At 48.3% G+C, this 144,179-nt stretch overlaps 1 protein-coding gene across 1 annotated transcript; it reads left to right on the top strand.

The window, feature by feature from the left end:
• Positions 1-24,618: 24,618 nt before the first annotated feature.
• On the top strand, positions 24,619-98,489 carry SDC3 (syndecan 3). Its single transcript, XM_043506198.1, has 5 exons — positions 24,619-24,796; positions 79,629-79,746; positions 81,375-81,940; positions 92,055-92,331; positions 92,644-98,489. The coding sequence occupies exons 1-5, from the start codon at positions 24,704-24,706 to the stop codon at positions 92,808-92,810; spliced, it is 1,221 nt and encodes a 406-aa protein (XP_043362133.1). The 5' UTR covers positions 24,619-24,703; the 3' UTR covers positions 92,811-98,489.
• Positions 98,490-144,179: the final 45,690 nt, after the last annotated feature.

The following is a 144,179-nucleotide window of genomic DNA, read 5'->3' as shown; positions in this document are numbered from 1 at the left end:
TCACTGGCAATTTTTAAATCAAGATTGGATGGTTTTCTAAAAGTTCTGCTCTAGTAACTATTTAGGGGAAGTTCCATGGTCTCTGTTATGCAGAGGGTCAGTGTAGATGATCAAAGTGATTTGGTCTGGCCTTAAAATCTATGAAAGCCTGGCTGCTTGGAAACTTGTCTGTCTGTCTGTCTGTCTGTCAAACTAGAATGGGGAATTGCCCAAGAACCAGCCAGCTATCTCACTCTTTCTGGTGTCCCCTGCACCTGAGCAAGCCAGAAAGATCAGACGTGGTGGCTGTGATGGGTTCCCCTAGGGTGCTGCCTGGAACTGGGGTACCACTGAGCCCTCTAACCCACCAACCTGGACACCCTCTCACACTGTCCTGCTGTGACAAGCTGCAAAGCCCTCCAGCCTGCACTTTCACAGCATCCACACAGGTAGGGACACACCCAGCTGCAGTTTCACACAGGCTCTGTAACCACCAGCTTCCTAGCCTAGAACCCCAGACCAGTACCGTCCTGTCCTGGTCAAATCTGGCCAGTATATGGGTTTAACATCCTGTCCACCTCTCAATGTGAAGAAGAACAATACACACTTGTGGTAACCAAGCTGAGCTTTTCCCCAAGCACTCCAGTCAAAGCTCACTGGTTTAGATAAACAAAACAAGTTTATTAACTACAAAAGGTAGAATTTAAGTGATTATAAGTGATAGCAAACAGATCAAAGTAGATTATGTAGAAAATGATCAAAACCGCAAACTAAGCTTAATATACTAAATAGATTGGCTATGAATAGCAGATTCTCACCCTAAGAGATGATACAAGCAGGTTGCTGATTCTTAAGAGGCAAATTGCCCTTGCTTTAGCTTGGAATCCCCAGGTGTTCCATACACAGACTAGAAATCCCTTTAGCCTGGGTCCAGCACTTCCCCCAGTTCAGTCTTTGTTCCTCAGGTGCTTCCAGGAGTCTTCTTGTGTTGGGAGTGAAGAACCGCAGATGATGTTACTCCCTGCCTTATATAGCTTTAGCATACAGCGGGAATCTTTTGTTTCAAAGCTTGGTTCCCAGACCAGTTTGTGGAAAAACACTGACATCCCAAGATAGAGCCCAGCATTATGTGGCCTGGTCACATGTCCTTGTAGAGTCATAGCAGCCATTACTTACAAGCTGTCTGGAGTGTTCTCAGGAAGACAAGCTTCTCCAAACTGGGGTTCGTGAACCCCTGGGGGTTCATGAAATGTTACAGGGGTTCTTGGGAAAAAATTCCCTAATGGTGGACAGAGCTGTCCCTAGCGATCCCGGGGCCAGCAGCCCGGAGGCCCTGGACTTCCAAGAGCTAAGCAGATCAAAGCAAGCATATCTATCACACGAAGGAGATTTAAACTTCAGGACTCCTTATAAGAAACAGAAAGGGAGGTGGATATTTTTTGCTGTTTTTAAAATTAAATAGGCAGCTAGTGTTGTTTTTAAAACTATTATGAACAAGTTTAAGCTGTGTTGTAACATGCGTTGTTTGCCTGGACTGCTCAAGACCTGAATGCTTGTGTAGGAGGAATGATTTGATTTGGCTTCTTAAATACCTTCATGCTGTTGCACATCTGATACTTTTGGATGAAACATAGGAACCTTGTCTTATAACAGGCGTATTCAAAGTGATACAAGCTACAAACGTGAGATCTTGGAAGAGTGTTGCCCTTTTCATAATGTAATGAAAATACTGTAATTATAAATAATAAATAGTGTGTAATACGCATGTCATAAAAACAAATGTTATATTTCCAAGATCACTTCTTTTACAATTTATACTCAGGTAAAGGAGAAAATCCCTGGAAATATTCATTTTTAGGAGGGGGTTCGCAAGACTTGACATTTAGTGAAAGGGGTTCACAGGTTGTTAAAGTTTGGGAACCACTGTCCTAAGGCCTACTATTTTTCCTAATGGCCCATTACCCTGAATAGGCCCTTCCAGACCAGCTCTCTAGACTGAAAGCATCCTGTCTAGTGGGTGTTACCCAGGTGCAATACATTTGTATTACATTTGTAATACAGATACATAGTCAGTATTCATAACTTCAGATAAAAAATTATACATGCACACAAATAGACTAATCATATTCAGCAAATCATAACTTTTCCAATGACATCCTACATGGCCCATCTTGCATAATATGCATCATAATTATGCCATAATCCTATTATCATAATATCACTAGGAAGTACATGTCACTAGAAATATCAGTAGGAATTAGGAAGTAGGGCAATGTCACAGTGGCATTCTCTCTTCCAGTTTCAAGCAGGAAAAAAAAAAGATGGACCTGAACTGCAGTACTCTGAACTGGAACCCCTGAACTTTACTGGGGAGGAGGGTGAAATCTGAGGCGGAATTTTGCAGCTGGTGCCTTTGTAACTGGCCAAAGAAAACCCTCAAATCTAGATCTACCCTGGGTTTTGGATCTGGATGTCGATTTTATACATCTCCCCTCTGATACAAGGGGCTGCATGAAAACCATGGACTGGAGCTCCGGATCTGGATTTAGTGGCTTGGGACCATCTCATAATGTTAGCTGAACTTTCCCCTACTTAAATTTGAAGTGACAATGGCAGGAGGGTGAGGTCAGAGGTTCTGATTTTTATCCTAGTGGCTATGCCACTGCCTGCCTGGCAGGGGCTTTTCCATTGCTCAAGGTACCCTAGCAAAGTTACAGCTAAGAAATGAAGATACATCAAATATTACATTCCTGAGCTGGGATATTTACTGTTACCAGTCCCCAGAGATGCAGGATGCGACTTCTTAAGACCTCTGGGAATAACAGAGTTTTTAAAAAGAAAAGGAGTACTTGTGGCACCTTAGAGACTAACAAATTTATTTGAGCATAAGCTTTCGTGAGCTACAGCTCACTTCATCGGATGAATTCTAACACGGCTGCTACTCTGAACCAGTTTTTAAACAGCTCTCAAGGGGCATCTGTGCATTACCCCAGTCTGCTTGGTGTATATACCCAGCAAGCGCACACACTGAAATTCCCAGCATTGGCAAAGTGCCTGGGAGCATTTTAAACTCCTGGGCAGTTGATCCACTTCCCTTCATGCTGAAAAACTCCCAAGGTTTTGTGTCTTACTCGTGTTTCTGCAATGAAGGCTTGAGGGCAAATACGTATAGGACTCGTGTGAAGGGTTGCGATGGGGCAGCATGTGTTTTACATGTTGGACATACAGATAATATAGAAAACACATGTGCTTTCCAGAGCGGTAGTTCTGGGCCAATTTGCAGCAATGAAGTATCTGGGGACCAAGTCATCCCCATTGACTACAGTGGAGTGTGGCAGGGATGAATATGGCCTGTAATAGCAACACCTAGAGCTGTAGGTCTCAAAGCACTTTACAAAGGAGGTCAATATTATTATCCCCATTTTACAGATGGGGGAACTGAGGCACAGAGAGGGCCGTGACTTGGACAAGGTTACCCAGCGCACCAGGGGCAGAGATAGAGCCCCAGTTTCCCAAATCTCCAACCAACACAATATATACTGGGCCCCATATTTATATTATATAGATAGCCATAGCTAGATACTGCATGGATCAATTTCTGCTACTGTTGACAAAACTCCCTTTGGCTTCACTGGGAGCATGATTTAAGCCTGGGCAGGAGCAGGGGTTGCCACACTAGATCAGGCCTCTGATCCATCTAGCCCAGTATCCTGTCTTGGAGTGTAGCCAGCACCACATGCTTCAGAGAAAGATGCAAAATAAATAAATAAATAAATAAATAAAATCCCATGGTGGACAATTATGGAATAACCTGCCCATAGGGGAAACTTCCCTCTACCCCATGCAGTTAGGGGTTGGCTTATGGTCCTGAAGCATATGGCTTTATAGTCCTCTTTCTTTAGCTTACCTGGTTTTTAGCCCAGCTGTGCACGCTCTCAATAACCCTTATCAATATCTCCTCATTTTATGAATACTTCTAAACCCCAGGCCTCATCGGTACCTGGTGGCAACGAGTCCCACAGGTTAATTATTTGCTGTGTTTAAAAATTAATCCTTTGATCTACATACATGGTGTGTCTCTGCATTTATAAAATGGGCAGGATAAAGGGATCATTCAGATCAAAGAGGATCACAAACTCTGGGACTGTTCTGCATAACCAGGTGGGTCAGGAAAACACGGTAACGTACCTCAGCAGAGGTGTCATTGAGCTTTCTGGTGATTAAAGAGGCCGGGGCTCATGACACCTGAGATCTCTGCCAGGATGTGTCTGCTCATCTTCACGTCACTGCATAGCTCAGCCTCTCTAGCCATCTTAATGACTGTTCTTCCTGCGCGTACATTTGTGTGTGTGTGTGTGCCAGGTGCCAAAATTACAGTGTGTTGCACACACAACCCAGGTAATAAGTCCGTCAAAGAAGCATGGTCTGAGCACAGAGCTGGGAGCCAGGAAACACCTGAACCGGAACATATGGCTCTGTGCCTAAGTTTCTCTACCTGTAAAATGGAGACAATGATCCTCACCTGCCTTGACAAACTGCTTTCTGATCTACGCACGTGAACAAGTTCTGTAATCTCCTTGGAGGAATGGAGCTCTGGAGGTGCAAAGTTTTTTCTTATTCTTGCAAGTTTTCAATCTAGCTGCTGCTGCTATTATTTATTTGCATTACAAATGGTGCCTAGAGTGTCCCCAGCTGCGACTGGGGCCCTGTGGTGGTTGACAGACAATCCCTACTCTGAAGATCTTACAATTGAAATAGACAACACAGACAAAGGTGGGCGAAAGGAAACTTCTTAATCCTCATTTTGCAGGGGGGATCTGAGGCACAGAGTAGAGCTCTGCAACCCGACCTGGACATGGGAGCAGTCACAGGGCACACAGTTGCCAGGGCATGCATCCACCTCTGCCTTGACCCCTTGGGCAGGAGGCAGCAATGTTGACTTGGGATCGGGGGAAACATTGGGGTTGGGTTTGGGTCAGGCCTAAAAATGAGTCATAAGCAGACCTCTAGCAGGGGCCGGTTTTCTTAGGTACTCAGCCCTCAAGTGGTGCAGTGGGACTGGCTGGCTGCTGGACGCTTCTAAAAATCTGGCCCATCTTTATGTGCCTGAAAGGCAGCAAAACACATCGAAAATTTTGCTTCTCCTGGGGTTCCCGAGCCCTTGAACAATGTGCCCCTAAATTACTTGGCAGAATCATTCTCCCTATTTCACAGCAGGGAGGTAAGCATTGTTATCCCCATTTTACACATGGGGAAACTGAGGCAAGGAGAGGCACGTGACTCACTCAGCAGGCCAGTGATTGAGCCACATCTTTTGAATCCTCATTCAGTGTCTTGACCACAAGAGCACCCTTCTTATCTTTGCTCACCCCAGTGCAATTGTTAGTCCTTTTATCTATGTGCCAATCATCTCAAGCTGGAATCTTACAGACTTATTTTGCTGTGTAAAAGAAGCATTACACATCTGCACCAGAATGGTGAAATGTTAGCTCTTAATCCTCCCCAGGTAAATCCTCCGTTTATTACGCACCCATAAGATCCATCAAATGCCAAGACACAGAAGATTTTATCCTCTCCTGCCCACCCCAATACAATCTGCTGGACACTGTGTGGCTATGAGGGCTGAGTGTAATCTCTTCAGCTATCATATCATTAATCTCTTTCCTATCCCCTGCCTAACCGACCACATAGCCGGAGAAGCAAGCGCAAGGAGGTTTTATGCACAGCGGACTTTCTGTTCTTATTATATTTGATTTAAAAAGAACAATCCACCAGGGTAGAATTTTTATACAGAGAGCATTGTATGTAAAGAGAGGCAGTGTAACCTAATGGATAGGGCACTGGACTGGGACTTGGGAGCCCTGGGTTCTAGCCCCAGCTCTCTCCTGCTGAGTGACCTTAGGCAAGTCACTTTAATAGCTCTGTGCCTCAGTTTCCCCATTTGTAAAATGGCGGTAAAATATTGGCCTCTTTATGAAGTGCTTTGAGATCTATGGATGATAAAATATTAAATACGGCAGGGGCAAGTCCTGTCCCTACTTACACCGAAACTCTGGAGTCACTCCACTTCAGTCTATGGGGCCGACTCTCCATTGTCTTTCCTCATGCACGCAAAGCGAGTGTGAAGCATGACTACAGCGGTATGGTAATGCTTGCACTCCCAATGCACAGGTGGAAATGGTGACAGGTGTGCAAAGCCATGGAGAATCAGGACCTCTGCTCAGTTATACTGGTGTAAATCCAGAGTGACTCCAGGGAACTCAATAGAATTACTCTGGAGTGACACTGGTGTGAAACCCACAGCGGAATCTGGCTCCACTGGCATTATTGTCCATGCTGCATTTCTCATGGACTGAGTGCTGAAGTCAGTGGGGACTGAAGATGCTCAGCTCCTGACAGGATCAGGCCTTTAGTTCATACCTTGTGTGCAAGGGGGCTGCAGTTCTCCTGGCCTAGGACAATGCTCTATTCATTCTGGCCCTGTGATCTTACAGATCTTGCAGGTTCTCCAGTGTACCTCATCCCGCTGCTGAAAGGCCCCTGGGCGACATCATCTCTCTGGCAGAGAGCAAGGCATGGGTCAGCTATGCTCTCTCCCTGCAGAATGCCGTTAGGAGGCTGATGGGTGGGGGTGGCTGTCAGTTGTGTAAGTGGGTGTGCAGGGGCTGGGCTGATGGGGGCACAGTGATCTGAGCTGGCTGGCTGGGTGGGGAGCTCCCCGCCCCTACCTCCCTGCTCGTCCAGCTGGCGTGGGCAAACCATGCAGTGAAACACCGCACAGAGAGCCCTGCAGCCACACACGGAGCCCTGCACAGGGAAGGTGCTTGATGTGCACAGGGAGTCGCTGCTGCTGTCCAGCCTTGTAGCCAGTACAGGAGGGGGATGAGTGTCACCTCCGGAGTGGCTCAGGATGTCTGATGTGTGACTCTCTACATCTGAATATCTCTCTAGTACCCCCACCAGGAATCCCCGTGCTAGCCCACCCCGCTGCTGTGCCTGGACCTGCCTGGCCAGTTCAACACTTCTCAAGGGGCTCTGGGAGGGGCACTGGCCCCATCTCCACTCTGTCCACACTTTGCCCCCTCCAGCCCGGATCTCTAGGTTACACTGGGTGGCTGCTTTGGCTCGTCAGATGCCTTTGGGGGCTGTGTTGTTGCCATCTATGGTTGTTGGAAGGACCTGCTGGGGCTTTGAGGGATGTGTACACTGCAGTTAGACACCTACGGCTGGCCCAGGCCTGCTGACTCAGGCTAAGGGGTTTGGGCTAAGGGGCTGTTTAATTGCAGTGTAGCCTGTAAATACCTCCTAGGGTACTGGGGCCTGGGCTCCTGCCTGAGCCTGAACGTCTTAGCCCGAGCCTCTTAGCCCAAGTCAGCTGGCACGGGCCAGACCGAGTGTCTAATTGCAGTGTAGACAGACCCTTCGAGCTCTGACTGAATCCACTCAAGCTCTTTCTGGCTCCATGTTTCCTAGAGCCCAGTTTGGCAACCTCTGCTCCAGGATGTATCCCAGCATGCCAGCTGCAATTGTTTTTAAACATGGTTTTCACATGTCCTGTGGACCTCCCACTCCAGATTCCTGAGTGGGGCTTAGGAACAACCCAAAATGCTGAGCTGAACGGCGCTGTGTACCTGAAGGCTCTCGGCTCAGATGTTCCCTGGCTACATTGATTAGCCGAGGGCTGCTCAGACAGCACCAACTGTTACTAGCTGGCAAAGCGCTGGAGTCACTCTTCTTTCCTTTCTCGGCTCCGGCTGTCTAGGAATCTGCTCATTAATCACATTCTGCCAGTAACAAAACTATGTGCTTCTGCATGGGAAAATCACAAAGTCCTGAATTAACTAAAAGTCCTGCACTCGGGGTATCAGTTGAGCTACCCATTTAAACAGAGGCACAGAGAGAGCAACTGACTTGCCTAACCTCACAGGAAGAGTCATAGCAGGGAACGGAACCCAGGATTCACAAATTCCCTGCTCTAACCACTCAACCACACTCCCCTTGCAGAGCTGTGACTAAAACCCAGGAATCCTGGCTGCCAGGCTTGTGCTCTGGCCACTAAGCCACACTTCCCCCACAGCCAGGACTACAGCAATGAAAGGCTCCAATTGTGAGGTTCTGCGTCTCTCCTTTGATCTGGTTTATTTTGCCTGGAAGGGGAGAAGGAAGATTAAACCTTTTTCTTGACACCCATCAAACTTCTCTCTCTCCCCTGGCATGGCCCAACCTCTGTTCTCGGGGGCCCTTTTTGCTTTTAACTCACCTTCTTAAGAGCCATGAGCACATCCGTGCCTTTGAGGGACTCTGAGCCCTCCAGGCAGCTTGTAAATAATATTAATTAATGAGCTTGCAAGGAGGAAAGCTGCTCTCCAATCAGTATTTATAAAACGCCGAGGCTAGATTGACATAGAGGGTGTGAGACGTGTGGCACGCAAGGGGCCCAGCTGTGCTAAAATCTCCATTCATAATGATATAATTAAGCTCAGTCTCCTTAATTGGATTGATACCTGCAGTATTGTTTAATGCCCTCACGTTCTGGCTTGGCAGCTATAATGTAGGTCAGCTGCAAGTGACACATTGCCCCCAGCAACAGCATGGGCCAGCTCACGTGTGCGATCCTTCCCCAATGCGGATTAAGCCGCCCCTTTCAGTTCTGGGCAGTGGCCTAGATTTCCCCTGGCCACCCACACCTGAGAGCTAATTACCATACTTCTGACAGCTTCCAGCAGCGCTAGGAGGTGAATAGCCCTGGATTTGGGCTGAGCCATGTGCTGTGCCTGAAATGTGATGGGATAGTGACCTGCAGATCAGCATAAGAAATTGGGACAGCCAGGCAGATTTAGAAGATGGTTTCTGTTGGTTTTTTTTTATTTTAATTCATTTATTTAGGGCTAAGCAGGGTTGGGAAATAGCTCACATAGTATCACCTCTCTGCTGAGCAGGATCACATTGTGAGGGCTTGCAGGATGGGTTCTTTTTGTAGGAGAAATCATTGCAACAGAATTTGGGTATTTCCTTAGGGTAAAGGTTTATTTACACTGTGCACACCAGTCCTGGCACAGAGGTGGTCACAAACAGCATGCAGGCTATCCCCTCTTTCATGGCTCTCAGCCCAAATACCCAACTCTGATTGCCAGGAAGCCAAGGAATTGGCTCTAATTAGAGAGATGAGGGCAGACAGCTAACTCTCTCCTGCTGTTTGCAACAGCTCCCCACCAAAATTCTGCGACAAAAAACTAACAACAATGCAGCATTTCTTTGAAGACCGTACTTCAGTCTTCACTAAGAAAAAGTACTTGTAAGGCTACTGGTATGTCTCCACTGCAATCACAGGGTGTGAATACAGTTGATGTAGACACAGCTAGCTTTGATCTAGCCAGGTACCACAGCACTGAAACTGGCAGTATGAGCTTCAAGGCAGGCTAACTACTCAAGTAATTACTGAGAGTCCCAGGCAGGAGTGTACAGCCAGCGTTGAAGCCCCTGACTTCACAGCTTCAGGACCTGAGCTAGCTAGATTAAAGCTAACTTGGGTATGTCTATATGAACTGCAATCTATCTGTAACAGCTCCAGCTGGGCATGCCTGCCAGAAGATATAATCTGTAGGAGGAGCTAGAAGTAAAACCTAGACCAGGAATTGGCAAGCTTTGGCACGCGGCCCATCAGGGAAATCTGCTGGCGGGCCGGGACGCTTTGTTTACCTGCAGCATCCACTGGTTCAGCTGATCGCAGCTCCCACTGGCTGCGGTTCGTCGTGCCAGGCCAATGGGGGCTGCGGGAAGTGGTGGCCAGCACATCCCTCAGCCCGTGCTGCTTCCCGCAGCCTCGATTAGCCTGGAAAGGCAAACTGCGGCCACTGGGAGCTGTGATCGGCCAAACCTGTGGATACTGCAGGTAAACAAACTGTCCTGGCCCGCCAGTGGATTTCCCTGACGGGCCACGTGCCAAAGGTTGCCAATCCCTGACCTAGACTTAGACTTGGAAGAGTTCAATTTGCATTTTTTGGATAATTTGGATGAATATCATCTATTTTTAATAAGTTTTTTAGATATTTATTATTTTAATTTTTCACAGTTGTGTGAAAATCCACAGTTGGATTTTAAGCATCTTTTTCTGTTTTTATCAATTTAAATGTTCAGAGTTGCGGGAAATTATAGAGCGGGGTCCAGGCAATGAAAAGCATTCAAACAATAATTTTTTATGTCCCCATAGACATTGAGATTAAAAAATGAAAGTTTATAGCTGCTAAAATGCAAATTGTCAACATCACATGTCAAAATATACCAAGTAGGTCTCTCCTGAAATCAAACACTAATCCTTTCTCAAGCAACATTTTTCTTAGTTTGCTTATCTGTACATTTCAGTTATTATTGGTGGAAGTATTTTTATGTCAGTTTGTGTGTGTTTGATGAAAGCAACGTTTATTGACATTTACGGATAAAAATCTATCCCTTCCAAGCCTACCTATAGTTAAGGTTGAGTCTGTTGTAAGCTTATATTGCCTATAACTTTGGCAAACTTTTAACTGTTTTGGCTGAAATTTTCAATGTTTTGTGCCTGTCTCAGGCTTAACTCCTCCCCCTTCTGCAACTGTATTATAATACAGTATCTACAGGGTCTCATATTCTTTGTTCTACAGGATCTCTGCCTCATTCTGTGCATGGCATGGATAGTGAATGAGGCAGGAGGTTGCAAGAAGAGAAAGGATGCTCTCGTGTTTAAATCACTGGCCTGGGACCCAGGAGATCTGGGCACTGCCACAGGCTTCCTAAGGGATATTGGGCAAGAGTGTACCGTAGTTCACACGGGGGCCAGGTTAGGATTGCACAGGCAGCTTGCTTTCTGGCATTTCCTTACTTCAGCACACTTGACTTGGCAGCCTTCATGTTCCTTTAATGAAGGGTTTTCTGTATGTAATTTCTCTCTGTATAGAGTGAGCATCATGTGTGCTCATACCATGTGTATAATATCTGTGCATGTTCGTTTGGGTTTTGAAACTTGGTTACTGCATCCCCACCCCTTTTGTCTCCTCCTTTCACAAGGACTTTGGAGGGTTTGTTTCACTAGCAGGAAGCGAACTTTAAGCCGATCACGAGAGGGTGAGGAATGGAACTGATCCCATTCTCCAGGGTTTGGGCACCTGGTGTGCTGAGTCTGCTCTTAAATGCACCAAACACTGTCACGTACCTGGTGCCTTGTCCTCCTCTTGCATGTGTTAGATTGTAAGTGCTTTAGGGCAGGGACACTCTCTTTTCGTGATGTGTCTGTACAGCGCCTCGCACATGGGGCCTTGAGCCCAGACTGGGGACCCTAGGTGCTGTGGCAATAAAAATAATCCAATAGGAACAATATCATGAATGTAGTTGCAAATCCTGCCTGCCTCCAGGCCTCTCCCTCAACAGCAAATCTGCCCCAGCTCTGCTGCAAGAGGGTTCCCCGCAACTGTGGAGGAGGGGGTGGGAATTGCTTCTTAAAAAGATCAGACCATTGAGTACATCTTTTCTAATACCTTCACTTACCAGACTACCTGTGAGTTCCTCTGAGTGTCGCTTGATTCTTTGCTGACCCATTCTCTTTCCCAGAGGCCCTGCAGTTCCTTGCCTCTGGTGTCAAGCTGGGAAATAGAAGAGAGGAAATTGAGTTTAGTTTCCCTATGGGGAATTGGCCGGGGTGCAGTGAGCTCTCCTTGTGAAATGAACAAGGCGATTGTGTGATTTGCATGGAGCCCCGGGGAGACTGGCAGGTGCCACCAAACCTTTGCATTTCCCAAAAGAAATGGAGAAATTGAATGCCAGGGTGCTGTCACAAATTGGTGGCAGGTGAACAGCTGTGCCTTTGCTATGCACCACAGCCACTCAGGACTTCATGTGGCTGCAAGGATAGAATGCAAAATCTGTTCCTATGACACAGACCCCCACTGCTTCTTAAGCTAATGCATCTAGGAATTATTTCAGGGAAGTTTTTTGGCCTGTGTTATACAGGAAGTCAGACTAGATCATATAATCATAGAATATCAGGGTTGGAAGGGACCTCAGGAGGTCATCTGGTCCAGGGGTCTCAAACATGCAGCCCGTGGGCCGCATGCCCACCCCACCCCCCAGGGTCCCCACCTGCCTGCCCTGCCCCCACGCCGCTCCGGGAAGTGGCCGGGACCTGGGCGGTGGGATTGGGGGGCACAGGGGTCTGTGTGTTGCCCTGGCCGTGCCTCCAGGTACCTCCCCGAAGCTCCCATTGGCCACAGCTCCTCGTTCCCAGCCAATGGGAGCTGCGGGGGGCAGTGCCTGGAGGCGCGGCCAGGGCAACACCAGACCCCTGTGTCCCCTGCCATGGTTCTGTCTGCTTCCTGGAGCGGTGCAGGGGCAGGGCAGGCAGGCGGGGAGCCTGCCCTGCCCATGGTATGCACCGGGCCGGACCCGCCCCGAACCCTTCCTGCAGCCTAACCCCCTGCCGCACCCCACACCCCTCCTGCACCCTGACCCTCTGCCCTGAGCCCCTTGCCACACCCTGCACCCCTCCTGCACCCTGAGCCCCTTGCTGCACCCCACACCCCGACCCCCTGCCCTGAGCCCCTGCCGCACCCTGCACCCCTCCTGCACCCTGAGCCCCTTGCTGCACCCCGCACCCCGACACCCTGCCCACCTGTCGCACCCTGCACCCCTCCTGCACCCCCTGGGGTCAGGGAGGGGGCAGAGTTGCAGTGAGGATTTTGGGGAAGGGGTTGGAATGGGGGGTGGGAAGAAGTGGGGCAGGGCGGGTTCTCATGGAAGGGGCGGAGTGGGGATGGGGCTGGGGCAGCGGGGAGGGGGTCAGTGATGCGGCCCTCAGGCCAATGTATTAGTCCTCATGTGGCCCCTGTGGTAATTTGAATTTTAGACCCCTGATCTAGTCCAACCCCCTGCTCAAAGCAGGACCAATCCCCAACTAAATCATCCCAGCCAGGGCTTTGTCAAGCCGGGCCTTAAAAACCTCTAAGGAGGAGATTCCACCACCTCCCTAGGGAACCCATTCCAGTGCTTCACCACTCTCCTACTGAAATAGTGTTTCCTAATATGCAACCTAGACCTCCCCCACTGCAACTTGAGACCATTGCTCCTTGTTCTGGCATCTGCCACCACTGAGAACAGTCTAGATCCATCCTCTTTGAAACCCCCTTTCAGGTAGTTGAAAGCAGCTATCAAATCCCCCCTCATTCTTCTCTTCTGCAGACTAAACAATCCCAGTTCCCTCAGCCTCTCCTCATAAGTCATGTGTTCCAGTCCCCTAATCATTTTTGTTGCCCTCCGCTGGATGTTTTCCAATTTTTCCACATCCTTCTTGTAGTGTGGGGCCCAAAACTGGACACAGTACTCCAGATGAGGCCTCACCAATGTCGAATAGCGGGGAACGATGACGTTCCTCGATCTGCTCGCAATGCCCCTACTTATACATCCCAAAATGCCATTGGCCTTCTTGGCAACAAGGGCACACTGTTGACCCATATCCAGCTTCTCGTCCACTGTAACCCCTTGGTCCTTTTCTGCAGAACTGCTGCTTAGCCATTCGGTCCCTAGTCCGTAGCGGTGCATGGGATTCTTCCGTCCTAAGTGCAGGACTCTGCACTTGTCCTTGTTGAACCTCATCAGATTTCTTTTGGCCCCATCCTCTAATTTGTCTAGGTCCCTCTACCTACCCTCCAGCGTATCTACCTCTCCTCCCAGTTTAGTGTCATCTGCAAACTTGCTGAGGGTGCAATCCACACCATCCTCCAGAGCATTTATGAAAATATTGAACAAAACCGACCCCAGGACCGACCCTTGGGGCACTCCACTTGATACTGGCTGCCAACTAGACATGGAGCCATTGATCACTACCTGTTGAGCCCGTCGATCTAGCCAGCTTTCTGTCCACCTTATAGTCCATTCATCCAGCCCATACTTCTTTAACTTGCTGTCAAGAATACTGTGGGAGACCGTGTCAAAAGCTTTGCTAAAGTCAAGGAATAACACGTCCACTGCTTTCCCCTCACCCACCGAGCCAGTTATCTCATCATAGAAGGCAATTAGATTAGTCAGACATGACTTGCCCTTGGTGAATCCATGCTGACTTTTCCTGATCACTTTCCTCTCCTCTAAGTGCTTCAGAATTGAATCTTTGAGGACCTGCTCCATGATTTTTCCAGGGAGCGAGGTGAGGCTGACTGGCCTGATGATCACATCAGTCCCTTCTTGCTTTGGAAACTATGAATCCCCCTCAGCTGGTGGCAGTATAGGGCCTTTGACACACAGTTGAATAGCTCGGATTCCATCCAGCGAAGGGCATCGGTCTGTTCATCACAGCTGTGTGTCATCCCCAGCCTGATCTCATGGATTGTGTCATGCGCTCAAGATTTGTGCTGTGTCAAGACCACACATCAAGAAACTGACATGCTCTTTCTTTGGGCCCTGATATGTACTTCTCTCCTCCTGCTATCCTACGTGGCGCTGGCTCTGTCTGACTTTTCTGCCGCGGCAATTTGTTCCCATCAGAAATGCTGCATTATAAATGAAACCTTCTAGGAACCCATTGGAACACTTAAGGCAATATTTCCACCTTGCCGAGAGTTGCCTGTTCGATTGATTTTTTGATTTTGATCATTAGTCCAACATTTCTAGAGGGTTGCCGGAGAGGTCCACAGGCATTTCTGGGAGGCCAGACGGGAAATAGCTCCCTCCAGAGTGAAGAATGACAGGCTCTGTCTTTCTGGCCTTGGCCATAGTCACTGCACGTGTGAGATGCTTGGGGTAAGTGTACAGGGGTGTACAGGGGTCACTGCATGGCACATACTGGGCACCTTTGTTCTTGAGAGCCAGTCGAGTTATAAGGAGGTAAGGAGGTGGGTTTTCCAAAGAGGGTTTCCATGGAGCTGAAGGAAGCAACTTAGCAACAAGGATCACAGTTTTGGTATGTCAAAATCTGTGTGTTTGTGTGTACATGCAAACTGTGTACACCATCAGCGAGATCCTCAGCCAGCTGCTAATCAGCCTAGCCCCATGGAGGTATGCTAAGTTACAGCAGCCTCCTAGCTGGGATGATTTAGTTGGGGATTGGTCCTGCTTTGAGCAGGGGGTTGGACTAGATACCTCCTGAGGTCCCTTCCAACCCTGATATTCTATGATTCTAAGATCCAGCCCTTGATGTGTATTTGTATCTTGGGAGGGGGGTGGGGGGCGGTTTGTGTGTATATCTGGTTGTTCAGGATGGAGGTGTTTACATGGTATCTGTATGGTATGTCTACTGTATATATGTGTTTGGTGTGCACACTGTGTGTGTGTGTGTCTGTGTGTGAGTGTGTGCATGGCATGGCTGAATCTGGTTGTGCAGTGTGGGTGTAGTTGTGTACCTAGTACCTATATTTTGTGTATGTTGGTGAGTGTGTTGTGCAGCTGTGTCCGGTTGTGCTGTGTATGTGTGTCTGTGTACAGAATACCTGTGCTGCATGTATGTCGGTGTGTGCCTAGTGTGGAGGTCTGTGTGTTTGTGGGTCTGTGTATCTGCCTGAATTTGTATGAAAACTTGGAGCAGCTGCTAAGCTGCGTGAAGCTTTCCAATATCCATAATTATCCTGCGCCGCCTCCCAGCACCCTCTCTCCCCGGACTCCTTAGCGCCTATGGAACCGCCCCGGAATAATCATCCCGTGTCCGGCCTGCAGAGACATCGGAGTGATTCATCTTTCACCAAATCCCCCTTGAAACCTTCAACTCATCAGTTCTGGGAGGAGCCCTCTTGTGGGACTCATTGAAATGTTATTACCCTTGCTCTGAGCGCAGGGGTGATGGGAGCTGGGAGAAGGGATGTTAATACATTGCGGGGGGAGCCCAAAAGGTCACTTGCGAGGCCGTGCAAGAAGGGGAGCTTTCAGTGAATGCCCAGGTGGGCTCTGGGCAGCCACATTCATTTTCCTGCTCGGTGACTGCAGATGATACAAGTGTGCAGCCAGAACAGATGCTGCCGAGATGCTGCCATGTTGCTCGGTGTTTTGGGGAGCATCGAGGCATCCTCCCTCCCTCCCTCCTTCCCTCCAAGCTTCTTCCAGCATTGATTGGGGAATAACGATAGGGAGTTTGGAAATCCGTTCCACAAGGCGGTTACGCTGATCTATGCTGCAGCTGGATGGCAAGCCTGATGTGACTACCATTTCTGACTTCCTGTAATGAAGAAGCGACAATTCATATCTACTCCGCTTGACTTAGTGAAGAGGAATGTTGTGTTTCAGAGACTAAAATAAAGGATTTTTTTTCAGTAAAAACAAAAACAAAACCATAAAACACTTCATTCCCCTTATGGGTTGCTGGTCCCTCGAGGATCCCACAGCACTGGGCCGTCCCTGAATGAACCCTGGCAGTGCTGCTTTTCTTGGGTTGTCTCCCCCCAAAGTCAGGAGCCAGACTAGGACCCAGGAGTCCTCGTAGGGGTGGCCCTGCAAGGAGGGAAGGGACAGGACTGGGCTAAAGTGAACAGAAAGGGAGTTCTTTATGACAGACACAGCCCCGGGGTTCTCTCTAGCTCTGCCTGACTGGGCACAGTCTCGGATGCCCAGCATCTCTCCCCAAGTCCGGCCATGGCAGAGGCTGCTGACGACAGGACGGTGCTGCCTGGGGATAAGTTTTTCCTTGTACAACTGGCACATTCAAAGCCACGTCTGTTCATCTCCTGGTCTCGGGGATTCAGGACCGATGTGCCCCTCTGTTGTGCTGGGTTTGTTTCAGCCGCTCCCTACAAACAGGAGAGAGCAGATCAGCCGCTCTCTGCCTACAGCCAAGGCAGTATTAGCTCTTCCACTGCGAACCCCCAGCCAGAGGGGGTGTTCGCTCGTAGCAGAGTGCCTTGGCTTTTCTCTGCACAAGCCTAATCTGTAGTCTCTGCAACTCCGGGTCCTACTAAACTGTGCTGGAGAGTTCGGTGTGAACAGGCTGCCTTGTGAGACAGAGGGCAGGGCACCTGGGTTTGGTGTGCAGCCCTGTCACTGATTCATTGTCACTTCCTCTCCTCGTGCCTCAGTTTCCCCACCTGCACAATGGGGGTAACTCTCTGACCCTCCCTAGCAAAGCAGCATGGAGAGTCCCAGATGGAAAGTGCTCTATAAATGTGGAATATTAGTGTTTGTTGCCAGAGTTTGCTGCTTCCAGACAGGCCACAGCGTGAGATTTGTGTGTGTGGACACGTGTGTACGACTGCGTGTGTAGCTGTGTGTGTGCATGTGTGTGTGTTGTCTGCCCGGGGGAGATGTTATTCATGCCATTTTGCTGCTGAGCTGATTTTGCTCTGCCCGGCGCTCCAGACATGAGTCTGTAACTGCCTTGCAAACCTGCTCGGGCGGATGCCCAGCTGGCCCCCTGCCACTGTATAGCTCCTTTTCAGGGAGCCCCTCTCCGCCTGGCTCAGCACTGGGATGCCAAGGGCAAGCGTCGCCCTCAGGAGCATGCAGCAAAGCCTGACTGCAGCGAATTCCTCAGCGTGCTGCGAGGGGCAGCAGTGTGTCCTGGCAGCATGCAGAAAGCAAGCTGCCATGGGCGAGGCTGGGGTATCCATGCCCACAGCCCAAGAGCTCCTGCAGATGCCTCTTCTTCTAGCTGATGGCAGGAAACGTCTGTGAGCCCCACAAAATCCGTAGTGCAATGCACTGGCTCTAATGCAAATGCACTGCGGTTCCCTAGCTCCTTCCCCTCAGGCTCTCCAGCATGGCGCAGACAATTAAGCCTACAAGCCTACGTGTGGGGAAACTGAGGCAGCACGGGGACGCAGTTTGTCCAAGGTCACACAGCAGGTGTGGGTATCACAGCACACCGAAGGGAGTGACTGCGCTCCTGACTGTGCCCAGTTTCTGAGTGTGCCCAGGGGGATGCAGCTGTTCCAGCAGCCGGAGCAGGCACTGCTGGAGCTGAGTGCAGGTGAAGATGAAGAGGCTGCTGAGTCTCCTTCTCATCTCATCTGCCTGCGGGGCCCCGTGCTTGGTGCAACAGGGGGCTGGTGAGCGAGAACCCAGGAGCCCTTGTCCTGGTCTGAGCCCCAGACACAGACAGGGAGGGTCACCCATGTCGGCACAATCCTTCAGGCTCCATGAAGGGAGGGTCCTCCTCCTGCTTTCATCTACCTAGCTTGTGACCTCCCCCTCCCCAATATATCGGGGGGCAGTTTGGGCTCCCCCAGGTACCATGGGCCTTTCAGCAGTCCCCTGACTACAAGCCACTGATGGTCTTTGTTGGCACCGCGAGGTAGCTCCTGCCTGGTCTTCCAGCAGCCCACCGATTTGCAGGTGGCTCCTTGACTGGCCCTGGGAAACAGACTTGGCCTGGGGTGGGCAGGATGGAGGGATTTCTTCCCCATGCCATTGAGACTGCCCCCCAGAGAGCCCTGCTGCTCCGTGCTACCCTGCTGCTGTCACTGGCTGTGCCCTCCACACCTCATCATGCTGCCAGGATGTTCCTGGGCCTACAGCACAGGGTAGGCAGCCAGGGCTCCTGGGTTCCATTCCCAGCTCCGCTGTGACCTGTCAGACATTGGGCAAGTCACGCCTCCTCTGTGCCTCAGTTTCCCCATATGTGATGTGGGGGTGGGCTGAGGCTGGATTCACTAATGTTTCTGGGTTGCTTTGAGATCCTCAGATTCAAGGTGCCAGACAAGCCTGGTATCCTGATTAGTGCTATTAATTATGAATGTGCTTGCAGCCCCTTAGCAAAGTCCCACAGCCAGCCTCCGACAGCTGGTGCCTGGGGGTTGGGCTTGTCCTGGGCTCACCCTGCTCTGCACCCTGACCAGTGCTGTTCACTCCCGGCTGCCCACCCAGTCTCCCTGGAGAAAGGCTCCTGTGGGTCAGCTGCCCTTGGAGAGCCCTCGGGTGGCTCTGCCAATTACACACTGAGCAGATTACTCCCAAGGTGGCAGGGTCTAGACGATGTTTGTGTAGGAGCCTGGACCTGGTTCTTTGATTCAGGGCTGCCTGGCTCATTCAGGGTCTCAGCCCCAGCTTCTGTAAACACCACGTGGGAAACCAAACCAGTCAGAAAAATCTCTGGGTAGAGCAGGTGCCACCTCTCTGTACTTGCCTTTCTCCTGGCGTCTGCAGAATTCCCTGGTAGACACAGGCGGTTCCTCCGGTGCTGGAGGGAATGTAACAACTGCATCTCTTATTCTTTGCTAGCTGTTCGTGGCAGTGTGATAGCCCCTGGTCCCTCACCAATCAGCCAGGCGCACAATACAATTTGGAGGCTCTTTCGAGGGTGAAATTAATGTAAATCCTCGCTGGCACCAAACTGACCCCTACTCTGTGTGCTTTGCATGCTCCAGGGTTGACTGCGTTCTCCCGTCTCGGAGCTCTGCGTGGCTCGCTCTGGAGGCGGCTGGAGTGGAGTTTTCCCCTCGCCATTTCTCACAGCGCTGCAGCTGTATCAAAGAAACCAAGGTGTGTTGAAGGGAACATGGGCCCACAGTGCTCCCCTTTCCTAGCAGACTGGGGCACTGGCCTGGGGCTCCTGTTCTAGCCCAGCAGGGACTTACACATCTCTGATTACCATGCTGAGCACTTGACAGCTTTTAATATAATCAGCTTTACTGCACTCCCATGGGGTAGGGACTTGGTATTATCCCTGTTTTACAGATGGGGAACCGAGGCAGAGAAAGGCTAAGTGATTTGCCCAGGGTCACAAGAAGTTTGTAGCAGGATAGGGAACTGCACCACTGACCACTAGCCCCTTCCTCTTTCCCACAATCCCTCTAGTGGGCCGGCACTGCTTGAACTTTAATTTGGCCTGGAGGGATCAGAAAAATTCAAATTCATCTGTTGGAACAGATCTGGGTTCCAGCCCCCGGCTCTTCCACCGACCATCTGGGTGACCATGGGCAAGTCGCTGCCTCATTTCGTGCCTCAGTTTCCCCCTCTGTAAGATAGTGGATGGTGACATTTACCCTCTTTCCTAGAGTGCTTTGAGATCTGTGGGTGAAAAGCAAAATCCAAGAGCTATGTGGTGGTCTTTCTAGAGAGGCAGGCCCCTGGTCTGCACTGCTGCTGCTAATTCTACCTCTCTTCGATGGATAAAGAGAGGATTCCGGTCTACTGGGCTTTCAGTCTGGTACCTTGTTTCAGCCGCTCACGCTCCAAAAAAAAAGATAAATATGAAATCCAAACAGCAGCAGCTCCAGCCTACCTCCTCTGCGAGGTCCCTGCTGTTGCACTTCAGCTGCTTATTCCTTGACGAAATAAAATACTTGCTGTGATTCACAAGTAATCCTTTTCTTTTTTGCTGTGACTATATTAATATCACATGCAGCCCCCCAGGAAAAGGGTAAACAGCAATTGGTGAGTTCTCAGGGTGTCTGTCTGTGGTTAACCCTTGCCACAATTCGGGCCAGCCCTGGGCATGGCCAGAGGGCATAGGGGTCTTTAATGCAAGATGGAAATGAGCCTGATTTATCAACTGCAGAGCTAATGTGAAATATGGGCGGGTGGCTTTCCTGCTGCAGTTGTGGAGCGTGCTAGAAAGGAGTGGGCAGACAGAAAGGCAAGGACGGGCTGTTGAGTGACTTCCCTCATGGCCACAGAGATCAGGGCCTTCGTTTGTCATCTCAGCACTTCTAGCTGCATGGTGCCCCCCCAGCGTCCGCTGAGTCAGCACTGAGCACCCCTGTGGAATCGTCCGCGCCCTTTCTTGCAACAGAGTCACTGTGTTTGCGTATCATCTTGGACATAGAGCTAACTGCAGCCCGTTCGCTGCTTGGGAGTGTGGGACCTTCCTGCCACCCATGGACTTGGGGACGCCGAAGAGCTCAGGGACAGATTTTCCAAGGTCTTAGCACATGCAACTTGGGCCGGATTGTCAGACGGTTCAATTCCCAACCTGAGAATGCAGCTGCTGGGCCAGTGCCTAGGTGCTGAGCTCCTTCAAAGGTTTGCTGGCTGGGTTGGGCCGGCCCATTCAGAGCCGGGGTATTTCTCTGGCCTGCGCAGATGTTTTGAGCTGTGTGCACAGTTAGGTGGAAGCATTCTGAATCTTAACAGAATTTGCCTCTTATTAGCCTGCAAAGAGATGACCTCATGCCCCACTGCCCGGCTCCCCTGGGTAGCTGGGAACCCGGTGCAAAGGGAGAGATTATTAAAAAATCAAATCTATGTGGAAGAGTGGTCTAGTGGTTAGAACAGGGAGTCAGGAGAACTGGAGTCTGTCCTGAGCTTTGCCGTCAGTGCACTGGGAGGCCTTGGGCAAGTTACCTCCTTGCTCTGTGCCTCAGTTTCCTCACATGTGCCCAGGAGACAATATTGTTCCCCTCCCAGGCTTGCCTCATGAAAGCTGTATGAGCTGAGAAAGATGAAGGCTGGTCCAGCAGTTAGGGGGCTGCCCTAACCCAAAGAATCGCCCCAGGGATGCCTGACTGCAGAGGGGAGAACTGTTGCAAGCAAGGGTAGGTACTGGGTCTGTTGGGGGGGGGCGTGCTGTCCCTGGACCCTGTGCCCTCTCCTGCCTCCTCCAGAGCGCTGAAGGCTAAACAACCCCAAGACTGTGGCTTTCCCTTTTGCAAGGACACAAACTGCGGGAAGGTTTCTTAGTTGCCCGGCGGACCCGCTGCAGGCTAGCAACAAAGAAGCCCAGAGTTTGCACAGATCCATTTGAAAATTGACCCCCAGCTCAGAAGTTAAAGTGGGCCAGGGTTGCATTGCTGGGACCTGGATCCCAAATCCTCCACCCCTCAGGGGGTTTGGATCTGGGCCCCTAGCAGCGACAACAGGATACCGGCGGGTCCAATACAAGAGATGTCACCTCTTCACAGACAAGATGTCAGCTGCTCAGAGGTTTTGGTTGGCAGCACTAACCCGGGTGCTTTCCAATAGCCCGGGGCACATGGCAGGCCTCTCTGCCTGCCCCTGAGCGTGTTGCTTCCATGCAAACCTGAATTCCAAAGCTCCTAGAGCTGGAGCTGACAATTAGGAGACGTTGCCTTGAGGACACTGGATATTTTTGCTTTTCCCAGAGTAGCTGGAACATTGCTGTCTGGTTTGCTTTATCAGCTGTAATTGTCGCTGAAAAGGCAGGATGTAAATGGATTGTTTAGTTATATTTTATTAGGGGACTTCATTCTGGGGCAGGCAACAATCAGAATTGCTCTGTGTAAATACTTGTAGAGAACTTTCCAGCATTATTTTCCCCTTCCGTTCCTTACCACTTCTCTCCCCTCCCCCGCAAACCTCTTCTTTTCTCATACACACGTGTTCACACAAACACAGAAGAGGCAAATCTTTTGCAGTTCCAGTCGCCCCACTCAGAAAAGATCTATTAGAAATGGAAAAGGTACCGAGAAGGGCAACAGAAATGATGAGGGGATGGAACAGCTTCCCTATGAGCAGAGATTAAAAAGATTGACACTGTTCAGTTTAGAAAAGAGACGACTGAGGCATGTGATAGAGGTCTATAAAATCGTGACTGGGGTGAAGAGAGTGAACAGGGAAGTGTTATTTACCCCTTCACATAACACAAGAACCAGGGTCATTCAATGAAGTTAACAGGCAGCAGGTTTAAAACAAACAAAGAAGTATTCACACCACACACAGTCAACCTGTGGAACTCATTGCCAGGGGATGCTGTGAAAGCCAAAAGTATAACTGGGTACAAAAAAGAATTAGATTACATTTCAAGTAATCCTTGTCATTGGTAACAGTGCTTTGTGAGCCCTTTGTTTACAGCCATATTGTATAGATATAATCCTTCTGGGGACAGCCCAGCAGAAGGTAGAGAGGGTAGAATTTGCAGGCTGTTTCTGTGCCTGGTGAATGCAAGTAGCAATCTGCTCCATCAGCCCACTGTTTGCATGTTGCAGGCACGAATTCCGTGCGTTCCGTCTGTTATGGTGAAGTTTTCCGCTTCTGGCTCAACAGCTCTAGGCAATTTTTATCTGCACTTCTGGCTTTTCTTCCTTTTATCACAAACAACATACGCTGCTCGCCAGCGCAGTTTGCAGAAACACAGAGAAGCGGGTGGCAGTGAGAACACTGAGCTGGGTTGTCCAGCCCAGTCAAACCTTAGATTGGTTACGTTTCCAGATGAGTAACCACAGCCGATAAAGTTCAGGGCAGATAAATATAGACTAATGAGTCTCTGAGCAAGGAAGAAAAAGAGGAAATGCCTTTATAAATAGCGACGCTGTGGCAGCATTCCAACTGGGCCGGGAGAGCAATCCCAGGCACTGCACCCAACAAATTCCCACCGCTTCCCCCCACATTCACAGTGCCTGCCCTGCGCATTCGTCACAGCCCAGATCTTCAAACGTCTCGAGCTGCTTACCGGACATTGATTGTGGCGGGAGTTAGGTGTCTGGATCTGCGCCCACATGCTAGGCTGTAGCAAGAATGGATCTTGTCGGTGCCCTGGGGCGGAATACTGAGGAAGTGCAAAAAAAGATTCCCATGATCATGGTCTCTGGGATTCATGGGCTAGTGGGCCAGGCATTGGGCAACACGCAGCAGACCCTCATTCTGTTCCTGGCTCGGTTACTGACCTACCATAGGCAAGTGAGAACCCCCCTTTGCCTGTTTAGATTGGAAGCTCCTGGGGGCAGGCACCGTGTGTCTGGGCTGCGGGGTCCTGATCTCAGTTGGGCCTCCTGGTGCTGCTGCTATCCTCATGAATAATTTGTGCCCTGAGGGAAGGCAGAGGAAATTGTGTTAGTCTCTGTAGAAAGGTTTCAGAGTAGCAGCCGTGTTAGTCTGTATTCGCAAAAAGAAAAGGAGTACTTGTGGCACCTTAGAGACTAACAAATTTATTAGAGCATAAGCTTTCGTGAGCTACAGCTCACTTCATCGGATGCATTTGGTGGAAAAAAAGAAAGTGCTGCCGTGTGTACAGTCTGGGAGGCCCCTGAGCTGGTTTTTCATGCTTCCTTGGCAGCCCTAGCACCTTGCTGCTATCTTTCTAACCAGCCAGCTCTCTATTTTTAAAGTGCTAATGGCTCTGGTATGCAGATGCCAACCAAATAACACTCAGCATTTGCATGTCTTTAAAGTGCTGCTCCGTTACTGACTAATTAACTCTCACAATGGTCCTATGAGGGGTGTCTTCTGCATTGAACAGAGTAGGAAACCAAGAGGCAAAAGGACTTGTCCAAGACCACAGGCGAATCAGTGGCAGAGGCAGAACTCAGCTGCCTTTGGCTTGTGTTGGTCCCACTAACCCACCTCCCCTAGAGCTCACGAGATACACTAGCTGGGCTTGCCAACCCCTGGCTTGGGCTTGCCAACCCCATCCTCCCAATGCAGGAAGTAATGCTGGTGATGTCAATGGCATTCTTCCCACTGATTCAGTGGGGGATCCATGCCTAAACATGGTTTGGGAGGTCACCGTCCTGCCGGGGGGTCCATTTTTTGGATAGGGCATAACATGGAGTCCCTGGGCACTGGTGGCTATTAGAAATTCAATGGCCAATGTAGTGGCCAGATTCCAAACTGGGTAATTATGTTCTGCTTCCCGCAATCCGCTCTGCAGTGTCAGCTGGAGCTGGCCGTTCTTCATTTCCCAGCTTCACCGGCATGGTAGTGTGCAGGCTGGCTGGCCATTTAGGTGAAGTGGTTCCGGGTCCTCGGATGATTAAGCAGGTGTCCCCAGGTGAGACCTAATCAGGGGTGGGGCAGCCCCTGAGGGAGAGACTAAGAGGAGAGCTGCAAAGGGGTGGCCTGGAGGGTAGAAGCTGCAGAAGGGGAGCTTCCACGGGGGGCTGGCAGAGGAGCCATGGGGAAAGAGAGCTGCAGGAGAGGAGGCACCCTGTGTCATGGTTACCCTGGGGTGGGGCTGGGCAGTGGCTTGGACCCCTCTGGAATGAAGGTAGGGGGTGGTGGAGGGGTGGCAGATCTGGCATGTGAGAAGTCTGTGGTGACCCTGGCATGGGAGGATGATCGTTCACTTGACTTTCATTTCTGGGGACCCAGGGCGGGCCTGTGCCCAGCCACAGTGAGAGGAGTGCCTGGAGCAGCTGGTGTGGAGAAGTGGTTCACTGGGGCTGTTGGGTTGGGACGTTAAGGTTTGCTCTAAGACTCGGTGTGGAATTTAGAATATTTACAAACAAACCTGTAACGCGGGTGCTTTCCATATTAAGGTATCGGCTTGAGATCTGCAAGGAGAGGGTTTAGTTATGGCTGTGGCCTATCAGACCATACTAGGCCAGGGTTCCCAGAGACGGCAACCTCTGTGATACAAGGTAACTGTGTTAAACAGTTGCCTTGTTCCACCCAAGAGGTGGCTGCATTTCAGGGGTGGGCAAACTCATTCTCCACTGAGGGGTGCATGAAACTTCCTTCGTGATGATAAGGGACTTTGTGATCCTCATGCTATAGAACTATGAAGAGCTGATGCTGGCAGAGGGATGTAGTGATCAGGGGCTGGCCTAAGTCTTGGAGGAAGAGGACAGAAAAAGATTGTAGTCAAAATAAAGACATCACCCTTAAAAACCAGTGTGGCAGTGAGGCTGCTGGAAAGGGCAAATGCTAATAAGAGTTACGTAGGGAGAGGGGCTCTCGTTGCTCTGTGTTTATACAGCGCCTAGCACAATGGCACTATGACTAGGGCTCCTAGATGCTACTGCAATACCAGTTAGAACGTGGTAGATGCATGGCCAGGGGGTTACTGAGCACTCAGAGCAGCAGCAACCACAAGTCTGTCCCCTCTGACAGAGGCAAGGTGGCTGAGGCAATATATTGTATTGGACCAACTTCTGCTGATGGAAGGGACAAGCTGTTGAGCTACCCAGAGCTCATCTGTGTGGGAAAGAAGCAGAGTGTCTGAGTGAAAGACGGGTAGGGATGGATTGTCAAGCAGGAGGGCTAATGCCTGTTGGAAGTGGTCCCTTGGACTGAACTGGGTGGCTGTGGGTTAGACTGTTATGCATAAAGGGTTTGAAGTGGGCAGTTAAGGGTAGCAGGTAGTGGGGTGAGGATTGGAGCCACAAATCCATTGTTAAGTCTATGGTTTTTGGTGTCTAGCTGAGTTATGAATGTAAGTTCCCGGGCTTGCCTTATGAAGGTGTTGTGCAGGTTTCTCTTCAGGACAAGCACTGAGAGATCAGATCTGGAGTGATCGCTTTGTGAAAAGTGTTTGCCCACAGCTGACATGGTGTCTTTCTCTTGGCTTTTCCGTGAAATTCATCCACGAGGGTAATAGTCTGGTTTTGCACTCCACCCCCATAGTTGTTGTTAGGGCATTTGATGCACTGGATGAAGTCCACCACATGTTGGGATAAGTTTGTGTAGGACCCATGAACCCTGAAAGATGTGTTTGGGGCAGGGGGGCGTTGATTGTTGCAACAGTGGAGATATGGCCGCAGTTTTTGCATGTGTTCTAGGAGGGGCTGGGTCCACTCTGAGTTGGAGGGTCCTGGGCTCTGTGGTCCCTTCTGATGTTCGTTTGGTGGCACATGAAGTGAGATGGCTGCTGATGGAAAGGCTCATCCTGGCGATTGGCATTGACTGGCCCCTAGGTGGTCAGTTTGGGCAGAAGGATTATATGGCGCTATGCGGTCGGAACTCTGCCCTCACCCCAAGAGTCCATCCCCTCCAGGTAAAGGCTGGGGCAGTGGTGTAGGGGAAGCTTCCCTGGTTGCTGTCTGGGCTGATGCTGTACTGTGGGTAGGCAGAGGCCTTCACTCACCAGGGCTGTAATGCGAGTGGGAGTCAGGACTCCAGGGTTCTATTCCTGGCTCTGCCACTGACTCTCTGTGCAGCCCTAGGCACATCCCTTGCTGGGATGCTGATATTTATCCACCTTTGCAAAGCCCTTGTGGGTACATCCACACTGCACACACCTCAGGGGGCATATGGAATACATAAGCTGCGCACCCTCCTACCCTAGGCACAAATAGCGCAGACGGCGAGACACAGTTTAGACGAGTAAGGACACACCTGAACCCTTAGGGCATGTACCCCACGCGGCTTTGCATGCCCCAGCCGTGCCTCACACAGCTATGCCGATATTTTCAGCAGATTGATGTCCCACTGCGGAAGCCTTTCCCTGCTGTGGGGAAAATCTCCGCAGGGTGGACACAGCCTGCTTTGCGCCATGGCGCGGAGCTGCCGCCAGTGGTGTGCAGGGGGGACGTTCCTTCCGGGGTGCAAAGCGCTGGATAAATGCTGCTTAAGAGCACACCATATTCAAATGAGAAAAGTTTACTCCTCAAGCAAGGTGAATCCAAGTTTTGAGTGTGTCGGGTGCTTAATATATAGAGGATGCAGGGTGAAAACAGACCGGTGACAAAGAGTATTCCTGCCCCTTTCTAGTTTTGGATGGGGAGGAGACATATTTTGTGTCCCCCACCCTCCTCAAACCAGACAATTCTCTGCCTCGCGTGCATCCTGGAATCCCACATAAAAGGAAAGCTTCTGCTGCTGCAAGCTCTCCCTTCACTTGCCCCTGTCAGTTTCCTCATTGCTCACCAGGCTGCAGCCCTCAAGTTGAAATTGATCAGTGATGTTGAATGCAGGGAGCTGATGTCTGAGAAATTCCAAACGAAGACCAGGTCTTTGCTAGCAAAGGTTTGCCGGGATTCCTATACCATAGTTGCTACACTGGCAAACTCCTCCAAGCAGCAATGCAGTTTAGTGACAAAGAAAGTACTGTTGCCAGTATAGCTTATTCCAGCTCGGCAAGCAAAATGAGCTACTCTGGCAGAAATACTTCAATGCTGTGATAAGTATTTGCTGAAGTATTAAATACTTCAATGCTGTAATTTTGGGAGGGGGAGGGATGGCTCAGTGGTTTGAGCATTGGCCTGCTTAAACCCAGGGTTGTGAGTTCAATCCTTGAGTGGGCCCTTTAAGGATCTGGGGCAAAAATTGGGGATTGGTCCTGCTTTGAGCAAGGGGTTGGACTAGATGACTTCCTGAGGTCCCTTCCAACCCTGATATTCTATGATAAATGACACTCAGACTTTTGCTGGTATAGAAATGTTGCAAAAAACAACAAACAACCCCCTTTCCATCGCACCCTTAACTGACATTGCTACACTAACAAAAGATTTTAGTGTAGACCTGGCCTAAGAAACCCAGGTTCTGCCCCTGCCTGCTAAAGAAAGCTGTTGCATCCCTCAGACACCCCAGCTAACTATAACCTCTCCCCATTTGCTGAGCTGCTGAGCGCCTGTCGGTGTGTTTCAGTCTTTAGATTGCCTGCTCTTAGGGGCAGGGATTGTCACTTTCTCTGATGTGCAGCCAGACACCTTTGCTGGTGCTTTAATTAATAAATAATAGATGATAAATCCAAGCTGTGAGAGGGAGGGGATGGATCATTTCTGTGCATAGCTGGTGTCCTGCCCAGCTGGGAACAACGGCAGCAGTGCCTCCACCCGCATCAGTCAAATGATCCTCAGCATCTTTTCTCCCCCTTTCGGCCATTGGAGACCTATAGAAAATCTGCCTGTTGGAGCCCAGCAGGGAGGGGATCCAGTTTCCTCAGTTGGGCTCATTGTCATTTGATGCACGGCAGGGGCCTTTTTTCTGGCTGCCTCTTGTGTCCTGGATTTGCCTTGACGCAGGGTCCGCGGAGAAGAATGTTTTGGTTGTTTCATGGATGTGTAAATTTCGTCTTGTCCGTGTTTGCAGATTAAGGGGCCCAGGCTCAGTGCCATTTCCTGGAACCTTGCCTGCCATTGAGCTCCTCCAACCCTTTCTGGAAGAAGGTCTCAAATGATGCCAGGTCTGTGACCCATTTAAAGTACAAGTGAAGCCTGACGGGGACTCCTGCCCTGTGCCAGCGAAGTGGTGTTAGCTCAGTACACAGTGGGCTGTTTTGCGAGGTGAAGCTTGTGTTGCAAGCTGGGTGATTGGCTGTGGGGAGGTGGGCATGGAGGGAAAATCTTCACAGATGAGGCCTGGAGAGTAAATGTTTTCTCCGTTTTTTGTAGATGGCCTCAGGGGCATCTGGGTGGTTTGGGGCCGGGGGAGTGTAACTGGAAAACCAAACCCTCTGACATGAAGGATTTGAATTACACTGGATCTAAAGTGCTAGCAGAAAAACATAGCTCTAGAAAGGGGGCTGGGAGTCTGGGGCCAGCAGGACTGTTGGCATTTAAACCTTCAGTAAGAAACCAAATAAACGTCTGGACTTCGTGGCTTGTGAATGTGGCATGAAGCAGTATGGGCTGCCTTCCTGAGTCTGCAGAGGGATCACACCTTTGGTGCTGCTCCTGCTGGTGCAGAATTTTCTGACGCTCCTCAGAGCAATGGTGAAAGCTACAAGGATCACATCAGTTTTGCTCCACTGCTTCTTGAGGCAAGTGTTAACTGCCGCAGCAGAGGCAGACACTGGAGTTTATTCAAGACTGTGCAAAGGGGAGATGAAGTTAAGGGGTTCAGCAAAACTGTATAACTACCCTCTGCTGTGCCAGTCCGGTCCAGTGCCATTTGCATAAGCAATCTGACTAGTTAACATTGTTCCAAACCCCAGTGTTACTAACCACCTGACTGACACAACGCTCTAGCTCTTTGCATGATATTTTATAGGCAATCATGAGCAAGGATTTCCTTTATCTGTGAACCAATTTAGACTTTCTCAGAGGCTGTATTTTTGAGGGATACAATAGGCCCTCCCTTGATGCATTAAATGTACTGGTGGCATGAAACAGACAAGAGTGCATCTTTCTCTGTAACGAGTGGTCGCTAATTTGTCCCTGTCCTATAGTGAGGACAGTGCATCAGGAGTGCACAGACAAATCAGCATCTGTAATTTGTAAGAGAATCTGTTTGCCTCCCTGAAGTGTGCCCTGTTTCGCTCTGCACATTGGGCTGGATGGTTTGACTGGGTGGAGCTCCACTGATGTCAATCAGCTGGGCCAGCAGCGGGTCTGGCCCATGGCATGTACAGAGCGGGAACCCCATTCATCTTTGCACACTCGCACTGGATTGGGGAATGTGAACATCAGCCAGCGAAGTACCAACAGCTTGTTTAGTTGCTTGGAAAAAGCCACCTGAGGCAATGAAGTCTGCGAGGAGAGGCCCCTCTCCAGCTAGTTCTGACTCTGCCGCAGAGCCATGGAAGGCCTTCATGCTGCACTGGGCTGTGGGCATGAAGCCTGGCTCTCACCGAAGATAGTGGAGGCAGATTTCCTCCCCTCCTCGCTCTGTGCCTGGAGGGAGGGATTCTGTCGGGAGATTCAAACGGCCTTTTATCCCACATCCAACTTTCAGGGCAGCAGCTCCCGGCAGCAGTGCTGACTCTGCTTCTGGGCATCCCTGTGAAGAGAATCTACTCTCCCTGCAAAGGTTTCAGAGTAGCAGCCTTGTTAGTCTGTATCCGCAAAAAAGAAAAGGAGGACTTGTGGCACCTTAGCGGCTAACACATTTATTTGAGCATAAGCTTTCGTGAGCTACAGCTCACTTCATCGGATGCGGACAGCCCTAATTAGCTTCTCTCTATACCCACCTCCCCAGCTGTAGGAATCTCCGTCCCCACCCACTGCACGTGCAGGCAGGAAGCCGCAGCAGCTCCATTTGCCTTGGCCCAGGCTGGCAGCTGACGTGTTCCTTGCCAAGGTTCCTTATCTCGGCACTTCTCCCCGCAGCGGACGCTCTGCTCCATCCAGTACTCAGCTGCTCAATGGGCAGAAGGCAGTTGCAGGCCGTGTCTTCTTTACAGTGGAAGCCTTGTCTGTGGACACTTTGGAAACCAGATGAAGCAAAGCTCTAGAGAATATTCTCTCTGGGGGGTCCTCAACCTTTTCTTTCTGAGGCCCCCCCCCAACATGACATAAAAACTCCACAGCTCAATGGTACCACAACAATTGTTTTTCTCCATATAAAAGCTACGGCCAGCGTTAAGGGGTAGCGAGCAGGGCAATTGCCTGGGAGGCCAGGCCACAGTGGGCCCTACGAAACTCAGTTGCTCAGGCTTCAGCTTCAGCCCCAGGTGCTGGAGCTTGGGGCCCCGGGCTGCAGTCCTGCATGATGCGGTTTCAGCTTTCTGCCCTGGGCCCAAGCGAATCTAACACCAGCCATGCTTGGTGGACCCACTGAAACCAGCTCACAGCCCCCCCAAGCGGCCCCGGACCCCTGGTTGAGAACCACTACTCTATAGAACAACTGGCTTGGACCTGGAATAGGGAGAGGACTAGGTTTCCTTTGTACTATTAAAACCTCCTGCCCAGGGTTGAAAGCATGGACCTCTTCCATTTGAGCAGAAAGAGTGGCTCCACGGAGAGAAGTGATTTGACCAAGGTTACCCAGCGGGCCAGTGGCAGAGCCAGACATAGAATCCAGGGTTCCTGAATCCCAGTGTTCTATGCCATAGGCCACACTACCTATGTTCTCTTCTGCTCAAGTTGACCCCAGTGCACTTACTTTATTCTTCCATGCATTGCGCTCACCATTCCCTCTCTTTGGTGTTTAATCCCTTTATGTAGCTGTGATTAGCAAGCATCAGAGAAATCTTTGCAGTATGGTCAACCCCAGGGGATCACAAATCATTATTCAGGCCCCACCAAAATCATGAGATTGAAAAAATGGAGGTTTTTCTGAGCCTTTATGATGCACTCAAGTCACATTTTCAAACTTTTCTCTGCAACCATGAGGGCAAGAAACTTATTTGTCCTCTTTAATGAATGCTGAGATTTTCATATAATCACATGCCTCCAGGAGATGGGGATTTTCCTAAAGCCACCATCAGTGCATGACTCGCAATAAAATTATGAATTAGCAACAAAACAAATCACAGCCGCACTACAATGCATGTGGTAAAGAATCTCTGTGGACTCATCACCCATTGGTCTAGCCTCTATTTGTTGATCGAGTGTCTGAGCACATTTCTAATCACCTAGCCAAGGTGTCAATTTAACTTCCATGGGTCCTGAAGTGGCTACATCCTGCCCTGGGGAGGCTGATAAATTAGTCCCTGTGTGTGCATGTTGTCCTAGGCCAGGCCCTTTCTCAGTAGCTTGTGGAGTGTTTGTCACAGGAAGGGGTTTTTGTTTCTGATTTAGGATGAAATATCACATCCTTGCTCCCTGCCAATTTCCCCGTCTGCCGCCTCCCCTCCAGCCCCCCAGTGGGATGCAGCTCCTGGGAATGGCCTGGCTTCTTTTCTCCTCTCCCACCTGGTGCTGCAGAGAGCATCTCCAAGGGCTGGCTGTGCAGAGGTTTGCTAGTGCACTTGCAAAATGTGAACCGGGATCCTGAGCGTGTGTGTTCTGTCCTTTTCACACACGAACCTGAGGGACCAAACTCCGCACCTGAATCTGGATTCTCCGGCATATGTGTTTTACTGAATTACAGATTTCTTTCTTCCAGCGTCTCTGCTTGTTCCCAAGCCAATTAAAAACAAATAAGCAGAAGGAAAAAAAACCCTCCGCTCCCAGGTTGAGCCCTTGTGTGTCTCAGCTCCTCATGGGTGTGAGTTTTTACAGTTGAGTTATAAATACACTCTCCCCCCCACCCAAATGAATGCAAGTTTATATACAGAAGCCACTGACTGTCTTTTAACCCTTCCGGAGGGATGGGCACTTTTGTGATTGCTCATCTCCACCCCTACGCCGTGTGTATGTGGCTGGGCAGTGCAGATGCAGGTAGGGAGGATGAGGAGTGTGTGTATGCTCTGCTGGGTTGATTTGTATTCATTGTGTTAAGGGCTGTGTCCGGTGCTGGTTGTGTGGGCTGGGTTGTATTGCAGGCTGTAGTCAGGGTGGGTGGAGTGAGTGGGGGGCTATACTCAGTACCTGTTTGTTGTGCGGTGGGGTGTACTCAGTGCCCATTGTGCTGTGCTCAGTGGGCACAGGGTGGCGTGGGTTGGGTTGGGTGGTGTCGGTGTTGGAGCAGGGAGGATCCCACCATGGTTCCGGGGATGAATCCAAGCAATCCCCATTCAGCAGCAGGCCGGCTACTCAGCAACATGCCATGTCGCTCCGCGAGACACTGCTGCCCACTGCCCACAGCCGTCCATCTGTGTCGTGAGCAAAGCCATAGGCTTCACACCCACTGCAACCGATGTCAATGGCACTCCAGGCTCGGGGGAATGGCCCCTCGTTTCCAGAGCAGTTGGTGGGGCAATGACCTGCCCGTAGCCAGTGCTGTGCCAGTGACACGTAGGGCTGTGCGCCTTCAAAGTGCTTTCCGGACAGTCACGACTTACCCCTCCCACCCCACTGTGGGGTAGGTCAGCATCATTATCCCCATTGCACAGACATTGCCTGGGGAAACTGAGGCACAGATACACAGCTAAGGGCTGAACTTCTGACTTGCTGCCCTGGGCTCATTAATCCCTTCTTCAGTAAGGGAGTGGGTGGGTGTAGCCCATCTCCAAGCAGCCTCTGGACGGGTGTCACTGATGGGCCTGCTGTGAATTTTATTGGCTGATCTTACCCGTCCCCGTCTCCATGTTACCCCCCTGTGCCAGAGCGGGGAATGTTTTTCCTTCCCTCCCACGACTCCCCTCCTGTGCACAGAGCCCCAGGAGGCTGGTGGCTACAACTAGGCATGGCACTGGTAGCCTTGGTGTGTAAGGCTCTGCATGCACCAGATGTGTAGCAGTGCTACAGAGATTCTGCTCCTATCCCCTGGAGCTGGCTGGGAAAAGAGGAGAAGACCCTGGGAGCTGGGCTGGCTAAGGGGGTTGGAACTGAGACCCCAAACTCTTCCCCATCTCAGATGCTGGTTTTGGAGAAGAGAATGCCCCAGGAAGCTCTGGTCAAGAGGGAAAGGTGGCATCACACATGGGCTCCCATCTGCGCTGGCCCCAGGAGTTTACCCCCTTCTCCCACCCCAGGACAACATTGGCCTAGCAAAAGGTCCCCTTGTCCCCTTAAACTCCAAGGACACTCTCAGTGCCCTGGGTGTTGGGGATTTGCCATCGGCCCAGGGAACAGGCCAAAGACAGGGAAGGGGCGTGTGTGAGTCGCAGAGCTGGGACACAGCCTGTGTCATGCAGCCAGCCTGAGCCGCTCCTGTCCCTCAGTTGTGATCAAAGGTGTGACTTCCCTTCCCCGAACAAGACAAATTAAACCCAATTCCTGGGCCCGGTGGCAGCTGGGCCCCAGGTGGTCTCTGCATAGGGCTTGTTTGCCTCACTTGGACTGTGGTTTCCATAGCGGCAGCTGTGTGTGGTGCTCCACGGGGAGAGACGAAGCTTTTTATTCTTTGCTGCCGTTGGTCCCACACCTGGAGCTCACCCAGGCTCCCCAGCATGGCTCTCCCTTCACCTTCCCGGCACAGCCATCCCCCGGGAGGGGAACGGAGGGGTGGATTTTGCAGCAACAATAACCCTTTGCTTGCCCGGGTTAGAGAGATCCCCCGGTGCTGTCCCTGGGAGTCCTGCATCCTGTCTGTCTTCGGCGTGTCGCTGGCCCCCTTGCCCAGTGACCATCCCAAAGCCAGGATGCTACCTACCATCTTTGCCAAAAGACACCAACGGGGAGGCTCTTTGCTTGGCCCTTCTGCCTTAAAGGGGCACAGCCCATCTATCCTCCTCCCAATCCATAGGGTTCCTTTACACAAACACAGCCACCATCTATTCTAGAGCCTCCCCACACCCCCATTTTCCTCTTCCACTGGGACAAACAGCAGCAGCCAGGCTAATGCTGGTAAACCAGAGAGCGACACAGATTAGATATCGCAGACTATGCCAGACACCACTGAACTCTGCACATGATTGGATCGAAACTTGCAGAATTGGGGCCATCTCTGCCACGGATCGGAAGTGACGCCACCCTATCACAGTTGGGTGATGTGTAAAGAGGAAACACACCATTAATGCGTGTAAATCTAATGGATTTGCCAAGGTCTTTCAGCTTTCATAATCCAGGGTGGCTTTTTTTAGGATGTCTTCTTTTAAATCTGATTTTTTTCTTGACAGCGGGCCCTTTATTCACTCAGTTATTTGGATTTCTACTAACTGTACGAAGGAAACTCCTACCCAATGCTCGGGGCACCCTACATACACTTAAAACTGCCAGAATGACTAAACAAAGCTGCTGCCTTCCTCATATCAGATCAACCCAGCAGGGTCCTAAAGACAATGTGAATTAATCTCCCTGCAGCCCTACCCAACGCTCATCCCCTTACGGACAGGAGAGGGAAGGAGGGTTTAATGTGTCTGCATATGGGTCACTGTTTAGAATGACATATTAGGTTCTTGTGGCACCTTAGAGACTAACAAATTTATTTGAGCATAAGCTTTCGTGAGCTACAGCTTGCTTCATTGGAATGCATCCGATGAAGTGAGCTGTAGCTCACAAAAGCTTATGCTCAAATAAATTTGTTAGTCTCTAAGGTGCCACAAGTACTCCTTTCTTTTTGCGAATACAGACTAACACGGCTGCTACTCTGAAACCTGTCATATTAGGTTCTGTGGCTGTAATGAATTCTTGGCTGCCTAAGGCTCTGAACTACCTGCTCTAAAACACAGGCCCCGTGTGCTGAAGGATTCCTAGATTCTAAGGCCAGGAGGGACCACTGTGATCCTCTTGTCAGACCACCTGTATAGCATAGGCCAGAGAACTGCCCCAAAATGAATCCTACAGCAGATCCTTTAGAAAAACCATCAATCTTGATTTAGAAATTATCAGTGAGCCATTGGATTGTGTGAGACCTTTCTCTGCTAGACTTCGCCTTTATTAAATATTTGTTCCCCTGTAGGTACCTACAAGACTGAAATCAAGTCACCCCTTAGCCTTCCCTTTGTTAAGCTAAAGAGATTGAGCTCCTTCAGTCCATCACTATAAGGCAGGTTTTCTAATCCTTTAATTATACTCATGACTCTTCTCTGAATCCCTCTCGAATTCATCACCATCTTTCTTGAGTTGTGGACACCAGTTCTAGACACCGTGTTCCAGCAGCGGTCACACCAGTGCCAAATACAGAGGCAAAAGAACCTCTATGCTCCTACTCCACATTCCCCTGATTATGCTGTCCAGAATTACATTAGGAAAATCTCTGTTAACTGTATAGGGCTTCTGACACAGTTGAGCAGTGGTGATTCTGTCCAGTAGATGGCAGTGGTGCATACACACCCAGTTTATCACCCAGTGCTTCTCCAGCAGTTTCTCAATTCCTCCTCTATCCCCTTGATCTTTCTACCCTCCCAGTCCTGCTGCTGTGTGGACCTCACTAGGCACGATTCATTGGCCTGCCCACCAGGAAATGCTCTGCCAGCTGTGTGAGAACTGCTCCACTAGCCAGTTCATTCATTACAATATTTATTCTCTCTCCATGTCTTCCATAGGAATGAGATCTGTGTCTGCTAGCAGCATGGGCTCCCCTGGGCTCTGGAACCCAGTGGCTGTCTCTTGCCAGCTGCATCGTCATCCCTAGAAGTAAAGATTCTGGAATCAGAGCGTAGCTGGCAATGCAGTGGCGGCTGTGCCTGGCACTTCCATATCACATTGCTGGGCGTGACTGCCACAGGCTGGCTTCGTAAAGCAGGCAGGGTAATGGGGTTACCACTCATGGGCTTCATCCTGCAAACTTTTGGCTCTCCTGGGCCCAAGCCAACAAGTGCTTTGACAACTGGAGCTGGGTGAATAACAGATTTTTTTTTTTTGGTTCGCTGGCAGTGCTGAAAAATTGAGGTAGGGGGATCACTTTAGGTGGACCTAAAAATGATTTTTCCCCCTGGATTTTTGGCGAACCAAAGTCAAATTTTTGTCATGATTTGAATGAAATGTTTCACTTTGATATTGAGCAGCTTATTTTTATGCTTCTGCATTTTTTAAAGGCTTTAAAGGCAGCATCTAAGCAAAATGCTATTTGACCACAAAAAATATTGAAATATTTCACTTAGACAACGTCAGAAGAGAACATTTTGACTCTTATGGAATCTTGGTAAACAGACGCATTTGCAGAATGTCCTGGTGTTGCTTTATCTTGCTGGCGGGGGGGGGGGGAGCGTTTTGGCCAAAAAATTCTGCCCAGCTCCATGTCTCGCCCAGCTCTGTGTTCATGGCAGCAGATCTCAGTACCATGACAATGTGTCATCTCTGGGTTTTTTTGCACCTCCCTGACCTCCCTTGCTCTCTCCCATGTAGAAGCTTGGCTCTTTGCCTTGCTGACCCCAACTGCTCCCCCAGTGTCTGGCAAAGCAAATGGAAAAAGCCCAAGATCAAAGATGGCCCCAGAGGCCCTGGAACATCCAGCTGACCCAGGAGGGCAATGTCACACTCCTGTGGAGTTCCGGAGAGCTCTGCATCTTGGGGAGCAAGAAGCGGAGAAGGGGCAGGGGGACGCCAGCCTGGGCTCTGAGAGTCAGTGTTTCCAAGCAGCTACATTCCTTAGTAGAGAGGAAGGGAGCCTGCTCTGCTAATCTCTGTCCGGCTGAAGAAGGCTCCAGAGGGGTGGAGCAGGAGGTCAGAGAGCTCTCTATGCAGCGAGAGGACTTCATTAGATGCCTAAAACCATATGATGCAATTAGTGCAACTGTTCTTGGCGTTTTGTTTGCTTTCTGAAGCTAAGCAGGCTTAGATCAGGTCAGACCTGAGATGAGGGACCCTCGTTAACCTGGTCTGGTCTGCTGCAGGAAGCAGGATCGGGGATTCCACAGGCGGCATTCTTCTTTGTGTTGGTTCTGTGCCAGTGCCCCAGCATGGTGCTAGTAACTTATCTTTCAGATGAGACCAAACGAATGCTGTGACTACTTGGGGGTTATTAAGGATTGCAAGACACTTTCCCCAAGAACTGGGGACAGTGTGGGGAGGAAGAAGAAGGTGTGTGAACCCCATGGTCCAGAGGAAAGGGCTGCTGTTGCTGCTGGGGATCCAGCCACGGCAGGCAGGAACCTTGGGGCTGAAGCCAGGGGCCTCCTGAGCTCCTGGAGAGGAGTGTGCAAACAGAGCCCACTGGGTCATAACAGGGACGTTCACATACAGCCTCCCCTCATATCATGGGATTCAGTCCCCAGGGTCTATGGCGAGGTAATGCCAGGTGCCCGCAGAGCACCTCTTCCCTCGCCCCTTTCATGCTGTGTTCTCAAGATGGCTCTCTGGCATCAGCCCCAGGGTAGAGATGGGCATGCTGTGGCACAGAGGAGAGGAGTGACTTGCTGTTGGGAACACACTGAGTCAGGAAAGGACCCAGGAGTCCTGATCCCCACTCCTAGGCCCTGACATGCCGGGACATGCTGACAGGTTTGCAGTGGCACCAAACTGATGCCATGTGCTTCCCCTCCCCCGCAACAACTGCTGCGCTCCCAGGACTGAAGCTGCAGAGGCAGGCGTCGAGGAGCTGGGGGCTGGCTGCTCAGGAAGGGGGGGATAACCCGCAGGGGTCCATCGATGGCGATTAGCCACAACAGTCAGGGATGCCACCGCGGCTCGGGTGTCTCTAAACCTCTCACTGCCAGAAGCTGGGAGTGGACGACAGGGGATTGATCACTTGATAAATTGCCCTGTTCTGTTTCATTCCCTCGGAAGCGTCTGGCACCGGCCACTGTCGGAAGCCAGGATACTGGGCTAGATGGACCCTTCTTCTGACCCGCTCTGGCCATTGTTGTGTTCTCCTGTCGCTTTGCTGTGGCCACAACTTGCAGTTCCCAGTGGCAGAGGTTCAGCTCCTTCGTCCATGTCTGATGCCAGGAGTTAGTGATGAACACAGACTCCAGAGCTAGCTAGGCACATGGCGCTGGCTCCTCCTGGCTCATTAGCAGCTAAGACTCGTTAGAGTAATCACTGCATACTTTCCAAGAGGGGCTTTCCCATGTGAGCTATTGCTATAGCTGCTTCGCAGGTGACATATAACGGCAGCTAGGGGGGAAGGCAGGGGAGGCACCCAGGGACACCGGGTGGGCCACAGCTTGATACTCACAGCCAGAGGACCTCCCCTTGAGCCAAAGGCCTGTATTTTTGGTGCCTACCATCATGGCTTCGGTTCCCTTCCCTTCAGAGTTCCCTTTGGTTCCTTTCAAAGTTCGAGACCCCCTACAGCAGACCCCTTCGCTCGTCTCCCCGAGGCCAATGAAGGGCAGCTCCCTGCTGTACTGTCCATTCTACGTTGCACAGGGTGGCCTGGTTGTGGGGCTCTCCCCCTCCCAGGCAGATTATCCCACAGCCAAATGGATCTCATGACCATGCGGTTTCCCACCCCGATTCTGCCTGGCCTCCCCCCGAATCCAATGAATCCCCCGAAATTCACCCTGTGCCGAGGGGCAGTGTGAGGTCCAGGTGTCCCTCTGCATGGCTCTTATACGCGCCCCCTTTGGCCAGGGGAAACCTCACCCTCTTGTGCCACCTCCGGGGTGGTTAGGTCGTCACCCTTCCCTTAGCCAAGCTACACATTCCTCTCTCCTTGGAGAAATCAGCTTCGCTGGCTTCCTTGTGTTCGCTGCTCCTCTCTACGCTCCTCCCAGTCGGACACTGTCCTGGTAACCAGGCGCCCACAACTGAAAGGCGTATTCAGCTGCAGAGCTGTGTGCAAAGGGCCTGTCACCTCCTCCTTTGCCCGGGAGACCTGCGCAGAACGAGCCCCAATCGCACAGGCCTTGTTAGCTCTTTGCTTTGCTGTGCCTTGGGGGTCCTTCAGCGTTGTTGCTCCCAGTGTCACCTCTGCTAACCCCGTGCAGCTCTTTCTCCCCCTCTAGTGCTTAGAGCATGTGTATAAGGTCGAATCCGCTACAACACGTGAGCAAACAGAGTGGACTCTCGAGCTCAGTGCATGCTTAAGGGCCAGAGTCCCGGATTGAGTCCTGCCAAATGGCCTGTCCTGGGGAGTCTACAGTAGGTTTCTCTCCACAGCTGTGAACTGAGAGCACGTCAGAATAGATACGTAATGTAGAATATAATTTACAGAATACTCCCCACTTCTCCACTCCCTCGGGAGGCTGCGCCACAGTTAATAAGCCTGGCTGGCTAAGAAACTCTTCCTGGTATTCAGTCTAAAGTCACTGGGGACAAAGAAATGGAAACACAAGAAGTAAGATGCTGGCAAGGTCAGTTTGTGGTGCAAGGAACCCTTTGGGTCCTCTGTCCACAAGCCAGCTGGCCTTTCCAAGCACAGTCTGTCATCCTAGCATTAACCCCGGGGGTGCAGCGTCAGTGCAGGTGATGCAAATAAACAACACAGGACTTTCTTTGGGTTCAGGTTGCAGGCTTTTCCCTATTTCCAGTACAGGCTGTTATTGGTCTGGGCTAATCCCTCCTGAGATACAGACTGGCTGGTGATGGCACCGGCCTCCGACACCTCCCTGTAACACTTGCGCCTCTTGTCCAGGGGAAGAACAGGTCCAATCTGGCCACTGGGGGGGAAGAGTCCATGAAAGACCCCCTCACATCTTAGCCCTGAATTGGACTCTCAGCCAAGATGTTTGCATTGGAAATGGGCCAGAGTGATGACGCCCGTGGTACTGGACCCGAGGGACGGCCTGGGGATGAGCCGTTGCTCTGTGGCTCGGCGCCATTTCAGTTAGAAAGTGCTTTGGTCCAACAGTCCCATGTTCGTGGAGGATGGGTAGCAGGGAAGAGCAGAGGGCAAGGAAAGGCAGGACTGAGCGGGTATGTGCTGTCCCAGGGCAGTCTTCAAAACGAGCCGTTTGCTCTCGCTGGAAGGGGCGAGTCTGGCTCGCCGGCCCAGCTGTGCTGGCTGCAGCGCTGGAGCTGGCTGCGATTTCTCTTGCTTTCAGTGGTTTCTGCTGATGAATTTAGTGTGTGTGGCAGGGAGAGATTCCAGCCCTGGACCCCACACGGCTCTGTCAATCCCCCTCAAGCCTGAGCGACAGCACCCCAGCCATGCTAGCTGTGACCCGCGCCCTGCTCTGCCAGTGCCCCTCAGTCCTCAACCACAGCCTCCTGCTACCCCATCCTGGGCTCCCCCCGCCCACCAGCTCTGCTAATGTCCTTCAGTCCTGTCCTGGGCTCCCTGGCATTGGAGGATCTCAAAGTACTTTAGAAATGCAGCTCAGGATCCCTAGCCCCAGGTCCCAGATGGAGAAACTAGGGCACAGGAAGGGAAAGTGACTTGCCCAAGGTCACCCAGGGACTCGGTGTCTAGTGTGGATAGAGCTGATCCTTTAGCTGTAGTAACGTCCAGTGATCTAAATGGGAGCATACAGAGCCAAGAGCCCTGACCCTACATCTCTGGTGGATAAAGGGGTGTTATCCCAGCTCTTACACATAGGGAAATGAAGGCACAGAGTAGTTATGTGACTTGCCCAAGCTCACACAGCAAGTTCGTGGCAGTGCTGGGAGTAGAACCTAGGAGTCCTGAATCCCAGTCTTGTGCTCCTACCACTAGGCATACTTCCCATCCAAGAGCCATGTATGGAACCAGACTTCCAGCCTGAGGCTGTACCCCCTGGACCAGCCTCACTGCTTGTTGTTTGCTCCCTGCACATTGTGCATGCAAGTGTCCGATCCGAGTACAAGACTGACTTGCTTCTGCTTTGCCAAGGAAAGGAACAAAAATCCCTGGAAGGAAGAGCTCATGGGGGATTCCTCTCACCCTGGAACTATTCCGCTCCTCTGTCAGGATCACTTCTTCATGGGAAGGCCTGGCCTTCTGAAGAGCCCTGCATGTTTTATTGCCTACCTCGAAGCTGAGTATAAATCCAAATGGGAACAGGCTGGGCCCTAAAATGTCAATGTCTCTGCTGTAGAGACACCATGCAGCTCTGCAAAAACGTGCTGCTGTAGTCAGCCTCAAGAGGGGCTTGTGCTGGGACTGGACAAGCAGCCTGGGCCCACTTGAAGCAGGCAGCCCAGGGGGAGAAGAGAACTGCTGAAGCTGGAGACACAGGGGTTACTTCCAAGTCCTGGCTGTGCAGCTGGCATGTGCCTGCCCCAGAGAGCTCGCAGCCTGATTCTACAAGGCAGGCAATGGAAGTATCACCCTGACTGTGCAGGTGGGGACCTGGAGAGATTAAGCAACTTGCCCCCAGGGACCCTGGTGGATGTTGACTCGCCCAAAGGAGAACTGGGTTCAATCCTTGGCTTGCCCTGTATCCCTGAGCCAGGCCTTTCTCTCAGCCTGTGTTCGAAGTGCCCTGCAATAGCTCCCTCTCTGCAATGACTGAGTCAGTGCAGGTTCACCATAGAAGCACGTGGTCACGTGACTTTCTTCCTTTCCTGGCGCACCCCATGCCACGGCGAAGATGAGCCCAGAGGAGGACGCAGCTGCCTGCTCTCCTTGCGTTGCCTTTGTGGCACTCGGTACAGCACGGGAGCAAATCAAATTCGTTCCCCTCCTGGCTCTGGTTTTTTTCCCTTCCCACTTGCCTCTGGAGAATGCTAATGCACTTCCTCCCGGCCTCACCTTCCGACCATATATTGGTAGATATAGGCCATCATGTGCCAGCAATGCCCCCCTGCCATGTACATTGGCCAAACTGGACAGTCTCTACGTAAAAGAATAAATGGACACAAATCAGACGTCAAGAATTATAACATTCAAAACCCAGTCAGAGAACACTTCAATCTCTCTGGTCACTCGATTACAGACCTAAAAAGTGGCAATTCTTCAACAAAAAAACTTCAAAACCAGACTCCAACGAGAGACTGCTGAATTGGAATTAATTTGCAAACTGGATACAATTAACTTAGGCTTGAATAGAGACTGGAAGTGGATGGGTCATTACACAAAGTAAAACTATTTCCTATATTATAATATACTATTAACTATATTAATAAACATGTTTATTCCCTCTTCCCCCCCACTGTTCCTCACATGTTCTTGTCAACTGCTGGAAATGGCCCACCTTGATTATCACTACAAAAGATTTTTTTTCTCTCCTGCTAGTAATAGCTCACCTTACCTGATCACTCTAGTTGGAGTGTGTATGGTAACACCCATTGTTTCATATTCTCCATGTATATAAAATCTCCCTACTGTATTTTCCACTGCATGCATCTGATAAAGTGAGCTGTAGCGCACGAAAGCTTATGCTCAAATAAATTTGTTAGTCTCTAAGGTGCCACAACTCCTCCTTCTCTTTTTGCAGATACAGACTAACACGGCTGCTACTCTGAAACCTGAATTCCTGAACTGAGCCCATTTTGGCATAGCAATTGCCATACTAGACCACAGACCAAAAAGTAACCATGTTTAAACTAGTATGGTGCAGCCAGGTATATTATCTGGTTTCTTACAGTGTCTATGGACAGTCTCCATCCACCCCCCAGCATCATATTAAAGAACCACGTTCAAGCCAATGTAGGAGATCCCGGAACGCCTGACTTCCAGTCTGGCCTATTAAAGCCCGGGGTCATCTTTCCATAGTAATACAAGAGCTCCCACCAGGAGGGGATTGTCTCTGCTATTAAAACTCAGAAGTGGGGAGAGGCAGACAGCATGTGATTTATCAAGGCTGCCGCTTAGCCAGGTCCCACTGTAATGAGCATATTGGGGATGCATTTACCAGATACAGCAATAATCCCACTGCATGTAAAGTTTTTTAAAAAAAGAATTCTTTGTTTCTGGCTGTATGGAGAGCGGATTCTCCACTGCGACCCCAGTGCCACGAAATACTCCTTTGTGAAAGGTGAGAAAAGCCCAAGACAGTTTTGCACATTAAGATGCGATAGGATTACACTGTACAAGTGAATTAGATCAATTCTGTAATGACTGAAGTTCCCACTAGCTTCCTGTTTCTCTTTCTCTCCCCCTCTCCTCCCCCCGCACAGCTGTGCAAATGAAATTGTTGGACCAAATTCTGCTCTCAGCCTGCCACCTACTAATCTTCAACTCATGAGAGCAGGATGTCTAAACTGCCGATAAAATCTGCTCTCCTGCTTCACCTCTGAGAAACACAATCCCTTATGGACAATAAATCTGCAGGAGAGTAGCGTGGGTGGGTGTGCCTGGGTGTAAGCGTGTTAGATTTTAATCCACTGTGATCATGTACCTCTAGCTAGGTAATAACACGAGAGGACTCTAGGCTTATAAAACAAAACTGGCTCTTTATGAAGCACTAATGGAGTTGGCTCTTTATCTCCTGCTTTCGGTCCCAGGTTCGATTCCTGCTGATGCACCTTCCTGTTGATTCATTAAACTAGCTCCAGTGCTAGATCAGCGGTGAAAAATGTTAAGGAAAAGCACCATGTAGACACTTAAGAGCTTATATAAATGGCTGGAGGATCACTCTTGTAGATACTCAAATAAGAACACAGCCGCTTGGTATATACCTTCGTAGCTCTTCACTCCATGTGCGGGAACCTCGATCTGTTCCATTATCTTGTAACAAATCCCTGGCCAGCTTGGGGTGTGCGGTTGTTGTTGCTGTACACTATGCCCACTACGAACTTGAGGCTAACAAGTACAGGGATAGAAATCATGCTCTCCTGGTCCAAAAGCAGAGAATCATCTTTAGCTGTTAATAGTATAGGGTTTATGACACACAGCTGAGCAATTCCATCCTGTAGAGGAGAGCTATGCATCTAAAACATACTAACAAACTAGTCAGTTAATTCATTCCAATATATATTGAGAAATTGTATATTCACAAATCCTGAAATTTTTATGGTGTGCAAGTGGTTAGGATTTTGGCTTGGAATGTCCTGCATCAAAAATAGTGGTCTTATTTGGGAGCTGCTCTTTGATTTGCAATAGACAGACTCCTCAGTTCCAGCTACAGTGGGGCGGTTGGGGGAAAGAGCTGATTGTTGGCTTTATTTTAATGTTGTCTTAATCTATGTAACCTGTGGAGCAAAAAAGATTTACCACGGCCCAGGTCCCCAGCTGGGGTAAATCAGCACAGTTTGGTGGAATGACGCTGATTTATACCAGCTGAGGATCTGGCATCAGGGATTCCAAGGCTGCTGACTTCATTGTTGGGAAAATATAGAAGCAAATCTCTTTAGGATCGCTTTGCAGACATGAATACAAATTGTCTTGCTCTGAAGGTTTCAATTAGTGATGGGCTTGAATTAGCCCCCCTGCTTATCCTTCCTCTCAGATCTGAGCCCTCCCCCCACAAATCTGAATCCGAACAGCGGGGCTCAGGCCCCCGACTCCAGTGTTTTGTTTTTTGGACTTTGCTTTTGAAGAGTCAGTGTGTAAATTCCAGCTGGGGAAAAACTAAAGGACTAAAGATCTGTGGCCAAAGTCTGACTCCTGGTCTCAGATTAGCCCAAGAGCTCCAGGCCATGCCAATATCTAGCAAGGTGGGGGCTGCCCTGGATCCACAGCTGAGTCCTATTGTGCAAGCAAATAGCCTTGTGCCAGACAGGCCTGTGATCTTAGACGTCAGAAGCCGAGCAGGGGTGGGAATAGTCGGAACGTGAGTGGGAGAGACTGCCAAACATAGGGCACTCCAGGAAGCTGTACTGGCCGGTCAGCAGAGGGCGCTGTTCTATCAAAGTAAGCAATGAATTAATTCCTGAGCATGAAGGTAGGGCGGTACTGTCTTCCAAATGAGATAGAAAATATAGGTTCCTGATGCCATGTTGCCATTAATAACCATCTCCTGGTGCTTCTGAGGAGACTCTGCAGGACAAATCTCAGTTCAGGCTCTCTGCATCTGTGGGTGGTTTTTCACTTCTTGTCTCAAACTCTTGAGGCAGAGTAGCATGGGCTGAGCACAGAATTGGGACCGAGAAATGCCTGAGTTCTAATCCCACGTGTTCACATGATCTTGGGTTATTCAGGGTAAGATTTCTGGCTCATTTGGCCTCTCTGCACAATGGGAATAACACTTATTTCAAAGTGGGGTTTGCAAGTCATTTGGAAGTAGTCTTCCTGGGTGGTGGTGCTGCTCATGGTTAAACAGCTCCCCTGTTCCACCCTGGAGGTGGCTGTATTTCAGTACCAGCTGAAGTAGAATGTGTATGTAGTGTACGTGTGTGTTTGCATCCAAATTTAGATCTGGTGTCAATTGGCTTCTACCTCACTGCTTTCTCCACTTGTCTGAGGTCTTAATCTAGCCCGGAGCCTGGAGAAGGTATCTGGAATGAAAGTCTTGGGTGGTGTTGTTACAGAAATGGCTTGGCTGTGACTTTGCTGTGGGAGACGCTCCCTGTGGCTGGGAGATTTTGCTGCGGAATGACTCTAGCCTTTAGCTAGAGTTGTGTACTCCTGGACCATCAATGCAGAGCTGTGGAGGTACCCAATGCACATGGTTCTTGGGTTGATGATCCCTGACTTGTGTAGCTTGGTTCTTGTGTCATTAAAACCTCCAACCCCTTTTTGTTTCCCAATGGCCCTGCTGGGTCTGTCTGGGAAGGGAGTGTAAAGTGACCCCAGGGCATTGGGCGCAGGCCCACCTACCTGCTGGCTGCTAACAATCCTCCCTTGACGTCTGGGGCTGCATGAGCCCGGCTTGGATGGCATGCTGAGGGGGGCCAGCAAAGGATGAGCCGGGGGGAACTCGCTGCAGGAGCCAGGGGTGGGAGGTTTTTCCAAGGCCTGGCTGTGTTGCCAAGGCGATGCACACTGCACGATCCCACAGGAATTCATAAAGTCGGGAGTGAGTGGTAAATCGTTGGAGCAGAAACAAAATTGGCCTGAGCAGGTGGAGCGAGAGAGCATGAGGGAAAGGGAGAGAGAGAAGGAGTGACTGTGTGAAAGGCAGAAGAAAAATAGAAGGGGAGTAGGAGAGGAGTTTATGAATGAAAGAAGTGGATCAAGTCAGGAAAAGAGCAAGAGAAGAGGGATGGGTCAAGGGGGGGAGCAGAATGGAGAAATGAGAGGGGTGGAAGAGAGGAGGGAGAGTATGGACAATGTGTGTGTGACAGAGGGAGCCGGGGGAATGGACATGACACTGTTAGGGAAGCAGGCCAGTGGAGAGAAGGGAATCAAAGGGGGTCCCCAGTGAGCTTAGACTGAAATGAGCTGGGTTTGGTTCCTACTTTTGCTGGTGACTCATGGTGTGACCACAGCTAAATCCATCCATTTTGCCACCTGTGAAATAAAGTTAATCATATGTCCCCACCATTGTCAAGACCTTTGAAGTCTTTGGATACAAAGCCCTAAAAGTCAAATGTTCTCACGCCTTAGAGTTACAGCAAGAATGTGTTGATTGATTAATTGTGATTTACTTGTGAATCTTCTGTGATCAGAACAATGAGGAGTCCAGTGACACCTTAAAGACTAACAGATTTATTTGGGCATAAGCTTTTGTGGGTAAAAAAACCACTTCTTCAGATGCATGGAGTGAAAATTACAGATACAGGCATAAATATATATACTGGCACATGAAGAGAAGGGGGTTACCTTACAAGTGGAGAACCAGTGTTGACAAGGCCAATTGAATCAGGGTGGATGTGGTCCACTCCCAATAATTGATGAGGAGGTGTCAATACCAAAACAGGGAAAATTGCTTTTGTAGTGAGCCAGCCACTCCCAGTTCCTATTCAAGCCCAAATTAATGGTGTTTAAGTTTGCAAATGAATTGTAGCTCTGCAGTTTCTCTTTGAAATCTGTTTTTGAAGTTTTTTTTGTTGAAGGATGGCTGCTTTTCAATATGTTATAGAATGTCCAGGAAGATTGAAGTGTTCTCCTACTGGCTTTTGTATGTTACTGTTCCTGATGTCTGATTTGTGTCCATTTATTCTTTTAGGTAGAGACCGTCTGGTTTGGCCAATGTACATGGCAGAGGGGCATTGCTGGCACATGATGGCATATATCACATTAGTAGATGTGCAGGTGATTGAGTCCCCTGATGGTGTGGCTGATGTGGTTGGGTCCTCTGATGGTGTCACTAGAGTAGATATGGGGACAGAGTAGGCAATGGGGTTTGTTACAGGGATTGGTTCCAGGGTTAGTGTTTCTGTGGTGTGGTGTGTATTTTCTGGTGAGTATTTGCTTCAGGTTGGGGGACTGTCTGTAAGCGAGGACTGGCCTGCCTCCCAAGGTCTGTGAGAGTGAGGGATCATTTTCCAGGATAGGTTGTAGATTGCTGATGATGTGCTGGAGAGGTTTTAGCTGGTGGCTGTACGTGATGGCCAGCGGTGTTCTGTTATTTTCCTTGTTGGGCCTGTCCTGTAGTAGTTGACTTCTGGGTATCCGTCTCACTCTGTCAATCTGTTTCCTCACTTCCCCAGGTGGATACTGTAGTTGTAAGAACCCTTGACAGAGATCTTGTCTTTGTCTGAGGGATTGGAGCAAATGCGGTTGTATCTTAGGGCTTGGCTGTAGAAAATGGATCGAGTGATGTGTCCTGGATGGAAACTGGAGGCATGTAGGTAAGTATAGTAGTCAGTAGGTTTCCGGTATAGGGTGGTGTTGATACAGCTACTACTCTGAAACCTGTTGATATGCCCATCACTTATTTGCACTGTAGTATCAAGGAAGTGGATCTCTTGTGTGGACTGATCCAGGCTGAGAACAGAATAGAATAGAGTTGGATCTCAGGGTTGGAGGGGACCTCAGGAGGTATCTAGTCCAACCCCCTGCTCAAAGCAGGACCAATCCCCAACTAAATCATCCCAGCCAGGGCTTTGTCAAGCCTGACCTTAAAAACTTCAAAGGAAGGAGATTCCACCACCTCCCTAGGTAACCCATTCCAGTGCTTCACCACCCTCCTAGTGAAAAAGTTTTTCCTAATATCCAACCTAAATCTCCCCCACTGCAACTTGAGACCATTACTCCTTGTTCTGTCATCTGCTACCACTGAGAACAGTCTAGATCCATCCTCTTTGGAACCCCCTTTCAGGTAGATGAAAGCAGCTATCAAATCCCCCCTTATTCTTCTCTTCCGCAGACTAAACAATCCCAGTTCCCTCAGCCTCACCTCATAAGTCATGTGTTCCAGTCCCCAATCATTTTTGTTGCCCTCCGCTGGATGTTTTCCAATTTTTCCACATCCTTCTTGTAGTGTGGGGCCCAAAACTGGACACAGTACTCCAGATGAGGCCTCACCAATGTCGAATAGCGGGGAACGATGACGTTCCTCGATCTGCTCGCAATGCCCCTACTTATACATCCCAAAATGCCATTGGCCTTCTTGGCAACAACGGCACACTGGTGACTCATATCCATCTTCTTGTCCACTGTAACTCCTAGGTCCTTTTCTGCAGAACTGCTGCCGAGCCATTCGGTCTACTTGTAGCGCAAGTAGAATAGGGTTGCTAGGGGACGAGAGCTGAGGAAGTGATGTTCTAAGTCAGTCATAAAAATGTTAACATACTGTGGGGCCATGCAGGTACCCATAGCAGTGCCGCTGACTTAAAGGTATAAGTTGTCCCCAAATATGAAATGGTTGTGGGTGAAGACAAAGTCACAAAGCTCAGCCACCAGGTGTGCCATGGCCTCATCAGGGATACTGTTCCTGACAGCTTGTAGTCCATCCTCATGTGAAATACTGGTGTAAAGAGCTTCTACATCCAGGGTGGCCAGGATGGTGTTTTTAGGAAGATCACCAATGCATTGTAGTTGCCTCAGGAAGTCGGTGGTGTCTCAAAGACAGCTGGGAGTGCTGGTAGCGTAGGGTCTGAAGAGAGAGTCCAAATAGCCCGATAATCCTGCTGTCAGGGTGCCAATGCCTGAGATGAGGGGGCGTCCCGGATTCCCAGGTTTATGGATCTTGGGTAGCAGGTAGAATATCGCAGGTCGGGGCTCTAGGGGTGTCTCTGTGTAGATTTGTTCCTGTGCTGTAGCAGGAGTTTCTTTAGCAGATGATGCAGTTTCTTTTGATACCCCTTACTGGGATCAGAGGGTAGTGGCCTGTAGAATGTGATGTTGGAGAGTTGTCTGGCAGGTAGGGTATCCAGAATGATAAAGGGCATGGCTGGCCTGTATCATAGAAATTAGTGCGAGGTTTCTGAAAAGTGGCTCATGTTTTACATTTTGGTAAAGTTGGGGTCTCCAAAGGCTGGCAGGAAACTCTACCCAGCTTTGTTTGTTGTGCCAACCTTACTGCCAACAAAGCAATTGAGCTAATCAATTATCCCCAGATAAACAAGCCATGGAGAGTGGAAGAGGAAGTGTTTGGAAAACTGTGTCAATGCGGTAAAAGGAGAAAAAGAAAGAGATGCCAGCCTCCATTCCAGCTCCAGAGCCGAAAATAAATCTCTGAGACAGTCTGAAGCAATTTGTGCCAACGATCAGGACCACCGTGCCATGCTCATTTGTGACTTTTTATTTTGTGTTTTATATACAGCAGTAGGTTATTCTCATTCTTTTTTCCATTTCCCTGAGGTAGCAAACCAAGCAGCATTGCAGATAAGGTGTTATCAACAATATATGGCAGCTGGCTTGTTATTTCTCATTGCAGCCTTGTTTTGTGATGGTTATTGTGCAGCAGGGTAAATGGCTGCTGCTAATCCATTGAAGAATCAGGATAAAAAATGATGACAGTGACAGGCAATCCCAGGCGATAGCCTCTTCTCTTCCTGCCACAGTTTATTTGGATAGGATGCAAGACTGAACCACTGTACGTACAGTGGAATTAATCTGTCTCACCTGTATCTATATGGGCACATGGTGAGCTAGGGAATTATCACCCCCATTTAACAGAGGGGAAATTGAGGTACAGGGTAGCTCATGTGATTTTACCCAATGTCACACACCGAGTCTGTGGGTGAATGAGAAATTGATCACAACTCTCGAGTGCTAGTTCTGTTCATTATCTGCTAGACCAGTGGTTCTCAACCAGGGGTTTGTGTACCCCTGGGGGTATGCAGGGGTCTTCTAGAACAGCGGTTCTCAACCAGGGGTCCGGGACCCCCTGGGGGGCTGTGAGCAGATTTCAGGGGGTCCGCCAAGCAGGGCCAACATTAGACTTGCTTCAGAGTAGCAGTCGTGTTAGTCTGTATTCGCAAAAAGAAAAGGAGTACACCTTGTGGCACCTTAGAGACTAACAAATTTATTTGAGCATAAGCTTTCGTGAGCTACAGCTCACTTCATCGGATGCATTCGGTGGAATTTTTCCACAGGTAGCACCAGCACCCTCTAGGCCTCGCAGTTCCAGCTCCCTGTCTCCAGGATAGCGATAGGAATTTGCCAGCCCCAAAGCCCGCTGAGCGTCGCCCTGGAGTGTCCAGCCCCTGCTCCACTGGGCGCTCACAGTATTCACGATCCACTGCGCCCACAGGAGAAGGGCCCCACAGCGTACCAGCCCCACCTCAGATCCCTGCTCTGCTGTGCTTTAAGGGACATAGCTGCTGCCCAGCCAACGCCCAGCTCGTGGAGCTGGTTAGGAGCCCGGGCAGCACATCAATCCCACGGGTTTAGGGGCCCGGGGAGCGCGTCGATCCCAGGGGGTTAGGAGCCTGGGCAGCGTGTCACATCCTACGCGGTTAGGAGCCCGGGCAGCGCGTCGATCCCACGCGGTTAGGAGCCCGGGCAGCGCGTCGATCCCAGGGGGTTAGGAGCCCGGGCAGCGCGTTGATCCCAGGACGTTAGGAGCCTGGGCAGCGTGTCACATCCCATGGGGTTCGGAGCCCGGGCAGTGCGTCGATCCCACGGGTTTATGGGCCCGGGCAGCGCATCGATCCCATGGGGTTAGGAGCCTGGGCAGCGCATCGCATCCCATGAGGTTAGGTGGGCAGTAAGAGGAGAACAGTTTTTAGGGCACACGTTTCCCATGTAGCCATGGATTTTGGGTGCCTCCACATTGCTGAACAGCAAATGCTGGTGGGCCAGATTTTCCTTAGAGCTCGGTGTCAGATTTTCAAGTGATCAGCACCTACAGTGGGGACCACGACACACTGAGCACCCATCATGCTGAGCCCCTGGGGGGAATGTAGCCCCAGGCCTCTCCAGCTGGGCACCCCAAATTGGAGGTGTCTTTCGAAACTGTGTCCATAAGTATCTCATTGGGAGGGAGCCGGGGGCTCAGCGAAGAGCATGGAACATGGAGCCTTTCATCACTTTACACACAGGCCAGGGCCCTGAAAGAGGCAGTTTGGTGCAGGGGTGCTGGAACTAGGGGTGCTGGGGGGACTGTCGCACCTCCAGGCTTGAAGTGGTTTCCATCATATACAGGGGTTACAGTTTGGTTCAGTGCCTCTCAGCACCCCCACTCTACACATTGTCCCAGGTTTGGTGTAACGAGTTGCTGAGTCTCAGTCCAGTTGCTAGTGGGACATGTGTCCACATCATAGAAACCCCATAATTTAACCCTCCAGCTGCCCTGCCCATAGTGCTCCCTGCTGGCCTCTGCTCAACGGGACTCGGGGGTAACAGGGTTAGCGTTACTGAGGATCCAGAGCATTCTGTCTGTGGACAGAAAGACACGGTCAGTCACAGCCCCTGTATAACACCAGTGTGCCAGTCTGCCCTGTGCTGCCTATTCTGCCACCCTAGTGAGGCAAACACACACCATTGACTTCTGCCCTCCTGCCATGAAGCCCCATCCCCAGCTAATGAAGTCACTTGCTCCAGCTAGGGGAGCTCCAGAAGTAAAGCTGGGCTGCCCGATGCCCTCGCATGGGGATACCCACAATGCCCTTCCAGCTACTGCCTGAGCTCTGGGCAGAATCCAACGTGCCACTGTGACCAATCACAGCCGCCCCCTCCGGCTCTTGGGAGCCAGATTGGCAGTGTGTGCCCATGCCAACCTCCTCCTGGCTGCTGGCCGTGTTGAGCCTGGATTATAAATAGCTTTGCTGGGAGCTGGGGGAAGAGGAGATGTTTAAAACCACTTTGTAAACGAGCTCTCTGCTCCCAGGGAAGGGCTGGGAGGGTGGAGTGAATGGAGACTCTCCAAGGAGATTGTCGCTCTGGGGGGATCTTTCTGCCATGGCCTGAATGAATGCCAAGGGGGCAGTTCTGCCCGCTGTCTCACTGCACCAAAGGCTGCCTCCGGCTGCAGCTTTGCCAGGCAGCTGGGAAACACTGCTGCTCCCACCTGCCCATTCCAGCCCTGCCTACGGCTCCCGTACACCAGTGCCCTGTCCTGCTCTGGCCAGCTCCCCCTCCGGTGCATCAGCCTGGGCCCCTGGCATTAGCTCCAATTCCCCCGCCTGGCCAGCTCCTCCATACTGGCTTATCGTGCCCCCTCCCCTGGGCTAGGTCCATTTCCCCCACTTCCTCTCTATTGTACGCTTTGGAATAGCTTTGCCACCGCCCCCTCTTGCCATAGCATGCCCACTGTCCTGAGTTAGCTCTGTGCTCCCCACCCAAGCCCTAGCTCACCCACGTTCTCAAACGAGTCCGGCTCAGTCCATCCCTCTCGGGGTGTCAGGTTCCCCCTCCGGCACTAGCCCTCTGTCCCCCTCTCCGCCCAACCCCCCTTCTCCCACACTATTAACCATTGAGTCCCTGTGTCGGCAGCAGCTCTCCTCCACCAGTCATCTGTGGCCTGGAAGATTGTGATAACTCCCGAGTTGATTTGAACATCCAGATTGTCCAGGAACAGGATTTAGGCCATCATGTTCTTGTTTTTTCAGGTATTTGATTTTGACTCTATCTGAATTTTCATTGCCGTTCTCAAGCCCAGACTCTTGCCCTGCGTGCTGAACCTGTTGTGCGTTTGTCTTCTGGTTCTCAGGGTACCTAATGATTTATTAATTAGCTGCCCATTGCTGAAGTAGATAGGACTCTAGGAAAAGATACACTGCCTGTGGGCTGCTGCCATGAAAAGTCAAACCTGAACGTGTAATGCAATGAATCATTCCCCAGGCTAGACAATCTCTCCGTAGCCCGGTTGTCCAGTGGTTAGGGCACTACCATGGAACTTGGGAGAGCTGAGATCAAGTCATTCTGTCTGTGCCTCGGTTTCCCAATGTGGATAATAGTTGGCCCTATTTCACAGGCATGCTGTCAGGATAAATAAATTAAAGACTGGCCAGGGCCCAGATACAGTGATGCACCACGATAGAAGCACCATAGATAGATACAAAATACTGCAAGTTTCTGTCTCGATAGGGTTAGGGAAGAAGTAGCTCTAAACTGGAACCCCATATCCTAACCACCCTCAGTTTGGGGGAAATTTTGGATCTAAATCCAAACTTTGCAACTCAGGACCATCTAACAGGTGAAAAGGGGGTTAAACTGAGTTCCTGATATTAGTCAATCAGTCAATATCTCCTTGCACTTTCCACAAGAATCACTGGGGTTAACCCCAGGACCCTGGTGTCCTTCCTGTTGTAATTCGGCCCCCAGCATTTCATCCTGCAATTCTAACAGGCTACAAGATTCAGTCTTATGCTGTTGCAGAGTGTTGCTGTTCTCTATCAGGCAGCTCCACCACAGAGGTCACAGCATTTTAGCGCTGGTTTAAACTGATCTCGAAAAGCGCTGTAGAAGCCTTTGGTTTGTGAACTGTGAAGTTGTGATCATTATGTTGCAGTTAATGGTTTGTAATTCTCTTTGTAAAATATAGTGACCAGAACTGGGTTAATTACTCCAGATTTACACTGCGGAAACTGGGCTCCATGTTTGTGCCCAACAAGATTTAATAACCTGCATCCCCCACAAGTTTAAATCCCAGGCGTGTTTTGAACATCTATCCTGTCTCATCTAGCCCTGAGTTACAGGATCATTGTCCTAATTCCTGCTATCCGGAGCCTCCCTAAGTCTTGTTCCCACATGGTGTTTACATTCCAGCAGCACAGTGGGATGGCTGGAGAGGACCCGCTCCTTCGGCCCAGCTGCAGGGGGGAGACGGTCTAGCTGCGATTTCTGCCTTGCAGCCAGTTGCTTGTTTGCACGGTGGTTCTCAGGGGTGCCCCGATATGCTGTATGCTGGCGCTGGATGCTGGCAGTCTGAGGTGAATGCTGGGACGGGGTGTGGGAGGGTGTCTCTGCTCCAGAAACAGTCCCACATGGGGTAAACCAGGTTCCTGTCTGCTCAGCCGTCCCAGCCCTTTTAGCAGGATTTAAAACTTTCTCCTGCCTCAAGCACCCTCCAGTGAGAAAAACACCCCCTTAGCACCATGCTGAAATTAACTAACCGCAGTGCAAATTTGGCTTATTCCCTTTGGCCGTCTGGTGGCTTCTTTGCCCTGCTCCACCCTGCTATGGGATCAGTTTGACAAACCAGTTCAGAGAAAACAAGAACCGTTCCAAATCCAGCTGCCTCAGGGACTCTGAGAGCCTGCACAGGTATTTTTCCTCTATTTGTCATTTTTTCCCACTACCTCAATTCTAACTGGAAGAGTCAAAATCTCACAGGGAGATTTTTTCCCTGCTATTTCCAGTCCTGGCCGGAAGCAAGAATGACGGGGGAAGCTGGTTCCCAGCATCGCCAGCTCCGCTATGCAAACCCAAGCGGTTTGGAAGCCTCAGATAAACAGCATCTGTATTTGGAGGATGGGGAGGTGGTTTCAACCTTCAGGCCAGGGGCTGCTCATGATTCTTGAGGTTCTAAACCGTGGCCCTGGGGGTGACTGTGTTAAAAAGGATGTTTAAAAGGTATTTGATGGTGAATTGAAAAAATGTCTCCCTGTGGCTTTTCAATGGAAATGTCTGAACGAGCCTGGGCACTATGGGGAGGCAGATCTGGGCTATTCCTCACCCGCCACCTCTGAGCAGCTGCTGTCTGTTGTGTTCTGGAGCTGCTCTGTCTCTCTGTTTACATCACAAGGGAGGGGAGAGGGTGCTGGCTGATTGGGTGGCTCCTCATGGCTTTCTGCACCTTTTAAAACACTTAGCTAATGCAAGGGGGCAGAACAGACCTGAGCCTGTTCCCCAAAGTATTGATTGGGACCCTGGACCTTTCTGAAATAACACATTTGAGCCTCAGGCTGAGAAAGTTAACAATGACTTCTCTAAAGCTTGCACTAAGAATGATAGTAATACCTAGCTCTTATCTAGTGCTTTTCATCTTTAGGAGTCAAAGCACTTTACAAGGGAGGTCAGCATCATTATTCCCATTTTACAGATTGGGAAACTGAGGCACATGGCAGGGACGTGACTGTCACCCAGCAGGCCGTGGCAGCATCAGGAATTGAATCCACATCTCCTGAGTCCCAGCCCAGTTGTTCCAACATTGTCCAGTTATAAATCTCTATTCTTAAAATAAAAATCCCCACCCATATTGCAGGCTCTTTCTTTGGAGATGTTTACTTTTTAAAAAAATCAAATTTGTGGTTCATTGCCAACTTGCAAGCATTAAAAAGAAACAAACAAACCACAAGCCAGGTTCTGGCAAAATTCTGGGACTGGCTAAAAATCACAAGATTTTAAATAATAGGTTCTTTTTATTCACTTTCTGAACAAATATTCTGACATAATTTTGTGACTCTGGTAGCTGGGGCTTTAAGTACAACACCAACAGCTGGGAGAGTTGGCAGCTCTGTCTCCCCAAAGCTGTTTGTTTACTTCTTGCATTTCAGGGCAGCTCAAGCTCAAGCTCAGGTAATGCTTTTGCATTCATAACTGCTACAGCAAGCCCAGAGGTGCAGAACTATGAACTGCCCAAGCTTAGAGGTGCCTGGCACAAATTAAGCACTGGGCCTTTCCAGGAAAAGGGAGCCATCCTCATCCAAATTGGCAAGAGCTCTTAGAGCCACATCTTCAAAATGGTGGCTGGTAGTCCGGTTGTGGTCAGTTCTTCTGTCTCTTTGCACATTGGCACCCAATGCTGTTTGCGTCTGCACACTTGAGGCTACGTGCTTTACGAGTATTGTCATACTTAGTGTGAAATTTATGCCCGTGTAGCACAAGGCTTCTGCATGACGTGAGCTTTGTGCAGACGCTCCGCACAGCTATCAATTTCACCCTCAGAACCTTCTGCATTTTCTTTTTTAAAGACAGTTAGCATGGGGGGTTGTGGCGAGGTTTGGTCCTGTGCTCTGTAGCTGGCGGTCACTAGGGAATGCTGCTTGTCTGGCATCACATGCCTATTGCAGAGAGTTTCTATGTAATGTAAATATTCCTAAATGTAATATCCACAGGAATGTGCATGTGAGTGCGTGTGTGTACAAGGGCGTGGTAAGTAACTCAGAAGCAAAAAAGCGTCTCACAATGTCAGACCCCGTCGCTTTTTATCCACGAGTCATTCTGAAAGCTGATTTAAATAGCAGCACAGTTGCTCCATCTGAGGAACAACAATGAAATAAAAGGAGGATCCTTCCCAAAGTGGAGACTGGGGCAAAGTCCAGGTTGGAGCCAGCTCTTTATGGAAGTGGAGCCATGGGACCCCGTAACCATTATAGTCCTGCCAGGTACCTATTGTATCTAATCCTTTTTTAACACAACTCACTAAGCCCTTTGCCATGGTAACCCAGCAGCAGAGAATTCCATGGGTTGGTTGGAAGCCATGTGAGAGATTCCATTGGGATTTTTTGCAACCTTTTAGGTTTTCTCCAGTGCTCCTTGGACCTTTTAAGATGGGACCCAACAAACAGGGGCTCCTGTGCACGCTGCGATATCATTATTGTCGGGCGCTGCTGGTGAATACTGCAGTAGCTTTTAATATTGAGGGTGACTGGCAGACGCTAGTGTGCCTGTTCTTTTTATAGTCCTTACTCCTTTCCAACCCAAACCATCCCATCCTCAACAACAGCAGCTAGGGGTCCCAACAAAGGTCAGGGTGTGATGCTTCTCGGGGGACCCATGGTTCGGAGGCACCTTGCCCTTAGTAGGCAGTCGTTTTGTCTGTGCCTGCTATGGGTCAACTCCCCAACTCCACTGGCCATGGGCAACACAAGCGCTGCCCCTCTCAGACTACGCAGGGCTCTGGTGTCTCTCTGCGGGCTAGCAATAGACATGCTCCAACCCTCGAGCCCTCCAAGGATACATGTGGGGTAAAAGACCTGCTGCATGGCCAAGGCTGGCATGGGTCAGCTGACTCGGGTTTGGGCTGCGAGGCTGAAAATCACTGTATAGACATTCAGGCTTGGGGGGACCTGAGCTTTGAGATCCTCCACCCTCACAGATTCCCAGAGCTCAGGCTCCAGCCTGAATATCTACACAGCGACTTTTCAGCCTCAGAGTGCAGGCCAGCCATGGGTTTTGTATCCCGGTGTAGACGTACCCACAATGTCTCCCTGGAGTGTCCAGCCCCTGATCCACTGGGCACTCGCAGTATTCATGATTCACTGCTCCCAAAGGAACAGGACACCCCAGCATACCAGGTCCACCTCAGAGCATCGCTCCGCTTAACTCACAGCACTTTGATATGCTTATAGTGAAATCAAGTATAAGTTTATTTAACAGAGCACAAGAGATTCAAGGGATAGGAAGTAGGTGTATTGGAAATAAATGGTTACATATAAAATAAAATCAGAACAGGCATTCTAAAGCCTAGACTTAGGGCAGGTCTGCACTTACAGTGCTGCAGCTGCACTGCTGTAATGCTTAAGTGAAGACACTCCTATGCTGATGGGAACATAAGAATGGGTCAGACCAAAGGTCCATCTAGCCCAATATCCTGTCTTCCAACAGTGGCCAATGCCAGGTGCCCCGGAGGGAATGAACAGAACAGGTAATCATCAAGTGATCCATCCCCTGTCACCCATTCTCAGCTTCTGGCAAACAGAGGCTAGGAACACCATCCCTGCCCATCCTGGCTAATAGCCATTGATGGACCTATCTTCCATGAACTTATCTAGTTCTTTTTTGAACCCTGTTATACTCTTGGCCTTCACAACATCCTCTGGCAAAGAGTTCCACAGGTTGACTGTGCGTTGTGGAAAGAAATACTTCCTTTTGTTTGTTTTAAACTCTGCTGCCTATTAATTTCATTTGGTGGCCACTAGTTCTTGTGTTATGAGAAGGAGTAATAGCACTTCCTGATTTACTTTCTCTACACCAGTCATGATTTTTTAAACTTCAATCATATCCCCCCTTAGTCGTCTCTTTTCCAAGCTGAGAAGTTCCAGTCTTATTAATCTCTCCTCATATGGCAGCCGTTCTATACCCCTAATCATTTTTGTTGCCCTTTTCTGAACCTTTTTCAAGTCCAATATATCTTTTTTGAGATGGGGCGACCACATCTGCATTCGGTATTCAAGATGTGGGCGTACCATGGGTTTATATAGAGGCAATAAGATATTTTCTGTCTTATTTTCTATCCCTTTCTTAATGATTCCCAACATTCTGTTTGCTTTTTTGACTGCCACCGCACATTGATGGGAGAGCTTCTGCTGTCTGCGTAGTTAATCCACCTACCTGAGAGGTGGTAGCTGTGTCAAAAAGAGATGCCCTCCTGCAGACATAGCATTGTCTAGGGGCTAGGAGAGGGGGTTAAGGTCGGTATAACTACATTGCTCAGAGGTATGGATTTTTCACATGGAGTTCTACCTACATAGGTCTGTAATGTAGACCTGGCCTTAATTAACAAGATACTCTGCTTGTCAGTTTGCCTTCTAGGCAACAGATTCAGTGTGTCTCTTTGCATTCCAAGCTCTCCCAGAACGATCTTTATTCATAAACAGGGCACCCCCCTGCTGTTTGCTTTTTCCTGTAGCTTCCCTCATTTGTAGATTTTGCAGTCTCTCAATTCACACCTGGCTCAGCATGCGTGAGGCAGACAATAGACAAATGGCCAGACAGGGAGACAAGTTACCTCTGGCCTGCAAGGAACATCTCTGAGGTCTGTCACCTCCTGGTGACCTGCCTTAACGCTAAGACCTTAAGAACGTATTTTTTCAGTATAGATACAGAAATCCTTAAATATTATCAAGATACATTTTGCAATAATTATGATGACCAGTCAGCAACTGGCTCTCAGAAGAGAGCTCACATGCCCCCTTTCATCAGCTATTATGTAGATATCTGACCCAGGACATCCGTGTACTACCCCATGCATCCCTTATGCCCTCTGCCAGTTAGCACCCAGGGGTCTCTGGGTCACACAGGGCCCCATTGTGCTGGGTGTCGCACTAACTAATAGCAAGAGACAGTCCGAGCCCCAGAGACCTTACAGTCTAAATAGGAGGGTAAAGGAAGGATAGCCAACCCCCCCCCCCCCCTTTAGCAGTGGAGAGCTGAGACCCAGATCTCTGGAAGTATCTAGGCACTGGAATCAATGAACCATTGCAACCAATGGGAATTAGGCACCTAAATACCTTGGAGGCTCTGGGCCAGAGAGACGAAGGTTATGTCGATGCTTCAAGTGAAAGTGTGATTGTAGCCCAGGTAGGTACATCTGAACTAGCTTTAATCTAGCTGCAAGCACCACTGGGAGTAAAGCTGTGCTAGCATGGGGTAGCAAGGCAATGCAAGCTTGCCAGGGCCTGGTTACTAGCCCATGCTGCCATTGTTACTTGTGTGAGGTAGCACCTACCAGCCTATGCACACTCCCGACATACCCCAACTGAACTACCCAAAGTCACCCAGTGACTATGATAGAGGCAGGAATTGAACCTGGATCTCCTGAACCCAAGCCAGGGGCTTAACCAAAGAGACACCACCCCTTCTTTCTTGGTTGACACCCAAGGGAGACAGATCTGTTTTGATTCAGTGGCCTGCTCAGAATCCAATGCTGTTTTCTGCTCATCGGTACCATGCGGCTGGGCTGTAACATTAGCAGAGCTCACAGGTTTCAGAGTAGCAGCCGTGTTAGTCTGTATTCGCAAAAAGAAAAGGAGTACTTGTGGCACCTTAGAGACTAACAAATTTATTAGAGCATAAGCTTTCGTGAGCTACAGCTCACTTCATCGAAAGCTTATGCTCTAATAAATTTGTTAGTCTCTAAGGTGCCACAAGTACTCCTTTTCTATTAGCAGAGCTGTCTGACTAGGTCGTCTTGGCAAAAGAGAAACAGAACATGAAACTGCTGGAGGAAACCTCTTGACATCAAAGTGATGCGCTCTCTTTTCCAGAGCGTAGCGGGGAATTACACATCTCCATCTTTAGGATGAAGGAGGTAGTTACCATAGTTACTGTTGTCATGTCAATGGCTACTGGAACAGGGCCTAATAGCATTCAAGCAAGATTCACCACCCCATCTACCTGTGTTTAAAGACTGAGTGATTGATTTGTAAGTCTCTCTTGTCCCCTAGCTTACAACACTGTATTAAATTGACACCCTCAGTGGTTAAGATCTCTTTGCAACAGCAGTAAATTTCTTTTCTAACCCAGCCTTGGGGGGTGGGAATTGGCTGGTTTCTTTCTTTGAATGCGAAGAGAAACTCTGAGGGGAAACATTTATTATAAAGGATGGCAAATGTCCGAGAAATAGCTCTGAGATGACCCAGGCCAATAACACGTCAAAAAATATACAACCTCCAATCCTTCTATCCTCTTTAGAGAGTAGTTAGTGTCTGGGCCAGATCCTCAGCTGGTGTCGATCAGCGTAGTGCTACTGAAATCAGCGCAGCTATGCCAACTGAAGACCTGATCATCTATGTTTTTCTGCTCATAACTGTCCATCTCATCACACTGGCTGAGTGCAGGATGTGTTTGTGTATAAATATAATGAAAAGGTTGTGCATATAGAAAAGTCCTGTCGAATTTATCAGGGTCTCTTTGAAATTAACCAGGGTTCCATAGAACTGACACTAAACACCTATTGGGTTTATAGAGAAGAAATTACTTCCTATAGGAGATTGGTGGTTGTTGTTTTTTAACCATCCTATAGGATTCTAGAGCAAGGCTAGAACTCTCTGTTTAAATTCTGTAGGATGGGTCAAAAATCCTTTCATCCATTCTGGGGTTAAGCAACCTATGGCACTCATGCCATTTTCAGTGGGGCTCACACTGCCCGGGCCCTGGCCACCAGTCCGGGGGGCTCTGCATTTTAATTAATTTTAAATGAAGCTTCTTAAACATTTTAAAAACCTTATTTGCTTGACATACAACAATAGTTTAGTGATATATTATAGACTTATAGAAAGAGGCCTTCTAAAAACATTAAAATGTATTACTGGCACGCAAAACCTTAAATTAGAGTGACTAAATGAAGATTCAGCACACCACTTCTGAAAGATTGCCGATCCCTGACCTATTCAGTTCTATATGGCTCTTCTGTAGGGGGAGGTGGAAGTGTGTGAGGTGGTATGGGTATCTGTGTGCTGGGGAAGGGGGTGGGTATCAGAGGGGTGGGACCATGGGTGTGGGAGGTGAGGGAACAGGTGGAGTGGTGGGAATGGGGAGGACTCTGTATGGAGGATGGTGTGAGTGGGATGATTGTATGGGAGCAGTGGAGTGTGGGTATATGGTGTGTTGGGTGTGGGAGTGTGTCGTGTGTGTGTAGGGATAGGGGTGCATGGGGAGTGGATGCTCCCTGAACATGTGCTTTCGCAGGGCTGTTAGCTCAGTTCCCGGAGTCTTTTCTCAATCCCGGATTTCTGGACAGGGAGGAGTCATTGTCTAGTGGTTAGAGCAGGACTCAGGGCTCTTGGGGTCTCTGCTGCTCTGCCAGGGATTCACTATTGAATTGTGAGAAAGTTACTTACTTTTCTGTGCCTCAGTCTCCTCATCTATAAAATGGGAATGATAGTTCTGGCCTTCGGGGGGCGGGGAGCTTGTGAGGTTTGATTCATTCCTGTGTGCTCCCGTGGCAGACAATGGAGAGGGATGCAGTGCCGTCATTCTCAGACCCCAGCTGTATGGGGCGTGAGCCGAGGGGCTAGCCTGAGCTGTCACTAGCTTCCCAGGGCTCTTGGCTAAGGATTTGGATGCACTCTGTGTTGCTGTTGGATTGACGGCCTCGGCTGTAGTTCCTGGTCATTGCACCCAAGGTCCAGAGGGGAGACACAAAAGGGATCATAAACAGCTGTGAATGGCATCTGCTTTTGAGTTGGGGAGTGGGAAGGTCTTTCCAAGCTCCATTAATAATCAGAGGACAGGGATTCTTTGAGGTCTCCAATGTGGGATCTTTGTTGTTGGCTTGTGATATTGTATTTAAAGCCATCAAACCTGTGCCCATGTCGCTTAGCTCCGGGTGGGGTTTGTCTCCATCTCTCGCTAATAAAAATGATCGCCCGCCGAGAGGCTGAAACCATGGCGATGAGGAGTCACTGGCTGTGGGATGATTTACCCTGGCGCTGGGATTAGACCCACACCCAGGTATGGCACAAGGCCGAGTGATAGAGCTGTGAGTGGGATAACTGAATAGTGGTTGCATTAGGCGCTGGGCTGCCTGTGACCACCTCACCAAGCTCTGTGACACTATCATCTTGCTTAAGCTAAACAGCAGCCGGCTGGTCTGTATTTGGATGGGAGACTCGCAGGACTGGTGATGATTATTCACTTCTGGGCCAGGGTGCTGGGTGGTGCCCATCCTTCAGCTGCATGTGGTATTTAAAGGTGCTGGAGCCCTTTTCTCAAGGGGTAGGATGGTTAATCCTGGTGACTTGGTCAAATTCCATTTTACAGGGAATCGTTATTCCCATCCATAAGGCCTTTCCCACGGTCACGCAGCCAGACAATGGCAGAGCCACGTCTAGAACCCTGCCTCCCTGGCTTAGACCACAGCCACTGGCCTGCGGGAACTGGGACCCTCTGGCTAACACAGCTGACCTGAGGGAGCTGTGTTCAGAGCCAGCAGGCTACTGCTCTGTCTTCTGTTGCTGGCCTCTCCATTCACAAAGAATGACAATGTAGGGAGAAGCCGTGATCCCAGCTACCGTGAGCTCCAAGCCTTCGATGAAGCCCAGCTAACCTCCCGGGACGATATTGGCCCCCGATTCAGTTTGTCTAATTAAGCCCTTGTCTGATGTGGGGAAGCTAGCTCGGTGCTAGTTAATGAAACCCTCTGTCAGGAGGCATTCGCCAGTGAGATGTTGTTTTATGAATGGGAGTCGCTCTTCCTTGGTGCGCACGGCTCCAGCTGGGTAATTGGCTCTCCTGTGCAGCTCCCTTTTCTATTCTGCGCGCCAGCACCCACCAGAGACCTGGGGGAGCACATGAGAAATGCAGCTGCACCTCACCCTGCTGCACAGGGGTATTGCATTAGGTGGCTGGTGCTGGGGTTGAGTTGGCCGGGGAGGGGGTAGCTCAGAGGGCAGCAGGGGAGCTAGGTGCAGCTGTCACTTGGGAGGGTGAGGACTAGAGCCTAAAGCCCGCACCTGCGTGCTGTTTAGTTGCTGAGATGGGCAGCTGCGGGGGTCTGGTAGCTGGCGGGTTATTTCCATCGGGAGCTGAGCTGCCCTGGCTTGACGGCCTGCCAGGGATCCTGCAGCTCTGTACGCGGCAAGGTGTGCACGGTTGCAGCGGTCCAGCTCGATTGACGGTGGAAGTGACCCGGGGGTGCATATAAGCATCAGCTCTAGGCATCGCCATCTGCACTGCCTGCCCATCACCTTCACTGGCAAGCGTGCTGGGTAACGAAGGGGTGAGACATGGGCGTGTCTAAGGAGATGGATTCATATGACTGAGGGGCTCATCTCTCTGTGAGAGCCTGGCTTTCCACATGTGGTTCTGTCCCCCTTTGGTGGCTGGCTACAGCAACTATAATGGGCCACTACCTAACGTGAATGAGTTACTTTCTATCCAGGGAGGGGTCATGCTACTGAGGCTGAAGGTCCAGGTCCCATTCCTTCTCCCTCTATGCAAGCGGCCCTAGATTTGTAATATATACAGAGAACAAGTGATGGAGCTGGGAAGAGAACCCAGGAGTCCTGACTTCCAGGCTGCTGTTCTAATCACTAGATCACACAACCTTCCAGAACCAGGAAGAAGAACCCAGGAGTCCTGCCTGTCACTTTTGCAGCTACCAGCCTACACTCTTTCACTCCATGGTTGTGGCTGGCACACTTGTTGTTTGACCATGTATATTCATAGAATCTCAGGGTTGGAAGGGACCTCAGGAGGTCATCTTGTCCAACCCCCTGCTCAAAGCAGGACCAATCCCCAGTTTTTTGCCTCAGATCCCTAAATGGCCCCCTCTAGGATTGAACTCTCAACCCTGGGTTAGCAGGCCAATGCTCAAACCACTGAGTTATCCCTCCCCCCCATTATTATAACCACGCAGCCCCAATGTGTGGTACAGACAGGAAATTTGTGATCAGAAAAGCATTGTAGCTTGCGCGTGGACTTCCCCCAGCTCTGAATCTGTGGCTCAGTCTGATCCCTCCCTCCCATGGCGAGACAGGGAAGTTCGGGGAATCCTCAGTCATTTCTTTGATGAGACTTCTGAAGCTGTGGATGTTTTCACTTGCCTGCCTAGTGGGAACAGACCTGGCTGGAGCTGAGCTTGGGAGAACTGGCCAGTGGGAGAACAGGGGTTTCTTCAAGGTTAGTCTTAACTGAGCAACCAGAGAGGTCACTTCCCGTGGCTGATGATGCAGGAGGAGTGGGGTTGCTTGGCTTTCCAGGCCTCTCATGGCTTCCTTTGGTTGGGAAGCAATCTGCAGACTGGTGTGTGTTTAGCTCAGCCACCCTGGCCCTGCCCCTGTCTCCTCTGGGAGCAGGTCCAGATGCACATGGCCCTGTGTTAGTGACTCATGTGCGTGGCCCCATGTGTGACTACCCAGGTGCCCCTTCCTGGGACCAGCTCTGCAAGGAGGGGGGGATTGTGGGTGAGACCCAGGATTGGGAGTCAGGTTTCTATTCCTGTCTCTGCCAGAGACCTGCTGGGTGGTACTGGACAAACTGCTGTCCTTCTCCGTGACATTTCCCCTCCTGCGCAACGGGGGTGATAACACAGACATGCCACAAGGGCTGAGGCGCTGTTGACTCCATGGGCAGGTGTCATAGGCTTTAGACTTTTAGGTCAGAAGGGACCATTATGATCATCTAGTCTGACCTCCTGCACAACGCAGGCCACAGAATCTCACCCACCCACTCCTATAACAAACCCCTAACTTATGTCTGAGCTATTGAAGTCCTCAACTCGTGGTTTAAAAACTTCAAGGTTCAGAGAATCCTCCAGTAAGTGACCCGTGCCCCACGCTGCAGGGGAAGGCGAAAAACCCACAGGGCCTCTGCCAATCTGCCCTGGAGGAAAATTCCTTCCCGACCCCAAATATGGTGATCAGCTAAACCCTAAGCATGTGGGCAAGACTCACCAGCCAGACCCTAGGAAAGAATTCTCTGTAGTAACTCCGATCCCACCCCATCTAACAGCCCATCACAGACCATATCTACCGCTAATAGTCGAAGATCAGTTAAATCCCAAAATTAGGCTATCTCATCATATCATCCATAAACTTATCGGGCTTAGTCTTGAAGCCAGATAGATCTTTCGCCCCACTGCTCCCCTTGGAAGGCTGTTCCAGGACTTCACCCTCTGATGGTTAGAAACCTTTGTCTAATTTCAAGTCTAAACTTCTTGATGGCCAGTTTATATCCATTTTTTTCTTTTTTCTTTTTTGGATGCCTCACGGTGCCCATCTCAAGTGTTTTGAGATCCTTGGACGGACGTTGCTGCAGAGGGACAAAGTATTGCTGAAGAGCCAGCTCAGAGACCTCAGGCCATCCCTCATCTGCATTAAACTAGAGCTGGAGGCAGCAGGGGAATCTCTTATCCACTTCCCACTCTGCTTCCCTGGTGCTTCGGAACCTGCACCCTGGTTTTGGTTCTGCAAAGCCCCAGCGTTGCCATCCCATGCTTCTGTCAGATTCACTTGTGGGTATGTTGCTGGTTCCCTCCCTTCCCCCTTGGCTGTGAATCGTGTTCTGCTGGATGAGCCAGTCATGCACTAAGGGGCATTACCAGCCCCTTGAAGCACATAGGAATTGTTTTAGAAGCAACCTCTGGAGGCTTGAAAAGGAGAGAAGAGGGAGAGAAAAAAGAAAAGGAGGACTTGTGGCACTTTAGCGACTAACAAATTTATTTGAGCATAAGCTTTCGTGAGCTACAGCTCACTTCACTCCTTTTCTTTTTGTGAATACAGACTAAGACGGCTGCTACTCTAAAAAGAGGGAGAGAAAGAGAAAACTCTCCCCTGTTTCTGATAGGTCTTGTTTCCTTGTCTGTGAGCAGTGGAAGCATTGCACAGCTCCGGGCCATGCATGTTTTACTACTGTTGCACTACAGTGCTTGGCAGCCACAGGTGGTTATGATGGGGACTTGTACAGGCCTTAGTTTGGGTGCTGAGCTGACGGGCACTCAGCAAAGGCTGGAGCCGTTGGCAACTTCTGCCTCCACCCTGACTTGCTATGGGCTGGCTTAGTCCGGTGTCATTTCTGGTATACAAGCCATATCTGGGGCTGGTGGGGAGGAGCTAACAGAGCCCCAGGTAGTTGGGGAGAGGACTCGAAGCTGGCTTTTCCCATCTGACAGCTTTCATCTGCTTGGCCGTCACTGAACATGGAAGGTACATCCCCGTATCGTGTGCAGCTGCCCTGCGGCCTCAGAGACACCCAGGTCCAATACTCCTGCAGGGGCTGCAGCGTATTTCTAGTAGGCCCCAGCCAAACAAACCTGCGGGGTTTGTGCATGTCCCAGGTGTGTGCCATGCTGGTGCCAGTGCAGTGCTCCTAGAGAGAGATGAGCTTGTGACATCCAGCATATTGTTCCCAGGGCTTTGCCCCATGCCAGCTGGTTCCCGCTTACCCATGGGGGTAAACGTCTGGTCCCCGTTGACAGGAGATTCCTGTTTGATGGAGGGAGACCTCGGCCCACAGTAGAGTCCATTAAGGAGAGAACGTGATGTAAGAAAATCTCTGCGCTGCCGCAAACTGTAGCATCTAAAGACAAGACAAGGCACCTCTTTAAAATAGATCTTGGCTTAGCTACAGTGGTAACATGGTGGAGAGAACAGATTCCCACCCGCACAAAGCACACAGCCATCGAAACACCGTGACACACTGAAGGGATTGATCTATTATTATTTGTTCAACAGAAGCACGTAGAGCTCCCGACCAAAATCGGGGCCCCATTGTGCAAGGTGCTTCACAGACACACAGCAGGAGACAGTCCCTGCTCTAACACAGGGGTTTCTCAACCTTTTTCTTTCTGAGGCTCCCCAACATGCTATAAAAACTCCACGGCCCACCTGTGCCGGAACAACTGTTTTTTCTGCATATAAAAGCCAGGGCCAGCATTAGGGATAGCAATCAGGGCAATAGTCCAGGTTCCCACGCCACAGGGGGGCCCCGCAAAGCTTAGTTGCTCAGGCTTCGGCATCAGCCGGATGGCAGGGCTTGGGGCCCGGGGCTTCAGCCCCATATGGCAGGGCTTCATCTTTCTGTCCGGAGCCCCAGCAAGTCTAATGCTGGCCCTGCTTGGTGGACCCCCTGAAACCAGCTTGCACCCCTGCAGTAGGCCCTGGATCTCTGATTGAGAACCACTGCTCTAAAGAGTTTGCAATCTAAACAGACTAGGCAGGCAAAGGCAAACTGATTTGCCCAAGGTCACACAGTAGATCAGTGGCAGAGCCAAGAATAAATCTGAGGTCACCTGAGACCCGATCAGCTAGAACAAGCATCTTCTTAGGGCAGTTAGTTTAATGCTGACATTCTTTGGGTGCTAGCTGAAGCCCCAAGGAGCTGAATGAATGAAATGAATTAGTTGCTCTGGCTAAAGGAACTCCTGGCACTGCTTAGATGAATAACTAAGAGCCCGTTCCTGGTCCCATTGAAGTCCACAGCAAATCCCCTACTGAGTGCGTGGCTGTGGGATCGAGCTCTGGCAGAACAATAGCATCAATTTGTGCAAGTGAGCAGCGTTCTAGAGCACCCAGGTGCTGGTTGTAACTGATTGGCTTGTCTGTTTCACAGCTGGAGGGTGCAAAAAGGGAAAGATCACGGTGGAGCTTGGTGTTTTCACAAGCATTTGCACCTAAGTTCAAGCAGACCTTGGCTGACACTAAGGAGGTAAAAGGGACCTCACCCTGCTTCAAGAAATCTAGTCTCCCTAGTCATCCCCTCTCCCCTGTGTAGCAACAATCACAGCTTGTTTATTATCATAACTAACGCAATTTGCAGTCAGTCTAGAGCGGTGAACAGTAACTCCCGACTCCCGGGTTCTAGTCCCAACCCTGCTACTAACTTGCTATACAGCCTTGGGCAAGTTGCTTCATCTTTCCCTTTCTGTCCAATAGGACTCATGAAACTCACCTGCCTTTTCAGAAGCTTTATGACTTGAGCGATGAATGTGTAAAGTGCTTTGAGATCCTTTGGTGGAAATGGCCACTGACAATGAGAGGTGCAATGCGATGGCTCCTCAATGAAGAGTTCCTCTGTGCTCTGCTTTGCCCCATTGTTCGCCTCATACATGGAGTGAAACCGTCACGTGTCGCGCAGTGCAGGCCCTCACGTGCCAGGAAGCGGGAAAGCCCCAGAGCCACTCGTGGTGTCTGGTTTTGCCATGGCGCTGGTGCATGACAGCCCGCTCTGTAAACAGGACCAGTGATCAGAGCAGGCAGTCCAGTACCGTGGGGGGTGGGCTTTTGCACCATGCTGGGCAGGAGATAATGAACCAGCGAGTTGGCCTGCTATGAATTTCACAGTTGCATCAGGAACAGAGCCAGGCTATGGATCTGTTTCCTAAATTGCCTTGCCAGTGTCCAGGCTGCCAGTCCAGATCTCTTCAGTCCTGGCTTTCCCCTGGAACTGACCTCTGCAGCCATGCCAGTTGCGCTCTCATGCTGGCGCTGGGGTGGGAAATGCCAGTGAGCCGATGCACACTAGCACGCTTGGCTGTGGCTCCTGGCTGGGTTAGCTAAGTGGCTTCACTGGAAGGGCTGGTCATTCCGCTGCCCCTTGCAGATGGCTCATGTGGGGTATTTCTTGTTAGCTACAGACACAGAGACCAAAGTGCCATCCCCGGGAGATCAGTGCTGTCCCCGGAACACATGGAGAAGTGGGGCTGGGGAACTGGCAGGGAAAGTGACTTTGGGGAGGATTTGTCTCTTTCCAGGTAGTCTGCACAATGAGCCATGGGGATTCCCTGCCTTCCCCCGGCACATGGGGCGCGATCCCATACAATGCACACCAGTGCAGGAGCTCACAGGTTTCGTTATAAGGCGGGCCACATCTTAACACAGAGAGTGTCTCATTGATGCCTCCCCTCTGGCTCCCCACCTCTTGCTTGGTCCCCTGGCTCTCCACCCGGCCTCCTGCCCACACCTCACCTGGCCTCCCACCTTCCCTCCTTTTCATAGTCATGTCGCATCTCTGTGGCAGCCACAGCAAGAGCTGACATGGCAAGTAACAGCCGGGACGTGCCTGACATATTTTTAGCTTCCTTGAATGCGGTGTAGCAGCTGGAAAGAAGAAGGAACCCGCGCCGTGAGGTCAGCTGGCTCCACGCCCCCCATTGTCCACTGCCCACAAGTGCAGAACATCTGCTCTCAAGCTTTATCCAGTTTGGTTTCCAGCATCTCCCCGCCGCCTGCCTGCTAGTTGCTGTCACCGCTCTAACCTGCAACGAAGCAGCCTCAGAGGCAGAATGGGTGAGAGCCACTGACTGGCAGGCTGGGATATTGATCCCCCAACATCTGATTCTGGCGTCATGGGCATTTGCCTGAAAGGGTGGGGAAAGCGAGGGGGTGTTTTGGCATCAAATCCCGGGGAATGCTCTCAGGGGATGTTTTATTCATGGTGAGTTTGCGCTTGCAGCCGTTGGAAACTCCCATGGGAGAGGGGCTGGGGGAGGAGCTGCTGACTTAGTTTCTTACTCTCTCTCACAGGGAAGCCCACGGCGTTTGCAGAACGCAGGCCGTGAGGATGTGAAGTGGAGAGAGGATTGAGAACAGAGCAGGGAATTTGGTTGCTTGAACGGATTCTTTTCTGGCACAGAGATGCTGGGGTTCTAAGTCCAGACAAACACAGAGCAAAGGGAAGGGGTCTCTTGCTCCATCCTTTGGTGTCATGCTGTGAGCACCTGGAGTGTGTCAGGATTCACACGTGGGGGTGGGGGTGGAGGTGGGGGAGGTAATGAAAATGCTTTGTCCTTCCATCCAAAGATCTTAAGCACCCTGTAAATGCATCAATGAACTGAGCCCTGCAACCAGCAAGCCCCCCTCCCTGAGCTCCATCCCTATTATCCCATCACAGCTGGGGAAAATGAGGCACAGAAGGGTTATCAGGGCCTGATTGTCAGAGGTGCTGAGCACCCACACTGCACATTGACATTGGCTGGAGCGGTGGGTGCATGCGTGTGTCTTCCGGAAATCAGGCCCTAAGGGATTTGCCTCAGCTCACGTAGCAAATCAGTAAGAGAGCCCAGGAGTCCTGACTCTGTTCCCATGAGCAGCACTGCCTCCCTGGTAGGGACTGAGGCTTCAGATGTTGTTGGCCTGCCTTCCAACTGCTGTGCATGGACTGTCAATATCTTTGGGACAGGCGAATGGACTCCTCACACACCGCTAAGAGCTTAAAGGGCTACCATCTTCTAAACGGCTAACAGCAACTAATGAGGGTACAGAATTATTCTGCCTGGCAGATCACATCCACGCACCTCTGTGAACTTATTACTGCAGCTGGTTTTAATTAACACTTCTGCTCTTAGCACTGAATTCTCCTGTAGGTAGCAACACCTTATATATTTACCTCCTGCCTTTGCATTATCTTACTGGGAAAAGCGGAGCTTGAAAAGCCTTCTCTCCAGCAGGATGGGGCTGTAGTTATTTATTTTCAGCATGAAATCAGAGCCCTGGAATTTATCCGATGTGGCAGGAAAGCACTTAAGGACCAGTGGAATTTCAAGGCTGTGGGACTCAGTGGGTGTGCGTTTCTCTATGTATGAGAACATATGCCTTGCGAAACATTAACAGCTCCTGCAGAGAGGAGATGTTGACTTTATTTTTGATCAAGTAAAGTGTCATTAGGTTTTGAACTATCGCTGGTAAATGCCTCGTTTTTGTGCTGGGACTGGTCACCTTCCATGACAGTTTTGCAGGGCTGAATATTACGGAGGAATAAAATGTACTGGTCTACCTTCTTTGCCATTACAAAGCTGGTAATGGGAAAAGAAACTATATTTTCCTTGCCCATCAAAAAATATTACTCCAAACACAAGTAGGCTGCTAGGATTATCTATCTGTCTAATCTAATCTATCCTATTAAAAAAAAATCAAGAAAACACAAGGGCGGGGGGAATTGAAGCCAAAAGTGTAGGGACAGGAAGGGGTTGCAGATACAAAAGCAGTTCTTGATTGGCAGCCTGAGGGTGAGGATTAGAAATATTCCTGAGGATGGGCACATCCGGTTCTAGGCTTGTTAACTCTCAGGGCAGAATGTTACCTCTACCCAGGGTAGTGCCAGAGCCGGGGCTTCATAGTGTGGTTCCCACTTTAGACCCCAAAGGCACAGCCGTGCCCCTGAATCCAGCAAGGAATGAGCTCATAAAACACCCTCTGAGATGATCCCCAAACACAGCTGATCCCTAAAGGGAATTAAGTGCCCAGCTGCCAGTTTAGGCACCTAAACCCAAAATATAGATCCCGAGAACCCTGTTCAGCTGCTGCCTAGCCCTGTAGGCACCTAAATTCCTGTTGTGCTCTGGAAATTACACTAGTTCTCTAGAGCTGCAGAGAAGGTAAATGACTTGCTGCTGCTCGCAGCTATGTCTGTTTTCCTTTAGTCCAAGGGGTAAATGTTCCATGGACCATGTGCTGGGTAATAACATGAGAGGAATCCACGCCTGGAAAACAAAACTGGCTATTTATTAGGAGAACAATTTACAGAGATGTTGCAACTGCAGCCACCATTCCAGCCATGTGCACCCAGACTGGCTCCCTGGTGCCTCCTCCAAAGTCTTCCATCTGGCAACCCGTGCTCCTCCTTCATAAGGCCTGGACAGGTTGTGAGAGCAGAGACCTGAGTGGTTAAAAGTGCAGATCCTGGCTTCTAGTCCTGGTTCTGGTGTGATTCATCTAATAATTGTGTCTGCATCCCTGGATTCATTATATGCTTGTTCACGGTGCAAGCTTTTTGCCTTGTACAAAGTTGAGCATATACATAATAAAGTATAATAATTCACAAAAAGAAAAGGAGGACTTGTGGCACCTTAGAGACTAACAAATTTATTTGAGCATAAGCTTTCGTGAGCTACAGCTCACTTCATCGGATGCATCCACAAGTCCTCCTTTTCTTTTTGCGAATACAGACTAACACGGCTGCTACTCTGACACCTGTAATAATTCAGAAACCAGAGCCTCCTGCTGCAAACAGTCTTCCAGTTGTTAAAATGTTGGTGTCCACCCTTCACAGCCAGAGTCTCAGCAGCCATGCAGATTCCTAGACCAAGCAGTGCTGCTCTCAGTCACTGGGAAATAAGCTGCTGTTGGTAAAGCACCTGGGCGTGCGTTGTTCTTAATTCTTCTTTCTTTCCTAGAGACTTTGGGCATCTGAGAAGGGGTTGTCACTCGGGAAATATGGGCTGTTCTGGAGTCTGTCCAAACCTGAAATTGATCCTAAAAGCAACGCACGGTGAGGTTTGAAAGCGGCCATTATCCTTGTCCACAGTTTCCTTGCTTGACACAGCCTCTGCACCTCCAAGTTCCTCTGCAGGCTGGAAGCAAGACAATCTCAAACAGGCTGTTTCTGTTGCATTTTCTGCCCTAGGCACAGGGGGCAGCTCTGCAAATCTCATGAGAGGCTGTTTCAAACCCCGCGTTGCAGATTCCAGAGGAGAGTTTGGCTGTACGGATGGGAGGAAGGAGGGTGTGATGGCTAACATATGAGCAGGCTTGGCAGAATATGATTTTTATTTTGATATAATTTTGACAGATAATGTCAATGTTTATTTTTAAGCTTTTTTAAAATTACTTTTATTGATTTTTAAATTTTCACAGTTGTAGAAATTTCTGCCGGGGTGGCCAGGCTACATTTAATGTCAGACGAGATTCAAAGAGTTAGAGCTTTATAACTGTTAAAACACAAACAGGCAATATCGCATGTCAAAATATACGGTGTAAATATCCTTAAATCAAACGGACTGTGTTCTCAAGAAGTATTTGTCTTACTTTGCCTATCTGTACATTTTGATTATTATGGATGGAAATATTTGTTCCTCACTTTGTGGCTGCACGGTGAAATCAACGTTAACTGACATTTACTGATAAAAGTCTCAATCTTCCAAGCCACATTTGGGAGAGGGTGCCATGACCATGACCGTGGGTTCTATTCCCAGCTCTGCCCCAGGACAAACACTTGTCAGGGGTGGTCAAGGACAGTGGTTCTCAACCTTTCCAGATGACTGCACCCCTTTCAGAGTCTGATTTGTCTGGCGTACCGCAACTTAAATTTCACTTAAAAACTACTTGCTTACAAAAATCAGACATAAAAATACAAAAGTGTCACAGTACACTATAACTGAACAATTACTTACCTTCTCATTTTGACCATATAATTATAAAATAAATCAAGTGGAATATAAACATTGTACTTACATTTCAGTATACAGTAGATAGAGCAGTATGAACAAGTCATTGGCTGTATGAAATTTTGGTTTGTACTGGCTTCGTTAATGCTTTTTATGTAGCCTGTTGTAAAACTAGGCAAATCTCTAGATGAGTTGATGTACTCCCTGGAAGAGCTCTGTGTACCCTGGTTGAGAACCACTGGTCTAGGTTTACTTAATCCTGACTCTGCGTGGGGGGCTGGACTAGATGACCTCTTGAGGTCCCTTCCAGCCCTACATTTCTATGATTCTATGCAATCATGTCACTGCTCTGTGCCTCAGCTTCCCCAGCTATGAACTGAGGATAATGCCTACCTCACAAGGGATGCTGTAAAGAACAGCTGTAAGCACACTGAGGTCCTCAGAGGAAGGGGACAACGATGTTCTTTTGAAGATAGTTTTTTGGTGGTTGGCAGTGATGTTTCTAGACTGACGTCACTCAAGAGACCCACGAGACGCCCTTGCATTGCAGCGCTGCATCAGAACACGATGATGTCATGATGCTATGGCCAAGCCTCCTTGCATCCACTGCATCGTTCTGCACCAATGCAAGCCCAACAGGAGTTCATCCCCTTGGACGTTCCTAGTGAGGAGGTGACCTCATGTCCTCCTTATGAAACCCTACCTGAGAACAGCAGCAACAAATCCCACCAGTTGCAGAGCCATCTTTAATTGACTTGCTGGTCTTTTAGCCCAGTGTTTTGCAATTGCACCCCCTGGCCTCCCAAGGGAAGGGGGCACCGTGGCAGCGCCAGGTTGCTGGTGCTGAGTGCTTCAATCTGTTGTGCCAGCGAAATGGATCCAGGGCACAAGGATTGGTTTGCACGTGCCTTTCCTTGGTGGGGGTGGGCGGGGAGCTGGCCACACTATGCATCAGCTCAGGAATTCCTGGAACGAGCTCTCCTTGTTTTGCTTTCCCATTCCAAGCACAAGTAGCCAGTGGGTCAATGGCTGGAGTTGCCTGGTCTGGTTCCAGTAAGCAGGGAATGAGTTTGACAAGAGGTCTGCCCATCTGGCTCTTGTTACTGGGAGGCTGGAGGGTCAAATGGATGGAATGTGACCTTATATGGAACTCTGGAGTCTCTAACAACTAAGCTGCCAGGATCTTCCGCTAGCCAGCCATGCCTGCGGACAGTCACCCCTGTGCAGAGGGCCTGCACAAAGCAACTCTCGTGATTTTCTTCTGAGTCTCGCGATAGTTGGTGTAAAAAAGCCCCTGCTCCAGGAGGCATGTGATTAGGTGAGAATCTCAGTGTTCATTTTAAGAAAGAAAAGTAAGTGTCTGGCTGTCAGGATTGCAGAGAGGTGCTTAGACATGTGACCTGAGTGCACCTTGGAGACTGAGTGCACCAAGAAGCATAAAAAGAACCCAAAGGTATTATTTAAAAAAACCCAAGAAATCTGATGATCTTTAAGCCAAGCTCATGAGTTTTTGGAGCCTGATTCATGTTCTGTCAATGCTTGTGGTGAATAGTGCTGGCTCCGCAGAGAGGGAGCTGGTGGGATGCAGAGAGGGAACTGGTGTCTGAGCCTTGGTCTCGGCCTCTGTACAGGGGTCAATCTCACTTGTCGACTTTTGAAGTGACTACCAGGGAAGCCTGGAAAATCTGCCTTGTGAAAAAAAGGGTACCGGGAGCCGCAGCTTTGCTTGGGGCTTTTCACCTCTCCAGGGCATTTCCAGAGCAGCTTCCATCCCATGATTGCAAAGTGTTTCCCCAATGTTAATGAAGACTTACAACACACCGCCAAACAGGTTTCTCTTGTAGCACATGGCTAGTGAGTGTATACGCCACTGTCCTCTACTGGGTGGAAGTAGAACTTTTCTGCTATGTGCCATAAGCCCTGTACTGCTACAAGCTGATGAGGATTCTTGTTTAGTCCAACTGTCAGGGGCCTGGACTTACAGAGCAGGTGTACTGAATTTTATTCCTGCAATCCCTGTGGAGTTTTAAGTGGCCGTAGCATGCAGAGAAATTCCTTGAGAGCTATCAATTTATTACAATATTATTATTTGCATGATACAAAGGGGGAAACTGAGGCACAGATAAGCTAAGTGACTTGCCCAACTACACACGGCATGTCAATGTGTGGTGAGGTACAGAACTCAGCCGTTCTGACACCCCACCCCCGTTCTCAACCCTAGCCAGACAGCCCATGAGCCAGGACACTTGCACACGATCCCATTTCCCAGCCCTATCAATGGGAGCCATTCAGAGAGGCACTGCAGGAGCCAGAGTTTTAACAAGACTGACGTATTACGCGGGCAGTTATAATCAGCTTTAATGTACTGGAAGGTCAAGGTACAGGAGAGTTTCTAGCTCCCGTACAAAGACCCTTGATCTGGTCAGGAGAAACTGGCTTCGTAATTAGACAGCCCACTCCCTTGCAGAGATCATTAACAATATCCCCCAGTAAAATGCTCCAGACAGCAGTGGAGACTTTTGATTACACCCCGCCGGCAGTTGACAGTGCTCTGCCCAACCGGCTGGACAGAAATCCTCTCGCCTGGAGCTATATTTGGCACCATGACGGACCCCCTTCCAGGTACAGCAAGCGCCAGGAGTGGAGACATGGGCTTGTCAGTCAATGAGCCCATTGTGGGCAAGCCCTGCTGGCTGGGTCTCTGCTATGGCTGTTGGAAACCCAAATAAACTGTCCATGTATGATTCTCATGTGAAATCTGAACAGCCTGGCCCCCAAGTGTAGAGGGAGAGTCTTCGTGTGTCGGGGCCTGGGGTTCAGATTTTTACTTAGCAGCTTTGACTCCGAATGGCGCCCAGTGAGAGAGAGAGCGAGAGAAGCCCATTGTCTCTGCAGTGTAGGTGTGCAGGGGATGTATTTGTCTGCAGGAATCCCACCTTCTTGGACAGCTGTGAGCCAGGTTTCCTTCCCATCGCTCTGGAAGTTTTCTTGATGTGCTGGATGCAATTGCAGAGCCCGATCCTGTTTTCAGCTCCCCTGGTCTTCAGTAGACGTGGAGGGTACTCAGCATCCAGCGGGATTGAGCCCTTCTTTTGGACAGGGGCTTCCAGAGTGAGGGAGTTAAATAATGCAAGTTATGACCAAAATGTAACAAATGCGGGAGAGAGCAAGGGCAGGGCTACACTTAAAACACTGCTTGGGCGCAGCTGCACGGCTGTAGCCCTTAAGTGAAGATGTGGCTGTGCCGAGGGGCGAGCTCGTGATGTATTTAATCCACCTCCGTGAGAGGCAGTAACTGTGTTAATGGGGGAAGCTCTCCCACCAACATAGCACTGTCTACCCCGGTGGGTTAAGATCGGTGTAACTATGTTGCTCAAGAGTGTGGGTTTTTTACACCCCTGAGCAACAGTTTTACTGACATAAGTCTGTAGTGTAGACCTGGACAGAGAGAGAGACTAGCAGCTGCAGGCAAGGGAGAAAGAAAGAGTTTTAGCTGAGCAGGGACAGGGGAAAAGATCCAGGGAGGCTGTTCCAAGGTGCAGGATTCATAGATTCATAGATACTAAGGTCAGAAGGGACCATTCTGATCATCTAGTCTGACCTCCTGCACAGCGCAGGCCACAGAGTGATTGCGGAGGAGAAGGCTGTTGCACTAGCCCTGGTGGGATTTCAGGGAGAAGCACAGGGGAGGCTGGTGCCAGATAAGCAGATGCAGTGAGAGGAGCAGAGGGTGATTCTGTCAGAGACAGAGACCATGTAAAAATGTACCAGCAATTGCTGACCTGGTTGCTAAGACTGTGTGTGCAAATAGCACATTTACCTGGGCAAGTAGCTATGTAGCTGTGTGACTGCAGGGGGCGATGCCTGGTGTGCTCATGCACTTACTGCAATCATGGCAGCTAGGCATGCAATTGCACAAACGCTTTTGCACATGGCCTTGCGCTCTGAAAATCCAGCTCTAGAAGAGAATAACATGGACCCTCCCATAAGCTGTACAGCACTTTTCTGATTCCAGATGCCCTCTAAGGGTATCTTTTTGTGGCAGACCCTTATTCTAAGCCCTACTGGCGAATGTGTCATTACCAATAAATCTGTGGCCGAGCGTGTTGGCTGATGGCAAGTAGAGACTCAGAGAAGCATAAAAATTAGAGATGGAGAAGGACATCGTCTTACCTACCTTGTCAACTGCACCCAACACGGGCCTCCATCAAAGAGATGGATTCCTCCTTGATTGAATCAATCCGAGGGAGGAGGCTGCCCTCCATTTGAAGGGGATGGATCGAAAGGCCTAGGAGCACTACCGGGACCCTTAAATAGATGAAAGAAAAGAAAGGTCTGTAATACACACCTGCAGGGTCCAGGACTCCCTAACATGTTGTCCACTCTGACCGCTGACAGAGTGCAGGGCTTTGAGCTCTCACAGCAACGACCCCCAAGCACTTGGCATTGGGTTTGTGACACTGCAGAGAGGGTGATGGCTTCTTCTGGTGTGTGATGCCCCCAGCGTGGTTCCCTTCCACTCAGACCTCCGAAGGGGCATTATTTTATGGACTAGCCAGGCTCTCTATCTGAGGTCCCTAGGTGCTATAAACCTCCCGCCAAGCTCTCACTTCTCTCCCACCAATGCGCTATCGCCTCCCCGACTCTGCATCCTGTCGCTTCCCTGTTGGAAGGAGCTCCCCCCTTGCACTGTGCCTGCACCACTGGAGCAGACTTCAAAGGGAAATTGACCAGCTTCGGTGAATTTCCCTTTGCTGTGCACTTAGCACCTTCTGCTCGCCTATACTAGCAGCAAAGAGAAAGGTGTCTGGGCTGGCCAGCTTCACTGTGTGTTTGTACAGCACCCTGGGACCTTGATTTTGGTGGGCGCTTCTGCTGTGATGTTCATAATAATCACTGAGTTTGCCTTTGTAAGTTACTAAATTTCAAAGCACATCTGCCTCCTCCCTCCCCCCTCAAAACTTCACATTCATTTTGCCTGTGCGGTTCTAGAGGGAGCTGAACAATTCAATCTTCCCGCAGAGTAAAGTTCATTGAGTAATACTGAGTTCCTCTTTGAAAATAGTGCAGCAGGAGGAATATCAAAACTCTGGGATTGTGCATTATTTGTGCAGCAAGGACAGTGTCTTCCTCTGCATTCGGAAAGTGCCTGGAACATTTTGGACACTACTGAGATAAATAATGAATGATGATAATAATGCAGAGCATTAATATCTCCAGAGACAGAGGATCTAGGCCCAAACAGAGACCTTGGGTCACATTTTCAAAAGTGCTTAACTGACTTAGGAGCCCAAACCCTATTTTTAGGCACTTAAGAGCTTAAATCCCATTGACTTTCAATAAGAGTTAGGATCCTAAGTGTCATTTTTGAAGATGGGGCTTATGATCCTAAATCACATAGGTACTTTGGGAAATTTTACCCCTTGTTACAAGCCCCTGCAGTAACATATGGGCAGCAGCCTGCAGCTCCTAACAGTCTCAGAGGGGGTTGTGTGCATCCAGAACACATGGGCTCTAGGTGAGTGGCAGTGGAGTCCAGTGGGTAGGGCACTGGACATGGCCCCACAGGTTCTGGGCTCTATTTCCAGCTCATTCTGCTCCTCCTCCCACCCTTTGTCTATTGCAGTGTATTGCTCTTTAGCGTGGGGAGAGTCTCTAACTCTGTGTGCGTGCAGCGCCTAACACAATGGAGCCCTGATCTGAGGCGGGGTCTTTGTGTGACGATATAATGCTGCTCCTAGTAAGTTCCCTACATGACTCTCTCTCTTCTGCTTGATTCCAGGCACAGCGCTGGCGTAACGAAAACTACGAGAGGCCCGTGGACCTGGAAGGGTCAGGGGATGACGACCCCTTTGTGGATGATGAAATTGATGATCTCTACTCGGGGTCTGGCTCGGGATGTAAGTATAGAGTAAAGGCCCCTAGGGGAGGGGATCAGATAAAAGCTCCCTGGCTGAATCCTGGGAGTCTGCCGTTGCCTTCAACGCTCGGCCTATGAGGTGGAGAACACCGGTCCTCCAACCTACATTGGTTTGGGCACGTGCCCTCTCCCAGCCCCAGGGGGATTGTTTCTGCAGGGTGAGGTTCCCCTACTGACAGCAGCTCTTGGGAGTTCTGTGCCTGGCCTTCGCAAACAGGCCCTGCGGCATTTGCAGGGTGCTGGCACGTGTCAGTATTACATGAAAATGGGCTCTGCCTATGTGATGCATAGAAATGTGCGTCCGGGTGTCTGGAGTGGCTCACGGCTGTGGGTACCAGCCTCAGGGCCGGCTGTTACAAACCAGGGCACAAACCCCAGACTGGCTGTGAGCTCTCTATTCAGATGCTCCCCACCCAAATATCAAGTGTGAACTCCTCATGCCCTATAACAGCCTTACCATGGAGTCACAGACAGTCCCCTTGGGCACTCTGATCTGTCTTGCCACCCAAGCAAGCCTGCCTTTCTGACAAATGGTCTCTTACACCAAAAATCACAATATTCAGCTTACTCCCAGTCCCAAAGGACTGGAGTACTTACCGCAGGTCAATTGCACCTCAGATCTCAAACCAAAGACAAGGTTTGTAGCCAATCCTATGATAAACTAGCAAAAGGTTTATTGATTAACAAAAATAAAGGAGAGTTATTTACAAGGTTAAAACTGGTAAACATAGACACACAATGGGTTACAGTTTGAGGTTCTAAAAGGTAATCAAAGCTTGTATAATAAGCAAGCTTTATTTGTCCCTTAGGGCTAACCCAGGCCGAGCCAGGGGATCTTTTGCTTATGCTTAGTCATCCTTGCTCCTCAGAGTCCAAGCAGCGTTCAGATGCAGTTCCTTCCCATCAGGGATTTTTATTCCCTTCCCCCAGAGTCCTTGCTGATGGGACAAGTTCTCTCGCACACCTCATCTTCATGGTGTGAGCGGAGCCATCAACAAAGTCTTTTCTCTTCTGATGTTTACAATGGCTCATTTGGTTCCCATGGGCCTTCTTGTGGGCAAGACCTGACACCTTCTGTGTAAGCTAGTATTTCACAATCGGTAATGCTTCTCTCCTGGCTGAGGGGTTGGTTTCCAGTTTCTGGGCAAACATTTTCATAGTTATAGAGCAAACACTTCAACATTACCTTAGAGCATGGGATACCAATCTGATCAGTGAGATTAATGCAGGCAGCAATTTACAAGCATTTCTTAAGGGCCAAACACTAGGCACGTCTCTATAAAGCTAATCCCTGTTTTAGCAATACTAACGCACTGGTTTCCAGCTCTGCATTTGGCAGTGTTGAGTGAGGTCTAGGGGCCTTGGCACAAGCTGGCACCTGGTCTGCCAGTGTCACAGTGTGCACCCTTCTCCTCTCTATAGCTGGCGCACAGATCCCCTTAGCCACTGCTGTAGGGCAGTCAGCCCCAAACCCAGGGCATGCTGGACATCTCGATCCCAGTTCTGCGGCTCGTGACTTCTTGGGGAAATCCCTCCTTGCTTCTCACAGGGCCATGACTCTTCCTGGGCAGCAGCAGGTTCACAGCCTCGCTTTTGCCTCTGTTGTAGATTTTGAGCAGGAGTCTGGGATCGAGACAGCGGTGAGGCTCCGCATGGACACTTCCATCACGCTCCCCACCACCCCAGCCGTGCTGCCTGTCACATCCATGCAGCCCGTGGCAACTCCCTTTGAAATGTTACCTGCCGAAGAAACGACCCCTGAGCAGGTGACCAGCGTCCTGTATATCCCCAGGGTGACAGAGGCACCAGTAATTCCAGGCTGGAAAGCAACTACCACCAATGCCTCAGCCACTGACACCTCGCCACCCGCAACGGCTGCTGCTGCTGCCAGCCCCACCACTCCCACTGCCAAGCCAACAACCGTCCAGAGGATCCTGCCCCCCTTCGTCACGACGATGGCCACAATGCGGGCCACCACTCTGGAAATGCCGACTGCATCTGTGACGGAAGCTAGCACGGTCACGGAGCCTGCCACGTCCCGGCTTGTCACCTCCAGCACTGCCAGGCCCAGAGCTGGCCCAAAGTCGAGCACCTCCAGGACCGTGGCCGTCATAGAGAAAAGCACTGACTTTCCGCTGCCGGCTGCTACTTTGGCCCCCACGGTCGCACCCCAGGTATGGGACAAGGGCATATCTACCCTGGGTCACTGAAGGGCTGGAACCCTCTGCCTGCCCCCAGGCTTGAGAGTCCAGGCTCTGGTCTGAGCTGCAATGTCACAGCAATGGCCACACAGCTCTGAGCACTGCGTGAGCGAGAGGGTTGGGGAGGGTGAAAACTTGGATTTACATAAGAACATAGGAATGGCCAGACTGGGTCAGACCAGGTCCATCCAGCCCAGTAGCCTGTCTTCCAACAGTGGCCAATGGCAGATGCCCCAGAGGGAATGAACAGAACAGGGAATCATCAAATGATCCATCCCATCGCCCTTCCCAACCTCAGGCAAACAGAGGCTAGGGACATCATTCCTGCCCATCCTGGCTAACAGCCATTGATGGACCTATCCTCCAGGAACTTACCTAGTTCTTTTTCTCTGAGTCATTTCCTGCCAGACAGAGGAGGGCACATAAGAGAGAGCTCTGAGAAGAACAAAAACTGGGGAGCCGTAAGGATCAGAACTTAGGAGGTGAAAGACCCCTGAGTGGAGACAGGCTAAGCAACGGCCTCGGAAGGGGTTGGGGGTGTAGTGCTCCGTGGGTGTCCGGTTGTGCAGGGAATGAGGAGAGGGGAGAACGGGTTAGGACAGCACAAGAGGGCACAGCCGGGCAATGGGGCGGGACCGTGCAGCAAGGAGCGCGTAGCGGGTGACTTCCTGAGCCTGAGATCTGCTCATGTCCTCACTGCTCGAGTCCTATGAATCACACCCCTAGTTAGACTGGTCCAACTTTCAAGTGTAGACAAGGCCTCGGACTCCTTCGGTGCTACGTGCTAGTGACATGCTGGAAGGCGGTGCGGGGCGCTTTGCTGGACATAATGCTTCCCATGGCCGAAGCCATGTCACTCACAGCCAGCAGGTTGACCCAGATGGGGTCAGTACAAGGGGTTCCAGCCCAGCGCTCTGATCACAAATCCAAGGTGACCTTGTGGGGAAATGGGGGTCGGGGGCCTGGTCTATACACACTGTTTGCACTGTTTACCTGAACAGTCTGTTGGGTAGGGGGAGATTACTGACATAGCTACATTGGTACAACCCAAGTATGGCCACAGGTATGTTGGTGCCTTATGGTGGTATAGCTTATCCATGCTGGAAGGGGACCAGGAACGCTCCTGGGGACTTGTATCATTGCATTCATGCTAGGGGGACGATGCTGTGTTTAGTATTCTGGGACAGTTCAAGTGGCCAAACTTCTATGGGCCAAGTCCTGAAGCAAAACAGCAAGGGACGCGGGTGCTGGCTGGCCCTTGTGCGCAGGGGAAGCTTTGGAAAGACAAAGCCGGGAAGGGTGGGATCGGATCAGATCCTGCAACCACCACTTTCCACCCTGAGTGCTGGCATTTCCAAAGCCCAGGTCCCCCGGGGTCCTTTGAACATCCCAGCCGTGATGTATGAATGGGACGAGCGCCACCGTCCTTGCTCCTTGAGAGGCACAAAGCTGCATTGGTCAGAAACTGCTTCACGATATTGAAATAATAATGAAAAGCCCCTGAGCATCCCATCCTCTTATCCCTCCAGCCGCTTAATCCCTCTCCCTGGCATGTTCACTGTCTGTTTTAGGAGGAAAAGGGGCTTTGCTGAGGGATTCAGCAATATTAATATTTCCGGGGGTGGGGGGGAACAATCAACGTTGGGATGGTCTTGGTGGGTTTTTTACTGACCTCATGGTTTAAGCCGAGTTGAATGAAGTGACGACCTAGCAGGAAGTGGACAGAGCTGTGTGGGGTGTAGGATTCTTCTCACACCCAGGCCCGTCAGTGCGGGAGCAAAGGGGGCAATTGCCCAGGGGCCTGGGCAATTTAAAAGGGCTGGGGGCCCCCGGCTGCTGCTTTTGACTGCTCTGCCCTGGGGCCCGGAATTGCTGTCAGCAGGCCTGCTCATGCCTTCTACCACCACCTCCCGCGCCTTCCATCTCTGCCTTTGCTTCTCATCCCTAATTGTTTCTTGGTATGTCTCTCATTCCCGGGCCTGGCTCCTAAATTGCCTTGTTCCTTTATTGGTTTGTTTCCGGGGTGCATGGGGCTGTGCAGACCATAGCTGTGAGTGGCCGAGTTTGGGGTGGAAATGCTCTTGACAGAAGTAAAGAGAGAATGCAGGGCCCTGCACAGGGCTGTTCTGTCCTTTCTCACTGGGCATTACTTTTAGTGCTGACGGCTCAGAAATCTGGGTCTGTCCCAGCCTGTCTTGGGAGCCATCCCACTAAAACAGCTCCCAGTCTGGCTCTTTGTGTGGACTGCCCTGTGGTTTCTGATGAGCTGCGGGTGATGGAGGGAAGAGCTCCCTTGCCCAGCCTGTGCCCATCCCATTGAGGGTGTTGAAGATCAGGGCAAGGACCTCGAATATGTGCCAGTGCTGAAGAGGGCACCAGTGTAGCGATTGGTGGCCTGAGATATTCAGGCAATGCTGCAGCAAGTTGAGTCAGCTGGAGGCTGAAGACCATTGTCTTCATTCCTAGGCATGGCCTAGTTCTCAGGCATGCAGATTGCTGCTAGGGCACAGAGTAGCAGCAATGAGGCTAGACGCGCTGCAAAGCGCTGGGCTTGGAGAGCAGATGTCTTTTGTTTGGGGTGACCTCCAGGGGCAGGGCAAGACAAGCTGAGGTTTGTGTCAAGGGAAGGTCACTGTGGAACAAGGGCAGATGGTCCCTGTCCATGTTCTCAGGTGTCTGAAACAACCTCAAGGATGGGGCTGGCAGTTTAATGATTGATCCAGAGACAGGTTCTCTGCGTGGGGAGCAGGCGGAGCACAGATGGGTGATATGAGAACAGCTCCCTAGCCACAGCAGTGGAAGCAGTTGAGAGGAAGGCTGGCTTTATGGTCAGACACTCCAGGTTTGGTTCCTGACTCTACCATAGACCCTCTGCGTGGCCTGGGACAAGTCCTTCCATCCCTTAGCTCCCCATCCGTATAAAGGAATAAGAATACTGCTTCCATTTCCTGTCTTGTCTATTTAACCTGTAAGCTCTTTGGGGTAGGGCCGGCTGCTCACTGTGTGTATGCACAGAGCCTAGCGCAATGGGGCCCTGGTCTCACTGGGGTCCCTGGATGCTACTGTTAAACCAGTCCTGATTGAGTGTTGTTCTGTTGCTCTTGGTTGCCGCACACATCCAGATAGGAACATGCACACGCACCTTTTGAATACCAAACTAGCACAAAGAGTGCTGTTTTGTCTTTATCTTTACCTTTGACTTGGGGCTAGCAGTATGGCCTAATAGATAGAGACATGGACTCAGGAGAGCTAAGTTCAGTTCCTGACTCTGCCTCTTGCCTGTTGGGTGACTGTAGGCAAGTCACTTCCCCTCTCTGTGCCTCACTGTCCCCACCTGAAGAATGGGGATAACAATACTGACCCCCCTGCTAAAATGCTGTGAGATCTGCTCAGATCTGGGTCCAAACTTTGAACTCAGGCCCTGTTTTGCTTTTCTGCAAGCCGGCCTAACTGGTCCCATGGGAGTTGGATACTTGACCTGCTTAGGTGCTTTGGAAAATCTGTCAGGCACCTATCTGCATCTTTAGACTCCTGAACACCTGTGTAAATCTGGCCTTGACAATCTAAGTGAGCTCCAATGACATAAGAACGTAAGACCAGCCATACTGGTTCAGACCAAAGATCCATCTGGCCCAGTGTCCTGTCTTCCGACAGTGGCCAATGCCGGATACTTCAGAGGGAATGAACAGAACAGGGCAATTTATTGAGTGATCCACCCCTGTCATTCAGTCCCAGCTTCTGGCTGTCAGAGGTTTAGGGACACTCAGAGGAGGAGTGACCATCTTGGCTAATAGCCATTGATGGACCTATCCTCCATGAACTTATCTAATTCTTTTTCAAATTCAGTTATACTTTTGGCCTTCACAACCTCCCCTTGCAATGAGTTCCACAACCTGATTGTGCGTTATGTGAGGAAGTACTTCCTTATATTTGTTTTAGACCTGCTGCCTATTAACTTCATTGGGTCACTGTGTTATGTGAAGGGGTAAATTAACACTTCCTTATTCACTTTCTCCACACCAGTCATGATTTTATAGACCTCGATCATATCCGCCCCCTTAGCTGTCTCCTTTGGAACATGAACAGTCTTTTTAATCTCTCCTCATATGGAAGCTGTTCCATACTCCTAAATCATCTTTGTTGCCCTTCTCTGTGCTTTTTCTAATTCTAATTAGGGCTGTCAAACGATTAAAAAAATTAATCATGATTAATTGTGCGATTAAAAATGTTAACAAGAATAGAATACCATTTATTTAAATATTTTTGGATGTTTCCCACATTTCAAATACACTGATTTCAATTACAACACAGAATACAAAGCATACAGTGCTCACTTTATTTTTTATTACAAATATTTGCACTGTAAAAAACAAAAGATAAGTTGAGCTTACAAATATACAATTATGTATGAAAAAACTGTATTCAAAAATAAAATAATGTAAAACTTTAGAGTCTAGAAGTCCACCCAGTCCTACTTCAGCCAATCGCTCAGACAAGCAGGTTTGGTTACAATTTGCAGGAGATAATGCTACCTACTTCTTGTATACAATGTCACCTGAAAGTGAGAACAGACGTTTGCATGGCACTATTGTAGCCGGTGTCGCAAGATATTTACATGCCAGATGCCCTTCATGCTTCAAGCACCATTCCAGAGGACATGCGTCCATGTTGATGACGGGTTCTGCTTGATAACAATCCAAAGCAGAGCGAACCGACGCATGTTCATTTTCATCCTCTGAATCAAATGCTACCAGCAGAAGGTTGATTTTCTCTTTTGGTGGTTTGGGTTCTGTAGTTTCGGCATCAGAGTGTTGCTCTTTTAAGATTTCTGAAAGCATGCTCCACACCTCGTGTCTCTCAGGTTTGGAAGGCACTTCATATTCTTAAATCTGGGGTCGAGTGCTGTAGCTATCTTTAGAAAACTGATATTAAAACCTTCTTTGTGTTTTGTCAAATCTGCATTCAAAGTGTTCTTAAAATGAACAAGCACATAAAAGGATGTTACAAGAAGGAGGGAGAAAAAATTTTCTTCTTAACCACTGAGGATAGGACAAGAAGCAATAGGCTTAAATTGCAGCAAGGGAAGTTTAGGTTGGACATCAGGAGAAACTTCCTAACTGTCAGGGTGGTTAAGCACAGGAATAAATTGCCTAGGGATTTTGTGGAATTTCCATCATTGGAGATTTTTAAGAGCAGGTTAGAGAAATAGAATCATAGAATCATAGAATCATAGAATATCAGGGTTGGAAGGGACCCCAGAAGGTCATCTAGTCCAACCCCCTGCTCAAAGCAGGACCAAGTCCCAGTTAAATCATCCCAGCCAGGGCTTTGTCAAGCCTGACCTTAAAAACCTCTAAGGAAGGAGATTCTACCACCTCCCTAGGTAACGCATTCCAGTGTTTCACCACCCTCTTAGTGAAAAAGTTTTTCCTAATATCCAATCTAAACCTCCCCCATTGCAACTTGAGACCATTACTCCTCGTTCTGTCATCTGCTACCATTGAGAACAGTCTAGAGCCATCCTCTTTGAAACCCCCTTTCAGGTAGTTGAAAGCAGCTATCAAATCCCCCCTCATTCTTCTCTTCTGCAGACTAAACAATCCCAGCTCCCTCAGCCTCTCCTCATAAGTCATGTGCTCTAGACCCCTAATCATTTTTGTTGCCCTTCGCTGTACTCTTTCCAATTTATCCACATCCTTCCTGTAGTGTGGGGCCCAAAACTGGACACAGTACTCCAGATGAGGCCTCACCAGTGTCGAATAGAGGGGAACGATCACGTCCCTCGATCTGCTCGCTATGCCCCTACTTATACATCCCAAAATGCCATTGGCCTTCTTGGCAACAAGGGCACACTGCTGACTCATATCCAGCTTCTCGTCCACTGTCACCCCTAGGTCCTTTTCCGCAGAACTGCTGCCGAGCCATTCGGTCCCTAGTCTGTAGCGGTGCATTGGATTCTTCCATCCTAAGTGCAGGACCCTGCATTTATCCTTATTGAACCTCATTAGATTTCTTTTGGCCCAATCCTCCAATTTGTCTAGGTCCTTCTGTAATACCTGTCAGGGATGTTCTAGATAATACTTAGTCCTGCCATGAATGCAGGGGATTGGACTAGCTGACCTCTTGAGGTCCCTTCCAGTCCTATGATTGTATGATTCTATGTACTGGGTCATCATCCAACAGTGCTGTAACATGAAATATATGGCAGAATGCGGGTAAAACAGAGCAGGGGACATACAATTCTCCCCCAAGGAGTTCAGTCACAAATTTAATTAATGCATTATTTTTTTAACATGCAGCATCAGCATGGAAGCATGTCCTCTGGAATGGTGGCCGAAGCATGAAAGGGCATATGAATTTTTGGCATATCTGGCATGTAAATATCTTGCAATGCTGGTTACAAAAGTCCCGTGAGAACACCTGTTCTCACTTTCAGGTGACATTGTAAATAAAAAGCAGGCAGCAGCATCTCCCGTAAATGTAAACAAACTTGTTTGTCTTAGAGATTGGCTGAACAAGAAATAGGACTGAATGGACTTGTAGGCTCTAAAGTTTTACATTGGTTTTTTTTGAGTGCAGTTATGTAACAAAAAAAATCTACATTTGTAAGTTACACTTTCACGATAAAGAGATTGCACTCCAGTACTTGTCTGAGGTGAATTGAAAAATACTATTTCTTTTCTTTATCAATTTTACAGTGCAAATATTTGTAGTAAAAAATAATAATATCAAGTGAGCACTGTGCACTTTGTATTCTGAGTTGTAACTGAAATCAATATATTTGAAAATGTAGAAAAACAAAAGTATTTTATGTATTTCAGTTGGTATTCTGATGTTTAGCAGTGTGATGAATCGTGACTGCAGCCCTGAGCTGGCTGGCTCAAAGCTAGCCCCAGCAGCAATGAGAGTTGGCCCCTTGACTATGTACCCGAGGCCCTGGGCAGGAGGGGCTGGCCCATGTAGCCAGCCATGCTGTGGTGTCTTCACAGCTGTTGTTAATTGAGCTAGCTAGATCAAAGCTAGCTCAGGTATGTCTACACCTACTGCAGTCACACTCCCCATGGCAATGTAGACACACCCTTAGTGAGGGCAGCTCTCTGCCCCAAAGAGCTTACAATCTAAAAAGACAAAGAGTGGGAGGGTAACCAGAGGCACCAAGAAATGATGTGACTTGCCCCCAGGTCTCCTGAGCTCCTAGCCACATACCCTGTCTGCGAGACAATGCTCCCCATGCAAAGGGATGAAAAAATCAATGTCCCTGCACAGCTCCTGCATGGGTCTCGTGTGATTTGCAGGAGGCAATGGATGCGTTTCCCTGCGTCTTTTACAAGTTCATCATGCAGTCTCCTGCTCCTTCCCTGGCCAGTCAGAGTCCCACTGCTCTGCAATTATGCATTTGTGGTGCATTTCCTGCCCCTGGGGTCTCATAGACAGTGGGTGTAATCCACTGAGCTCTTGGATCCAAAGGCCTGAAGGGTCTGTGTGAAGGAAGCGGTGACTGAGACGTGGAGTTATTTATCGAAACGAGTTCCCCTTTTTCTGTGTCGCTCCGGGCTCCCTCCAGCTGTCAGCTAATCTCTGTCACTAAAGGAGGCAGATGTGTGGTCCTGGGAAGCCAGCGCGTCCCTAGGGCTTGTTTTAAAGACAGCAGTGCAAAGGAGGGGACCGCCCGCCGGCCTTGTCTAGCCTGAGACGCAGCTGCGCTGCTCGGCAGGCCTGGAGACTGACTGTGGCAGGGCAGGTCCTGATAGTGAAGACAGGGATCGCGGTGACTGGGAGCCAGGCATCGCTGCTGAGGAGGGGAGGCTGCTAGCTCAAGGGGGCTAGCTCTGTAGCAGCTCAGCTAATGGAACTTCAGGAGGATCAGGCCTGCAGGGAGCAGGCAGGTAGGTTGGCCTGCGGGGATCGGGCTCACAAGGATCGGGCCCACAGGGAGCTGGCAGGTAGGTTGGCATGTGGGGAGCTGCTGGGTAGGTTGGCCTTTGGGGATTGGGCCCGCAGGGAGCTGGCGGGTAGGTTGGCCTGTGGGGATCGGGCCCGCAGGGAGCTGGCAGGTCGGTTGGCCTTTGGGGATCGGGCCCGCAGGCAGCTGGTGGGTAGGTTGGCCTTCGGGGATCGGGCCCGCAGGCAGCTGGCGGGTCAGTTGGCCTTCTTGGATCGGGCCCGCAGGGAGCTGGTGGGTTGGTTGGCCTGCGGGAATTGGGCCGGCAGGGAGCTGGCGGGTCGGTTGGCCTGCAGGGATCGGGCCCGCAAGCAGCTGGCGGGTTGGTTGGCCTTCGGGGATCGGGCCCGCAGGCAGCTGGCAGGTCAGTTGGCCTGCGGGGGTCGGTTGGCCTGCAGATGGAAAGGACTTCAATAGCTCAGACATAGGTGAGAGGTTTTTCGCAGGAGTGGGTGGGTGAGATTCTGTGGCCTGCATCGTGCAGGAGGTCAGACTAGATGATCATAATGGTCCCTTCTGACCTTAATATCTATGAATCTACGAAAGCAAAACAGGCCCAGATGCAGATTCTGGCTCTGGTTGGGAGCTCTGCAGGCTCTGGAGCGTGTGAAGACCAAGGGCCAGACCCACGGCCGGAGCTGAGCGAACCATTGACTTCTCAGTTCAGTGGCCAAAACCAAAAAAATCATTTTGGGTCGAACAAAACATTTTGTTCCATTTCATTTTATTTGAAATCAACGTTTATTTTATTTTTTGTTTTTTCCATTTCCTTTGTGGGTGTTCCCCCTCCCTTTTTGTTGTTGTTGGTTTGTTTTTAAATAGATCTAGCTAAATTTTGAAACAAACCGTTCTTCTCATGCACCAGCAGTTTGCCCCAGGCCCTGCGTCATGCACACGGAGGGGAGGAGGTGACAAGAGTAATAAATAGAGCCAGTCTGAATGATTGAACTGTAACATTTTACCAAAATCAAAAATGAAAAAAATATGCAAGAAAATGGCATTTTCAACAACATTTTTGGGTGTAAAATTCCAGACAGAAACAAAACTGTTGTTACATTTGGTTGGAAATTGCAAATTTTGCTTAGGTGTTTCAAAAATGTTCAAAATTTTGAAATTTCAATTTTGGCTTTTCCCCCAACACATACGCATCGCCCGCCCCTCCCCTTTCTAGACACTACAGCTTTTCAGAAAGTCTCCAGCTTTGAATGAATTACAGCATTTTTTTCCCTTTTGCCACTCAGTTGCTTTTGCAAGTTGGAGAAGTTGTGAAAAATTACAGGGGGGAAAAAGAAAGAAAATAAGAAACCCAAGACATAAATCATCGTGTTGTACTCAATGGCAACAAGGGGAAAATGGGAGTGTTTCAGAAAAAATATTTTGTGAAAAATGGCTGATTTCAAACCCCGTGAAATGGAAACAATTTTGGATCTTTGTCACCAAATTGTCTTTCTGTTTTTCATTCGGCTCTCGGCCAGAAAGTCAAGTGATGATAAATCCTAGTGCTCTGGAGAAGCTGAGATCCAAGATTTCAATTTGGTCCATTATGAAGATGAGTTGTGTGTAAGATTCAGGTCCAGATATTGGTCTGGCATTTTGAGCAGCTCTAAAATGCTCAGGGGTATTGAGGATGGGAGGAGGCGAGGTTTGGTTCAGGCCAACCTGGTTTTAAAGGCTGGGTGCTTATGGTGTCAACTAAGATAGAATCATAGAACTGGAAGGGACCTCGAGAGGTCATCTAGTCCAGTCCTCTGCACTCAAGGCAGCACTAAGTATTATCTAGACCGTCCCTGACAGGTGTTTGTCCAACCTGTTCTTAAAAATCCCAAAGGATGGGGATGTCTAATGCTCCTTGCAATCTGGCAGGATATTTCAAGGAAGCTGTAAGATGGGCTGGACTGACCTAGCTACCCAGCACTCAGCCTCAGCCCTCCTGACTCAGCCTGCCCCCAGGTGGTGCCACAATGCAATAGCTGCCTTGGGTCTCAAAGTCTCTCTCGCTGCATCGGACGGGGGCGGGAATGGAGCTGGGGAGATCTGGCAGGGGAAGGGCGGAGAGAAGCTCAAAGCAGTTCCTCTTCATGCTTTCTCCTCCAAGCCTTTGGATGACCGACTCCCTCTCCTCCTCTGTCTCGTTCCTTTCCCCAGACCGAGCCGCTGGATGTGACCGTGTCCACGGCCCTCGACAACGAGTTGGAGGTACCTGTCAGTGGCGGGCCCAGCGGAGACTTCGAAATCCGCGAGGAGGAAGACACGACTCGGCCAGAGCTCAATAACGAAGTGATCGCCGCGGTTACCCTGGCAGCAGGGCCGGGGCTGGGGAAGAATGCAGAGCCCAGCCTCATAGACAATACGATAGACTCTGGGAACTCGGCTGCACAGCTCCCCCAGAAAAACATCCTGGAGAGGAAAGAAGTGCTAATAGGTGAGGCCTGGTGTTCTGAAGCTGACGGGGTAACTGCAGCTGGAGAGGGGCAAAGTCTCCTGGGAGTTCGAAACCTCTGCAAAAAGCCTTAGTGACCCCTCCCCACCCTGAACTCCACCCAGTTGACTGGGAGGCGAGTGGGGGCAGAAAGGGAGGTAGGCAAATAAAAAGGCCCCCAAATTATTATTGTTAAATCTCTCCGGGGGTTACATTGGTGATTTTTGGATGCCTGGGGTCAGCCACGCTGTTGGTGGCCAGGAGACCCTGTTGTCCTGCTCACTGACCGGCTCTTTTCTTTGCTGTCCGTTGCAGCTGTCATTGTGGGCGGCGTGGTCGGGGCGCTCTTTGCTGCCTTTCTGGTCATGCTACTCATCTACCGGATGAAGAAGAAGGACGAGGGGAGCTACACACTGGAGGAGCCAAAGCAGGCGAACGTCACATACCAAAAGCCCGACAAGCAGGAGGAGTTCTATGCATAAAAAGAGCCCAGAGTGCCTCTCTCTCAGTTTCACTCGATTTCTGGTTCAACTTCCCTCTGTCCCCACCCTTCCCCATCCAATCTCTCTCTCTCTCTCTCTCTCTCTCTCTTTCTGATGGGACTGTGAGTTGAACAAACAAACAAACACTATAATAAAAAGAAAAATAACATCTTCAGTTAAAAAATATACAAATAAAAGTGTCACCGATTTCAAACGAATACCGTAACCTTTCTCCAGCGGACACAGCGTTTGCAGGGGACAGCACGTGTGAGGAGCGAACGGGCAGCCAACTTTCAGTGCCTATGCGATCACTCCTCAGATGAGAGCATGCTTGGGTGGTCATTTTCCTGATGATGGTTGGAGTTTCCTGGGTGTACCAAACAACACTACTGATTCTGAGATCTGAACACCTGTTACCAGAATCAGGGTAGGGGTGTGAATTTGGGGAGAGGGAGGGTTTTCTTTCTTTTTGTTGGGTTGGGGGGTTGGTTTCTTACTGGGAGTCGCTGCTCCATGGCTCTATTTGGAAAGAGGATGTGACTGTCAAATACAATGTCAAGCCTTGAAAAAGCACAATGAGATGAAACATCTAACGCTGCAATTTGCTCTCGGAATGAAAAATGGCCAGTGGGCTGGAGCGGAGCTTTTAGATCACCTCCTCAGAGAGTTCACATAGCTGCAGGGAGCCACAGTTTGCAGTTGTGTGGGGCTCCCTTCCTGACACTGCTTCACTTCATTGCATTGCTGTGCACAGCCAGAGACCTTAAGTGTATAGAAACCACGTTTTGTGGGCTGAGCAGGGGCTTGATTGACAGGGACCTTGCTTTGGCTGGGTTTTCACTGTGACGAATAAACGCAGCTAGCGCAGTATACCCTGCTCTTTGCAGACAACCCACACTCATGTTTTTAAGGGAAACAGGACGTTGGGGGACGGGGGATTGACAAGAACAAACAACAAAAGGCTAGAAGGTCATCTGTGTTCCTTTGAATGTGATAATATCTCACAAACCTCATCAAGCCGCACTTTGCAGACATTCTCCTCAGATGTTGTTTGGTGATAGCTCCTGTCAAATTACAGGAAATTAAGAAAATAAAGGAGACAATAGTAGGTTTTCAAGGGTCACTGTCAGGTCAGTTTAGCTTGAAGATGTATCATTTATTAAATCCAATGAAATGTTTCCATTATTTTTTTTTAGTTTTTATTTTTAAAACTCCTGTCTAAACTTTACAGCCCTGCGCTAGGACCTGACTGACTTCCAATGGGCTTTGGATCAGCTTTGTCCAAAAGGGAAACCAACTAGAAGCAACTGTGAAACTGACTAATGTGTTCTGAATCATCTGAGGTGCGTTTAAGATGGAAAGAGAATAAGTGGCATGAGGGGCCGATCCAGAACCCAGGCATTGGGCCCATAGAGTGGAACATTCAGTGAGAAATTTGAATTCGCCGGTTTTAATAATCTAAAGGGCTGTTTGTGATACAGTTAAGGAAACTGGGTTTTTAAAAAGATTATTTGGATCTTGACCATGTTCCTTTGAGGCCCTGACTTCACTATTGTATTTAATTAAAAAAAAAAAAAAAGCAGTTGACATCCTGATGTCACCATTGGCACCATATGGGCATTTAGCTCAGGCAGTATAGACACAGGCATTGACATCCTGAGGTGCTTGGGTCAAGCCCCCCAAATAACCCATCCAAAGCTGTTGTTCCCTGTGGAACTCTCTCGTGGGTCAGTGAGGGCACACATGTAACTGGGAACAGGATATGCCCTGTTATCTCACCCTCCTCTGGCTAGGGACCTCGTGGGCGCTTTTTAGTGGGCCGCGCTGGGGACGATCTGCTCATGGAACCAGAAAAAGTTTCAGCACAGCCCAGAGAACAAAGTGGCTCTGCCATGTGGATGGGAGAGGAGAATTGTGGCCAAAGCAAACATCCGGTGATACCAGCTGGTATCTAGTGAAAGGCACAAGAATGACACTCTGGGCTTGGTTCTGATGTCACACCAGGGTAACTCCACTGATGTCAGCAGAGTTATTCCTGATTGATCCCAGTGTAACTGACATCAGAATGAGGGCTGTCAGTCATATGAAAGGGCCCCTCCAGGGCTCCCAGGAGGTGAGCGCCAAATGTTTCAAGATTTGGTGAAAATTTGGATGGAGGTTTGTTTTTTCTCACCAGCTTTAGGCTGAGATTTTTCAAAAGGGACTTTGATTTCGAGTGTCTTTATTTCTAGGTACTGTATTGACACCTTAAAGGGGGTCTAATTCTCAGGGAGTGGATTCTGAAAATCAAGCCCCTTAAAGGTATCTCAATTTGGACACCCCAAAAGCGGAGGCAACCAAAAATCATTAGTTCCCTTTGAAAGACATGGTCCTAATCTTTTGAGTGTATATTAAAACCTCCAAGCTTAACTTTTTAAATTTTGCTTTACTCAGCTTCCTCATTAATCTGCTCCATTCTACTTTTTTTCCTTAATAGTCTGAAGTACTGTAATACAACTTTTTTTATTATTATCCACTTAAGCTTACCTTTAGACCTCTCAGCTGGTATTAAGTTATAATCCCGATACTTAAATCTTTTACAGGTTTGGAAGGGAGTAACGATCTCAAAATGTGAGTGTTAGAGCAGGCTGAAAAATCCTTCTTTCTCTTAAAAGAATTTAAAGTACAAAAAGACAAAAAAAAAATTATTTAAAACACTGATCAGAGTTGACCAATGTCTTAATTTATTGTCCAGAAGCTGCTGCTACCACTCTCTTTCTGTGTCTCTCTTGGACTGGAAAGTAGATGTGATCTCAAGGAGATTTTTATCTTGGCTTGTGCCATACCTTTTCTTTAAAAAAAAAATTAAAATCAGTCACCAATAGGCCCTTCCAACTGTCTCAGCTATCCACAGTGAAAGGGTAGCTGTAAGAATCAACAGCTAGGAATAAGCATTCCTGATGTGTTTGATGTCTTCTCTTCTGTGCATCGGCTGGGGGACTAGAAGTAACTATACCATGAATGTGGCTTTCTGTATCTTAATTTGTTGGAGGAAATCATCCAAGAGCTGTCAATAATCAAATGCTGCAAGGATTTGATCCACGGCCCACCGGAATACTAGGAAAGACTCCTGTTCATTTCAGTGGGGTTAGGACTGTGGGACCCAATTGGAAGTCAGTGGGAGTTGGAGGATTAACTCCATTGGGTGCTTTTGAAAATCCTGCTCTCAACACATGAGGAAATATGAGTTTCTCCTAGGGCTCCAGGGGGGTTGGTGAGACTCCTGGTGTGAGCCTTGATCAAAGGGAGGGGAGGGTGTAAAGCAGGTGATTTTCCCCAGCTGTTGATCTGGTAATGAAACAGAATATGTATTATGAAAATCAGCTCACGGTAGGTACTGTGTAAGGCAGCATCTTAACAAACCCTGGGCTTGTGTGGCTAGGGGACATGGTGCAAATCTTTGGTTACCTTCTCTGCTTCAGATGCTGATTGGTTTATAGGGCCTGAGTCGGTGAGGTGGTGAGTGCCCTCAGTTCCAGTGGGCTCGTAGTCAAGAAAGGAAGCCCAAAAATGGGATTTCAGTGATTCCACATCTGAAGTCCTGGCTGTGCGCCTGCTGCCTTATCCCATGACCTGCAGTACACAGCATTTCTTGATGATTGCCTGGAAAGCTTCAGCGAGCCCAGATGCAGCATTTGGCACTTCGGAAGATCACGTGGCCCTAACGCAAGACCCAGAAGGAGGTGATCTATTAAGTCAGAAAGTAACTTTTCCCCATAGTCACATTCGAACCCTACGGCCACTCTTCCAATTCTGCCCTTTCCTGCTGCCTGGCTTTGCAAAAGGTTTTCTGGGCAGTGAGCAGAGCAGAACCTGAGGTGATATCGTGAATGCAGGCTGAAGCCCTGATGTAGAGAAGGGCTCAAATCAAAATGCAGGATTCCCCCCTGAACTTTGCAAGGGTTCTGATTCTGGATCCGCTTTGACGACTGACCCCTTGGACTAACCCAAATCCGGGGTCCGCACACATGAGAATTTAGGAGCATTTAGAATCCAAATCTGCAACTGCAGTGGTGGAACCGGGGCTCAGGTGTGCTGAAAGCCTGGCCCAAATGTTGGAGCCCTTGCTACACAAGGGCTACACAGAGATAGCTGGAATACTCCTGAAACTGGATCCAATGTTTCCTAGCCTCGCTGGCCCTGTCTCATCTTGGTGTCTCTGCAGTGAAGCCACTTCAGATTTATACCGATGTAAACACAAGCAGAATCTGGACCAGAGTCAATAATGGGCCCTGCTACAGGCTGCAGAGTTTCTTTGCACATTGACAGTTCCATTCTCTGTTCTTCTGTTAAAATGACAAAGGTCCCGTATATAGTAACCTGCCTTGCTCAGTTTGAGCCTTTAGCTTTTGGTATAATTCAAAACTAGCTAATCTCCAGCCCAGAATCTGATTCCCCCTCCTGCACAGAGGCTTTGTTCCAATTAAAGTGGTTAGTTAAAAATGAAAAGGAATTTTTTTTCTCCTTCTATTATTATAAATGTTCATAGTCTGCAGCACTCTCTGGGCTTCCAGGCTTTGAAAGGCTTTTGGCACTGAAACATTTATTAGAATAATTGAGTCTTGTGAGGCACATAGCCAGCTGCTCTGCAGTCCTGAGCAAATACAAATCCATTCCAGTGTTTGGAGGAAAAGCTAGCTGGATGGAGGTCTGAACTCTTAGAAGAATATATGTGTGTGTGTGTGTGTGTATATATGTATATGTATATGTATATGTATGTAATTTACATATGTATATACATATATACTTGTGTGTACACACACACAGAGCTTTAATTCAAGCCACCTATGTAAACTAAGTGGGAGGAAACTATTGTCCTAGATTTAAGAGTGCTAAATTCTGCAGAGACTTTGGACCAGTTCCTCAGCCAGAGGAGTCAGTTGACATCAGCTGAGGATCTGGCCCCTTTTTCCTTTCTTGACCCTTTCTCAGCAAGGGCCTGAGCCAAAGCCTGGAGATGCTGATGGAAAGCCTCCCATTGACTTCGGTGGGTTTTGTATGAGGGGCCTAGAGGCAACTTAGCACATAGTGCCCAGTTATTGTGTCAGGCCATTCAGAACCATTTTCAAGGGGATTGCATTTGGTGACTTCCCTTTTCCTCCATGCTCTTTGTCCAGTGCAGACATAGAGGAAGATCAGTCAGGTAAACGGACACAGAGCTTTCAAAGACCTCTCAGTTATTCCCTTCTGACACCAAGTGTCTTGTGCCTCCAGATCAGTGGACATCCTACGTATCTACAGAAAAGCTCAGTCTGGAGTGGCACCTTTTTGGAAAGTTTTGGATTTGGAACAACTCGAAACAGAAGATTTCAGTGAGCTGCCCAGAATTTTTAAGATCCTGCCACCAGATCTTGCGCACTGCATTTTCAAAGACCTCAAGGGTACCAGTGACTTTCTGAGCATAAACCACCGTGTTTTGGCTCCCAGAGGTCTAAGTCATAAACGTACAGTTGACAATCAAACCAGACAAAACAAATTATAATAATATCTCTCTCTCCACATTATATGGTAAATCTGCTTTTAAAAATCACTTATGAAGCAACGTACTTATCTAACATTAATATTCAACACCAAATCTCCGGGATAAAACGCCACCCATTGGTTATTCTGTAAATAAACACAAAGCCAACTTTATACATTTAAAAACAAAACCATTGATATACATCAAAAAACCCCAACCTAACCCCCCATCTCTTTCCAGAAGATTTAAATAATAAATCTTTCCTTTCCTTTTCGGGGCTGATTAAAAAGCCAAACTAAGAGAATGAAAAGTCTTTGGCAGCAGTTGCAATTACAGTGTTTTACTATTCAACAAGTAGGGGAGGGGAAAAATGCATGTAAATATTTTTAATAGGAAACATATCTTAAACAGAACATTTTTTTGTATGTACATAACTCTCCTCGAGTTTAGTACTTAAATTGCTTCATAGTGTCTGTTAAAAACAAAAATAAAATAAATAAAAATGTTTGTTACTTGTTTTTGTCCTGACTCAATGGCCAAAACTTTAATAAATAATAATAATAATAATAAAGCCTATCAAATAATCTTTGCCAATGGATCTAGCACTGTAATTGTACTGTCTATTTTTTTTAATGATTTCTGTGCTGTGCCCATTTATAAAGGGAAAAATAAAGTCATTTAAACATGGATCGCTGGGAGGTTTGTGTTCTGTGGCTTATTTCTGGTCCCTGGGGGATTGTTGCACCAACATGTGAGGAGGACTAAACAAAAAGCTAGAGCTTGTTATCCAGGCTGCTCCAGTTAGATAGCATCAGGCCAGAGGCTGTGTTTAATTAATGGTCTCCATAGCAACTCTTCAGCCACCTTAGAGTGACAGCAGCTCCCCTCTATATGGTCTAGCCCAGTGCAACCCAATTAAGTTTTGTGCTCAGCACATCACAGTTCCTTGCTTATCTTGCCACAAAAGGGAGGCCATAACACCTGGACATGGTAGCTGAGTCTAGGAAGGGCTGCAGGGTGGAAGGCTGCTGTTAATACATTTATAATTACATATAGGGATCCCTTCACACACCACCAGAATGCTGCCACCACTGGGATGGAACGTGGCAGCTGTTTAATGGTTCACAGTAACACTAACAATAGTGTACAACAAGAAAAGGAGGACTTGTGGCACCTTAGAGACTAACAAATTTATTAGAGCATAAGCTTTCGTGAGCCACAGCTCACTTCATTGGATGCATTTGGTGGAAAAAACAGAGGGGAGATTGATATACACACACAGAGAACATGAAACAATGGGTTTATCATACACACTGCAAGGAGAGTGATCACTTAAGATAAGCCATCACCAGAAGCAGAGGGGGGAAAGGAGGAAAACCTTTCATGGTGACAAGCAAGGTAGGTTTCAGAGTAGCAGCCGTGTTAGTCTGTATTCGCAAAAAGAAAAGGAGTACTTGTGGCACCTTAGAGACTAACAAATTTATTTGAGCATAAGCTTTCGTGAGCTACAGCTCACTTCATCGGATGCATTTGGTGGAAAAAACAAATAAATTTGTTAGTCTCTAAGGTGCCACAAGCAAGGTAGGCTAATTCCAGCAGTTAACAAGAATATCTGAGGAACAGTGGGGGGTGGGCTGGGGGGGAGAAATAACATGGGGAAATAGTTTTACTTTGTGTAATGACTCATCCATTCCCAGTCTCTATTCAAGCCTAAGTTAATTGTATCCAGTTTGGAAATTAATTCCAATTCAGCAGTCTCTCGTTGGAGTCTGTTTTTGAAGCTTTTTTGTTGAAGGATAGCCACTCTTAGGTCTGTAATCGAGTGACCAGAGAGATTGAAGTGTTCTCCAACTGGTTTTTGAATGTTATAATTCTTGACGTCTGATTTGTGTCCATTCATTCTTTTACGTAGAGACTGTCCAGTTTGACCAATGTACATGGCAGAGGGGCATTGCTGGCACATGATGTCATATATCACATTGGTAGATGCGCAGGTGAACGAGCCTCTGATAGTGTGGCTGATGTGATTAGGCCCTATGATGGTGTCCCCTGAATAGATATGTGGACAGAGTTGGCAACGGGCTTTGTTGCAAGGATAGGTTCCTGGGTTAGTGGTTCTGTTGTGTGGCGTGTGGTTGCTGGTGAGTATTTGCTTCAGGTTGGGGGGCTGTCTGTAAGCAAGGACTGGCCTGTCTCCCAAGATCTGTGAGAGTGATGGGTCGTCCTTCAGGATAGGTTGTAGATCCTTGATGATGCGTTGGAGAGGTTTTAGTTGAGGGCTGAAGGTGATGGCTAGTGGCGTTGTTATTTTCTTTGTTGGGCCTGTCCTGTAGTAGGTGACTTCTGGGTACTCTTCTGGCTCTGTCAATCTATTTCTTCACTTCAGCAGGTGGGTATTGTAGTTGTAGGAATGCATGATAGAGATCTTGTAGGTGTTTGTCTCTGTCTGAGGGGTTGGAGCAAATGCGGTTATATCGTAGAGCTTGGCTGTAGACAATGGATCGTGTGGTATGATCTGGATGAAAGCTAGAGGCATGTAGGTAGGAATAGCGGTCAGTAGGTTTCCGATATAGGGTGGTGTTTATGTGACCATCGCTTATTAGCACCGTAGTGTCCAGGAAGTGGATCTCTTGTGTGGACTGGTCCAGGCTGAGGTTGATGGTGGGATGGAAATTGTTGAAATCATGGTGGAATTCCTCAAGGGCTTCTTTTCCATGGGTCCAGATGATGAAGATGTCATCAATGTAGTGCAAGTAGAGTAGGTGCATTAGGAGACGAGAGCTGAGGAAGCGTTGTCCTAAGTGTACAACAGGAAGTGAAGATGACTGCACCCCGCTGAAAGTGCAGGAAGAATTTAATGTAATTGCCAGAGTTGGATTTGGCTAGGTCTCCTGGGTGGGGGAAAAGGGGAGATGGTCTTCAAAGTGCCTTTGGTTTTGAAGACCATGAGTGGTCAGCTCTTTGGATTTGTGACTCAGCCAGAAGACGACACCTGTAGCAGTGCACAGTCACCTTGTACCACTGAGTCAAAGAAAATTTAGCCCTGCTAAAATGCCAGCACCACTTCCTAAAGTACCCTGGGATTTCCTTGACACTCTGCCATCAAAGACAGACCAGGACCAACCCTCATAGTTTGTCAGAACTGATGGCATCTCAGCCCAGGGTAGTATCTCTGCAGCTATGCTCAGTGTACTGTGCTAAGCAGACTTCTGCTTTCTAACAACTAAATGGGAGGATACCAGAGAATATAAATGACCATCCAGTAATTATTGAGCTACTGTCTAAGTATCCAGAGAGCCTAACAGCAGCGCTTACGGGAGATGCAAGGGGTGTAGAGGTGTGCTGAACTCCGCAAGGAATTACCTATACAGGCAAAAGTGCATGGATGATGAAATCATGTATAACTTACAAACATAATTTAATAAGGCAGGCGCTTTGCTTGTCATTTGCAATGCCTCTTGGACAATTGATCTTTGCACCGTCCATCAGTGATCTTTGCATCTAACACCAACAGCATGTTAGGTGCTTTTCAGACAGTAATAAGCTAAAGCAGCAGGTCCCCTTTACCTGTCCTAGCCAAACGCTAGGATGTTCCTGCCTCTACAGATGGAGGATGGGTGAGGTGATGCAACGCTGTTGCTAACTGATCTGAATTCAGGACCTGAATGTGTGACTTTCCTAGCTAATAAACCCAAGTGAAACCCAAGTGTTCACTGGCAGTTAACGCTGGTGAATGATTTGGCAGCAAATGTACTGTCTGCTTCCTAAAGGAGACAGCTGGCCACTGGTTTGTTACCAAGGCTCCCATGTTATAGACTTCAGAATTCCCAGGGGTCGGCTGTATTTATGGCAAGAAGAGGCTGAGGTGATGCTGTCTGATTATTGATGGCCCCAGGTGGCCAGACCTGGCTGCCAGCCAGAGGAGGAAGCCAGTCTTTTAAATGTCCATGTTGCTAACGTGATGTTGCAGTGCTGTGGTGGATTCTAGTGAATTGCTCTTTCACTGCTATTTTATATTAGTGACATAAAACCCTTTTCCCAGACTTTCCCACGCTGGCTCAGAAATGTGGGATAGCTCCCTTACTGCTATTTGGGGACAGAACATTGCTGCATCAAGGCCACTATTCAGCCTCAAGCAGTGGCCATTGCCTGATATTACAGAGGACCGTGTGGCCCCTGCCGCCCACTGTTCAATCTATAAGGGGTGGAGAGTGGGCAGATACGGAGTCTTTCCTGACTACAGCAATGGCTTATGCCACATGTCAGGAGATCTCGTTATCCACATCATCACATCAGAAAATTTCGCTTCTTCGAGTGCTTGCTCATGTCCATTCTGTTCTAGGTGTGCAGGCCCACGTGTGCAGTTGTCGGAGAGTTTTGCCTTAGCGGCGTCCCTACAGTTGGCTGTGGCGCCCTCGTGAGGGCCGCGCTTATGCGTCAGTCTATCAGGCACTGCCGGCCCGACGTACTTTCAGTTCTTTCTTATCGCCCGCAGTGGTTAGCCGACGCCTTTTCCTTGCCTAGCAGGGGCTAGTGTCAGGGAGCTCAAAGCGGTTTGCCTGGCCTGCCAGGCTTTCTTGCCCTGCCTGATGGGCAAGGTGGTGCAGGTCCTGACGGACAATACTGCCGCAATGTATCACATCAACAGGCAGGGCGGAGCGAAGTTGTCAGCCCTTTGCCAAGAAGCTGTCCGCCTTTGGGACTTCTGTGTGCGGCAGGCCATTCATTTGGTAGCTGCGCATCTGCCTGGTCCAGGAATGTGTTAGCAGATTGCCCCAGCAGGACCATCTCATCTCACCACGAGTGGTTGCTCCATTCAGAGGCAGCGAGTATGAACTTCCGAAGGTGGGGAACTCCGCAGGTGGACTTGTTCGTGTCTCATCAGAACAGGAAATGCCACGTGTTCTGTTCACTCCAGGGGCTCCCTGTCAGATGCTTTCTTGCTCCCATGGTCAGGTGCCCTGATGTACACCTTCCCGCCGGTGCTGTTGATCCACAGAGTCCTTGTGAAGATCAAACAGCACAGGGTGAAGGTTATCCTGATAGCCCCCGCATGCCCTCAACAGAATTGGTTCAGCACCCTACTGGTCCTTTTGGTAGCTACCCCTCCGCGGCTCCCTCTTTGGCCGGACCTGCTGTCCCAAGACCACACCAGTCTCCTGCACCGGAACCTGGAGGCGCTGTACTTGACAGATGGCTACTGCATGGCTGAATGCGGAAGACCTGGAATGGTTGGCCCGGGTGCAACAGGTCTTGCTGGATAGCAGAAAGCCCTCCACCAGAGCGACCTACCTGGCCAAATGGAAAAGGTTCACGTGCTGGGCCTCAGAATGACGTATCCGGGGCAAACAGGCCTCGCTGCAGGCGATCCTGGATTATCTTCTGTACCTCAGACTTCCAGGATTGTTCCTGTCATCAGCCAGGGTCCACTTAGCCATTATTTCAGCCTTCCACCATCTGTTCCAAGGCAGGTCAGTCTTCGCTCGTGATATGATGGCCTGGTTTTTGAAAGGTCTGGAGCATCTCTACCCTCACATCTGGTATCTGGTCCATCTCTGGGACTTGAAACTGTCACGACTCATGGGGCTTCCCTTCGAGCCTCTGGCTTCCTGCTCTCCTCTTCTTCTCTCCTGGAAGGTTTAGTTCCTGGTTGTGGTAACATCTGCCTGCAGGGTGTCCGAGACCAGGAAGCTTATTTCAGAACTGCCCTATACCGTATTCTACAAGGATAAGGTCCAGCTGAGGTCCAGCGTTCTGCCCAAGGTAGTTTCCCAGTTTCATACTGACCAGGACATATACTTACCTGTCTTCTTCCCAAAGCCTCATAAATGGGAAGAGGAACATGGGTTGCACGCCCTGGACGTCAGGAGGCCACTCGCCTTCCACATCGACAGGATAAAGCCGTTTTGCAAGTCGATGCAGCTGTTCATTGCGCTGGCAGACAGGGTGAAAGGTCGCCCAGTGTCTGATCAGAGGATTCCATCCTGGATCATGGCCTGCATCCATGACTGCTAGGAGGTGGTAAAAGTGCCTCTGCCTGCAATTGTGACAGCACACTCGACTAAAGTGTAAGCGTCATCGGCAGCCTTCCTGGCAGAGGTGCCAATCCAGGAGATCTGTAGGGCTGCTACTTTGTCATCTGTCCACATGTTCACATCTCATTATGCACTTACCAAGCAAGCTTGAGACGATGCTGGCTTTGGTAGAGCAATGCTGCAAGCCGCATGACTGTGAACTCTGAACCCACCTCTATTGACACTGCTTGTGAGTCACCTAGAATGCAATCGACATGCGCAAGCACTCGAAGAAAAAAAACCAGTTACTTACCTTTTGTAAGTCTTGTTCTTTGAGATGTGTTGCTCACATCTATTCCATTACCTGCCCTCCTGCCCCTCTGCCGGAGTTGCCAGCAAGAAGGAACTGAGAGGGCATAGGGCTGCTGATGTCTGATATACCGATGCATGAGCATGGCACTCAAGGGGCGCCACAGCCAGTCACACGGACATCACTAAGGCAAAAATCTCCAACAACCACGCAAGTGGGTGCATGCACATCTAGAATGGAATGGACGTGAGCAACCCATCTCAAAGAACAACAGTTATGAAAGCTCGGTCACCATTTTATCCCTTTGAAACAATCTCCAGCTCTATCTACTGCAATCAGAGGTACGACTGCTGCCCATGTAGATATATCTGAGCTCACTTTGATCTGGACACGCTCGCCCAGAACCCTGGATACATACTTGAGCAAGCCAGCCCCTGTTGCAGCATCACGACTGTATCACTATGTAGCATCCCTACTAGCTACAGCTAGCTAGACTGAAGTTAGCTCCGGTATGTCTACACATGCTGTTAAAATCCCATTCTGACTGCAGTATAGATTGCCATGTCCTGCTGGGGCCGAGAGCTCCATGGGTCATGCTCCATCCATGGTGCATAAAGGGGTGAATCCATTTATTGGGGCCACCCATTCAGTTTTCCAAACTGTGCTCTGAACAAACATACTAATGACTTCATGATGTGGGCAGTCAGACTACCCAGAGGCTTGGCAGCAGCAGCTGGGCTGCTGCCATTAACCACTAAGTGAACAACTGCTTACACGTAGATGTGGGGAGTTTGGGCTGAAGGTTTGAAACCAGCGCGAATTATTCCCTTTCCCAATGGCTTAGTGATTTTCCCATCAGCAGTTCTGTGAATGAGCCATTCCAGCATCAGAGCTGGCTTAGGAATTCCAGCTCCCACTGACATAGCAGGTGCATTAGGTTAGAAGAAAGTAAGACCTCCCTGCAGAAAGCAATACAGCATGACTGAAATGTCCGCCTGCTTAAGGAATGGGATGCAGAATAATACAGTAAATATGCTAATGCTCTGGCTTTCTGTTTGGTGTTTGTACACCGCCTAGCACAATGGGGTTCTAGTCCATGACTGGTGCTCCCAGGTGCTGCAGTAATATAAATAATAACATTAATAGTAAATTAATATCTCACTTGAAGTACTGTGACTTTTTTTGGTCACCTTAGGTAAAATTCGCTAAAATAGTTAAAGTCAAGTCACTTAGGCACTTCTGAGACTGTTCCCCCTAGACAACAAAGGCTTTACAGAACAGAAGTCAAGCGAGTTCAGAGCCTGGTGGCTAGACTGGTCAGGGGCCTGGAAAAACATCCACAGGGAAAGGGATTGAAAAGTCTGACTATCTTGGAGAGGAGACTAATCAGAGGAGAGATGATAATGATATAGAAAAAAGATGACTGGTCGAAGGGAGATAGATCAGGTGCTGCTCTTCTCTGCTCCTCCTATAATAAAAGTCAGTGAAACTGAATGGTGGCAAACTCAAATCTGATCAAAGGAATAAGAATTTGTGCATGGTTAACCTGTGGAACTCACTGCCACAGATAGGATTAATAGGATTCCAAAAGAAGATTAGGCCTTTACATGAATAACAAGAACATCCACAGTTATAATAACAAGGCTGAAAGACAAATCAGCAAACAACAAAATCCGGAGAGGTGCGGAACGGATCTAAATCCTCCTGCTTCAGGTCATAAGCCAACGTCTTACTAATGAGGGTCAGGAAGCAACTTTCACTGTGGGCAGGTTATTGCATAACCTCCTACTGCAGGGCTTGCTGCAGCTTCATTCTAGAACAGCTGGGACTGGCTCCTGTCAGATGAGGCACTCGACTAGATGAGCCACTGGTAGAATCCAAGCTGGCAGTCCCTAAATCAGGACTGAATGGCTAAGCGTTGAAAGGGCAGGTGATGCACACCTTTAACAGTGCCCCGGTGCATGTTTTTATTCCAGAGTGGCTCCCATCCTGCTCTCACTGAAGGCAATGAGAGTTTTGCCAGTGACTTCAAAGGGAACAGCGCTGGGCCCAATGTTTTTAACTACTTGATCCTCAGAAATTAATCCAGTCAGACATTCATCTTGGGTCTGCTTTGCAGGGGTGCTGGGCCCACAATTCCAGCCAAGGTCAATAGGAACTGCAGGTATCCAGCACCTCTGGCAATCAGACCCCAGGGGCCTACTTCTCCATTACCCTGCACTAAATGTTGCCATTTATACCCATGTAAAGATAGGGTGAAATGCTGCCAGATGACACCAGTGGTGTTTTGCAGTCATGTAGCGCTGGCATAAATGAAGACATGAAGTGCAGGGTAATGGCCAAGCAGGTCCCATATAATTTTCACGGTCCCTGACTCCCATGACTGATAGAGCAGACTTCTGTCTGTATTGGAGTGAGCCGCATCTGCACAATCCTACAGAGGGCCAGGAGCAGATGCATTAGAACTTAATTTTAATGCATTGATTTTTATGTTTGGGTAGCTGGGGGTGAGATTAGTGAAATGAATTAAATTTGGGGCTGGGTATAATGGTCAGGTGGCTGCTGGGTAAAGGAGCAGCAGAGAGGCAAAGTTCTTTGGATCTTATGTCTGTTTTTGAAAAAAAAATCAAATATTGAAACAACCTAGTGTTTCCTTTGCTCATTATTTATACTGTTTAGCACTTATCTAGCACTTACAGGAATCCACTGGTTGTATAACTGTGATGACCTTGGTGGGGAGCAAGGGTCACACTTAGAGGATTATGCATGAAATATACAAGAGCATCCTTAACTTGGCCTGATATTTGCATGTTCCCTGCATTACATCTTGGATAAAACCAAAGATATTTTAAGCTGTGGATCTCAAATCACTTTAATAAGGCTGATCCTTAGTATCCATATTTTACAGACAGGGAAATCAAGGCAGAAAGGTGACCTGACTTGCCCCAGGTCATGCAGTGCATCAGTGATGGAGCTGGGAATAGACACCAGGTGTTCTGAATCCCAGTGTCAATGCATTGCACAATGCCGCCTTCTTAGAACATGGACTAGAATAGGATTTTATATCGTACTCGTCATTACAGGAGCTGAGCCCCTATCATGCCAGTGAGACTGGAGACTCACTTTGCAATCATAAGCCAGCAACTGTCACATGCCTCCATAAGCCAGCCACTGTCGCATTCCTCTGTGTTCTGTGGGGGGCCCTGCTGAATAATACAAGAGGAGCTACCCTGGATGCTTTGGCAGGTGATGCCATGACAATGCCTGGCGAGAAGATTGGCAGGTCTGCAGACCAGTGAGAAGGAACAGACCCACCTGGCACATGCCATCGAAAACCAAGAGGTTGGACTGATGATGGTGCCTTCAGAAGTGCCCCCAGCACTGGAATTTGGCCCATAGCTAGTGAGTGCTACCCCTTCCCTGTGATAGCTGGGCTGGCGAGCCAGCCCTGTGTTTGGCCTGGTTCAGGTGGCAGCGTACGATGCTGAGGCACTCCCAGGATATGTGGCCATTGCTGGTCTTGCGCCAATGCCACCCGGGTTTTCTTTTGGTCTTTCTTTGATTTGATGCCAACCGTTTTTCAATGCTGCTTGTGGCTGACAGGTTCCCGTTGTGGTTTCATGGCTGCTTTGCAGCAGGGAGGAGCAGGATTCCCTGAACTATTCTCTCAGGTGTCGCTGAAGGGATGAGAATTTCAAGGCATTGATAAAATAGCTTCAGGGATGTACAGGGACGTTGCTGCTTGTGAGTGGGCTCCCCAGCCTAGCCACTCTGCAGATCCCCTATAGCCACAGATTCTGATCCAGAAGGGACCGCTGGTGCTCAACTTCCTCTTAGCTCATGTGCTCTGTTAGGAGTGGGGACCCCACTCATTGGCCCAGGGAGTGCCCTGGTGAGATCTTGCCAGGCTGGGCTAGATGCGTAGCGAGATGGGGGACCACAATGCTGCGCAGGAACTGGTACTGGTGATCCAGCAGCTGCCCCCCTTTCTGCCTGATTCAGGACAGGCGCAATGCACCCAAAATAGCAGCATGGCTACAGTGGCACAGGTGGTGGCTCCAGCTCACTGCCCAAGTACAAACCTAAGATTCAGACAGGATTAAACTGGGGCCACTAGCCTGAGCTGCTGTGGCTACTCTGCTCGTTTTAGCTCACTTAAGCTAAGCTAGCTCAGGTACATCCACCTGAAATGACACTTCCCGGGGCACTGTAGAGATACCTTTGCAGCGTGAGCTTCTCAGGGAAGGACTTTTGGGTCTGATTCTCCATTGCCCTGCACCTTGTGCTGTCATTTACACTTGTGGGCAAAACACTACCTTCGGTGTCAGTGACTGCACAAAGCATAGGACAGCAGGGGGCACCAGAACTGGGGGGAGAGAGGGACAAGGTCTTGGGGGGAAGAGGTGGTGCGAGGGTGTGGGCTCAGAGAGAAGGGGGGGGCATGGGGTTGGGGGCTTGGAGAGAAGAGACAACATAGGGGTGGTGCCTCAAGGGGAAGGCGCAGGATGAGGGGCGAGGCCATGGTTCAGGTACCGGTGGCCCCCCCACTTCTGCTGCTGCTGGCAGCACCTTTGGCTCCTGATTAGGGACTAGCACACCCTCAGTGCAACAGGACGTCTGTGATAACAATGATCAGCGACAGCCAAGTGCACAGACAAATGCGCCAGCTTGTGTGTACTCCCTTTAATATGATAGCACTAATTCTGCACCCACTGCTGCAGCATCCACCCCAGGAGCTGAGCAAAGGCCGTTAGCAGAAGCAGCCTTGCTGTTTATGACGTCTAGCGTAGCCACTCCCAGAGCCCTTTCCACAGGCAGGAGATCCCTTGGAGAGAAAAGAATAACCCCCTATTGGAGAGTGACCAGATAAAACTCCTAGCCCTGGTGAAAAAGGCAGGACCTGGGCTGCCTGATTTGAAAGGCTGGATCTGGCTGGCCCACAACCCTAGGTGTATGGTCGATATTAAGCTTACAAGGCCATGCCCATTCTCTTCCTGCTGTGCCTGACACCACTTCCTGAACACAGGCAGATATTAACAGGCCTCCAATAAAGCAGCCAAAGTGCTCCTGTTTTTTCCCCTTGAGTTGACTGGCATCTCTAGCCTTAATTAACCCTATGGGATCAATCACCTACAGCGGTGCCGGAACTAGGGACACTGCTGCACTCCCTGGCTTGAAGTATAATAACAAACACCAAATACATGAAAAAAGAAAAGGAGTACCTGTGGCACCTTAGAGACTAACAAATTTATTAGAGCATAAGCTTTCGTGAGCTACAGCTCACTTCATCGGATGCATTTGGTGGAAAAAGCAGAGGAGAGATTTATATACACACACACACACACAGAGAACATGAAACAATGGGTTTATCATACACACTGTAAGGAGAGTGATCACTTAAGATAAGCCATCACCAGCAGCAGGGGGGGGAAAGGAGGAAAACCTTTCATGGTGACAGGCAAGGTAGGCTAATTCCATACCACTCGATCCATTGTCTACAGCCAAGCGCTACGATATAACCGCATTTGCTCCAACCCCTCAGACAGAGACAAACACCTACAAGATCTCTATCATGCATTCCTACAACTACAATACCCATCTGCTGAAGTGAAGAAACAGATTGACAGAGCCAGAAGAGTACCCAGAAGTCACCTACTACAGGACAGGCCCAACAAAGAAAACAACAGAATGCCACTAGCCATCACCTTCAGCCCCCAACTAAAACCTCTCCAACGCATCATCAAGGATCTACAACCTATCCTGAAGGACGACCCATCACTCTCACAGATCTTTGGAGACAGGCCAGTCCTTGCTTACAGACAGCCCCCCAACCTGAAGCAAATACTCACCAGCAACCACACACCACACAACAGAACCACTAACCCAGGAACCTATCCTTGCAACAAAGCCCGTTGCCAACTCTGTCCACATATCTATTCAGGGGATACCATCATAGGGCCTAATCACATCAGCCACACTATCAGAGGCTCATTCACCTGCGCATCTACCAATGTGATATATGCCATCATGTGCCAGCAATGCCCCTCTGCCATGTACATTGGCCAAACTGGACAGTCTCTACGTAAAAGAATGAATGGACACAAATCAGACGTCAAGAATTATAACATTCAAAAACCAGTTGGAAAACACTTCAATCTCTCTGGTCACTCGATCACAGACCTAAGAGTGGCTATACTTCAACAAAAAAGCTTCAAAAACAGACTCCAACGAGAGACTGCTGAATTGGAATTAATTTGCAAACTGGATACAATTAACTTATGCTTGAATAGAGACTGGGAATGGATGAGTCATTACACAAAGTAAAACTATTTCCCCATGGTATTTCTCCCTCCCACCCCACCCCCCACTGTTCCTCAGATGTTCTTGTTAACTGCTGGAATTAGCCTACCTTGCTTGTCACCATGAAAGGTTTTCCTCCTTCCCCCCCCCCGCTGCTGGTGATGGCTTATCTTAAGTGATCACTCTCCTTACAGTGTGTATGATAAACCCATTGTTTCATGTTCTCTGTGTGTGTGTATATAAATCTCTCCTCTGCTTTTTCCACCAAATGCATCCGATGAAGTGAGCTGTAGCTCACCAAAGCTTATGCTCAAATAAATGTGTTAGTCTCTAAGGTGCCACAAGTACTCCTTTTCTTTTTGCGAATACAGACTAACACGGCTGCTACTCTGAAACCAAATACATGGTTTCCATCATCAGCACCCCCACTATAACAATGTTCCAGACCCGTGGTCACCCATGTATCCTTCTTTTAACAGTCCCAAGATCCGTCTGTGCTTCACTAAGGTAGGTTTCCCACATCAGGCCCTGCCTTTCCTGGACCCAGGGTGGTATTTTGCCCCGACTAGAGAAGGCCGAAACAGAACAGAAATTCTGCAGAATTTTTTTTTCTTCCCAAATTAGAAGAAAACCAAACATTTCAATATTTTCCACAGAATGAAATTTTGGAAAACTCTCATTTGGGGGTCAATCGAAATGTTTCATTGCGATAAATTGAAATGGTTTGTTCTGATTTTGACCTTATATTATAACTTATGAATGCAAAGAAAATATGTCTCAAAAGCGTTTGTTGTTGTGAAACAAACAAACAAAAATCTAAAGAGTCCCTTCTGATAAGATCAAATCACAATTTTATCAAATTTGACACATTCCCATGGAAAATTTGCAACAGGTTCCACCCTGATGCTATAACACTCTGAGAACAGCAGCCTGGTGACTTTATCGTTCCTCTCTCTGACCTTGGCCTCGCAAACATCAGCAAGAAGCTGAGCTGGCCTTTCACACGTCCTCAGTTTGGGGTGTTTAATAATGGATTGTTTTAGCACTGATCTCACACTGCTGGAGCCTGAAATCATCTATCTATAGAACAGGTATAGCATGAGTACTGGCAGGGTAAGTAACCACACATACACACACGCACACACAGCATCCCTAGTAGTCATAGCAGGGTCTGGTACAGGAGAGGACTGTCAGAAAATGGGTGGTTTTTTTTTCTTCCCATGGAAAATTACAACTTTTAAGAGAAAAAACAAAAAGAAAAATAGTTCAATTTGGAAATGCTGTCACAATGCATCATGGGAGGTGTAGGCCCAGTGTCTAATGGGCCCATTCTCCTGTATGGGCTGGCCTCTCTCACAAAAGTACTTTTCCCATGATGCATCATGGTCTCCCTTCAATTATGTGAAACTCTGCAAATTAGCTCATTTAACAATTTGCCATATCACAGTTTTATACAACTTATTTACAAATATGCAAATTAACCTCTTTACATTTGCATAATCAGACTATAAATAAAGCATACATTTTTTAGCAGTGAGGGTAAAAATACATTGGAATAAGTTACCAAGCATTGTGGTGGCTTCTCCTTCACTGACAATTTTTAAATGAAGATGGGATGTGTTTTTCTAAAAGCTCTGCTCTGGGGATTGTTTGGGGGAAGTTCTTTTGCCTGTGTTTTACAGGAGGTCAGATTTGCTGAGCACAATGGTTCCCTGCTGGCCTTGGTAGGTATGAATCCATAAAGTGTCACATATAGAGTGGAACAAAACTTGGAAGCGCTGATGTTGTTTGATTATTTTTTTGCCCATCACTCAGCCTGGCCAGTGAAACTAGACTGATATATTTCTAACCAGTTTCATTTGCAGGTTCTCATGCACTCGCATATTGTGTGGCACTATTTGGGCTGTGAACCATGCAGGGAGAATGGTATTGCTTGAACAATAAATAATACCTAATGCTGCATCTTGTCAAAAGAGGATCTCAAAGCTTGTGTAAGTATCATTAGCCCTATGTGAAAGGTGGGGAAACTGAGGCAGAGAGAGGAAAGTTGAGACCAGAACCCCAGCCTTTTGAGTCCCAGTGCCGTGTGCTAACCACTAGACAATGCTCCTTATTTTTGATTTTCTGGACAAACGAAAGGGGACCTTCAGAATGTAAAACATCCCCTGAACATTTCTGTGGATGTTAAGTTTTGTAAGAGTTTGTTTCTACCACACCTGCATTTGTGGCTTAAAGCAAACCATACCCTTTAATGTTCACTTTGAACCACATTCATTGTTGGGATCCTACATCAATATAGCAGTGAGATGGTTTGAAGTGAAAGCAAGCAAAATAAATAAATGCAATCCTTAGCTGAAAAGCTGCAAGTGTCTTTTGCAAACTTTCCAGGAAGCCACTGCCAGGGGGAAAAAAACAAACAAACCGCTTCTCCTTTGAATGATTATAATTTGAGAGACTGCAGAGCCCCTGAACAGTCTATGTCGGTTTCTCTGCCTTATTATTTTGGACAGAAAAAGTTCCCAGATGTAGTCCTGAGCGTCAGGGGCTGTGCTGAGAACTTCCAGCTGTCAATACAGACTTCATAGTACTTCAGTGGTTAAGAACTGCTGGATCTAAAGAAAGCCCAAATGAGCTGCTGAAGAGGGTGTGGAATGTTTTATTCAGGTGCCGTACTTCAAACTCTTCCTGAATGCCCTTATTCCTGCATAAAATATTACAACCCCTCCATACTAGGGTTGGGCAAAGCAGTGGATGAAATAGGAACTGATCTGAAAATCTGCCTGTAACACAAACTAAACCTTTTATTAAGATAAAAAGTAAATATAAAGCAGCAACAAGTAAAAACAAAAGTAAACACAGAAATTGCCATCTCAGATCAGCCCGTTGGTGCAGTTAGTTCAAAAGCCTGTTTCTGACAATGGCCAGCACCAAATGCATAAGAGGTAGGGGCAAGGGACCCTGCAGTGTGCAGTTTTGGGATAACCTGTCCCCCAGAAAAGATTTCTCCTAACTGCAAATAGCTAGAGGTTGGTTCATGCTCTGTAGTATGACAGTTAATATTACTCCCAAACCTCTAGTTTATTTTTTTAAATATTTACTACTTTATCTTTGGATGTTCTCCATGTAAATGGCCTATCACTTGTGGAATCCTTCTTAATGATACTTTGTGGCAATGAGTTCTACAGTTTAATGATGTGGGAAAAAAAGTATATTTCCTTTTATCTGGTTAAAATTTACTGTCTTTCAATTTCCCCTGGTATCAAATGACAGGGCAAAGATCAGTGCTCCAAAAACACAGGCCTCTTCACACTTGAGTTAAAGCAAAAACCATCAACCAACATGAGTAGCTATCTGCAGACCTCCAGCCGTTAGAGGGTTTGACAAACACAAACACACAGAGCTGCTTTTGTCCAGTGGAGGGCACCGACACATGAGCAAATCTGATACTGTCTTTAAAAGATACTTTTGTCACTCTGCTAACCTGTGTCAAATTTCCCACCCCAGGCACCTTCCCCAGACCCCTCTCACCCCGCCTGCCTCCCTGCTACAAATTTAAAGAAACAATCCGATATCTTCACACTTGCTCCCTCCCATAGCTGTATATGTCACAGCGTCTCCCCTGTCCTGTAGGATAATGCAGTCTTTGCGCTTGGCTTGCACAGGAGACCTATTGCACCTATCTCAGTATTTGTATTTACTGAATTTTTTCACGGACTCTTCCCTCCCCAGCTCACATACTTGGGGGCAATTTACGTGGAAAGATCTTGTCTCCTTTCGGAATTTTGCCACACAGAAGCTGCAGTCCTATGAGATAGCGCAGACCTCCATGTCAAGCAATATCATCAATACTTAATAATTATTATTATAATAAATTACTACACATCCTAATAATGAACACTCTTGAATTAGTTCTGCCTCCTAACGAGCTCCCTTGAAACCTTTTAAAACACAAATCCCAATAAACACAAACATTGGCATTCCCACACAAAGATCAGAACCCGCTCCAGGCCCCTGCTCCTGCTGGATTGGCGACATCGGAATGATTTCTATAGCAACAGGCTGTGCTGTCTTAGACACAAGAGTCTGACTTCCCGGCACGAGTGGAGAGAGCCACTGATCTGTGAAGCAGAGAGCACTTATATGCACTAATACCTTCAACAATAGCAAAAGGAACACACCGCAAAATGCCGCTGGAATGAATTCCTTGCTGGTTTGCATGTTCTCTTATTCCACATTTGCACCATTGCAACCTGTGGCCACCACAGACCCATCACCAAAGCGTGCGCAGCTCAAATATGTTTATTCCCAGGCTTGGGGAGTAGAGAGCTCAAAATGTCACTGAATTTGTTAGTCTCTAAGGTGCCACAAGTACTCCTTTTCTTTTTACTGAATTTCTGGTTGCTGGAGACTCCTGTTGCAAAACTCTCTGGGTCTGTCTACACTGCAGTCAGACGAATGATTACCACAGGGGCTGCCTTATCTATGCAGCGAAGACATGGCATGGGCTTCAGTGCTGGCTGCACCAGCTTGCCAGGGCCGTGGGTACATACTTGCATTACTAGCCCATGCTGAAGCCTGCGCTGTGTCTTCACTGCTATTTTTAGCTCTGCCAGCTAGATTAATCACTCCTCCAATTGCTGCGTAGACATAACCCTCTGTGGCTGAGCAATGGAAAATTGACCATGGCCATGATGGTGAAGCCCAGGCATTGGAATGAGTGATTTCAGGGTTGGAGACCATGGAGGAGAGTTTCTCTGCCACAGAGCACTCTTGGATGATCCTGAGAGCACTGTAGCATACAGGAAGGTGTATATCATGTGCGTTACTATCCTCCACTAGCTAAGGGACCGCTGCACCTGGAATGGTCCGTTGGAATATGTGTGAACTACTTAAACAATCTGTTCCACCTTGCATGTAGCTGTCACACTGAGTATCTTTCCCAGAGCTGAAGAAGAGCTCTGTGACAGCTTGAAAGCTGGTCTCTTTCACCCTCAGAAGTTGGCCCAATAAAGGATACTACCTCACCCTGCTTGTCTCTCTACTAAATAGGGGCAGAGTTGCTTGTGTGTGTAAGCCACTTCTCGACAGACCAGCTCCTGTGTATGTGTGAACCACTCCTGGACAGACCCAAATCTGCCCGTCTGTGGTTGTCATGCCATCCAGGTCTGCAACAAGCCTCTAAACCCTAATTATTTTGCCTGCCAGCAGTGATTTTCCTTTTTCTCAAGTGTTAGAGGCCTGTATTCATTGCTGCCAAGGCAACCCACTGCTCAACATATATTATGCATCTCCCTCTGTTCCTGATCCACTGAGGACATGAGGCTATTCCAGCTCTTACTTGGGGAGCCTGGCTCGTTAGCTCCAGCTCCAGTGACTTGGGCTTCTGGCTCAGTAGATCCCTGGTGCTGGCTGAGATGGTGGCTGTCAGACCAGGTCACATCATTGGCTTGTGAGTCTTGTGATGTTTCTCATCATGCTCACAATTGCCGGTCTGAGGAGCATGCAGGGAGGGAGGAGATGGGGTGGGGCTGGAAGTGAGACAGGACAGTGACGGGGAGGATACAAAGAATACTAGAAGGGCAGCTTCCTGCCCCAGCGGTTAAGAGAGAGTGAGGGAAGCCTCCCTCTGATAAGCCAATGAGAAGGCTGCATTTTTGCATATGAGTTTAGGCTTGAATTTTGACTCTGAGGCTGTGACAGTTCTTGGGGTACCTAGGACTATGAGGCACCATGTTACCCCCCTGCTGCCAGTGTGAGGGAGTCTTGCTTGTGCATAGCTGGGTGTCAGCTCCCTGGCCCCTCTAGCCTGTCAGCCCTTATGCACTCTTATCTGGGCCGTGCCAGCCCTTGCTTTGCCTTGCAGGTTAACAAAAGGTGCACCAAGTCCCAGAGTTCCTTTGTAGCATTTCCCAGTGATAGTCAGCTCCTGACAGTCACAGAAGTACCAGCTCTGCTGTCTCCAAAGAAACAGCAGCCACCAGCGTGTAAGATTCAGCTCAAGGCCAGCACTTTGCTTAACACCTTGGTGCTTAGATATATTTATTGTGAAATCAAGAACAAATTCATTATCAAAGATGATAATAATTGAATGATAATTCAAGTGACAGTGAGTGAGAATGTTGGAAATACATGGTAACATATAAAACAAAGGTTTCAGAGTAGCAGCCGTGTTAGTCTGTATTCGCAAAAAGAAAAGGAGGACTTGTGGCACCTTAGAGACTAACAAATTTATTTGAGCATAAGCTTTCGTGAGCTACAGCTCACTTCATCGGATGCACCAAATGCAATTAACTTAGGCTTGAATAGAGAGTGGGAATGGATGAGACTAATAAATTTGTTAGTCTCTAAGGTGCCACAAGTACTCCTTTTCTTTTTGCTAATTTCCTTTGTTTTCTTTCCCAGCTCTTCCCTTGAGGGGGTGGGGTGAAAGGGCTGGAGGGTATCCCACAGGAAGAAATTCCCAAGTGTGCCTTCCTGGGTTCCAAGGGGTTTTGCATTTGGATGGTGGCAGCATTTACCAAGCCAAGGTCAGAGAAAAGCTATAACCTCGGGAGTTTAATACAAGCCTGGAGTGGCCAGTATAAATTTTTAAAAATCCTTGCGGGCCCCCACCCTCTGTATTCAAAGTGCCAGAGTGGGGAATCAGCCTTGACATGGTGGCAGACCAGTGGGATCATTTTGAACCAGAAACACAGACCTCAGAATTTTAAAAGGGAGCTCCCCCGCACCACTTCATTTATCACATGTTGAAAAGGGTGAGGTAAGGCAGCCCAGGAGGAAGAGAGGAGAAGGTCTTGGCCAACACACTGGGGATCTCCAGAGTTAGAAGCGCGAGTTGCTGCAGCTTAATAGCCAATGCTCCATAGGTGAGGTCTGTAATGACTGGTATCCCCTGTGGAGTGGCAGAAGGATAACCTGTAATGCACTTACCACTGGGTTACAGTAGCACATTGTGGGTGTGTCTCCACTGCAGCTGGGAGTAAGTCCCCCAGCCCAGGTAGACAGACATGAGTTAGTGGGGCTCATGCTAGTGCACTAAAAATAGCATGTAGACATGGCAACAGTTGAGGCTCGGGCCAGCCATGAGCTCAAGCCCACCCTGCACCCTGGGCACGAGCCTGGGTTGTGAGCCCAATCTGAGCCAGTGCCACACAGCTGTTTTTAGTACCAGAGCATGAGCCCCGCTAGCACAGTCTGTCCACCCAGGCTGGGGGCTCGTTCCCAGCTGCCATGGCGACATACCCTGTGATGCGCTGGAGAGAGATTGCAAGGAGGGCAAGATGCGTATGATGAAGAGTTTTCCAGACATGGTGCAGGCTCTAGAAACCTGCTGTCATGAAACCCAATCACTGCAGTGTTCTGCAGAGGTGGAGGGAAGTCAGAAGCCCAGGTATTAAGGTGGGTAAAGTGGGGATCATAAGAGGCTGCTCCCTAAAAGCTCCACTGAAATGAGTTTAATTTCATCTTGTCTCGCTAATTCTGTGCTGGTGGGACCACAAGCGCCCCAAGCAAGGGGTGAGGTTGGCAGCAGAGGTGGCCATGAGGATGGTAGGCCCCTAGCAGAGGTGGCCATGCTGGTGGGCCCCTACCGCCCCAAGCAAGGGGTGAGGTTGGCAGCGGAGGTGGCCATGAGGATGGTGGGCCCCTAGCAGAGGTGGCCATGCTGATGGGGCCCCTAGCGGCCCCAAGTAAGGGGTGAGGTTGGCAGCGGAGGTGGCCATGAGGATGGTGGGTCATTGCCTGAGATCATTAAAGAATCATAAAAGAGAAGGCGCGCCACTCTCTGTTCACTCTGTGCACTGCACTCAGCTCGACCGCTAAGACCTGTGTCACGTCAGTGACCCTGCCTGGGTCTTGTGCTCTTGCATGTTGGCTCTGCTCCAGCTGCAGGAGAATTTTTACCACCTGAAATGAAATGGTTCGGAGTGAAACTGAAGAAGGACGGGAGAAGGAATAAGCAAGACAAGAGTTCACTGGGGGGCTGGGCTACATTTTCAGGTGTTGGTAAGAGCAAGGGTGGTCTTCTGGTAAGGCCCTGGGGATGGGCTCCTTTGTAGGCCACCTGCATAGAACAATGATGTGCCCCACTATGCTGCGTGGTGCAGAAGGATGGGTGACCAGGAGATGACAGGTTCACTGCCTGCAGGTATTTGAGAGGAGATGTCTTCATGCCATAATAGGTGACACACAAACAGACAGAGTTCGAAACGAAAGCTTTAAGCCAGAAGTCTAAGTCTGTGACGTGGCTGATAGGATCCAGGAATTCACTGGTTTGGACTCCAACAGTGGATGAATGAAGGGGATCCGGTGAAGAGAGCATGGCAGGCAAGGGGGGTAGGAAAGAGACTCTGAGGAAAGTTAAGGAAGCTATGGATGGATTGCATCACAGAAGATGGTAAGCAAGTGTCATGCCACCTCAGACAGACAAAGCTGGCAGATGCTTGCACCGTGATGTGACCCAGTTGATGGGACAAGGGGAAGAAGAAGAGTATCAGGAGACTTGGGTCCAGTGCTATAGGTTCCTTACTTAATCTCTTTGTGCCTCAGTTCTCATCTATAAAATGGAAATAATAGGTCTTCCTTTTGCCTACTCTGCAGCTATGCAGAATGTGTGCTGTCTCTCTGACTGAGTTGGCTCAGTGCCTAGCACAATGTGGGCCTAGGGTAAAATCTTCAAAAGCACCTAACTGACTTGGGTGCTTTCTAGAAGTAACTCAGGGTCAGTCTACACAATAACTAGACACCCATGGCTCCTGTGTCTACATTGCATTCTGTGGGCCTGAGTCCCAGATTTACTAGTGCCTTCTCAAAATGGGGCTGCTCTAGCCCTTTGCTCATAGTGCAATGTTAGAAAATTTGACTGTCCACCATGGGGTGAACCGGCTGTTGGGGGAGTCCAGCACCCAGTCTCTCTCCTTCTGCCTGAGGACCCTCTCTATTTTTGCCCCCTCCCTCACTTGAGCCCAGAGCACCCCCACTGTGGCTGCTGGTGCCCCTGTCCCAGCCCTGGGTCACCTGAGTGCCCCCAGCCCTGGAGCGCTGGGCAGGTGGCGTGCCCCCCTGCCCCCAACCGCAGCCCCGGAGTGCCGGGTGGGCACCAGCCCCAGCTTCCCCGAGTCCCAGTGGCTGTCCATCCTGCCTACCAGTTGCATCCTGGGCCACGAAAGTGTGGAATGGGAACTCTAAAAGCAGGCACAAGGCACTTCTGGGGGCGGAGTGTGGGTGGGACCACGCCAGGCTGTTTGGGGAGGTTCAGCCTCCTCCAGCCTATAATACCCGCCACCCATGCTGGTCACCAAACTTGACTGTTCAGAGGACAAAGAAAGTCTGCCCATGGGATTATGGGATACTTTTGGGGGACTATCAGAGCCCGAGTCCATTGGGGCTGCGTCTACAGCAGCTAGTGCCTGGGCAGTGACAGGGCAAAGTCCCTGCCAGCGTACCCCAAAGCTGAGATGATCCCTTTGCCAATGAGTAGATTAGACCACAATGGAATTACTCATTGCCAGGTCTCTCTGCTGAGGCTGTCAGTGCATCCGATGAAGTGAGCTGTAGCTCACGAAAGCTTATGCTCAAATAAATTTGTTAGTCTCTAAGGTGCCACAAGTACTCCTTTTCTTTTTTAGTAGGAGGTCAGTTACACTGGAGATTTTTATAATCACCAGGAACTGGACAGAGACTCACCAAACCATTTCACATGGGGCACCAAAAAGAATCACTATCAATGTGAGTTAGATTCAAACCAGTGACATATGGATATCATGCACCTTCTGCTGGTCTCCTGATCCTGAGCCATGTGATCCCCACAGACAGCTGCATTTTAATCAGGCATTGCTAACGTACAATGAAAGAGCTGGCTGGGGCAGGCAGCCCTGAAGTTAAAAAAGGTAGTTGCAATGAAGTTGAAACAAGAGAACCAGCCTGTGAGTTTCTTGCTCTAAATTACCCTCTTCCCCAAGCAGTCAAAAACCTCAGTGGATCACCTCCCTCTAAATTATCCTCTTCTCTGCCAACCAGAAATCTATATGCATCTCTTCCTCCTATATTAGCCTCGCCTCTGGCCAGCCAAAAACCTCAGTGCATCACCTCCTACTAAATTACCTTCTGCTCTGCCAGCCATAATAAATTCCTTCAATCACATTTTAATTTCCAGCTCCTGGCTATTTTCAAGTGAAATGTCCAATGATTTGGGCTGGGAAGAGATTTCTTGGCTATCCAGATTTTTGCTTGAGTCATTAGACTGGGTGAGGCGGGAGGAAAGGGGAGAACCAAAAATGGGCAGGAGCCCAAAGAGAATCTTTCAAGGGGGAGATTCCTGCTCAGAGCTCCTCAGGCCGCTCCTTTAAAGCATCTTCAGATGTGCTGGCAGCTCTTGCAGTCTGGGTTTAACTATGAAAAAGCATCTGCTGCTCATGTGATTTTTGGAGAGTTCTGATTGGTTTTGACTGAAACAATTCAGAGAACTTGGCACAAACTCGTAACATATTTTGCTCAATCCAGATCTGTAGTTTTCATCACCAAAAGGGTTTGCATGAGAAATTTTGCCCAGCTCAACTAAGATATGTTGTGTTCAGATTTAAAGGGCCTAGTAGTTAGAAGCCTTGCAATGTAGCGTACGTCTACACAGCCCGTAACAACAAGACTCAGAGCCAGGGTTGGCAGACTGAGGTTCTCTGGGCTCACGCTACCGGGGTAAAAGTAGCTGTGTAGAAGTTGTGGCTTGGCTGGAGCTCAGGCTCTGAAGCCCACTGCCCCGTTGACCTGGGCTCTTGGACTCTCTGCCACTCGCTGTGTAGACATACCCTCATCAGACTCCCTGAGCTTGCCTGGGTGAGAGTCCATCCATACACTGCCTACTGAGGCAGCATGGGAATGAATTTGGTGCTCAGGAAAGTCACAGGGGTTCATCCCCCTGGTTTGAGCTAGGTGGAAAGCAGGAAAGTGATGTGCAAACTACCTCCCCCAAGTCTGCCAGGCAACCTTGCTATGAGGTGCACAACCACCTGCTATCTCTGTCCTAGGTGGTCTTGTGGCCAAGGCATTGGACAATGACTTGGTGAGTTCCTTACCCAGCTCTGCTACTGACTTCCTGTGTGACCTTGGGCAAGTCCCTTAATCTCTTGGGGCTCCAGTGATCCATCTGTAAATGAGGAGGAGGACGCTTCCCTTCTCCATAGAGGGATTGTGAAGCAAATTCAATTAATTAATTTTTGTGAGAGACGCTCTGATAATACAGCGATGTGGACTGTAGAAGGAGACAGAGAAGCACAGCTCTACTAGTGCCTCTTGATCTGCTTTGGCTACACCCCCTCCAGTGTTCCCATCCTGGGCCCCCCTACCGCTCTACCAAAGCATCTCCATTGAGACCTGCAGGGGTGCGAGACTCGAGGAGAGACTGCTTAACCAAAGCCAAAATGCATGATGGTTCCGCAACGTGCCAGCCACACAGGACTGGGCTGAGAAACCACTACAGTAATTTGTCACTTGCCAACTAAGTAGTTCTCTTTGTCAATGATTTTCAGTGACAGCTCACAGTGCATTTTAAACAGAGAGCTCCCTTGCAGACCTGACCTGAAGCCTTGTATGCAATGATGAAGAAAAACTTCCTGCCATCAGCCTACAACCTCTTAGTTGCAGAAGGCTACTAATCTTGGGAGCATGTGGAAGCACATTCAGTTACTAAAGATGTTGCTTGTTTGTCCCTGATCTATGAATATAACTGGCTGTTTCTTTTGTTCCCCAGGCAGCAGCAAATCAGAATTTCTGCTCTGTCTTCATTACCCGCTCGGTAATTTTCATTGTGAAATGTTCTGGGAGACAGGACAAAGGATGCTAACTGCTTTTCTTCCCCTCTCTGAAATATCCAAGAGTGGGCTGAATGGGCACATGGCTCTGTTTGCATGTGGTCTTAACAAACAGAAGAGTTATTACCTATATACGGTAGCCCTTAGAGGCTCTGTCTCAGGGGTGCCGGAAGAGGGGCGCCAGGGGGCCATGGCCCCACAACTTTTAAAAGTGGAAGGGCTATGCATTCCCACTTTTTACTAGCCATAAGGGCAAGCAGTGGAGGCGAGAAGGGGTGGAGAGGAGTGGGGGGGGCAGGGTCTTGTGGGAAGAGGTGGTGTGAGGGTGGGCCTTGGGGAGAAGGCGCAGTGTGGAGGCAGAGCCTCAGGGGGAAGGGGCAGCATGGGGGTGGGGCCACAGTTCTGGCGCTGGTGCCCCCCCACTTTCATCACTCCTGTTCTGTCTAAGATGGGAGCCCTGCACAGACACATAGTAGATACTGTTCATGTCCTGAAGAGTGTGCAGTCTAAAGAGGGGAAACAGGTGAAATGATTTGCCCAAGGTTACACAGCAGGGTAGTGGCATAGCTGAGAATAGACCCCCCTCAGCCTCCTGACTCCCTAGCTTTGACACCACACTGCCTCCCAATAATGCTAATAGGTATCTCACAGATATCGCATCTTCTATCCCAGAGTACTTCAGACATACTCCCCTGCTGCTGGTGATGGCTCATCTTAAGTGATCACTCTCCTTACAATGTGTATGATAAAACCCATTGTTTCATGTTCTCTGTGTATATAAATCTCCCCACTGTATTTTTCACCAAATGCATCCGATGAAGTGAGCTGTAGCTCACGAAAGCTTATGCTCAAATAAATTTGTTCGTCTCTAAGGTGCCACAAGTCCTCCTTTTCTTTTTGCGAATACAGACTAACACGGCTGCTACTCTGAAATCAGACATACCCGGCATCTTGTATCCCATACAAGAACAACTTCTCCCATCACAGAATGCAGCCACTTTCAGGGTGGCCTGTGGCAGCAGTTGATGGTGCCTGAGAACAGAACTCAGCAGCACAGGGCAGGATGTGAAGAAGCAGTCTGTCTCCAGGAGAAGTTGCACGGGGAATTAAGTAGACAGACAGTGGTCAGGAGTCAGAACCATTGTTCTGATAGCTGTCGAGACAAATCCTCCTGTAGCACAGCACCTCCCAGCTGATGGGCTGATTTGGTGCTTGTTAAGGTTTCCAGTGGCCCTTGGATCAGGACCCACCAGCGCTTCTTAGGAGGTTCTTCGGAGATTTCCTTTCCCAGATTCAATGCTCTCAACCTGTGAAGCTTGACGAGCTCCTTGCTGGAGATGGTATGATTGCAAACGAATTTCTGCGGAGCTGAACTCTGTGCTGGGAACACATGAGGCTTATTGGCCTTGGATTTATACTGACATCTCAAGAACCTGACTTCTGAAAAAAAACCCTCCAACGTCTGAGTTTGCAAAGCAACAGGTAAGATGATAAAAGTGTGTGAACCAACCTTCCACACAAACTTCCTCGTGGCTGGACTTTACAAAAACTAGACAAGCCATTTACAACACACACTTTGCTTCTCTACAAAAGAAAAAGGACACTAAGCTATCTAAACTACTACATGCCACAAGGGGCCACAACAGTGGTTCCCATAACCCACCCAGCAATATTGTTAATCTATCCAACTATACTCTTAACCCAGCAGAAGAATCTGTCCTATCTCGGGGCCTCTCCTTCTGCCCCTCCACCCCCACGAACATGATACAGTTCTGTGGTGACCTAGAATCCTATTTTTGACATCTCCGACTCAAGGAATATTTCCAACACACCTCTGACCAACATATTAACCCACAGAGACCTTCCTACCAACACTACAAAAAGAAGGATTCTGGGTGGACTCCTCCTGAAGGTCGAAACAACAGACTGGACTTCTACACAGAGTGCTTCCGCCGACATGCACGAGCTGAAATTGTGGAAAAGCAGCATCACTTGCCCCATAACCTCAGCCGTGCAGAACACAATGCCATCCACAGCCTCAGAAACAACTCTGACATCATAATCAAAAAGGCTGACAAAGGAGGTGCTGTCGTCATCATGAATAGGTCGGAGTATGAACAAGAGGCTACTAGGCAGCTCTCCAACACCACTTTCTACAAGCCATTACCCTCTGATCCTACTGAGAGTTACCAAAAGAAACTACAGCATTTGCTCAAGGAACTCCCTGAAAAAGCACAAGAACAAATCCGCACAGACACACCCCTAGAACCCCGACCTGGGGTATTCTATCTGCTACCCAAGATCCATAAACCTGGAAATCCTGGACGCCCCATCATCTCAGGCATTGGCACCCTGACAGCAGGATTGTCTGGCTCTGTAGACTCCCTCCTCAGGCCCTATGTTACCAGCACTCCCAGCTATCTTCGAGACACCACTAACTTCCTGAGGAAACTACAGTCCATTGGTGATCTTCCTAAAAACACCATCCTGGCCACTACGGATGTAGAAGCCTCTACACCAACATTCCACACAAAGATGGGCTACAAGCCGTCAGGAACAGTATCCCCAGGATAGGGATCATAGGGAACAGGACAGTATCATAATGTCACGGCTAACCTGGTGGCTGAACTTTGTGATTTTGTCCTCACCCATAACTATTTCACATTTGGGGACAATGTATACCTTCAAATCAGCGGCACTGCGATGGGTACCCGCATGGCCCACAGTATGCCAACATTTTTATGGCTGACTTAGAACAACGCTTCCTCAGCTCTCGTCCCCTAATGCCCCTACTCTACTTGCGCTACATTGATGACATCTTCATCATCTGGACCCATGGAAAAGAAGCCCTTGAGGAATTCCACCATGATTTCAACAATTTCCATCCCACCATCAACCTCAGCCTGGACCAGTCCACACAAGAGATCCACTTCCTGGACACTACGGTGCTAATAAGCGATAGTCACATAAACACCACCCTATATCGGAAACCTACTGACTGCTATTCCTACCCACATGCCTCTAGCTTTCATCCAGATCATACCACACGATCCATTGTCTACAGCCAAGCTCTATGATATAACTGCATTTGCTCCAACCCCTCAGACAGAGACAAACACCTACAAGATCTCTGTCATGCATTCCTACAACTACAATACCCACCTGCTGAAGTGAAGAAACAGATTGACAGAGCCAGAAGAGTACCCAGAAGTCACCTACTACAGGCCCAACAAAGAAAATAACAGAACGCCACTAGCCATCACCTTCAGCCCCCAACTAAAACCTCTCCAGCGCATCATCAAGGATCTACAACCTATCCTGAAGGACGACCCATCACTCTCACAGATCTTGGGAGACAGGCCAGTCCTTGCTTACAGACAGCCCCCCAATCTGAAGCAAATACTCACCAGCAACCCCACACCACACAACAGAACCACTAACCCAGGAACCTATCCTTGCAACAAAGCCCGTTGCCAACTCTGCCCACATATCTATTCAGGGGACACCATCATAGGGCCTAATCACATCAGCCACACTATCAGAGGCTCGTTCACCTGCGCATCTACCAATGTGATATATGCCATCATGTGCCAGCAATGCCCCTCTGCCATGTACATTGGCCAAACTGGACAGTCTCTATGTAAAAGAATGAATGGACACAAATCAGACGTCAAGAATTATAACATTCAAAAACCAGTCGGAGAACACTTCAATCTCTCTGGTCACTCGATCACAGACCTAAGAGCGGCTATACTTCAACAAAAAAGCTTGAAAAACAGACTCCAACGAGAGACTGCTGAATTGGAATTAATTTGCAAACTGGATACAATTAACTTAGGCTTGAATAGAGACTGGGAATGGATGAGTCATTACACAAAGTAAAACTATTTCCCCATGTTATTTCTCCCCCCCACCCACCCCCCACTGTTCCTCTGATATTCTTAAAAAGAAAAGGAGTACTTTTGGCACCTTAGAGACTAACAAATTTATTAGAGCATAAGCTTTCGTGAGCTACATAACACGGCTGCTACTCTGAAACCTCTGATATTCTTGTTAACTGCTGGAATTAGCCTACCTTGCTTGTCACCATGAAAGGTTTTCCTCCTTTCCCCCTCCTGCTGCTGGTGATGGCTCATCTTAAGTGATCACTCTCCTTACAGTGTGTATGATAAAACCCATTGTTTCATGTTCTCTGTGTGTGTATATCAATCTCCCCTCTGTAGTTTCCACCAAATGCATCCAATGAAGTGAGCTGTAGCTCACGAAAGCTTATGCTCAAATAAATGTGTTAGTCTCTAAGGTGCCACAAGTACTCCTTTTCTTTTAGTGTGTGAAATGAAACCCTGGGGAAATGATTCAAGATTTAAACCTTCACATAAAATGCCACTGAGTTGCCAAAACTTGCAGAGGCAGGTTATTGAAACAGCAAATAGATAGTGAGGAGTACTGGCCACATTCAGTAGTCTTAGTGAACCTTTCAAAGTAAAAAGCTGGATATATATACAAAGGAATTAAGAGGCAAGAAGTTGCTGTTTTGATAATCTGAAACTATAGAAGTAAAGTAACACTTTGCACTTACTGTATTGTATATAATAATACTACCCAGTGCTTGATCATATACTACCCTTTACATCAGTAGAGATCTCCAAGAGGTTTACAAAGATGGTCAGTATCACTAGCCCCATTGTACAGATGGGGAAACTGAGGCACAAAGTGGTGCTGAGACTTGCCTAAGGTCACCCAGTAGTCCAGTGGCATAGCCAGCAATTGAATACAGCTCTCCTGAGTCCCAGGCCAGCACTCTATCCACTAGGCCGCAATACAGCACCACTTAGATAGCAATCTCAAAGTGTTTTACATGAATTAAACTTTTTAGGACCTCTCCCCTCCCCTCCCTGGTGAGGTTGGGATGTATTAATGTCCCCATAGTAGAGTCACAGATTCCAAGGCCAGAAGGGACCATTGGGATCATCTAGTCTGACCCCTTGTACAACACAGATGAGGGAACTTCCCCAGAATAACTCCTAGAGCATATCTAGTGGATAATAGGGGGCACAGAGAGGTTAACTGATTTGCCCGCGGTCACACAGCAAGTCAGTGGGAGAGATGGGAACAGAACTTTTGAGCCTTGACTCCTCCCTCCTGCTCTAACTACTAGCAACTTTGTCGCCTCTCCTTATCACTAGATTAAAAGGACACTTGCAGCTCAGTTGCAGGCCAAATTTTTGCTTTTAAGGACTCTATGCTCAGCCAAACTGATTCCATGAAATTAGAGCAGTTGAGACCTTTTTTTATCACAGTCTTTTGATAAAAAATTAAAAATATTTGTCACTAATTTTTTTTAAAATTTCCCCTACCCCAGATTATCTGAGCAGCACTCTAGTGGTGAGAAAATACTTTAATTAGAAAACAGGTATGAAAAAAAAAACTGGGAACATTTCTGGCAAAAAAGCATTGACATTTTCCAAATAGGTCTACTGTAAATTAAACCCAGTATCCAATTGAAACATAATTTTGTGCAGATATAAACATTCCCCGGAAGCCTTTGCAACCCCAGCACTGCAGCATTTTGCACATCTCTCGTAAATAAGACCCAGGGAGCAACAAAAGCTAGCAGAGAGGAAGGATGGTCTTGTGGTTCTGGCAGCAGTTTGAGGTTCAAGAAATCATGACTCAAGTCCTTAGTCTACCAGACCTCCTGTGTGTGACCTTGAAAAAATCACTTTGTCTGTCTGCCTCAGGTCACATGTACAGAATGGGGACAGTAGCACTCCCATATCTTATAGGGGTGTTGTGGGGATACCTACATTAAAGATAGTGAGGTGCTCAGAGACTGTGGTGATAAGGGCCACGTAAGTACTTTAGATAGCTAGAAATGAAGCAAAAAGAAAAGGAGTACTTGTGGCACCTTAGAGACTAACAAATTTATTTGAGCATAAGCTTTCGTGAGCTACAGCTCACTTCATCGGATGCATTCAGTGGAAGGAATGAAATGAAGGAATTTGGATGCAATCATGGAAATTTCCTCCCAGTAACACAGCAGTTCTATGGAGGCCAGCAGATAAGTTTCTTTCTATGTCTTGCATATTGCAAGCAGCTTCTGTCTCTCTGACTGATCTACCAACCTTTGGTCTGGTTTTGCACAGGCACCATTGTTAATCGAAAGAAACCAGCATGTTTTTATCAGCTTTATCAGCACATGTTGGGGCTTTCAAGAAAGATGCTTTGATCTATGCTCTTCATAAACAGACTCCTGGCCTGATGAGTGTCAAAAAGATAGTAATGAGATTCCTTTTGTAATTTTTGTAAAGCCATGAAACTGCCAAGCCCCCTGTAAATAGGGGGAGTAAATCAGCAAAGCTGCCTACATCTGCTATCCTGATAGAAACATCAGTAGAGATACTCTTAGTACTAACTAGCCTGCCAATTGGCAGCCATCCAGTCTGGCGCACTGCTACAAAAGGCAGGGGAGGAAATAGAGGTCACTCTGTGAAGGCAACTTCCAGAGGGTCTGGAATCAAAATTTGCACCATACTGGGCTCTCCAGGCTGACAACACTAGAGACAAAAAGGTCCCGGGTGCTGAACTTCAGCACTGGGGTTAATTTCATCCAGATAGTGATGTAGGGAGGCAGTGGCTCTCTTTTTACACTGTGGGCCAGAAGTTTGGCATGGCCACATTATCCAAGCCCTGTGCTCTGCTATGCCTCATGTTCTGCCTCCATTTACCCTGCTCAGAGGGAGGAGAAGGCTCCAGCACAGCGAGTATACTGTTCTAGCTGGCCTTTGGCTCAGTATAAAAGACAATAACTGAGGTGAAGGAGAGAGAATGAGGCAGGAGTGGAACCGCATAGTGCTGAGCCAACAGAAAAAGCCAACCCTTCTCCACCTTGCTCAGAGATTACAGGGGGTTCCCCTTTCATCTAAGGGAGCTAGTTGCCCAGATCCCACTGAATGCCACTGAGAATTAGGTGCCTAACTCTCTCTGGTCTCTTTGAAAATCCCAGCCTTGCTTTTTATTGGGCCAGGTTGATCCTCCCACTAAGTTTCACATCTGCCTATTTGAAGGCTTGTGAGATCAAATGCATCTATTCCAGCTGGATACTCCCCTTTCAGATACTGCTTTCAGTAGCAACTGATGTGTAGAAGTGTAAAGCTTTCTCCTGCTCTCTTTCCTTCATGCCTTACCCTCCCCTTAGCCCCCATCTCACACACATCCTCCTTGCCATTCCAAAGACTTTCTTTACCTTGAGAGGCTGTGCATCTTCTTGTCCTGCAATGACACCAAGTTACTCTGGACATAGTGGTTTATGAACCATCCTGTACCGTGGCACTCAGTTATTCCGTGATTGATCGGGGCATTCTGAAAGACGGATGTCTTGTGAAATTGAAAGGAATTGAATTGGCAAATATTTTGTAAGGTGTTTGTGAATTTTCTACCATCTTGGGTGACATTTACAAACCAAAGTCACCCCACCAATCTGCCTTCACTGAACTTGATGACAAAGTCTTAGAAGAGCAAGACCAAGCCCATCCGAGCATGGTTGGTGTTAACACCAGGGCTTGCAGCCTGCATAGTCTGAGGATATTTAGTCTCTCTCCTTCACTCATTGACTGTATGAACCTGTCTGGATTGGATTGGATTTGTTGTGCATCAGTTCCTGGTTTGGTAGAAAATGTGGCAATTAAATGTTTGCTCACATTAATCTGGACTCCTGGAGTGAACCGTACACATTGCTATGCTGGCAAAATAAGCATCAGCCCCATGGGGACCTAGTAGTGAGCCAGTAGATTATGTTAATAAGATATACTGAGATGGAGTTCAGGAAGTAATCGATTAATTCTGAAGGAGACTCTGAGGGGACATAAGCTCTTGTCATTGTGTTAATTCACAGTATTAGACAGATACTGCAATTTAGTTAACACGGCAGCAGTGGAACCTCTGTAACTTCATGGAATCATGACCAATGTGTCTCTGGGATGGGACATTAAGGACCCAGCTTAATCCTTTGCTCCATAGTACAGAAGGAGTTGGGAGCACTGCAGAGAAAATGTGTGTAGAAAGAGGACTGTGTCATAACACTGCACTTGAGTGGCTCCCTCAAACCAATCCAGAAGTAACACTGATGTTCTTCTCAGGGATCTTGGCCCAGATCCTCAAAGGTCTTTAGGCACCTGACTCCTATTGAAACCAACAGAAATAATGAATGACAGGTTTCAGAGTAGCAGCTGTGTTAGTCTGTATTCACAAAAAGAAAAGGAGTACTTGTGGCACCTTAGAGACTAACAAATTTATTTCGTGAGCTGCAGCTTATGCATCCGATGAAGTGAGCTGTAGCTCAAGAAAGCTTATGCTCAAATAAATTTGTTAGTCTCTAAGGTGCCACAAGTCCTCCTTTTCTTTTTGAGAAATAAGGAATGAAATGCCTGCGAGAATCTGGGCTGCAATTCCTATTGAAATCAAGGGGAGTTAGGCAACTAAATACCTTTGAGGATCTAGGCCCTGGTCTTGCTTTCCTTAACTAAACTATTGGGTTTGTTTCATGACGGAGGTGGGGACAAATGGGCAACAAACTAGAGGTCAAAAAGATGTATGAATCTTTATTTAAAAATCTCCATTAGATACAGTTTCAAAACATACATCCCCGTTATTTAATTGACAGTCATCATCATTTTATATTGAACTTAGAGATGAGCCCCAAGCCATGAAGTTTTCCAAATTTCTTCACAGTCTAGGTCTGGGGTTTTGGTTTGGTCCAATCTCTAATTAAGCCTAAATTAATGTGGAAACATTAAAGGTTGACTAAACCCCAGTATGATCAGAAGAGTTCTCCTCAGGGTTAAACAAACAACTAGATAAGTTCATGGAGGATAGGTCCATCAATGGCTATTAGCCAGGACAGGCAGGGATGGTGTCCCTAGCCTCTTTTTGCCAGAAGCTGGGAATGGGCAACAGGGGATGGATCACTTGATGATTCCCTGTTCTGTTCATTCCCTCTGGGGCATCTGGCATTGGCCACTGTTGGAAGACAGGATACTGGGCTAGATGGACCTTTGGTTTGACTCAATATGGCCGTTCTTATCTTCTTATGGACTGAAACTGAAAAATTTTTTTTTACCAAGCTGAATATTTTGCTTTCTAAATTGGAGTTCAAAATTTAAGTAAAATTTGAAAAATTCGTCAATTTCTGTGATTTTTATTCCACTACAGACAGTTATTATATAAACTGCACATTGTTTAGGCAAGTGTAATGGAACAGTTCCTATGTGTGCCGACACCGCCCCCTCCCCCCACTGCATTTACAGGCCCCAGTGCAAGATATTGTGGCATTTTAGTAGCTACAGTGTTGTGAAATGCACCCTTTGACACATCCATAGGTAATAATTTCTGCACAGCTGTCAAGGATTGGCTCCAGTGACATGAGTTTGGGTACCAATTCTCTATTGCATTTGATTCAGTTCATATCTAGCTCTTTTCTGAATCCTGTTATAGTTTTGGCTTTCACAACGTCCTCTGGCAAAGAGTTCCACAGGTTGACTGTGCGTTGTGTGAAGAAATACTTCCTTTTGATTGTTTTAAACCTTCTGCCTATTAATTTAATTTGGTGGCCCCTAATTCCTGTGTTATGAGATGGAGTAAATAACACTTCCTGATTTACTTTCTCCACGCTAGTCATGATTTTATAGACCTCTATCATATCCCCCCTTAGGCATTTCTTTTCCAAGCTGAGAAGTTCCAGTCTTATTAATCGCTCCTCATATGGAAGCTAATACCCCTAATAATTTTTGTTGCCCTTTTCTGAACCTTTTCCAATACCAATATATCTTTTTTGAGATGGGGTGACCACATCTGCACGCAGTATTCAAGATGTGGGTGTACCATGGATTTATATAGAGGCAATATGATATTTTACCTCTTATTCTCTATCCCTTTCTTAATGATTCCCAACATTTTGTTCACTTTTTTGACTGCTGCTGCACATTGAGTGGATGTTTTCAGAGAACTATCCACAATGACTCCAAGGTTTCTTTCTTGAGTGGTAACAGCTAATTTAGACTCCATCATTTTGTGTGTATAGTTGGGATCATGTTTTCCAATGTGCATTACTTTGCATTTATCAACACTGAATTTCATCTGCCATTTTGTTGCCCAGTCACCCAGTTTTGTGAGATCCTTTTGTAGCTCTTCACAGTCTGCCTGGGGCTTAACTATCTTGAGTAGTTTTATATCATCTGTAAATTTTGCCACCTCAAACTGAAGTCCATTCAAATTACAAAAGAGAACTTGTTTAACTATTTTTTCCCCAAAATGCTTCCTACATCCTATTTTATAGAAAATGTGCCCGGTCTAATTGTCATCATCTCTGGGAATTTTCCTTTTTCTCTCTCACTCCAGTGACTGCCTGCCTTAAGGGCCTGAACCAAAGCCCCTTGGAGTCAATGGGAGTCTTTGTGACTGCAGGACCAGATTCACATCTTCAAGCTAGATCATAGTCTGAGATGACATCCAGTGTGATTAAGAGATCTTCGGATACTAGGAAACTATAAATTGCAGGTGAAGAGAAAAAGATGCCAATGGGTTCAACCAAATCATTATAGTGGGGCTTGACAGTGGCTGACAATAACCACAACAAATCTTCAAAAAGAGATAAAAAGGGAACATTTTACACCCCTGCCTCTTACAAACTCCTGGGGAGATTTGCTCCAAACATTCCTGAAAAAATACTATCTTGGAGGAAGACTTGGTGTATAAAATGTCAACTGGATCACTTGGCGTTTTAGTCAGGTTATGAGTGGGGTTGTACTTCAAGTGTATAATGGAAAACTAATGGCCTCCTTCACTAAGGAGAGGCAATGCATTTGTCTGGGATAAGCTGCAGTCACTGTGGTTGCCATTAAATAGTCAGCATTTGCCAATGGTCACCACACAGTGGTTTAAGAGATTGCCATGGTTTTCCCAGCTATATACCTAGACATGATGGAGGCTGGCTTTTCAGAGGAGCCTCCATCAAAGTCAACTGGAATCCTGGAGGCTCAGTCCCTGTTAGAATCAGGCCCAGGTTATATTTATTCCAAGGGGAGCCGATATTTCCCTTGGGTGGAATCCAAGGGCTGGCCCTGTGTATTAGATTCTGGATTAAGCCTCACAAGTGTCCATATGAGGCTGATAAGCAGCATACAGGGAAGGGGTGAGAATGATGCATAGACTCTGCCAGGTCTCACCTCCCTTTCTTCAATCGCTCCTCAAGTCACTTCCTCTGAACTCGTAAACAAGAAAAACCCATGATAGCCATTAAACTGCCAGCCTGAACAGTCCCAACTTCCCACCACACCCCTTTCTCCCAGCAGGATCAGGGTGAGGGGAGGCGAATTTACATAATAGTATGCTGGCAGGGCTGTTTTGCATAAAAGTCAGGCTGGATGGACCAATGGGGGAGCCAGGCTGAAGTCATGCCCTCTCCAGGGGCTGGCACAAGAGGGGGCTGATCTGGAGTGGGCAGAGTCAAAGGACTTGGGTAAAGAGTGTGTGGGGTAGCACTGTCTCCCATGCTATCTAGAGCAGTGAGGGCTCAGGGGGCCGATTGAGGCTGAGCGAAGGAAGAAAGGGGAACAAGAAGGAGCTGCTGAGGGTGGGGCTTTGCAGGAGGGAGCCCTTGAATCAGATGGGGCTGTGTGCCAGAGGTGGCACAAATGGGCTAGAGCAGAGGAATATTAGACTAAGAAAGTGGGGGCCTGGGTATAACCAGAGACCAGACACATTCCCTCCTTGGAATGCATCCGATGAAGTGAGCTGTAGCTCACGAAAGCTTGCGCTCAGATAAATTTGTTAGTTTCTAAGGTGCCACAAGTACTCCTTTTCCATTCCCTCCTGTGCTACCCTGGGAATCAAAACTCTCAGTCCCTCTGCTCTACCCTCTAGACAGACTCTCCAAGGTCTGGAACTAGAACCCAGATATCTTGCCTCCCAGTCCCCGTTCTCACTGCTGTAGCACGTTCCTGCCTCGACACACTGTACCGTACAGAGCTCCAGAACAGAACTGAGTAATTTCCAGCCATCTTTTCCATTTGGGAAAGACTGAAGACGCAGGAATTTAGCTGAGGCAGATGCGGTTAACCAGCCCCACAAAGAACTCTTCTGTTGTGAGATCAAAAGGCCCTTTGCAGACCCCTATTAGGAGTGGCCCTGCACTCTATGGATGGCTCCATTGTATTCACTCTCACAACGAAAGTATTGTGAAGAAGGGAAGATATCTAGCACATTGTTGATGAGGGAACGTGTCTTAGACCAGGGTTGTTTGACACATCGGGGATCTTTAAAAGATGGGTAACACAAGGGAAAAAAGGTCTTCATTTAAAGTCACCAGCTGTACAAAAATACCTGGATGTGGCCAATATTTTCTTGTGGGTGTATGGATGTGTTTTCTCAGGGCTTTGTCCTTCAAATATAGCTTAGCTCTTCCCCGTAGTATTGTAATGAACCGGATAGTGTTTGTGTGTACCTCTGGCCCCTACTAGATGAGATTAGAACTGTATGATTTGGTATCATTGCCCTCCCACTGCTCAGAGCTCACTGTGATGCTTTTGGAGCAGGAAGATCTCGATTCTCTCCTCGTTGTCACTGGGATGCTTTGTGTTCACTTGAGGAGCAGCGTAATGACCACCAGGAGCTTCAAGACGTCTACATGATTTGGTACGGTGTTGCCATAGCAGCTGAAGGAGTATACGTGGGTAGCAACTAGCCAAGAGCACGGGGCACGCAAATTCTCACCATCAGCAAAATTTACAAACTAAAAACAATTGTCAGTTTTGCCCTGATTTCTTACATGTTTTCCATCTCCTGAAAGATGGATTTTCTAGGCTTGCTTCTTAGCTAATGCCCCAGATACATTTTATACAGCACCCAAGGTGGTTTTTCCTTTGAATTCCTATTTCCCTATGAATTCTTCTAGGGAAAAATGCAAAAAAATAAAAGTCTTGTCTCTTACTTTGTGTCATCATTGTATTTCTGGTGTCATGGCACAAACATTACAAAAGGAAAACGGATGATGCTAACCAACCGGTCAAATTAATCTATGGTGAAGATTTTATTATTGATAGAAATGGTCAAAATTTTTCCATCAAAACAATTTTTTGTTGGAAAATTGTTTTTTTCAATGAAATAGGCTGTTGCATGGAAAAAAAAATCTGTTTCCCCCTCAAAAAATTGAGGTTTTCACTGAAAAAAAAAGAAAGAAAATAAAAAGAATCTAGTTTTCGGTTGCTCTCGATTTTTTTGACAAAAACTGGGAAAAGATGTCATGGGAAAATAATTGCTTAACCAGCTATTAATTATTTTATAATAATAATAATAATAATGATTATTTATAGTAATGTCTACAGGCCCCTGCCTTACAATATGTATAATTTCAGGCCTTGATTGAACAAAGCACCCAAATACATGCTTAATTTCAAGTGTACGCATAAGTCTCACTGAAAGAAATGGGATTGAAGCATATTGTAAGGTCTGTGCTGCACTAGAGACCTATACCGTTATAATGACATTGCACAGGGGTATGAAAAATCCACACCCCCGAGCGATGTGGTTATACTGAGCTAACCCCCAAATAGACAACGCTATGTCAGCGGGAGCTACCGCCTCTTGGGGAGGTGGATTCACTACACCGATCGGAGAGTTCTCTCCCGTTGGCTTAGAGCATCTTCATTAAAGTGCTATCGCAGCATTGGTGCATCTGCGCCACTGCAGCATTTTAAGTGTAGATGAGCCCTAAGTACTTTCCTGCATTGTGGCCTAAACAGGCAAGATACAGACGGGGATGAAGGAGGAATTTTGATCCTATGTTAGGAGAGGTCTCAGTGACAATTCATCTCTTTGAATCATCATGTCAGCACGTCTGTCATTGCAGAAGGCTCCTTCTCTTCTGGTATATTCCATCGTTAGCCCTAGGTACCTCCTTAATCTATCGGCTGTGACCCAGGAGAGTGAAATCTTGAAGGCAAAGGGTCTCCAGAGTAGTCTCTTAGCTGCTAGCAGCAGACAGACTCACAGACACTGATAGAAAAGGAGTACTTGTGGCACCTTAGAGACTAACAAATTTATTAGAGCATAAGCTTTCGTGAGCTACAGCTCACTTCATCGGATGCATCCGATGAAGTGCGCTGTAGCTCACGAAAGCTTATGCTCTAATAAATTTGTTAGTCTCTAAGGTGCCACAAGTACTCCTTTTCTTTTTGCGAATACAGACTAACACGGCTGCTACTCTGAAACAGACACTGATGTCATTTAAAGGAGAGCTGTGAGTTATAGCATACGAGGTAGCAGGCAGGAAATCCTCTTCTACTGAACAAATCTGGCACCTTTCCAGATACCATGTCATCACTTTTCTGTACATTAAAAAAACTGACCTTCAGCTGCCTTTGCTTGCAGCTAGTTTAAATTACTTATGACTTTTTTTCTTCTTCCAGATCCTGTTTTCTTAAATTACTTACTGAAAAGCCCAAGTCAATCTACATATTAAACATTCTGGGGATAGGACTCCAAGCCAACCTGTGCATGACAGTACCAGGAAATAGAATCTCTCTCCTGACCCGCCTAGAGCCCCCTCCCCTTCTCCTTTCTCTTTAGCTTAAGGCCCTAAAACTTTGAAGATGTAATCTAGACATTATCTGCCTTTTCAGACAATGTTTAACAGTAATTTTATTGTCTTCTTTATCTCCAAAACAGTTTCTTTAAATTCAGATGCTTCCTTCCCAGAGGCCGGTCTGACACCTCCGTAGCAAACAACTTTCTGTACATTTCTTCCTTTCGCTTAGTTTTCTTGTCCTGGTTTATTATTGTATATTTTCTCCCCTTTGTCACATTCTTATATTTCTAATATTCTGTTTGGGTTTTATACTCCTTATCTATAATTAATTAATACATACGTATATGTTGCACCCTGTATAACAAAGGATCTCAAAATGTCTTCCAAAAGTGATGTCTGAATTCCATTCCTGCCTTTCATTCTGACTCCCTAGAAACACAAGAATTGCCATATTAGATCACAACAGTGGTCTATCTAGTCCAGTATCATGCAGTAGGCAGTTATGGGATAACCTGCCCCCAGCAAAAGATCCTTCCTGACCCCATTAGTTAGTGGCTGGCTTAAGTCCTGAAGCATGAGGGTTTATAGCCTTTGTTTTGTTTGATCTTTGCTATTAACTGTGGATATTTGTATACTCCATGTGAATGTCCAATCCTTTTTTTGTACCTTAGTAAACTCTTGGCCTCATTGCAATCTTGTGGCAATTCATTTCACAGGCTAATTGTTTTTACCTGGAAATAGTACTTCCATTTATCAATTTGAAATATGCTGCCTTTCAATTTCTTGGGTTGTCCTCTTTGTTTGCTTAGTATTAGAGATGCTGAGTTCGCAGAATACCAGCATCCCATCTACCTTCAGTAGATAATTCCTTATGTTATACACCTTTATCACTTTCCATCAGAGGGAAAAGATGATCTAGTGATTAGGGCAGTAGCCTGGGTTTTATGAAACCAAGGTTCAGTTCCCTTCTCTGCTACAGACTCCCTGTGTGACCTTGGTCAAGTCACTTAGCCTCCCTGTGCCTCATTTTTACATCTGTAAATGGGGATGATAGCATTTCCCTTCCTTACAGTGGTGTTGTGAGAGTAAATACATCAAATAATGTGAGGTGCTTAGACACTGCAGTTAGGGGCTATGCAAGTACTTAAGTAGGTCATGTCCCCTCTTATTCATGTGCCTTTTGGTCCTTTCTCTCACACACACCCCTCTGTAATGTCTACTGTGTGCCGATAGGCCATAATCGTTTGAAAGGTCACCATAGTTTCTGGCTCTTCCATTTTTTGCCCCAGCTGAACCCAGGAAGTCGGGACACCAAAGTGCTTTTTTTAACTTCAACAAAAATTCAGTTCACTTGGAGAGGTCACTGATTCGGAGAGATCTGGATCACTTGGTAAACTGGGCACAAGCTAACAATATGCGTTTGTGCGTTTTAACACAGCTCAATGTAAATGCGTACATCTGGAAACAAAGCATGTCGGCCATACTTACAGGGTGGGGGACTCTCTCCTGGGAAACAGTGACTCTGAAAAAGAGTTGGGCTCATGGTGAATAATCATGGTGGCCATGAGCTCCCAGGGTGATGCTGTAGCCAAAACAGCTTAATAATGGGCTCGTCAATCTAGTGGAGAAAGGTCTAACATGATCCAAGGGCTGGAAGTTGAAGCTAGACAAATTCAGACTAGAAATAAGGTGTAGATTTTTAAAAGTGAGAGTAAATAACCGTTGGAACAATTTACCGAGGGTCATGGTAGATTCTTCATCACTGACAGTTTTTAAATAAAGATGAAATGTTTTTGTCTCAAAGCTCTGCTCTAGGAATTATTTTGTGGCAGGTCTCTGGCCTGTGCGACACAGGAGGTCAGACTAGATTGTCATAATGGTCCCTTCTGGCTTTAGAATCTATGAGGTCTGCACTGATTCTTATTTTCTCTAAACTGATTCATCCTCTGTGGGGACATAGAATCGTTTCCTCCTCCTTTCTCTCTCTCCAGCAAATCCATCAGCATTAGTAAACACCCTCAAATATATAACCTATCACCCTTCTCCCAGGGACATAACCGGCTTCCAGTAAAACTTCCTTCATGCAGCTGGCTCTGGGTCTGACTTTCACTATTAAATGCGCTGAGTTAAATGCCTTATGAAGGAAGCGATTTAGCAGATAGTCTGTCTTGTTCAAAGGGTGATGTGTCTATTCCAGTCTGATCTGTATTAGGCTCCCCCTTGTTATGTGCAGTATGTGGCTCAACCAGCCATGAAATATCACCTTTTGCCAGTGATATTGTTTCATTCCCTCCCATGCCCCCAACATCTCTGCTGGATCAGCCCTAGGATGTATGAAGCCCTCTGCAAAATGACATCTGAAGGCAACTTTCTGGTTGCCTCATCTCAAAAAGGATATAGTGGAACTGGAAAAGGGTCTGAGAAGGGCAACAAAGATGATCAAGGGCATGGAACAGCTTCCATATGAGGAGAGACAAAAAAGATTAGGCTGGTCAGCTCAGAAAAGACTAAGGGGGAATGTGATAGAGATCTGTAAAATCACAAATAGTGTGGAAAAAGGTGAATAGAGAAGTGTTATTTTCCCTTTCCCTAAATACAAAAACTAGAATTCCCTGATGAAATAAGTAGGCAGCAGATTTAATACAAACCAGAGGAAATATTTTTTCACACAGCACACAATTAACCTGCGGAACTCCTTGCCATGGGATGTTGTGAAGGCCAAAAAGGTAACTGGCTTCAAAAAAAGAACTAGATAAGTTAATGGTGGCTAGGTCACTGGCTATTAGTCAAGATGGGCAGGGATGCAACCCCATTCTTGGAGTGACCCTAAACCTCCAACTTCCAGAAACCAGGAGAGGAAGACAGGGTTGGATCACTCCAACAGCCCTATGCTGTACAATCCCCCTGAAGCTCTGGCACTGGATACTGGGCTAGATGGACTGTTGGTCTGACCCAGTATGGCAGTTCTTGTGTCCCTCTTCCCTGCCAATCCTACTCCTTTCTGTTATACTCAGGGGTGTGTGTGTGTGAGAGAGAGAGGGAGATGGGGGTTTGTTGGCTAGTGGCTGCCCTGGTGATAGACTATGGGCCGTGTTACAAAGCTCTAGGAAGAGCTCTCATGCAATTCATGTGGCAGATTGTCTTTTGGTGCTGAAGAAGCAGGGTGTAGTCCCAGGGCCCTCTACACATGAGATTCATAACTGGGTTGCTTGCTAGCATGATTTTGCTATGGTGTGACATCCCTCCACCCCCCTCAGGCTCGACGATGACAGTACCAGCTTGTGTGAGAATTCTGAATAAATCCTGCTCTCAACCTAAGGTGTGTGTGTGTGTTTAAGGGGCCTCTGCCCAGTGGTGGGCACAGATGGGGTTCCAGACAGGAGAATGGGTCAGGCAGGAGTGGGCACGTGCTGATAGCTAGGTTTCCAGGGCCATCTCTGAAGTCTGGGGAGGGAGGTGGGTTTCAGAGCCCAAGATGAAAAGTCTACACTGCTATTTTTAGCATCATAGCATGAGCCCCGCGAACCTGAGTCTGTAGATCCAGGCAAGACTCAACTGCTGCAGGTTTTGAAATGCAGTGTAGACCTACCCTGAAAGGACAGCCCTGGTGCCCTGGCGCCCTGGCAGAGGGCTGTCTCGGGGAGGACTGAATTTAAAAGGATTTCTTCAAAAAAGAATTTGGTGCCGCCCTGACATGGAGGTTGGCAGGATTCCGACAAGAACCTGCACTGTTTTGTGTCCTTTCCAGGGAGTAGTGGAGCAACTACAGTAAAATACAGCAGTCAGTGGTGGAGCTAAAGCTAGGAACTTTAACTGTGTTAGTTTTATATAGAGCCCATAATAAGATCCACAGATCTGCAAATGGCACCATTTGCTTAAGTGTGGTGTCAGCCAGCTATATGCAGCAACATCCTCTTTGACATGTTCTTCTCTTCTTCAGAATGTAAAATACTCACAGCCTTTGGCAGAGGCATTCTGAGGCTCCTCCACCCATAACACCCCCTCAACACTGAGTCTGTTTTATCAATGACTCGTGGCAATGCACAGCATCCATCTCATTAAATCAAGTCAATGGAACTTGCCTCTGGGTTGATGGCCAAGAGAGGAATCCTTTGGGTGGAATGGGGCTATATGGGTAGTGGGGGTGGGAAGCATGGGGGTGTCTCTCCACTTGGCCATTTATAGGTGATGGGAGTAGAATGGACAGAGCTGGAGTGTAGATCACCCATTTAGGAAACAGCATTATCTCTAGGAAGTAGGACTGTCCAGCGATTAAAAAAATTAATCACGATTAATCGTGTGATTAATCACGCTATTAAATAATCATAGAATACCATTTATTTAAATATTTATGGATGTTTTCTACATTTTCAAATATATTGATTTCAATTTCAACACAGAATACAAAGTGTACAGTGCTCACTTTATATTTATTTTTGTTATAAATATTTGCGCTGTAAAAATAAAAGAAATAGTATTTTTCAATTCACTTTATACAAGTACTGTAGTGCAATCTCTTTATCATGAAAGTTGAACTTACAAATGTAGAATTATGCACAAAAAATAACTGCACTCAAAAATAAAACAATGTCAAACTTTAAAGCCTACAAGTCCATTCAGTCCTACTTCTTGTTCAACCAATTGCTCAGACAAACAAGTTTGCTTACATTTGCAGGAGGCAATGCTGGCCACTTCTTGTTTACAATGTCACCTGAAAGGGAGAACAGGTGTTCTCATGGCAGTGTTGTAGCCAGCGTTGCAAGATATTTACGTCCAAGATGTGCTAAAAATTCATATGTCCCTTCATGTTTCAACCACCATTCCAGAGGCCATGCGCCCATACTGCTCAATAATAACCCAAAGCAGTGCGGACCGATGCACGTTCATTTTAATCCTCTTTAATAACTAAAATCAAAATATTTGAAAATGTGGAAAAACATCCAAAATATGTAATACATTTCTATTGTTTAACAGTGTGATTAAAACTGCGATTATTTTTTTTAATCACAATTCATTGTTTTGAGTTAATCCCATGAGTTAACTGCGATTAATCAACAGCCCTCTTAGGAAGGATGGTCCAATGGTTTGGACACTAGTCTAGGAGGGCAAAGCACAGGCACTGGCAGGGCAGGATTCTGATCTACTTATCTACATTCATCACCATGTTGTCTGAACTACATCCCACCAGTGTGCTTAAGCCTGGCCCTGGAGAGACCATCTCTGGGAATGGAAGGAGAATTTGGCCTCTCTGGCCATCTGTTCCTTAATCAACTCATCTCATGCTGACCACAGAAGATTCACCAATTGTCGACAACATTCAACACTCGTTTGGGCTGGATTAAATGAATGACTCAAATGAAAGATTTTTAATAACCCATTACCCATCCTTGGAACTATCCAGTCTCTATTGCCTGGAAGGAATTGCTGAAGAAAAGGCCATATGACCCAATATGATTCTCTCTTTCTTCTGAGACTGTAGCCATCTGGAACTCTGAAAAAAAAGGGGGGGGCGGGTGTCTTACCTCCAGGGCCAGTCCCATGTGATCCCAATCCCTGTTGTCACAGGGATCTCTCAGTAGTGGGGGCAGGTGGCCTGGCCTGGCTGATGATTTGAGAAGCATCACATTCTTGGTTATGTCACAAGTATTAGCTATTTCTTTGATTAAGGAACATATCTGCAAGCAGAAATTGTACCTGAAGGGCTATTCCATCAAGAAGATGCATTAATGCACCAGAGCAATTTAAAAAAAATTTTTTTTTGCAAGACCAGCACAAGCTATTCATTGTCCTTTAGCCCGGCTTGTTGTGATTTAACCTGAGTCCATATTTTAATGTGTTTCAGAAACACTGACCAGCAATATTAACCCTGCTCTTTTAATGACTGGTTAAAGGAGGCACATTTTAAAATTATTTATAGAAAAAAAAAGGCTTGGAAGGAAAAACTAGTTACCATAGATTCAGATGAGCTGAAGCGAAATCAATCTTATCCCCTCTCAGTCTCCTGAGTCATGGAGTTAGCTTGCTACTGTTGGAAAGTATGTCTTTAATAAAAAGGTTAGGGAGAAATTTAACCTTCATCTTCATGTTCAATTCCTGTAGTTTCATAGATGTTAAGGTCAAAAAAGACCACTGGGATCATCTTGTCTGACCTCCTGCATAGCACAAGCCACAGAACAGCACCCATGGTTGCTGCATCCAGCCCGATAGCCTGTGGTTGACCCAGAGAACAACTTTTAGAAAAACATGCTATCTGGATTTAAAGACTCCAACTGATAACAAATAGAGCTGGGTGAGATTTTTCGGACAAAACTTCATTTCCCCGCCCCCCCCCCCAACATGCATATTTGGGTCAACTGAAACAAGGGGAAAAAAAGACAAATCGGAAAAAGCAGACACGTTTCGTGTTGACATTTTTGAAATGAAACGTGTTGATTTTCAATTTGAAACTTTTTAATTTTGAATTTTATATCCATTTTATTCAAAAAAGAGAAGGGGGCTAAAAATCCTCAAAACCTAAATGAAACATTTCAATTGGGGTTGAATGAAATGTTTTGTTTGACTCCAAATAAAAAATCCCATGATTTTTCAGTTTGGCGACCGGCACAGCTCTACCCATTAATCATCCCTTGGTAAGCTGTCGCAATGGTTAACCATCCCCACTGTTAAATATTTGTGCCTTCTTTCCAGTTTGAATTTATCTGGCTTTAATGTCCAGCCATCAGATCTTGTTCTGTCTTTGTCTGCTAGATTAACAATGTGTGAGGCTCAGTTTTCTAGTTGGGGCCTCGATGTCATGCCTCGATACTCTGATCAGTACAGGGGGCCTCTGCCGTGATTTTTTCAGACACTAAGAGCAAAAT

Source organism: Dermochelys coriacea, chromosome 19 (assembly GCF_009764565.3).
Source record: "Dermochelys coriacea isolate rDerCor1 chromosome 19, rDerCor1.pri.v4, whole genome shotgun sequence".
NCBI lineage: Eukaryota > Metazoa > Chordata > Testudines > Dermochelyidae > Dermochelys > Dermochelys coriacea.
Note: the sequence above shows the minus strand (reverse complement) of the source record. Positions and strands in the feature narration are given on the sequence as shown.

What these genes read in the sequence shown, in the direction of transcription:
- SDC3 (XM_043506198.1), top strand. Translation starts at nt 24,704, where the DNA reads ATGGGGAAAGAGAGCTGCAGGAGAGGAGGCACCCTGTGTCATGGTTAC. An exon ending in CTCGGGGTCTGGCTCGGGAT is followed by an intron (nt 79,747 to 81,374) that starts GTAAGTATAGAG and finishes CCTCTGTTGTAG; the next exon opens with ATTTTGAGCAGGAGTCTGGG. An exon ending in GAGGAAAGAAGTGCTAATAG is followed by an intron (nt 92,332 to 92,643) that starts GTGAGGCCTGGT and finishes TGTCCGTTGCAG; the next exon opens with CTGTCATTGTGGGCGGCGTG.